The 144,179-nt window shown below is 44.4% G+C and overlaps 6 protein-coding genes, 1 long non-coding RNA gene, 3 other non-coding genes and 2 pseudogenes across 14 annotated transcripts in view; 4 read left to right on the top strand and 8 right to left on the bottom strand.

Moving 5' to 3' along the window:
* The first annotated feature begins 6,682 nt into the window (after positions 1 to 6,682).
* On the top strand, positions 6,683 to 7,618 carry LOC135553389 (olfactory receptor 6N1-like). The gene has a single exon (XM_064985528.1). The coding sequence runs from the start codon at positions 6,683 to 6,685 to the stop codon at positions 7,616 to 7,618; it is 936 nt and encodes a 311-aa protein (XP_064841600.1).
* Positions 7,619 to 40,349: 32,731 nt separating this feature from the next.
* LOC135552816 (small ribosomal subunit protein uS3-like) lies at positions 40,350 to 46,168 on the bottom strand. Its single transcript, XM_064984684.1, has 7 exons — positions 46,058 to 46,168; positions 45,256 to 45,386; positions 43,515 to 43,608; positions 42,678 to 42,772; positions 41,883 to 42,070; positions 41,155 to 41,358; positions 40,350 to 40,422 (listed from the first exon to the last, which is right to left on the bottom strand). Exons 1-6 carry the CDS (start codon positions 46,085 to 46,087, stop codon positions 41,159 to 41,161), a joined length of 738 nt encoding a protein of 245 aa, XP_064840756.1. The 5' UTR covers positions 46,088 to 46,168; the 3' UTR covers positions 40,350 to 40,422; positions 41,155 to 41,158.
* LOC135553501 (small nucleolar RNA SNORD15) lies at positions 40,716 to 40,862 on the bottom strand. Its single transcript, XR_010457583.1, has one exon. It is a non-coding gene; the product is annotated as a small nucleolar RNA SNORD15 (small nucleolar RNA).
* LOC135553502 (small nucleolar RNA SNORD15) lies at positions 41,518 to 41,665 on the bottom strand. Its single transcript, XR_010457584.1, has one exon. It is a non-coding gene; the product is annotated as a small nucleolar RNA SNORD15 (small nucleolar RNA).
* On the bottom strand, positions 42,253 to 42,399 carry LOC135553503 (small nucleolar RNA SNORD15). Its single transcript, XR_010457585.1, has one exon. It is a non-coding gene; the product is annotated as a small nucleolar RNA SNORD15 (small nucleolar RNA).
* Positions 43,047 to 43,202, bottom strand: LOC135553504 (small nucleolar RNA SNORD15; annotated as a pseudogene).
* LOC135552818 (uncharacterized) lies at positions 46,168 to 51,378 on the top strand. Of its 2 annotated transcripts, XR_010457513.1 has the most exons (5): positions 46,168 to 46,279; positions 47,007 to 47,139; positions 48,737 to 48,982; positions 49,090 to 49,161; positions 51,291 to 51,378. It is a non-coding gene; the product is annotated as an uncharacterized LOC135552818 (long non-coding RNA). The 2 variants fall into 2 exon arrangements; XR_010457512.1 differs by having other exon boundaries at positions 47,007 to 48,982.
* Positions 51,379 to 51,901: 523 nt separating this feature from the next.
* LOC135552817 (mth938 domain-containing protein-like) lies at positions 51,902 to 55,803 on the bottom strand (annotated as a pseudogene).
* Positions 55,804 to 56,696: 893 nt separating this feature from the next.
* LOC135552821 (pannexin-1-like) lies at positions 56,697 to 71,453 on the bottom strand. Its single transcript, XM_064984689.1, has 8 exons — positions 71,273 to 71,453; positions 71,043 to 71,158; positions 70,720 to 70,904; positions 66,557 to 66,743; positions 66,345 to 66,445; positions 66,052 to 66,271; positions 60,936 to 61,280; positions 56,697 to 58,357 (listed from the first exon to the last, which is right to left on the bottom strand). The coding sequence occupies exons 1-7, from the start codon at positions 71,451 to 71,453 to the stop codon at positions 60,939 to 60,941; spliced, it is 1,332 nt and encodes a 443-aa protein (XP_064840761.1). The 3' UTR covers positions 56,697 to 58,357; positions 60,936 to 60,938.
* Positions 71,454 to 71,519: 66 nt separating this feature from the next.
* LOC135552820 (spartin-like) lies at positions 71,520 to 86,389 on the top strand. Of its 4 annotated transcripts, none has more exons than XM_064984686.1 (8): positions 71,520 to 71,608; positions 77,201 to 78,021; positions 79,749 to 79,946; positions 81,563 to 81,710; positions 81,843 to 82,037; positions 82,387 to 82,545; positions 82,861 to 82,951; positions 84,112 to 86,389. In XM_064984686.1, the coding sequence occupies exons 2-8, from the start codon at positions 77,203 to 77,205 to the stop codon at positions 84,353 to 84,355; spliced, it is 1,854 nt and encodes a 617-aa protein (XP_064840758.1). In that variant the 5' UTR covers positions 71,520 to 71,608; positions 77,201 to 77,202; the 3' UTR covers positions 84,356 to 86,389. The 4 variants fall into 4 exon arrangements, with proteins under 4 accessions (XP_064840758.1, XP_064840757.1, XP_064840760.1 ...); XM_064984685.1 differs by lacking the exon at positions 71,520 to 71,608 and adding an exon at positions 76,483 to 76,751; XM_064984688.1 differs by lacking the exon at positions 71,520 to 71,608 and adding an exon at positions 76,483 to 76,751 and having other exon boundaries at positions 83,593 to 84,245.
* Positions 86,390 to 95,145: 8,756 nt separating this feature from the next.
* On the top strand, positions 95,146 to 132,276 carry LOC135551521 (serine/threonine-protein kinase DCLK1-like). Its single transcript, XM_064982726.1, has 16 exons — positions 95,146 to 95,268; positions 95,880 to 96,242; positions 119,890 to 120,242; positions 125,004 to 125,103; positions 125,223 to 125,339; positions 125,493 to 125,587; positions 126,594 to 126,675; positions 126,979 to 127,157; positions 127,513 to 127,632; positions 127,881 to 128,027; positions 129,650 to 129,783; positions 129,883 to 129,960; positions 130,330 to 130,426; positions 130,518 to 130,598; positions 130,684 to 130,797; positions 131,118 to 132,276. The coding sequence occupies exons 2-16, from the start codon at positions 95,882 to 95,884 to the stop codon at positions 131,364 to 131,366; spliced, it is 2,307 nt and encodes a 768-aa protein (XP_064838798.1). The 5' UTR covers positions 95,146 to 95,268; positions 95,880 to 95,881; the 3' UTR covers positions 131,367 to 132,276.
* A 9,481-nt stretch (positions 132,277 to 141,757) lies between these two features.
* The window catches only part of LOC135553390 (neurobeachin-like), a 334,327-nt gene continuing 331,905 nt past the window's right edge, over positions 141,758 to 144,179 (bottom strand). The window contains exon 59 of the mRNA XM_064985529.1: positions 141,758 to 144,179. This exon is cut by the window's right edge and continues 442 nt beyond it. The gene's annotated coding sequence lies outside the window, so the exon portion shown is untranslated.

Below are 144,179 nucleotides of genomic sequence, written 5' to 3' on the forward strand. Positions count from 1 at the left end.
CACAATCCCCATGTTCAAAGTATTTGCATTTCCATGAGCATAGTTATCAGCTGTATGTACGATTGTGAAGTCCTTTTCACGTTTTTATTTTTGTAACAAGCCAACATATCAGATTAGTCCACAAGGGACTTTTCATTTCCTTGTGTAGTAATCAATTTGTAAACTATCCTGTTTGTGTATATATATAATTCCGTGTGATTATTTAGCTAATAAATAATCAAACCAATTTGTATGTCGCTGATTCATCATTTCCTATAATTTTTTCTTGATTTAACTAGACAAGTCGGTTATGACCAAATTCTAATTTATAATGACAGCCTAGGAACAGTGGGTTAACTGCCTTGTTCAGGGGCAGAACGACAGATGTTTAGCTTGTCGGCTCAAGAATTCGATCTAGCAACCGTTCGGTTACTGACTCAACGCTCTAACCACTAGGCTACCTGCCAGGGTTCGTGTAGATTTGAAGTCAACAACGTTCGGAATGAGACTGAAGGTAAATAAGAATGGATTGACTGTAACTGATGTAAGAGATCTTTATATCTTTAAGAGTTCATTCAGAAAACGGTAACTCATTAAATAAACTTTTCCCGTGGTGCCCCAGATTACTACTTAATTGATATATGGTTAATTTAATACCGTAATATTTTAACGTAATTGATTGATTTTATAAAATAACAGTCAAACACAATGACAGCAAAGACAACACATGTCATGTCTTGTTATGTCTGTTCCTGTCCTTTCTCTTCATTCTCTCTCTCTGCTGGTCTTTTTAGGTTACCTTCTCTGTCTCTCATTCCTCAGCTGTTCTACATCTGCCCTAACTAGCTCATTCTCTCTTTCCCCACCTGTTCTCTCTTCCCCCTCTGATTAGGTCTCTATTTCTTTCTCTGTTCCTGCTACTTTCAGTGTCTGATTCTTGTTTGTGTTTTTTGATGCCAGAAGCAAGCTGTCGTCTCGTTTGCTTTCACCTTGTCCTGTCCTGTCGGAGTCTGCATGGCAGGTGCAACCTGCATTATACTACGTTCTTTTGTTCCATTGACTACGTTGGAAGAGGATTTATGCCATTCCTGTTTTTATTAAAGAACTCTGTTTTCTGTTAAAACCGCGTTTGGGTCTTCACTCAAGTTCATAACAGAAGAATCAGACCAAGAATGGACCCAGCGGCTCCGGACCCTTTTCACTCCGCCGTCGAGATCCAGGGAGCGATGCTAGGCAGACACGAGGAGGAATTGTCTGCTGCTCAACATGCCGTTGAGACCCTGGCCGTCCAAGTCTCCGACCTCACAAGACGGGTTCACCAACTCCACCTCGATCCACCGCCCACTTCCAGGGTTTCCGAGTCGCCGGAGCCCAGGATCAACAACCCGCCGTGTTACTCTGGGGAGCCCACTGAGTGCCGCTCATTCCTCACTCAGTGTGATGTGGTGTTCTCTCTCCAGCCCAACACCTACTCCAGGAGCGCAGCCCGCATCGCCTACGTCATTTCTCTCCTTACCGGACGGGCGCGTGAGTGGGGCACGGCAGTCTGGGAGGCGAGGGCTGAGTGTATTAACCAGTATCTGGACTTTAAGGAGGAGATGATACGGGTTTTTGACCGTTCTGTTTTTGGCGAGGAGGCTTCCAGGGCCCTGTCTTCCCTATGTCAGGGGAATAGATCCATAACGGATTATTCTATTGAGTTTCGCACTCTCGCTGCCTCTAGTGACTGGAACGAGCCGGCTTTGCTCGCTCGTTTTCTGGAGGGTCTCCACGTCGAGGTTAAGGATGAGATCCTCTCCCGGGAGGTTCCTTCCAGTCTGGACTCCTTAATAGCTCTCGCTATTCGCATAGAGCGACGGTTTGATCTTCGTCGCCGAGCTCGTGGAAAGGAGCTCACGTTCTCCGTTGCTCCCCTCTCCACATCACTGCCACCTGCCGCATCACTGCCACCCTCCTCCGCCGGCTCGGATGCTGAGCCTATGCAGCTGGGGGTATTCGCATCTCGGCCAAGGAGAGGGAACGGAGAATCACCAATCGCCTCTGTCTCTACTGCGGCTCCGCTGGTCATTTTGTCACCTCATGTCCAGTAAAAGGCCAGAGCTCATCAGTAAGAGGAGGGCTACTGGTGAGCGCAACTACTCAGGCCTCTCCTTCTGGATCACGCACTACCTTTCCGGTCCATCTCCGCTGGCCCGGTTCATCTGCTTCCTGCAGTGCCTTGATAGACTCTGGGGCGGAGGGCTGTTTTATGGACGAGACCTGGGCTCGGGAACATGACATTCCTCTCAGACAGTTAGGGGAGCCCAGGGCCTTGTTCGCTTTAGATGGTAGTTCTCTCCCCAAGATTCAGCGTGAGACGCTGCCTTTAACCCTCACTGTCTCTGGTAATCATAGCGAAACCATTTCTTTTTTAATTTTTCGTTCACCTTTTACACCTGTTGTTTTGGGTCATCCCTGGCTAGTGCGCCATAACCCTTCTATTAATTGGTCTAGTAATACTATCCTATCCTGGAATGTTTCTTGTCATGTGACCTGTTTAATGTCTGCTATCCCTCCTGTTTCCTCTGTTTCTTCTTCACAGGAGGAGCCTGGCGATTTGACAGGGGTGCCGGAGGAGTATCACGATCTGCGCACGGTGTTCAGTCGTTCCAAGGCCACTTCTCTCCATCCACACCGGTCGTATGACTGTAGTATTGATCTCCTTCCGGGAACTACTCCCCCGGGGTAGATTATACTCTCTGTCGGCTCCCGAACGTAAGGCTCTCGAGGATTATTTGTCGGTTTCGCTCGCGCCGGTACCATAGTCTCCTCCTCCTCCCCCGCCGGAGCGGGGTTTTTTTGTTCAGAAGAAGGACGGGTCCCTGCGCCCATGCGTGGATTATCGAGGGCTGAATGACATAACTGTTAAGAATCGTTATCCGCTTCCTCTTATGTCTTCAGCCTTCGAGATCCTGCAGGGAGCCAGGTTTTTCACCAAATTGGACCTTCGTAACGCCTACCATCTCGTGCGCATCAGGGAGGGGACGAGTGGAAGACGGCGTTTAACACTCCGTTAGGGCACTTTGAATACCGGGTTCTTCCTTTCGGCCTCGTTAACGCTCCAGCTGTCTTTCAGGCACTAGTTAACGACGTCCTGAGAGACATGCTGAACATTTTTGTTTTCGTTTACATGGACGATATCCTGATTTTTTCACCGTCTCTCTCGATTCATGTTCAGCACGTGCGACGCGTCCTCCAGCGCCTTTTGGAGAACTGTCTTTATGTGAAGGCTGAGAAGTGCACTTTTCATGCCGCCTCTGTCCCTTTTCTCGGTTCCGTTATTTCCGCTGAGGGCATTAAGATGGATCCCGCTAAGGTCCAGGCTGTCATTGATTGGCCCGTTCCTAAGTCACGCGTCGAGCTGCAGCGCTTTCTGGGCTTCGCTAATTTCTACCGTCGTTTCATCCGTAATTTCGGTCAGGTGGCAGCTCCTCTCACAGCCCTTACTTCTGTTAAGACGTGCTTTAAGTGGTCCGTTTCCGCCCAGGGAGCTTTTGATCTTCTTAAGAATCGTTTTACATCCGCACCTATTCTTGTTACACCTGACATCTCTAGACAGTTTGTTGTTGAGGTTGACGCGTCAGAGGTGGGCGTGGGAGCCATTCTTTCTCAGCGCTCTCTCTCTGACGGCAAGGTCCATCCTTGCGCGTTTTTCTCTCATCGCTTATCGCCGTCAGAACGTAACTATGATGTTGGTAATCGCGAACTGCTCGCCATCCGCTTAGCCCTAGGCGAATGGCGACAGTGGTTGGAGGGGGACCGTTCCTTTTGTCGTTTGGACTGACCATAGGAACCTTGAGTACATCCGTTCAGCCAAACGACTTAATGCGCGTCAGGCTCGTTGGGCTCTGTTTTTCGCTCGTTTCGAGTTTGTTATTTCTTATCGTCCGGGCTCAAAAAACACCAAACCTGATGCTTTATCTCGTCTCTTCAGTTCTTCTGAGGTCTCCACCGACCCCGATGGGATTCTCCCTGAGGGGCGTGTTGTCGGGTTGACTGTCTGGGGAATTGAGAGGCAGGTAAAGCAAGCACTCGCTCACACTCCGTCGCCGCGAGCTTGTCCTAGGAACCTTCTGTTCGTTCCCGTTCCTACTCGTCCGGCCGTTCTTCAGTGGGCCCACTCTGCCAAGTTAGCCGGCCACCCCGGCCTTCGGGGTACGCTCGCTTCCATTCGCCAGCGTTTCTGGTGGCCCACTCGGGAACGTGACGCGCGTCGATTTGTCGCCGCTTGTTCGGTCTGCGCGCAGACTAAATCTGGGAACTCTCCTCCTGCCGGCCGTCTCAGACCGCTTCCCATTCCCTCTCGACCGTGGTCTCACATCGCTTTAGATTTTATCACCGGACTGCCTTCATCAGCGGGGAAGACAGTTATTCTTACGGTTGTCGATAGATTCTCTAAGGCGGCTCATTTCATTCCTCTCGATAAGCTCCCTTCTGCTAAGGAGACGGCTCAGATCATTATCGAGAATGTTTTCCGAATTCATGGCCTTCCGTCTGACGTCGTTTCCGACAGAGGCCCGCAGTTCACGTCTCAATTTTGGAGGGAGTTTTGCCGTTTGATTGGGGCTTCCGTCAGTCTCTCGTCCGGCTTTCATCCCCAGTCTAACGGTCAAGCCGAACGGGCCAATCAGACTGTTGGTCGCATTTTACGCAGTCTTTCTTTTCGTAACCCTGCGTCTTGGTCAGAACAGCTCCCCTGGGCAGAGTACGCCCACAACTCGCTTCCCTCGTCTGCTACCGGTCTATCCCCTTTTCAGTGTAGCCTCGGGTACCAGCCTCCGCTGTTCTCATCTCAGCTCGCCGAGTCCTGCGTCCCCTCCGCTCAGGCTTTTGTCCAGCGTTGCGAGCGCACCTGGAAGGGGGTCAGGTCGGCACTTTGCCGTAATAGGGCGCAGACTGTGAGGGCCGCTAATAAGCGTAGGACCAAGAGTCCTAGATATTGTTGCGGTCAGAGAGTATGGCTCTCCACTCAGAACCTTCCCCTTAAGACAGCTTCTCGCAAGTTGGCCCCGCGGTTCATTGGTCCGTTCCGTATTTCCCAGGTCATTAATCCTGTCGCAGTGCGACTTCTTCTCCCGCGCTATCTTCGTCGCGTTCACCCGGTCTTCCATGTCTCCTGTGTTAAGCCCGTTCTTCGCGCCCCCGCTCGTCCCTCCCCCCCATCCTTGTCGAGGGCGCACCCATCTACAGGGTTCGTAAGATTTTGGACATGCGCCCTCGGGGCCGTGGTCATCAGTACCTAGTTGATTGGGAGGGGTATGGTCCTGAGGAGAGGAGTTGGGTTCCCTCTCGGGACGTGCTGGACCGTTCGCTGATCGATGATTTCCTCCGTTGCCGCCAGGTTTCCTCCTCGAGTGCGCCAGGAGGCGCTCGGTGAGTGGGGGGGGGTACTGTCATGTCTTGTTATGTCTGTTCCTGTCCTTTCTCTTCATTCTCTCTCTCTGCTGGTCTTTTTAGGTTACCTTCTCTGTCTCTCATTCCTCAGCTGTTCTACATCTGCCCTAACTAGCTCATTCTCTCTTTCCCCACCTGTTCTCTCTTCCCCCTCTGATTAGGTCTCTATTTCTTTCTCTGTTCCTGCTACTTTCAGTGTCTGATTCTTGTTTGTGTTTTTTGATGCCAGAAGCAAGCTGTCGTCTCGTTTGCTTTCACCTTGTCCTGTCCTGTCGGAGTCTGCATGGCAGGTGCAACCTGCATTATACTACGTTCTTTTGTTCCATTGACTACGTTGGAAGAGGATTTATGCCATTCCTGTTTTTATTAAAGAACTCTGTTTTCTGTTAAAACCGCGTTTGGGTCTTCACTCAAGTTCATAACAACACAGGTGCAAGTCCTTACGCAACATTGACAGGAGAGTTTCAAACAAAAAACAACAAATAAATTGACAAAATTTGTCAATGGAATGAAATAAACCAAAACTTGGTTCTCACAAGTTTATCGTAGGTTGTGAGTTCTGCAAAACACATGTCCACTCTGACATTGAGAACAGTAAATGATTGCAATAATAATATATTCAAAGCATTAACAGAAATTACCGTAACCATATAAACATTGCGGATTAATAATTATGATAATTAACAGTAAATGTAGGCAACTACTGGTGATATTTGTAATAGGGATATCATAGACATAGCAAACAATGCACACATTCTGGAGAGAGACCTGCCTTGTGCGTCTGAGCCACAATCCCGATATTCTTGGACCGTGGCATCCCTGCGGCCTCCTCATTGAGACAGGCGCGAATCAGTGTCTCATGTACCATGAAAAAATATATATACAGTGGGGAGAACAAGTATTTGATACACTGCCGATTGTGTCCCTAGGACATCCCTTGTTTGCTGGGTTGATGCATAAATAAAGTAAATATTTTCCAATTAGTTGCTTGTCATAAACTCAATATAGATCTCTATGGAGTGGTTACATGTTGACACTGAAACTACAATCCCATGTGATCATACACTACAATATATTTAGAGGCTACCAGGACAAGTTATTGAAGCAGTATCCCTCTCTCAAGCGAGAAGACATTTTACGGACACAAGTTTCTGAGCCTACACAGAATCAAATGATTCACACTTGAATTCATTCACATCCATATACACTGAAGCCTTGTAAGGACTAAGAATTTTTTGCATTGACCAGAGGAAGAAAATTAGCAAAATCTATGGAGAACTCAACCCAAGTCAAGTTATTTTATCTCTTTGGCTTACAAGAGACATTAAGCAACAAATCGGTTTATTTTATATTGCCTCTTATCACATACCTTCTCATCATCACTGTGAATCTGCCTCTGATCATAACAATCATTCAGGAGAAAGGTCTCCATGAGCCCATGTATATCTTTCTGTGTAGTTTGTGTGTCAATGGATTGTATGGAACTGCTGGTTTCTACCCCAAGTTGTTACTGGACCTTCAGTCAGATGTTCAGGTGATATCTTATGGTGGATGTTTCACTCAAGCCTATGTAATATACACATCTGTCATGTGTGAAATGTCTACTCTAACAGTGATGTCTTACGACAGGTATGTGGCAATATGCAGACCACTACTATATCATACCATTGTGACATCTTTAACTATTAGAAAGTTACTCTTATTGTCTTGGTGTTATCCTTTATTTATAGCACTCATAGCAGTTAGTTTAGCCGTCAGACTTCCTTTGTGTGGATCTCGCATTGATAAGATCTTCTGTGACATTCCATCTATACTGAAACATGCATGTTTACCCATTACCATCAATCAGAATTTGAACAAATTTGTAATAGTGGTACATGTTCTACAGATACTTTTCATTGTATTTTCTTACTGTCAGATTGTAAGGACTTGTGTAAAGTCAGCTAAGGGAAGGATTAAGTTCACACAGACTTGTGTGCCACATTTAATAACAATATTTATTTTCATCACGGTGACCCTGTTTGACAATTTGCAAGGGTGGAATAATGTAAATAGTACGCTCAATATGCGTAATGCAATGGCCGTACAATTCCTTATTATACCACCTGTCTTAAACCCTGTAATATATGGACTTAACCTCCAGCAGATTCGAAGAGCAGTTTTTAGAAAGTGTAATGCACATAAAATCATTAATATGAAACGTTAGTTACATGATCCTACACAACAGGGAAACTGCTTTATATCAGAAGCAAGGATAACATGCACCTTGGTCAACCAAGAAGTAGTCTTTTTTTTTCAACCAATCGATTTGTCTAAATTTTAAAACAGATTTTTCCATATATAGACACATCCAATGTGCCTATTTATCTTACCATTTCTACCAACCTGCGTGACAGTTAGGATTTTCATAGGCACATATTCGTGGAACAATTTCATTTAATTATTAATAGTCTTTGTATCTCAAAATCATTGTCTGTGGTTAATCGACCTTCTACAATCATCGATATGAAACATTAATTACAGGATCTTACACAACAGGGAGACTTTCTCATATCAAATGTCAACAAGAATAACGGTAAAATCTGCCAAAACTGTTGTAATGCTAAATGGTGCCTTGTTTTTTGAAATTGCAAGCAGCGCAACTCTGGTTTTAGAAGAGTAGGGGGGTCTGGGGGTCCTCCATACATTTTCTGGGGCATCTAATGCAAATTTCCTGCATTTCTACAAGTGCTGTACACAAAAACAACAACAAAAACCTTGGTCTTTCGACAAATCAACTTGTCAAAATTTTAAAACAGATTTTTCTATATATAGACACATCCAATGTGCCTATTTATCTTACCATTTCTACCAACCTGCGAGACAGTTAGGATTTTCATATATTTCACATATTCGTGGAACAGTTTCATTTAATTTATAATAGTCTTTCTCAAAAGCATTGTCTGTGGTTAATCTACATTCTACAATAGTAATCTAAATGACAATTATACCCATCTAAAAGTAACTTTTATTGCCACTGTCAACTATGTAAATAGCCTACATAAAGCAACACATAAAAACAATGCATCCTGCATGCAAAAAATATCCCGATACAATTAAATATCCTATGAATCACATTGGCTATCCATGGCCTGTCTGCAACAAACTGGAAACAATGTATCAACTATCAACTGGGTCAGTTATTTTATGACGTTTCCACTGGATCAGAGCTTAACAATTTTCACTTTCATGCCGATTGGTTATCAAAAGAGAGAGAGCTGGAAATATTGTTCAAATACTATTGGATGGCAGGAAGCTTGGCCCCAGTGATGTACAGGGCCGTATGTACTACAGCTCCACGGCTCCTGCTGAGTTGGCCGCCATACCTGGACTGGGCACCGGCACAGAGGAAGACACCGGCCTTGGAGCGGGACTTGACGCCGTGCCTGGACTAGGCACCGGCAGAGAGGAAGGCTCCGGCCTTGGAGTGGGATTTGACGACGTGCCTGGACTGGGCACCGGCAGAGAGGAAGGCTCCGGCCTTGGAGCGGGACTTGACGCCGTGCCTGGACTAGGCACCGGCAGAGAGGAAGGCTCCGGCCTTGGAGTGGGATTTGACGACGTGCCTGGACTGGGCACCGGCAGAGAGGAAGGCTCCGGCCTTGGAGCGGGATTTGACGACGTGCCTGGACTGGGCACCGGCACAGAGGAAGGCTCCTGCCACGGAGTTGAGTTGGCCGCCGTGCCTGGAATGGGCACCGGCGCAGAGGAAGCCTCTGTTCTTGGAGCGGGACTTGACACCGTGCCTGGACTGGGCATCGGCACAGAGGAAGGCTCTGAACTTGGAGCTGGACTGGACGCCGTGCCTAGGCACCGGCGCAGAGGAAGGCTCCGGCCATGGAGCTGGACTGGACACTGTGCCTGGACTGGGCACTGGCGCAGAGGGAGGCTCTTGCCCTGGAGTGGGACTGGACATCGTGCCTGGACTTGGCACGGGCGTAGAGGAAGGCTCCGGCCATGGAGTTGGACTGGACACCGTGCCTGGACTGGGCTCCTGCGCAGAGGGAGGCTCTTGCCCTCGACTGGGACTGCACACCGTGCCTGGACTGGGCACCGGTGCAAAGGAGGGCTCCAGCCTGTGGACCGTCGCAGGAGGTTCCGGACTGTGGACCGTCGCCGGAGGTTCCGGACTGTGGACCGTTGCCGGAGGCTCTGGACTGGGGACCGTCGCCAGACTGGGGAGGTGCACTGGATGGTGGGAGAGAGCGCATTCTGGAGAGAGATATGCCTTGTGCGTCTGAGCCACAATCCCCATGTTCAAAGTATTTGCATTTCCATGAGCATAGTTATCAGCTGTATGTACGATTGTGAAGTCCTTTTCACGTTTTTATTTTTGTAACAAGCCAACATATCAGATTAGTCCACAAGGGACTTTTCATTTCCTTGTGTAGTAATCAATTTGTAAACTATCCTGTTTGTGTATATATATAATTCCGTGTGATTATTTAGCTAATAAATAATCAAACCAATTTGTATGTCGCTGATTCATCATTTCTTATAATTTTTTCTTGATTTAACTAGGCAAGTCGGTTATGACCAAATTCTAATTTATATTGACAGCCTAGGAACAGTGGGTTAACTGCCTTGTTCAGGGGCAGAACGACAGATGTTTAGCTTGTCGGCTCAAGGATTCGATCTAGCAACCGTTCGGTTACTGACTCAACGCTCTAACCACTAGGCTACCTGCCAGGGTTCGTGTAGATTTGAAGTCAACAACGTTCGGAATGAGACTGAAGGTAAATAAGAATGGATTGACTGTAACTGATGTAAGAGATCTTTATATCTTTAAGAGTTCATTCAGAAAACGGTAACTCATTAAATAAACTTTTCCCGTGGTGCCCCAGATTACTACTTAATTGATATATGGTTAATTTAATACCGTAATAATTTAACGTAATTGATTGATTTTATAAAATAACAGTCAAACACAATGACAGCAAAGACAACACAGGTGCACGTCCTTACGCAACATTGACAGGAGAGTTTCAAACAAAAAACAACAAATAAATTGACAAAATTTGTCAATGGAATGAAATAAACCAAAACTTGGTTCTCACAAGTTTATCGTAGGTTGTGAGTTCTGCAAAACACATGTCCACTCTGACATTGAGAACAGTAAATGATTGCAATAATAATATATTCAAAGCATTAACAGAAATTACCGTAACCATATAAACATTGCGGATTAATAATTATGATAATTAACAGTAAATGTAGGCAACTACTGGTGATATTTGTAATAGGGATATCATAGACATAGCAAACAATGCACACATTCTGGAGAGAGACCTGCCTTATGCGTCTGAGCCACAATCCCGATATTCTTGGACCGTGGCATCCCTGCGGCCTCCTCATTGAGACAGGCGCGAATCAGTGTCTCATGTACCATGAAAAAATATATATACAGTGGGGAGAACAAGTATTTGATACACTGCCGATTGTGTCCCCAGGACATCCCCTGTTTGCTGGGTTAATGCATAAATAAAGTAAATATTATCCAATTAGTTGCTTGTCATGAACTCAATATAGATCCATCTCTATGGAGTGGTTACATGTTGACACTGAAACTACAATCCCATGTGATCATACACTACAATATATTTAGAGGCTACCAGGACAAGTTATTGAAGCAGTATCCCTCTCTCAAGCGAGAAGACATTTTACGGACACAAGTTTCTGAGCCGACACAGAATCAAATGATTCACACTTGAATTCATTCACATCCATATACACTGAAGCCTTGTAAGGACTAAGAATTTTTTGCATTGACCAGAGGAAGAAAATTAGCAAAATCTATGGAGAACTCAACCCAAGTCAAGTTATTTTATCTCTTTGGCTTACAAGAGACATTAAACAACAAATCGGTTTATTTTATATTGCCTCTTATCACATACCTTCTCATCATCACTGTGAATCTGACTCTGATCATAACAATCATTCAGCAGAATGGTCTCCATGAGCCCATGTATATCTTTCTGTGTAGTTTGTGTGTCAATGGATTGTATGGAACTGCTGGTTTCTACCCCAAGTTGTTACTGGACCTTCAGTCAGATGTTCAGGTGATATCTTATGGTGGATGTTTCACTCAAGCCTATGTAATATACACATCTGTCATGTGTGAAATGTCTACTCTAACAGTGATGTCTTATGACAGGTATGTGGCAATATGCAGACCACTACTATATCATACCATTGTGACATCTTTAACTATTAGAAAGTTACTCTTATTGTCTTGGTGTTATCCTTTATTTATAGCACTCATAGCAGTTAGTTTAGCCGTCAGACTTCCTTTGTGTGGATCTCGCATTGATAAGATCTTCTGTGACATTCCGTCTATACTGAATCATGCATGTTTACCCATTACCATCAATCAGAATTTGAACAAATTTGTAATAGTGGTACATGTTCTACAGATACTTTTCATTGTATTTTCTTACTGTCAGATTGTAAGGACTTGTGTAAAGTCAGCTAAGGGAAGGATTAAGTTCACACAGACTTGTGTGCCACATTTAATAACAATATTTATTTTCATCACGGTGACCCTGTTTGACACGTTGCAAGGGTGGAATAATGTAAATATAACTCTAAATATGCGTAATGCAATGGCCGTACAATTCCTTATTATACCACCTGTCTTTAACCCTCTCATATATGGACTTAACCTCCAGCAGATTCGAAGAGCAGTTTTTAGAAAGTGTAATGCACATAAAATCATTAATATGAAACGTTAGTTACATGATCCTACACAACAGGGAAACTGCTTTATATCAGAAGCAAGGATAACATGCACCTTGGTCAACCAAGAAGTAGTCTTTTTTTTCAACCAATCGATTTGTCTAAATTTTAAAACAGATTTTTCCATATATAGACACATCCAATGTGCCTATTTATCTTACCATTTCTACCAACCTGCATGACAGTTAGGATTTTCATAGGCACATATTCGTGGAACAATTTCATTTAATTATTAATAGTCTTTGTATCTCAAAATCATTGTCTGTGGTTAATCGACCTTCTACAATCATCGATATGAAACATTAATTACAGGATCTTACACAACAGGGAGACTTTCTCATATCAAATGTCAACAAGAATAACGGTAAAATCTGCCAAAACTGTTGTAATGCTAAATGGTGCCTTGTTTTTTGAAATTGCAAGCAGCGCAACTCTGGTTTTAGAAGAGTAGGGGGGTCTGGGGGTCCTCCCTACATTTTCTGGGGCATCTAATGCAAATTTCCTGCATTTCTACAAGTGCTGTACACAAAAACAACAACAAAAACCTTGGTCTTTCGACAAATCAACTTGTCAAAATTTTAAAACAGATTCTTCTATATATAGACACATCCAATGTGCCTATTTATCTTACCAATTCTACCAACCTGCGAGACAGTTAGGATTTTCATATATTTCACATATTCGTGGAACAGTTTCATTTAATTTATAATAGTCTTTCTCAAAAGCATTGTCTGTGGTTAATCTACATTCTACAATAGTAATCTAAATGACAATTATACCCATCTAAAAGTAACTTTTATTGCCACTGTCAACTATGTAAATAGCCTACATAAAGCAACACATAAAAACAATGCATCCTGCATGCAAAAAATATCCCGATACAATTAAATATCCTATGAATCACATTGGCTATCCATGGCCTGTCTGCAACAAACTGGAAACAATGTATCAACTATCAACTGGGTCAGTTATTTTATGACGTTTCCACTGGATCAGAGCTTAACAATTTTCACTTTCATGCCGATTGGTTATCAAAAGAGAGAGAGCTGGAAATATTGTTCAAATACTATTGTCATTCTTAACAGACTGTTTACTTGCTGTTTGAGGTGTAGACATATGACTTTGAGAAGCTCCACAGTTCATTAGTGGTGGTGAGTTAAGACAATCAGAAATGCTCTCAGACATATCAGACAAACTTGTTTCTCACAAGTATAGCATAGGTTGTGAGTTCTGCAAAACACATATCCACTCTGACATTGGAAACAGTAAATTACCCTAACCAAATAAGCATTGCAGATGGGAAATTAGGTGAATTAATGGTAAATGTAGGCAGCTACTGGTGATATTTCTAATGGGGAATTGATATATATATTTGTGACTGCTTGACAAAAAATACAAATGTTTTCATTACAGACCCCATTTGTCATACAGTATTCCATAAGGCACCCAGATCTTATCAAAGTTTAACAGTATACCCTTAATCTAGTAATACATCAAATCTAGTGTACATTATTTGACATTTCTGCCATCCATTGTGACATTGTGGGAGGATGACCAACCTTCCAATTAATGACAATGCATTTCTTAGCTGCTATACATGCTATAGTTACACAGTTTCTTATTTTAATATCAACATTTCCAAGTAAACAAAAACAGGGAAAGTGAGACAAAAGAACATAGTCTTTGCCAGAATGTAGCCAGCTCAGATGAGGCATGACAAAGAATTGCCTTGGTGTACATTTATACATTATATTGTTCAATAATTGAAATGGCCATTATTCCCAGATCTCAGGCTGTAGTCTACCCATCAACTCAAGATGGATCTTTGTATCTATTCACTGATTATTATAATATACTGCAAAATTCACCTGCGCTCTAAAGACTGGCCTTCCCTCGCTGTCTGACCCTGCTGGGACACCGGTCACCATCTGATCCTGCTAAGACATGATGAGCATAGTGCTGTGTACTGACTGTGCACTATAACAGTGAAGCTGGTAGAGCTGTTTATACAGTGTTCGTGTGAAAAGTAGGGAATGATATAGGAAAACTGACAGATCAATAATGTTACATTGCTATACTGACTCTAATAAAAACTCACATTGCGCTGTCAAAAAACATCAGAATATCAGCATTCAAACCTTTGGCCGCTGGTTCCATTTCATACACAAATCCAAAAGTAAAGTTTTTTGGGGCTATTAAGTTGTGATAGCGCATCTATGTCTTTATAACCAGGCCTCCTCAGTGTATCTCTCAAAATAAGTGGATAATCACAACCACTTTGAATAAAATTCATTATTTCATTGATGCAATAAGAATAATATTCAAGTAACTAGAAAGTATGGTTGAATGTCGGCTACACATTTAGAGTGATATAGTGTGCATAAACAAGATACAAGAAATGCCGAACAGAAATATCACATTCTGAATTTTTTTAAATTTAATCACTACGTTTTTAGAAATCCAAGTTTAATGTATATTATATATTCATATTCTGACAATTCGAAATTATGAATTTTTACAGTCTTATGGTGGTATGATTGATTTAGAAATGTATAGCTTCAGGCAGTATGTCAAATGATTTACACTTGTTATCTGGTCTACTACTCCTCCCGTTATGGGCTCTGAGACGCCGAAGCTTCCCACCATTAGCTCTGACAAATTGAAAACTCTAGTCATTGGCGACTCCATTACCTGCAGTATTAAGACTTAAAACGAATCATCCAGCGATCATACACTGTTTACCAGGCGGCAGGGCTACCGACGTTAAGGCTAATCTGAAGATGGTGCTAGCTAAAGCTAAAACTGGCGAGTGTAGAGAGTATAGAGATATTGTTATCCACGTCGGCACCAACGATGTTAGGATGAAACAGTCAGAGATCACCAAGCACAACATAGCTTCAGCGTGTAAATCAGCTAGAAAGATGTGTCGGCATCGAGTAATTGTCTCTGGTCCCCTCCCAGTTAGGGGGAGTGATGAGCTCTACAGCAGAGTCTCACAACTCAGTCGCTGGTTGAAAACTGTTTTCTGCCCTCCCAAAAGATTTGGTAGATAATTGGCCCTCTTTCTGGGACTCACCCACAGACAGGACCAAGCCTGGCCTGCTGAGGAGTGACGGACTCCATCCTAGCTGGAGGGAGCTCTTATCTTATCTACCAACATAGACAGGGCTCTAACTCCTCTAGCTCCACAATGAAATAGGGTGCAGGCCAGGCAGCAGGCTGTTAGCCAGCCTGTCAGCTTACTTGAGTCTGCCACTAGCACAGTCAGTGTAGTCAGCTCAGCTATCCCCATTGAGACCGTGTCTGTGCCTCGACCTGGGTTGGGCAAAACTAAACATGGTGGTGTTCGTCTTAGCAGTCTCACTAGGATAAAGACCTCCTCCATTCCTGTCATTAATGAAAGAGATCGTGATACCTCACATCTCAAAATAGGGCTACTTAATGTTAGATCCCTTACTTCAAAGGCAATTATAGTCAATGAACTAATCACTAATCATAATCTTGATGTGTTTGGCCTGACTGAAACATGGCTTAAGCCTGAGGAATTTACTGTGTTAAATGAGGCCTCACCTCATGTTTACACTAGTGACCATATCCCCCGTGCATCCCGCAAAGGCGGAGGTGTTGCTAACATTTACGATAGCAAATTTCAATTTACAAAAACAAAAATGACGTTTCGTCTTTTGAGCTTCTAGTCATGAAATCTATGCAGCCTACTCAATCACTTTTTTTTATAGCTACTGTTTACAGACCTCCTGGGCCATATACAGAGTTCCTCATTTGAGTTCCCTGAATTCCTATCAGACCTTGTAGTCATAGCAGATAATATTCTAATTTTTTGGTGATTTTAATATTCACATGGAAAAGTACACAGACCCACTCCAAAAGGCTTTCAGAGCTATCATTGACTCAGTGGGTTTTGTCCACATGTCTCTGGACCTACTCACTGTAACAGTCATACTCTGGACCTAGTTTTGTCCCATGGAATAAATGTTGTGGATCTTAATGTTTTTCCTCATAATCCTGGACTATCGGACCACCATTTTATTACGTTTGCAATTGCAACAAATAATCTGCTCAGACCCCAACCAAGGAGCATCAAAAGTTGTGCTATAAATTCTCAGACAACACAAAGATTCCTTGATGCCCTTCCAGACTCCCTCTGCCTACCCAAGGACGTCAGAGGACAAAAATCAGTTAACCACTTAACTGAGGAACTCAATTTAACCTTGCACAGTACCCTACATGCAGTTGCACCCCTACAAAATAAAAATATTTCTCATAAGAAACTTGCTCCCTGGTATACAGAAAATACCCGAGCTCTGAAGCAAGCTTCCAGAAAATTGGAACGGAAATGGCACCACATCAAACTGGAAGCCTTCCGACTAGCTTGGAAAGACAGTACCGTGCAGTATCGAAGAGCCCTTACTGCTGCTCGATCATCCTATTTTTCCAACTTAATTGAGGAAAATAAGAACAATCCAAAATTTATTTTTGATACTGTCGCAAAGCTAACTAAAAAGCAGCATTCCCCACGTGAGGATGGCTTTCACTTCAGCAGTAATAAATTCATGAACTTCTTTGAGGTAAAGATCATGATTATTAGAAAGCAGATTTCGGACTCCTCTTTAAATCTGCTGTCAGTTGTCCTGAGTCTGCACAACTCTGCCAGGACCTAGGATCAAGAGAGACACTCAAATGTTTTAGTACTATATCTCTTGACACAATGATGAAAATAATCATGGCCTCTAAACCTTCAAGCTGCATACTGGACCCTATTCCAACTAAACTACTGAAAGAGCTGCTTCCTGTGCTTGGCCCTCCTATGTTGAACATAATAAACGGCTCTCTATCCACCGGATGTGTACCAAATTCACTAAAAGTGGCAGTAATAAAGCCTCTCTTGAAAAAGCCAAACCTTGACCCAGAAAATATTTAAAAAACTATTGGCCTATATCGAATCTTCCATTCCTCTCAAAAATGTTAGAAAAGGCTGTTGCGCAGCATCTCACTGCCTTCCTGAAGACAAACAATGTATACGAAATGCTTCAGTCTGGTTTTAGACCCCATTATAGCACTGAGACTGCACTTGTGAAGGTGGTAAATTACCTTTTAATGGCATCAGACCGAGGCTCTGCATCTGTCCTCGTGCTCCTAGACCTTAGTGCTGCTTTTGATACAGATTGGAAACCAAACTTTGTCTACACGGACAAATTCTGGCCTGGTTTAGATCTTATCTGTCGGAAAGATATCAGTTTGTCTCTGTGAATGGTTTGTCCTCTGCCAAATCAACTGTAAATTTCGGTGTTCCTCAAGGTTCCGTTTCGGGACCACTATTGTTTTCACTATATATTTTACCTATTGGGAATGTCATTTGAAAACATAATGTTAACTTTCACTGTTATGCGGATGACACACAGCTGTACATTTCAATGAAACATGGTGAAGCCCCAAAATTGCCCTCACGAGAAGCCTGTGTTTCAGACATAAGGAAGTTTCTACTTTTAAACTCGGACAAAACAGAGATGCTTGTTCTAGGTCCCAAGAAACAAAGAGATCTTCTGTTGAATCTGACAATTAATCTTAATGGTTGTACAGTCGTCTCAAATAAAACTGTGAAGGACATCGGCGTTACTCTGGACCCTGATCTTTCTTTTGATGAACATTGTCACAAATATCACTGAAGGTGGCACTCCCCTTCCCGTTCTGGGTGGCGCTCGCTGACGACGACGACAGTCTACTAGCTACCACCGATCCCTTTTCCCCTTGGTTTTGTCTAATTGTTTTCACCTGTTCCTTGTTGAGGTTTTTGGGTTGGTGTTATTTAAGTTAAATTATGTATTTGATTTATTTTACTAGGCAAGTCAGTTAAGAACAAATCCTTATTTTCAATAACGGCCCTGTTCAGGGGCAGGGGCAGAACGACCTTGTCAGCTTGGGGATTTGAACTTGCAACCTTCCGGTTACTAGCCCAAACTCTAACCACTAGGCTACCCTGCCGCCCCAAAATTAGCCTGCTTGTGTTTATGTGGGCTGGTTTCTGTTATGTAGAGGTGTTCATTATGATTGTGGGTTTTCCGTTGTCCGGTTAGATACCAGTGTGTATTTTAGGTGGAGTGTATTTACGCCTGTGTTCGGCGTCACCTATTTGTACATTCATTTTTTGGTTGGACACTAAAGCGTGTTTTTCCCATTCCTTGGCTCTCTGCGCCTGACTCCACACCCAGACACTCTTTGAACGTTACAGAAGCCCGCACCTGATAAGTATGGAGGCAGCAAGAGTAGCGACCACCCCTCTCCCCACGATGGAGGAGCGAGTCCTTCATCACACGTCCATCCTCCATCGCATCGGATCAGCAATGAATCAAATTATGGAGAGGATGGACCGCTGAGAGAGGTGTGGTCTCCCTACTGCCCCTCCAACCCTCCCAATGGCAACGCTACCATCTCCTCCAGCGGGATCCGGTACCAGAGCTCTGCGTATTACGCCTCTGAGGGAGTACGATGGAGCGGAGGCGGGGTGCCAGGGATTCCTGCTTCAACTAGAGCTCTACCTGGCCACCATACGGCCGGCTCCCTCAGACGAGGAGAGTGTCCTCGTCTCCTGCCTGACGGGTAGAGCCCTGGAGTGGGACAATGCCGTCTGGAACGGGCCCGACTCGGTGAGGGGCCACTACCCGGGCCGTGTTTGATCACCCTCCGGAGTGAAAGGGGCGGGTGAGAGATTGTTCCATCTCAGGCAGGGGACGAGGAGGGTGCAGGACTTCGCGCTGGAATTCCGGAGCCCTCATAGACCATTACAGGTGTAGAGAGGACGTCCGCAGGAAGCTGGCTTGCCCGGACACTACGCTCAGCCTGGACGAGCTCATAGACATGTCGATCCGGCTAGACCATCTGCCGGCTGCTCACGGACGTTATGAAAAGGTCCTGTCTGTTCCACCTCCTGGCCCTCCCGCTCCCATTCCTATGGAGCTAGGGGGTGCTGCATCTAGGGAGACCGGAGGAGGAGGCACCTCCTGTACCTGCTATGGCCGGAGAGGGCACACTTCCGGTCGGTGCTGGAGGAGTCCATCTGGGAGTCGAGAGGGCAGGCAGAACACTCCTCGGTCACCCCAGGTGAGTCAGCACCACACCCCATCAGAGCTTCCTGTTGGGCACATGTTTTTATTAATTTCTTTCCTTAACTTTTCTCCTTCTCTCCAGCATTATGCGCTAGTCGATTCAGGCGCAGCTGGGAACTTTATAGATCGCGGACTTGCCCAGAGGTTGAGGATTCCGTTAGTAAAGGTAGACCCCCCCTTCTCTGTGCACTCCTTAGATAGTTGACCGTTAGGGTCAGGGCTGTTCAGGGAGGCCACGATTCCTCTGGAGATGATTACGCGGGGGATCATAAGGAGCGGATTAGTCTGTTTCCTTATCGATTCACCTGTGTTTCCGGTGGTGCTGGGGATTCCCTGGCTGGCTATTCACAATCTTAAGATTTTGTGGAAACAGGGAGCTCTCAGACAGGGAGTTTTCAGGCAGGTGTGTAGTAGTTTCCATCGGTGCGACAACGGTGGAGAGTCCAGATCAGGTTTCAACCGTGCGCATTCCCGCTGAGTATGCCGATTTGGCTTCAGTAAAAAGAATGTGACCCAATTACCACCCCATCGACAGTGGGATTGTGTAATAAACCTCCAGGTAAACGCTGCACTGCCCCGGAGTCTCGTGTATCCTTTGTCCCAGGAGGAGACGTTGGCTATGGAGACATATGTCACGGAGGCTCTGGGACAGGGGTACATTCGGCCCTCGATGTCACCCGTCTCCTCGAGTTTCTTTTTTGTGAAGAAGAAGGAGGGTGTTTGCATCCGTGCATTGATTTATAGAGGTCTCAATTCCATCACGGTGGGTTTTAGTTACACACTACCTCTCATCGCTACGGCGGTGGAATCATTTCACGGGGCGCGGTTCTTCACAAAACTGGACCTCAGGAGAGCATACAATCTGGTGCGTATTCGGGAGGGAGATGAATGGAAAACCGCGTTTAGTACCACATCTGGCCATTATGAGTACCTCGTCATGCCGTACGAGTTAAAGAATGCTCCAGCCATCTTTCAATCCTTCGTCGACGAGATTCTCAGAGACCTGCATGGACAGGGTGCGGTGGTGTATATTGACGATATCTTGATCTACTCCGCCACATGCGCATGTGTCTCTGATGCGCAAGGTTCTTGGGCGACTGCTGGAGCATGACCTGTACGTGAAGGCGGAGAAATGTGAGTTTTCCAAACCTGGGTTATCGCATTTCCACCTCGGGGGTGGTGATGGAGTGTGACCGCATCAAGGCCGTGCGTAATTGGCCGACTCCGACCACGGTAAAAGAGGTGCAGTGGTTCTTAGGGTTTGCCAATTACTAACGGAGGTTTATCCATAGTTTTGGCCAGGTAGCGGCTCCGATTACCTCACTGCTGAAGGGGGGGCCGGTGCGTTTGCAGTGGTCAGCAGAGGCGGACGGAGCTTTCCGTCATTTGAAGGCGCTGTTCACCGATGCGCCAGTGTTGGCGCATCCGGACTCCTCTTTGGCGTTCATAGTAGAGATGGACGCATCCGAGGCTGGGGTTGGAAGGGGTTTTCGAAGTAGCTCGAGCCGGCGGAGCAAAACTATGATGTAGGGGACAGGGAGTTGTTGGCTGTGGTTAAGGTCCTGAAGGTGTGGAGACACTGGCTTGAGGAGGCTAAGCACCCTTTCCTCATCTGGACTGACCACCGTAACCTGGAGTATATCCAAGCAGCTAGGAGACTGAATCCTCGTCAGGCAAGGTGGGCCATGTATTTCACCAGATTTCGATTTACGATCTCGTATCGACCAGGTTCCCTCAACACTAAGGCCGACGCGCTGTCCCGCCTCTATGACACTGAGGACCGGTCCATCGATCCTACTCCCATCATTCCGGCGGCTAGGCTGGTAGCACCGGTAGTATGGGGAGGAACCTACGCCTCCACAGTGCCCGGAGGGTCGTAGGTACGTGCCGCTCGCTGTCCATGATCAATTGATTCGGTGGGCTCATAGTCTACCCTCGTCGGGTCACCCGGGTATTTCGAGGACAGTGAGAGGTCTTAGGGGGAAGTACTGATGGCCCACCTTAGTGAGGGACGTGCGATTCTATGTCTCCTCCTGTTCGGTGTGCGCCCAGAGTAAGGCTCCTAGGCACTTGCCACGAGGGAAGTTACAACCCCTCCCCGTTCCACAACGGCTGTGGTCCCATCTATCGGTGGATTTTCTCACGGATCTTCCTCCGCCTCAGGGAAACACGACGATCCGTTATGGATCGGTTCTCGAAGTCCTGCCATCTTATCCCATTGCCCGGTCTCCCTACGGCCCTACAGACTGCGGAGGCTCTGTTCACCAATGTCTTCCGGCACTACGGGGTGCCCGTAGTTTACATCCCGAGTGTGGAGGGCATTTATGGATTGTCTGGGGGTCTCGGTCAGCCTGACCTCGGGGTATCACCCAGAGAGTAATGGGCAGGTCGAGAGAGTGAACCAGGAGGTGGGTAGGTTTCTGCAGTCGTATTGCCAGGACCAGCCAGGGGAGTGGGCGAGATACATCCCCTGGGCTGAAATGGCCCAGAACTCACTAAGCCACTCCTCTACCAACATGTCACCATTTCAGTGTGTGTTGGGGTACCAGCCGGTTCTGGCACCATGGCATCAGAGCCAGACCGAGGCTCCTGCGGTGGAGGAGTGGGTGCAGCGCTCTAAGGAGACCTGGAGGGCCGTCCAGGAGTCATTACATCAGGCGAGTGGACGGCAGAAGAGGAGCGCTGACCGTCACCGCAGTGAGGCCCCCGTTTTTGCACCGGGGGACAGGGTCTGGCTCTCGACCCTCCGCCTGCCCCTCCGCCTGCCCTGCCGTAAGCTGGGTCCACAGTGTGTGGGGACATTCAAAGTCCTGCGGAGAATGAACGAGGTGTGTTATTGATTATTACTTCCTTCGTATTATCGTATTAACCCCTCGTTTCATGTGTCTCTCCTCAGGCTGGTGGTAGCTGGTCCCATGCAGGAAGGTGAGGTTCCGGAGGTCCCTCCGCCCCCTCTGGACATCGAGGGGTCCTTGACGTACACGATACGGGCCATTCTGGACTCGAGACGCTGGGTGAGGGGCCCGCAGTACCTCGTGGACTGGGAGGGGTACGGGCCGGAGGAGAGGTGCTGGGTCCCGGTGGGGGATATATTGGATCCAGCTATTCCATCGCTACCATCCGGATCGCCCTGCGCTTCGCCCCCCTGGGGCGTCCCCGAGGCCGGTGTCGACTTGCGGGGCCGTGCGTCAGGGGGGTACTGTCACGAATATCACTGAAGGTGGCTCCCCTTCCCATTTGGGTGGCGTATTGTGTATTTGGTGTATTTACGCCTGTGTTCAGTGTCACCTACTGTATTTGTACATTTTTTGGTTGGATATTAAAGCGTGTTTTTCCAGTTCCTTGGCTCTCCTGCGCCTGACACTCTTTGAACTTTACATGTCAAGACAGTTTCAAGGACTGCTTTTTTCCATCTCCGTAACATTGCAAAAATCAGAAACTTTCTGTCCAAAGGTGATGCATAAAAATTAATCCATGCTTTTGTTACTTCTACGTTAGACTACTGCAATGCTCTACTTTCCGGCTACCCGAATAAAGCACTAAATAAACTTCAGTTATTGCTAAATACGGCTGCTAGAATCCTGACTAGAAACAAAAACATTTATCATATTACTCCAGTGCTAGCTTCCCTACACTGGCTTCCTGTCAAGGCAAGGGCTGATTTCAAGGTTTTACTGCTAACCTACAAAGCATTACATGGGCTTGCTCCTACCTATCTCTCTGATTTGGTCCTGCCGTACATACCTACACGTACAAGACGCAGGCCTCCTAGTTGTCCCTAAAATTTCTAAGCAAACCGCTGGAGGCAGGGCTTTCTCCTATAGAGCTCAATTTCTATGGAATGGTCTGCCTACCCATGTGAGAGATGCAAACTCGGTCTCAACATTTAAGTCTTTCCTGAAGACTCATCTCTCCAGTGGGTCATATGATTGAGTGTAGTCTGGCCCAGGAGTGTGAAGGTGAACTGAAAGGCTCTGGAGCAACAAACCGCCCTTGCTGTCTCTGCCTGGCCGGTTCCCCTCTTTCCATTGGGATTCTCTGCCTCTAACCCTATTACAGGGGCTGAGTCACTGGCTTACTGGTGCTCTTTCATGCCTTCCCTAGGAGGGGTGTGTCACTTGAGTGGGTTGAGTCACTGATGTGATCTTCCTGTCTGGGTTGGCGCCCCCCCTAGGGTTGTGCCGTGGCGGAGATCTTTGTGTGCTATACTCGGCCTTGTCTCAGGATGGTAAGTTCGTGGTTGAAGATATCCCTCTAGTGGTGTGGGGGCTGTGCTTTGGCAAGGTGGGTGGGGTTATATCCTTCCTGTTTGGCCCTGTCCGGGGGTATCATCGGATGGGGCTACAGTGTCTCCTGACCCCTCCTGTCTCAGCCTCCAGTGTTTATGCAGCAGTAGTTTATGTGTCGGGGGGCTAGGGTCAGTTTGTTATATCTGGAGTACTTCTCCTGTCTTATCCGGTGTCCTTGGTGAATCTTTAAGTATGCTCTCTCTAATTATCTCTTCCTCTCTTTCTTTCTCTCTCTCGGAGGACCTGAGCCCTAGGACCATGCGTCAGGGCTAACTGGCATGATGACTCCTTGCTGTCCCCAGTCCACCTGGCCATGCTGCTGCTCCAGTTTCAACTGTTCTGCCTGCGGCTATGGAATCCTGACCTGTTCACCGGACGTGCTACCTGTCCCGGACCTATTATTTGACCATGCTGGTCATCTATGAACATTTGAACATCTTGGCCATGTTCTGTTATAATCTCCACCCGGCACAGCCAGAAGAGGACTGGCCACCCCTCATGGCCTGGTTCCTCTCTAGGTTTCTTCCTAGGTTTTGGCCTTTCTAGGGAGTTTTTACTAGCCAACATACTTCAACACCTGCATTGCTTGCTGTTTAGGGTTTTAGGCTGGGTTTCTGTACAGCACTTTGAGATATCAGCTGATGTACGAAGGGCTATATGAATACATTTGATTTGATTTGATTAGACAAACCTTGCATCTTGAGTTGGATTGACATTTTGACTAGACAACCATTGATTGTAGCTTTGTTTGCCCTTCCCTCTCTGATGCAGAAGTGCAAAATTCAATAACAGACACCTCAAATGAGATTTTAACTGTTTTATTTCAGTGCCCGGGGTGTAGTGGAGGAAGAAGTCAGGCGCAGGAAACAGAGAGTTCAGGGTAGCGATACTTTTAATTCACCACACCGATGAAAATGACGCCAACCCAAACAAATGCCCCAAAACACGGGGAACTAAACAGTTCAGCAAAACACACGTACACGGACAACCGACAGCCGTGACTTACAGTCGTGCACAATCGTACACTGAAAATAATCCTGCATGCCCAGCAGGCGGGCCGGCTGGATAATAAAGCCCAACCAATTAACCTAACTAAACACAGGTATGACTAATAAACAGACAAGGGGGAAAAAAGGATCAGTGGCAGCTAGTAGGCCGGTGGCGACGACCGCCGAGCGCCACCCGAACAGGAAGGGGAGCCACCTTCGGTAGGAGTCGTGACACCATGTCTGTTTTGAAACAATTGAGTAGGACATACAACCGCAAGTAAAATGAAAAGTAAAATGAAAAGGTTTGCCAGGTTTGCATTAAAGTTCTTGTTAAAGTTATTCATTTTGTAGTAATTCTTCTGTATCTATCCATGAATGGATAGATCCTCTTAACAAAGACTTGTAAAATGTAAAATGCTCACCTGCAATGTAAGTTCACCAAGTTTGAAAGTGTAACTTTGTGGGGGCAGTGCAGCTTTGAGAAAATAAGTTCAACCACAAAGTTAATTGTAAATGTCAAATACCAATTTGTAAGTCGCTCTGGATAAGAGCGTCTGCTAAATGACTTAAATGTAAATGTAAATAGCATGTTAGTTAACAGCCAAAGAGGTGTGTGCATTAGAGGCGTGCTTTGATGTGGTTGTTTCTTGTGTGTGTCTTTGCAAGTGGGAAGCATTTGTACATCCAAAACAGTAACACAGTTATCAGCTGTGCTCGAATACTCATACTAACCGCACTAACAGCACTTTTTGTGACGTGAATTGAGTATGTAGTATGCCTATTGGTCATAGTATGGATATAGTTAGTGTGCCAAAAGTTCCCGGATGTCGTACTAAATTCACATAAATATGAAGTATTCACGCAGAGGACACTATTTCCGTACTTTAGGGCCTATAATGCAATTCTTCAGGAAATGGCCGTGGCTTCATGTCATTTTCAGATTTGAAGAAAATGACGGAAAATATGGAGCCGACGTACAAAGAGAGCGGATACAAATTCATTACTTTAACAATTTATGACAAATGTTAAGAACATTTTCAGCAATGTAATTAAGTTATGACTTAAGTGACAAATAAGTTACCTTACACATTATGTTGGCTGACAGTTTGTTAGCTTCACTGTTCTGATGAACCACATAGCATATTATTCCAGAAGTACGTACCTGTATGTTAGCTAGCTACCTAACATTAGGTGGCTACTTATACATTAAACTTGCCAGTATATTAACTATAGGCTATCTAACAAACTACCCAAATGTTATTGACTTGATTATTCCCGTCATTCTTAGCTTAGCTAAATGGTATAGTTGTGCATTAAAAATGGACATTCGAGTGCTTTTGTAAATTTGCTCTGGCTATCTACTCAGATTTCAGAGCACTCTCGTCTGAGCGTACCAGAGTGCAGAATAATGAATTTACGAGCGCTCAACACCGTTGAATATGGCCGGTGTCAGAAAACATCAGCAAAAAAGCATAATTAAATTGTTGCCAGCAGCACAGTTCCAGTCACCAACCCTCTGGATAACATGAAAACTGCCTAAACAGCTCTGCTAGGGTGAGTAAAATGGTCAGAGTGGTCTCATGTGTGTCTGGGAGTAGCTAGCAAGCTAGCCAATGTCAGAATGCTCAGTGTGCGCACGTACAATCTGACAATGCTCTGAATTTACGAGCACACTGGCACTCCAGATTGAATTTAAAAAGACACATGAAGTCGTACAATGTCCAACTAGTACTTTGTTATGCTCACTAGCAAGCAAGAGATTGCATAGCAACAGCATCAACTTCCGGTAGACAGCTGTAAGAATACCGTTAGTTTACAGTATACTAAAATGAACTAATAGTATATAGTATGTCGTATACAATTGAAGTCGGAGGTTTACATACACTTACGTTGGAATCATTAAAACTCGTTTTTCAACCACTCCACAAATTTCTTGTTAACAAATTATAGTTTTGGCAAGTCGGTTAGGACATCTACTTTGTGCATGACAAGTTATTTTTCCAACAATTGTTTACAGACAGACTATTTCACTTATAATTCACTGTATCACAATTCGAGTGGGTCAGAAGTTTAAATACACTAAGTCGACTGTGCCTTTAAACAGCTTGGAAAATTCCAGAAAATGATGTCATGGCTTTAGAAGCTTCTGAAGAAGCTTCATCATTTGAGTCAATTGGAGGTGTACCTGTGGATGTATTTCAAGGCCTACCTTCAAACTCAGTGCTTTTTTGCTTGACATCATGGGAAAATCAAAAGAAATCAGCCAAGACCTCAGAAAAAGAATTGTGGACCCCCACAAGTCTGGTTGATCCTTGGGAGCAATTTCCAAACGCCTGAGGGTACCACGTTCATCTGTACAAACAATACTCTGCATGTATTAACACCATGGGACCACGCAGCCGTCATACCGCTCAGGAAGTAGACGCGTTCTGTCTCCTAGAAATAAACGTACTTTGGTGCGAAAAGTGCAAATCAATCCCAGAACAACAGCAAAGGACTTTGTGAAGGTCATGGAGGAAACAGGTACAAAATAATGGATATCCACAGTAAAACGAGTGCTATATCTCCATAACCTGAAAGGCCACTCAGCCAAGAAAAAGCCACTGCTCCAAAACCACCATAAAAAAGCCAGACTACGGTTTGCGACTGCACATGGGGACAAAGATCGTACTTTTTGGAGAAATGTCCTCTGGTCTGATGAAACAAAAATAGAACTGTTTGGCCATAATGACCATCGTTATGTTTGGAGGAAAAAGGGGGAGGGTTGCAAGCCGAAGAACACCATCCCAACCGTGAAGCACGGGGGTGGCAGCATCATGTTGTGGGGGTGCTTATCTGCAGGAGGGACTGGTGTACTTCACAAAATAGATGGCTTCATGAGGGGGGGAAATTATGTGCATATATTGAAACAACATCTCAAGACATCAGTCAGGAAGTTCAAGCTTGGTCGCAAATGGGTCTTCCAAATGGACAATGACCCCAAGCATACTTCCAAAGTTGTGGCAAAATGGCTTAAGGACAACAAAGTCAAGGTATTGGACTGGCCATAAATGACCTCAATCCTATAGAACATTTGTGGGCGGAACTGAAAAAGCTTATGCGAGCAAGGAGGGCTACACATCTGACTCAGTTACACCACCTCTGTCAGGAGGAATGTGCCAAAATTCACCCAATTTATTGTGGGAAGCTTGTAGAAGGCTACCCAAAACATTTGACCCAAGTTAAACAATTTAAAGGCATTGCTACCAAATACTAATTGAGTGTATGTAAACTTCTGACCCACTAGGAATGTGATGAAAGAAATAAAAGCTGAAATAAATCATTATTTCTTCTATTATTCTGACATTTCACATACTTAAAATAAAGTGGTGATCCTAACTAACTTAAGACATGGATTTTTACTAGGATTAAATGTTAGGAATTGTGAAAAACCGAGTTTAAATGTATTTGGCTGAGGTGTATGTAAACGTCAACTGTATGCAGTATACAGTATGTTAGTATGGGTATTCAAACACAGCTTTAGTCACAGATTGACATTCATCGTCTGAGTCTTGTCTCAGAGGCAGAACTGAGCACTTTCCACTTAGCTGCAAAGCTGCAAAGTCAAAATTGTCTATATTGTGATAAGTCACTAAAACAAACATTTGCTTTTTGGTATTAATTCAAGGTTAGAGTTAGGCATTAGCAGTGGCGATTTTTGCATGTAAATCTTGGTGGGGCAAACAAAAATGTGGGATGCATGCCAGCAAAGCAACTACAAAACACAACACTTAACAATACATTAATTGCAGGTGACAAACGGTGCCCACCAACTGTTCGGGACTACATTACATAAAGCTTTCCCAACACATTACCACTGCTACACCTGGCTATCATCGGAGCCTTGTCAGGCAGCGAAACAGTTCATTCAGCCTCATTTACTGCCTTTGAAAAAAAAACATAGCTGATATGGCTGACTTGCTTAAACAAATGTGGTTTCTACTGACAATTGAGATGTACAAACTATGGCATAAGGGGACAATCGTAGGCTGAAATTAAGAGGGGAAAATAGACCAAATTATTAGGGTGAGGCACATGGGCTACAGCTTACTACACAACCTACACTTAGTATTACTTTCTTAGCTGCAGTATAAATAACTCCCTGGTATATTACATAATTTATGCAGTAGCATACAATACGTTTTTGGACACAGCTTGTTGTGCTGTGCTCACTTGAACAGGAAGGTGGCGCGGCGGTCCTTCGTGGGCAAATTTTGTCATCAAACTATGTCTTTGAATTCTGGCATTCTCTGGATTTATGGTGCTTTCAAGACAAATGGAAACTCTGAGAAAAACAGGGTTGAATCATGATGACGTCACTGATCTTCAGGTCGTAGCTCTAGAAAGAGGCCTGAGTTCCGGATTTACATTTCCAAGTTGGATGACCATTCAAAACATAATTCTCCAGTCTGAGATTTGTTTAAGAGTTCCCAGTTGTCATGAACTCACTGAAGTCATATTTCGCAGTTCCAAGTTAACAGTTGTTTTGAGCGTGGCACAAATCATGCTTCATTGACAGCATGGCCAATGTTGAATGTTTAAGCTTGGAAAAGAGACCCTTAATTCCAGATTTGGGACTACACAGCCTCTCAACTGAATAGCAGGCTCGTGATTGCTTTGCAATGCTTGCCGTTAGCCACTGATTCCTTCCAAACCACTCATTGTTGAATTTGCTATTTCCAAACCTGTTGTGTAATGTTTATGTCTAATGGCCGATGAGCACCGATACATTTTATCTATAATTTTGCTTCATTATTTCTCTTCATATGACAAGGATTAAACAGGATTTGACAGTTGATTGTTGACTTGATACATGATGATGACTGTTAGCTAAGATTATGAAAGTATGATGATGACACGATCAGTCCAATCAAAGCTACTGTAGATATAACGTGATTTGACGTCATTTTATCTGTGGCCAATGACCTTGAGCCTTCTTGGATGGGCACTTCTAATTTAACTATATGGCAGCACCCAAGGAGCTTGAATTTTAGAGTTGTACCCTTAGACTTGGTGGTGATGTAGTGTCCCCATGAGTGACAGACCACTGAGCCAATCAATGTGCAACTTGAGAGCATTACCAACACCTGCGCTCTGTATTTTCCGTAGGCTGCCCAACCACCACAGAAAGCACTGAGCTAAGCTGAAACACCTGCATTTTGGAGCTGCCTTACTCAAGAAAGCAAAACAAAGACCATCTTTGTATGCGGCTTTATTAAATGAATATTTTTTTTACATTGCAACCTAATATGTTTGTATTAATGCCGAAATAACATGCAAACAAAATGTTTAGCTCTGCCCCACCTGCCCTGAATGACGGGTTGCCACTGGGCATTAGGGTTAGCAATGTGGTTAAGGTTAGGTTTAAAATCAGATTTGGACTTTGTGGATAATCCATCTAGTGAACACTCTGCAGAGCTGCCTCCAGATATAAATTCATGATTAAAACACTAACCTGCACTATAGTCACTCACTTCTCAGCTCTGCTAGGGTGACTAAAATGTTGAGAGTGAGCTCTCTCATTTGTGTCACTGTGACTTCTCATTCATCTTCCAAATGTTATAACAGGAATGGCCAATCCTCTTCCTGTTGAGACACTGGGTAACCTAACATATCATGTTGGCTTTATGAACAACAATATGCAAAGTTACTCTGTCAAGTGTGCTTTATTCTTAATACTCTCAGAAAATAAATTATGTCAATAATGCTTGTGGGACAATATTGTCAAATCATTTATATTTTCTTAGGTTATTGAGTTCTAAAAACACATCTTTCTATGTTCTTAACCAGGCCTCTTCCTCTGTGTATTTCTCAAAATTAAATCGATCATCAGGACTGCTTTTGAAAGCAATTAATTGTTTCATTGATGCAAAAACAACAATATGCATGTAACAAGAAAATATGGTTGAATGTAGGCTACACATTTGGAGTGTTATAAATTGACTAGCCAACCACTGATTGGAGCTTTGCTGGCCCTTCCCTCTGTGATGTGGAAGTGTTAACATTCTTTCTATTAGGCTAAGAAGATGAAAACTTGCTTCTATACAGCGCTACATTTTGCAGTATCGCGGTCAACGTTCATTAATTAACAGACACCTGAAACTAGTTGATCTATTTTATTCCAGTGCCAGGGTACCTATGTTTGTTTTACAACAATATTTGTTTTGCAACAAGAGTATCACATAAAAGTGAAATAAAAAGTTTGACAGTTGTCTGCGTTGAGTTTCTTGTTAAGATTACATATTTAGTAGTTATTCAGTCATCCCTGGGGAATTTCGCCTTGAACGGATTGATCCTCCAACAAAGACTTCATTCTTTATGTATGCCTACCATATCCACATTTGGTCCGGCCCTGCTCTAACACAGCTGATTCTACTAATAAGATGCTGATCTTGACTCTGATTAGCTGAATCAGGTGTGGTAGTGCAGGGCTGGTTCAAAAGACTACCTAGGCTAGTAGCCTAGGGCCCAGTAGCCCAGGGCCCAGTAGCCCGACAGGAGGATAGTTTAATTGGCTGATGATAAAATAATATATTAAAACTTTCAAAGGTTCATTATAACAATAAAGTCAATACATTCTGATGATCATCTTAACAGGAGTGTAAAACAATGTTATGCCCTTATTCCTACATTGTGAATACAGTACAACTCATCAACCATCACAACTCTTGAGGTGCTGACCTGTTGCACCCTCTACAACCACTGTGATTATTAGTTATTTGACCCAAATCAAATCAAATTTATTTGTCACATACACATGGTTAGCAGACGTTAATGCAAGTATTGCGAAATGCTTGTTCCGACAATGCAGTAATAACCAACGAGTAATCTAACCTATTAATAATTCCAAAACTACTACCTTATACACACAAGAGTAAAGGGATAAAGAATATGTACATAAAGATATGAATGAATGATGGTACAGAACGGCATAGGCAAGATGCAGTAGATGGTATAGAGTACAGTATATACGTATGAAATGAGTAATGTAGGGTATGTAAACATTATATTAAGTAGCATGACCCTGCTGGTCATCTATGAACGTTTGAACAGCTTGGCCATGTACTGTTATAATCTTCACCCGGCACAGCCAGAAGAGGACTGACCACCCCTCATAGCCTGGCTCCTCTCTAGGTTTCTTCCTAGGTTCTTGTCTTTCTAGGGAGTTTTTCCTAGCCACCATGCTTCTACATCTGCATTGCTTGCGGTTTGGAGTTTTAGGCTGGGATTCTGTACAGCACTTTGTGACATCGGTTGATGTGCTTTATAAATACATTTGATTGATTGAACTACTCAGAGGAAATACTCAGAGGCCTGGGAAGAGGTAGAAGTGCTTTGTTAGAGTTGCACTGTCTTTGGTAGGTATCTGTCTGGGGAAATCTTCAAAGCGACCCATGACCTGTATGGAAGAAAATACAAACACATTGTGGCTCAAAGTAAATCAAAGCTGATACATTTTTCCAGGCAGCAAAATGCAATGAGGAAAGAGCATTGATAACTGTCCGGTTCCCAGATACTTGCCTTCTTAACAGCCAATTTGCCAAGGCAGGATACTCTGAGTGCAGCCCTATCCATAAATCTGGCAGTGGCTTCTGATGAAATTAAACTTTATGGCAGGCGGAGAAGAGCTACAACTTAATCACAGCCTCAATTTGTTCCGCACATTGAATATAGCTGCGGAGAGTCCCTGGAATCCTAGATTCAGATCATTCAGGGAAGAGAAAACATCACCCAGATAGGCCAGTTGTGTGAGAAACTCGTCATCACGCAATCGGTCAGAGAAGTGAAAATCATGGTCAGTAAAGAAAACTTTAAGCTCATCTCTCAATTAAAAAAAAAGTATCAATACTTTGCCCCCAGAAGCGCACTTCTGTATGTTGTAAAAGCGTTACATGGTCCAGGCCCATATCATTGCATAATGCAGAAAATACACAAGGTTCAGGGACATTGCTTTAACAAAGTGAACAATTTTCACTGTAGTGTCCAAAAAGTATTTTCAAGCTGTCATACATTCCTTTGGCAGCAAGAGCCTCTCGGTGGATGCTGCAGTGTACCCAAGTGGCGTCGGGAGAAACTGCTTGATGCTGCATTAATGTGGCATTAAATAAATGGAGCCAGCACACATTTTTTTTTCTCAACTTTATTTAACCAGGTAGGCTAGTTGAGAACAAGTTCTCATTTGCAACTGCGACCTGGCCAAGATAAAGCAGAGCAGTGTGAACAGAAAACACAGAGTTACAGATGGAGTAAACAATTAACAAGTCAATAACACAGTAGAAAAAAATAGATTCTATATACATTGTGTGCAAAGGCATGAGGAGGTAGGCGAATAATTACAATTTTGCAGATTAACACTGGAGTGATAAATGATCAGATGGTCATGTACAGGTAGAGATATTGGTGCGCAAAAGAGCAGAAAAGTAAATAAATAAAAACAGTATGGGGATGAGGTAGGTAAAATTGGGTGGGCTATTTACCGATAGACTATGTACAGCTGCAGCGATCGGTTAGCTGCTCAGATAGCAGATGTTTGAAGTTGGTGAGGGAGATAAGTCTCCAGCTTCAGCGATTTTTGCAATTTGTTCCAGTCACAGGCAGCAGAGAACTGGAACGAAAGGCGGCCAAATGAGGCGTTGGCTTTAGGGATGATCAGTGAGATACACCTGCTGGAGGGCGTGCTACGGGTGGGTGTTGCCATCGTGACCAGTGAACTGAGATAAGGCAGAGCTTTACCTAGCATGGACTTGTAGATGACCTGGAGCCAGTGGGTCTGGCGACGAATATGTAGCGAGGACCAGCCGACTAGAGCATACTGGTCGCAGTGGTGGGTGGTATACGGTGCTTTAGTGACAAAACGGATGGCACTGTGATAAACTGCATCCAGTTTGCTGAGTAGAGTGTTGGAAGCTATTTTGTAGATGACATCGCCAAAGTCGAGGATCGGTAGGATAGTCAGTTTTACTAGGGTAAGTTTGGCGGCGTGAGTGAAGGAGGCTTTGTTGCGGAATAGAAAGCCGACTCTAGATTTGATTTTCGATTGGAGATGTTTGATATGAGTCTGGAAGGGGAGTTTACAGTCTAGCCAGACACCTAGGTACTTGTAGATGTCCACATATTCAAGGTCGGAACCATCCAGGGTGGTGATGCTAGTCGGGCTTGCGGGTGCAGGCAGCGAACGGTTGAAAAGCATGCATTTGGTTTTACTAGCGTTTAAGAGCAGCTGGAGGCCACGGAAGGAGTGTTGTATGGCATTGAAGCTTGTTTGGAGGTTAGATAGCACAGTGTCCAAGGACGGGCCGGAAGTATACAGAATGGTGTCGTCTGCGTAGAGGTGGATCAGGGAATCGCCCGCAGCAAGAGCAGCATCATTGATATATACAGAGAAAATGAGCTCCACTAGGTACCTTTATACACAAACAACTTTTAGATCCTGCAAGGATCTTCGTCAGGTATTGTGTTATGAAGTTAATTATGAAAGATACTGCAACATTCATGAAGGGGTTATACAATTATTACATAATGGCAGGGCCCTTCAAAGAGAGGGGGAGCGACAGTTCCTTAATTGTTTGGCTGTGTAATATGGCTACATTAAGAATCTGGCAGTCTCTCCTGTTTTCTTCAATTTAATATAAAACTTGTTTGTCATAGAATGATGCCAGGACTAGAGGATGTGGGTAGATTGAGCTTTGTGCTTCATTTGACAGTGCATATCTTTCTGCTAAGAAGTGACAGGACTTTAAGCAAATTAAATAGCCTGTCTATACAACACCAGTCATTCATTGAGACAAATTCAGAAGCGAAGAAACATTGCTAAAACAATTAAAATACGCAGTCCTCAAAATTACCTTTAGCAGATTATTATGCATTCAGTGTTTCATTGTAATACATGACCTGTATTTAACCAAAAGCAGTATCACTATTTACATTTCTTATTGTGCGCATTTCCCCACATTAAGTTATAGTCTTATTCAAAAATGTATTAAATGTACTTATTCCTAATCAATCTACACACAATAACCCATAATGACAAATTGAAAACAGGTTTAGACATTTTTGCAAATGTATTAAATTAAAATACAGAAAAACTATTTACGCAATGCTATGAGACTCGAAATTGAGCTCGGGTGCATCCTGTTTCCATTGATCATCCTTGAGATGTTTCTACAACCTGATTGGAGTCCACCTGTGGTACATTCAATTGATTAGACATGATTTAGAAAAGGCACCCTGTCTATGTAAGGTTCCACAGTTGACCGTGCATGTCAGAGCAAAAACCAAGCCATGAGGTCAAAAGGAATTGTCCGTAGAGCTCCGAGACAGAATTGTGTCAAGGCACAGATATGGGGAAGGAAACCAAAACATTTCTGCAGCATTGAAGATCCACAAGAACACAGTGGGCTACATCATTCTTAAATAGAAGAAGTTTGGAACAACCAAGACTCTTCCTAGAGCTGGCTGCTCGGCCAAACTGAGCAATCGGGGGAGAAGGATCTTGGTCAGTGAGGTGACCAAGAACCCGATGGTCACTCTGACAGAGCTCCTCTGTGGAGATGGTTGTCCTTCTGGATGGTTCTACCATCTCTGCAGCACTCCACCAATCAGGCCTTTACGGTAGAGTGGCCAGACGGAAACCACTCCTCAGTCAAAGTTACATGACAGCCCTCTTGGAGTTTGCCGAAATGGAAACCTAAAGACTTACAGACCATGAGAAACAAGATTCTCTGGTCTGAATAAAACAAGATTTAATTCTTTGGCCTGAATGCCAAGCATCACATTTGGAGGAAACCTGGCACTATGGTGGCAGCATCATGCTGTGGGGATGTTTTTCAGCAGCAGGGACTGGGAGACTAGTCAGGATCAAGGAAAGATGAACAGAGCAAAGTAGAGAGATCCTTGATGAAAACCTGCTCCAGAGCGCTCAGACCCCAGACTGGGCCCAAGGTTGACCTTCTAACATGACAATAACCCTAAGCACACAGCCAAGACAACGCAATAGTGGCTTCGGGACAAGTCTCTGAATGTCCTTGAGCGGCCACCCCAGATCCCGGACCTGAACCTGATCGAACATCTCCAGTGAGACCTGAAAATCGCTGTGCAGCAAACGCTCCCAATCCAACCTGACAGGGCTGGAGAGGATCTGCAGAGAAGAATGCGAGAAACCCCCCAAATGCACTACACAACAACTCTGGGGACAGGAAGACTGCTAAGATTAGCATAGGTCAGAGACAAGGAGGTATAGAGACTGTAGGGTTAGGATAGGAACAGCTTGGGTTAGAAACTGTTTGGTAAAGGGTTAGGACCTGTTAAGAATAGAGTAAGATCAAGCCCCACTTCACCAATTGTGTACTTTCACTACACAATGAAGCACAAATAAACATTCAATTAATTATTTCAATTAAACAACAGCATGCAAGTGAGAATAACCGTAACAGGTTAGGAGGATTACGTTAAGGAAAGGATTAGCTAGTGCTACAGTTAACCCCCTACTTGACGAGATGAAGCTGTACTCCATCTAGCCACAATTATACAAACCATCAGTACCATACACCGGCAAAAGCCGATGGCGAAGTCAGTTTAAAAGCGACATCAAGCACGTGGGGTAATGATGTAGGGTCAGGCAGTGCAGAATACTGTTCAATTTGAGAAGGGCATAAATACCTCTGCCCGGTCATGTCATGGGGCATAGCCCGGTAATTGACTACCTCAGTGGCACTGAGGTGTTTCTATGGGCGTGGTCACGTTGAGTTTCAGGTGTCACTATTTCTATGGTTTCGGCCTGTCCAGGCATGGCCCCAGGTGGGTATCCGTGACAGGTTTGTACTGAAGGACAATTTTGCTGTCCCAACGGTGCTCAGTTCAGGGAAAGTGCATTTATATTTTTGTTCAGTGTAAAATGGAATGTTTGGGTCCCATGTTTCATAAGCTGCAATAAAAGACCTGAGAAATGTTTCATAAGCTTGTCTCTCAAATTGTGAACAAAAATGTATTGTTTACATCCCTGTTAGTAAGCATTTCTCCTTTGCCAAAATAATCCATCCAGCTGACCGGTGTGGCATATCAAGAAGCTGATGAAATAGCATAATTACACATGTGCACCTCACGCCGGGGACAAAACAGGGCCTCCATAATGTGCAGGTGTCACAACACAATGCCAAAATGTCTCAATTTGAGGGAGCGCACAATTGGCATGCCGACTGTAGGAGTGTCCACCAGAGCTATTGCCAGAGAATGCGATGTTCATTTCTCTACCTTAAAACCTGTTTCAGAAAATGTGGCAGTATGAACAACTGGCCTTAGCACACGATTACCATCATGTGGGCGAGTTTTGCTGATGTCAACGTTGTGAACAGAGCCCCATGGTGGCGGCAGGCTTACGTACGGGCAGCCTTAAGCGACGGACAACAAATACAATTGCATTTTATCGATGGCAATTTGAATACACAGAAATACTGTGACAAGATCCCGAGGCCCATTTATTAAAGGTGTTTGACCAACAGATGCATACATATTCCCAGTCATGTGAAAATCATAGATAAGGACCTAATAAATGTATTTAAATTAACATTCTCATATGAACTGGAATTCTAAAATCTTAAATTGTTGCATTAATTTTTGGTTCAGTATAAAATAAGCTACTAGTAACAAGTAAATAACCCAAACACGGGTGGGGAAAGGACAGTATATTCTTTGATATCGGGGTTAATTACCAGAAGAGGGTTCTGTTGTTCTATAACACATCAGGTAATGATTTTCCATGACATCGACAAGAAGTTTTAGAACATGACCATGGGCTGAAACAAGCCAGGTTTATTAAACAATTGCGTTCTCGGTTCTTTGTTGGTACTGACAAAGTTCTGTTTTATAAGGTATATTATTCTCCAAAAACTAAGGAATTATTAAAAATGTATTAAGTAGTTACTGAGGTGGCATTTCCTTACCTGGCTACCTACCCAGACTCCTTGCTACTTACCATTCACAACTGTAAAAGTGCCATAAACCAAACAATTATCAAATTAATTAATTAGCATGATTGGAACAGGAAGTTCCACATGCCTGACCTATTAGAGGTAGAGGAGACCGTTCACACGGTCCCAGAACCCACGGGACTGTGTGTCTTTAATTTATCAAGCAAGATATTGAGCCCTGCCCATGTCTCTTTGCTTAATAAAGGGTTATCTTTTGTGCCTACAACCCAGCGCAACGATTTTGATGTTAAAGGTAGACATGTTTCAGTTTTTTTTTTTTTGAAACATCCATTTAAGGGAATACTTTAGTTCCCCTAATTCTGACACTTCTATTGAACCAGTAGGTTGCTCTCCTGCACATACTCCGACTCCTTTAATAAGCAAGTTCATTTATACCTCCAGCCAATAGCAATCACTCTATCGAGACATATTGCAGACTTGTGGAAAATGATGTTGGACATCTCCTTAAGAATAAACAGGGATCCAAATCTTTCCATAATTTACCTAAGAATGAAAAACAAGCTTTGCTTGATTTACAATTCGATACGTCAGTCCTTATTCGTCCCGCTGATAAGGGTGGGTCGGTTGTACTCATGGACAGGACAGTTTAGGTACATGAGGGTCATAGACAGCTGCTTGACAACACCTTTTACAAGAAACTCAGAAGTGACCCCACTTCCCAATTTCAGAATACTATCTTTACTGTCCTAGATGGGTATTTAAGTTCTGGTCAGATAACCAAAAAACATGCTTTTTTTGGCTATTCAACACCCTAAAATTTCCACTTTCTATACTTTGCCGAAATTATACAAGAATGTTACACAACCTCCAGGGCGGCCTATTGTAGCGGGCATTGATGCAGTAACAGCCCCTCTATCTACTTTTGTTGACTTTTTTATTAGACCACTCGCAGAACAGCTCCCCTCCTTTGTAAAGGACACCAGCAGTATGATCGCTGTCATTGAATCTCTTGATCCTCTCCCTGAGAATACTTTGTTAGTTACTTTTGATGTTGAGTCATTATACACTAATATTCCACACGAGGGCGGTATTGAAGCTATGGAACATTTTCTTCTGCAACGTGACCCTAATGAACTACCTTCCAGTGCATGCATTGTAAAATTGGCTGAAACAGTACTCACGCATAACTATTTCATGTTTCTAAATGATTTCTTTATTCAGACGAAAGGTACTGCTATGGGATTCCCCATGGATCCTAAATATGCTAATCTGTTCTTAATTTGTTCTTAACTGACTTGCCTAGTTAAAAATAAAGGTAAAATGTGGGTTACATGGAGAAACAGCCCATTTTCAATCCTCTCAATTGTTTTCTTGCCTCACATCATTATTTGGAAACGGTACATTCATGATATTTTTGTTCTATGGAGGGGTGATGCAAAACAGCTCCAGGCGTTCCATGCTTTTCTCAACTCTTGTTCTGAGCATCTGAGATTTACTATGCAATCTGATACGTCAAATCAGTTTTCTTGATCTTCTGATCTTGTGTGAAGATAATGTTCTATACACTGATCTTTACAGGAAGCCTACTGATCGTAACAGTTTGAGGGTTGATCGTTGTCACCCACTTCCCTTGTAAATTTGACAGAAATTTGGCTGAGACGCAAAGAAAGTTCAAGGAGAGCGGCTACAAGAATGATCAGATTAATATTGCCATTGAGAAAATTCAAAACATTACCTTTTTCAAGGTTGGTCTCGCAAAGACGCATTCTTGCGTTCTAACTACCTGCTATTCAAAGTGCCCTGAACAAATTAAGGGAATTGTTCACAAACATTGGTACATCCTAAATCCGATGATCATCTCGGTAAATGTGTTTTCGGACCTTCCCTTGGTCGTGTTCTCGCGGGGCAGAAATCTCAGAGACCAATTGGTAAACTCTGATTTACCACCCCAAGATATTCCTGAACATCTAATTGCACCCCTACTGGATGAAAATTACAAATGTAATGACTGTGCTCAATGCAATGGCACTTATAAATGTAGATCCTTCAAACACCCACAAACAGGGAAATCGATCCCAATAAAAGGTGTAATTACGTGCTCCACTAAGGAAGTTATTTATCTTATAACTTGTCCTTGTGGTAAAAATTATGTAGGTAAAACAAAGTGCGAATTAAAAGTACGTATCTCAGAGCATCGTAGCACCATTAGGTGTAAAAACTTTACTTATGCAGTTGCGGCCCACTTCTTGGAGGCAGGCCACTCGATTTAGTCTCTGCGTTATATTGGCATCGAACATGTCACCCTCCCTAGGAGGGGGTGACCTTGATAATTTATTGTTAAAATGAGAGGCTGCCTGGATCTTTAATTTAAAAGACCCTTGCTCCCGTCGGTCTCAACGTAGACTTTGATCTGAAGCCATTCTTGTGACTTTGCCATTGTTTGTAAGCTTATGTAGTCAACCTAATCTATGATCATATGCTATCAATTTGTTGTTTGTATGCTGTTCTTTGTATGACATTTTTAATATTTGATTATTAACCAATATTAGGCCACTCTTGGCCATGATTACAGACACCTGTGTCTTTTGACACTATATGAGACATCCCAGTGTTTGTGATTATACCCCGATGAAGACAGCTTGGCTGTCGAAATGTTGGTAATTACAATTTTGCATCTGAGCTCCTACAGTGTGCGGCTATCTTTTATTTTCAAGTTTTCTACTCCGCTAGCCAGCACCCGGTCTTAATAGGTGTGCGTTTCTTTTTCTTCTAGATGGAACAGAAAGTTGACAGACAAGGTATTTTCCAGGTTTTATTTTTGTACAGAAAGAAAATGCAGGGTCCTGCTTTTATCTGAACAAATGGTTGACACCTGGAGAAGAAAAGACAGAATATCCGACATTAGGACACCATCCCTAACCCTACCAGAATCAGTTTGAATTACACACAACGTACAGTAGCTTAGCTAAATGCGCAACAGTCTAGAAACATCCTCAGCGTCAATTCCGCCACCAGTATATTGCCTGACTCAAATGGCACTCCATTCCAAATACACTGTACTGCTTTTGAACAGAGCCCCACGGGTCCTGGTCAAAAGTAGTGCAAAATAAGGGAATGTGGTGCCATTTGAGATGCACATATTTGATGAATTCAGATTCAGGAAGCCCTTCTCAGACAAATGCCTCGATGTCTTCAACTGAAGAGACAAGCTGTTCTGGGGAACTGAACCCAGAGACACAGAACGTGACCCTGACCCAGTGACCCCAGACAGGCTGTGTCCCATTCAGACTCGTCATCGTATCATCACAGAAGGGAAGCGTAAACTAAACAAACTGCGTATCCCACCCTGAGATAGACGCCTTGAGGGAGTATTTTAAAACAAGACAATCATGGGGAGTCCTTTCACTACCACAAGCCTTCTCCACAATTAATACTTCATCAATCTAGATTTAAAAATGATCTCCCAGATTTAATTTGTGGTGTTCACCCACAATGCAAATTTTGAGTCACTGGTTAAATTTGGGTCCTGAGGCAAAACCAGTTGAGACTGATTTACAGTACATTTCTACTATACGGTGGCTGGGTTAGTGTTAGGGTATAGTACCTGTCTATGCGGTGGGTACAGGAGTCGGTGGCATGGCTGCTGGGGCTTCTGGCTTGGCCCCCTTCTGCTCAGACACAGGGGTGGAGGGGATAGTCTCGTCTTTGGGCTCCACAATGCTCACATGGTCTGGCAGAGGCTTCTTGGGGCCGATCTTACCACTGGGGTCCCATGGTAACATGATTTTCACCTTGATGCCCAGCACACCTGACAGACAAAAACACATACATGAACACATCAGTGCCCTCCACCCAACAGTTACGCAGAACCATGAAGCATGTAGAATAGAGTATGAGGGTTAGTCTGTGTGTAGAGTAGCAAGAAAGAGGTTGATCATAATATAACTAGACTTAAGTAATTCCTGGCCCTTCTCAGACAAATGCCTCAATGTCTTCAACTGAAGAGACACGCTGCTCTGGGGAACTGAACCCAGAGACACAGAACGTGTCCCTGACCCAGTGACCGCAGAGACAAACCGTGTCCATTCCGACTCGTCATCGTATCATCACCGAAGGAAAACATTTCATCTTCATAAGCAACAGGCCAAAAATGATAATGTTGATGACTCACCTTGACAGAGCAGAATAATCTAGGGGTAGGGTATAGGGGTTGATTTGGTATTCACTGTCTAACCATTAGTAGTATTGTCTAGAGGTGGGGTATAGGGGTTGACTTGGGACTCGCTGTTTAGGGGTAGGGTAGTAGTGTCTAGGGGTTGATTTGGTACTCACCCTGTCGGAGCAGGACGTGGCGTACAGCAGTGTCTACATAGTAGTTGACTGGGTCTCCACTGTGGATCATCAGGCCATCAACAAATTTCATTGACTTGGCCCTCTGACCCCTCAGCTTGCCAGAAACTACCACTTCACAACCCTTAGAGCCACTCTCCATGATGAACCTCAGCACACCATAGCAAGCCCTGGAAGAGGGATAGAAGGAGGAAAGGGATGGAAAGAGGGATGGTGAAGGTATAGAAAAGACAGCGGGTGGGGGAGGGCGAGAGAGGATGAAAGGGAGGGGGGTGTAAGTGAGAAAGAAAATAGTTTTAATACTCATGGTAACCATGAGAGCACATCTAACATTATGAGCAATTTTGCTGGCCCTTCTCAGACAAATGCCTCGATGTCTTCAACTGAAGAGACACGCTGCTCTGGGGAACTGAACCCAGAGACACAGAACGTGTCCCTGACCCAGTGACTGCAGAGACTGACTGTCCCATTCCGACTCGTCATCGTATCATCACCGAAGGGAGACATTCCACTTCATATCATGAGAAAGTTCAAGAAAGTGGACTGTAACAGCAGGGGTATGTTCTGCTCAATGGATTCCTAGAGACACTCATGTTAGCATGCTAAGCTAACCAGGGGCTGCCTAAGATAATAGATATAGAACCTGCTTACCTTCCCAAATCCTAACATGTACCATTACAGAGTGAAACCTGCTCCATTACAGGTTAATGCATAACTGACCATGAAGCAGTGTCTAGGTGCAACATGTTAAAGCTCACAGGCCAGGGTTAGTCTTACCTACGTACAGCCAGTCCTCCCAGCAACTTGTAGCGCAGGGACTCAGCCTGAGCAATGGCACACAGACCACGTGTTGCAACCTTCTCAGCATACAGCTAGAGGGAGAGAGTGGGGAAGTTAATCTTCTACACATACAGAGAGCGGGAGAGGCTACACAGCCTAAGGCTTGAGAGCTTGGTGTGATCGCCACAGGACCACCACAGCAGAAGTATAGCCTCGCGATTCACATTCTTAAAATTGTTGTGGAAATAGTATCGAGAACGACGACTACTTCATACGTCGCTGACTACCTTCTTCTTACCCAACTAGCCACCTGACTACCTAACAAGAAAACATCTGAATCCACACATTTCCTATACTGGATTGAGTCCTTCTCAGACAAATGCCTCGATGTCTTCAACTGAAAAGACACTGAACCCAGAGAACCCAGGGAACTGAACCCAGAGACACAGAACGTGTCCCTGACCCAGTGACTGCAGAGACAAACCGTGTCCATTCCGACTCGTCATCGTATCATCACTGAAGGAAAGTGGTTCCTGGTTAACAGTCTGGTGCAAAGGCAAAGCTAGAGCTTCTCCAGTCATAGACTACCTTCAGACACACACTTGAGGTTGGTTGTTGTAAGTTGATTAACACATTTAAAATCATCCCCAAGGTAGAATTCACACTCGTTTAAATTTAAACTTCACAATCATATTCATCTGTCCTCCAGAAGCCAAACCTCTTCTGAACCACAGTTGTCAGCTCCTTGATGTTGGGGTTAGGGAGTATGTCTAATGTTTACACATAAGCAGCTGTAGCGTGTCCGGTGGATGCATGTCAGTAGTGTGCGATTACCTCCACGTTGCCCTCGGGGAAGCCAAACCTCTTCTGAACAACAGCGGTCAGCTCCCGGATGCGACGGCCCTTCTCTCCCAGAACATTCTGGGTCCTGAAACAACAATAATCCATTTCTAAATGTGCTTTGTATGCAATCAGTGTATTTTGTCTTTCTGAAAGCTCCAGCCGTATTTAACAGGTTTTTAATATTTAAAATGTTTTGGTTAGTAAACACAGATTAGTTTGAATGGTGCAGGACAGTAGCTGGAAGGCGCCAGTGTTCTCATAATGATAAAAACACTTTGGCAAAATGGCCCTTTCTAAAGCAGACCACGTTCGCCAACCCTAACCCACCATATCTTTAACTCGCCACCTAAACAAAATTTGTTGCGTTGAGCAGTTGCACACGAGACAGTCTCTGTCTCTGTGGACTAAAATACCACTGTCCAAGAAGGGGAGTGTGGCTAAGATGCATAAGAAACATCTCACTCCAGAATGTTTGGTTATGGTGATTTAAGTTAATGCATTCAATTATTATTAGTTGTTTATCGTTCTCATTATGGGAGTTGACACGTTGTTTGCAGAGCTCACAAAACATGCTACACTTGTGAGAAACATGATTTATTTCATGCCATTCACAAGTTGTCAATTTATTGTATTTTGTTTGAAGCACTACTGTCAATGTCGAGTAAGGACGCGCACATGATTACACATAGAAGTAGGCCCAAGCTACCTGACATGTGCCTAAATGTAGGCCATAAATGTGGCCATCTGCGAATGTCTTATAGTTAAGACAATCCGAAATACTCACCACCACTAATGAGCTGCGGAGCTTCTCAAAGTAATGTTCTTCACCTCAAAACTAAATCAGTTTTTGAATCCATTGAGGAACTATTGTCATTCTCAATTAATTAGAAAAATATTTACAGGTCTCTCCCTTCTGATAACCACTCGCCAAGAAAGGGAAAATGTAAAGCTTTGATCTGGTATTTTATGACGTTTCGACTGGATTACTTCTTATTCCTTTCACAAATAGGTATATGGTCAATAACAAAAGTTTCTCAATACTTTGTTGCATCACTGCCTGGTATGACAACAGCTCAGACTCCGTCAGCAGGGCACTACAGAGAGAAGTGTGAACAGCCCAGTACATCACTGGGGCCAAGCTTCCTGCCACCCAGGACCTCTATACCAGTGTGTCAGAGCTTCTATCTCCAATCCATAAGACTCCGGAACACCTAATCAAATGGCTACCCATACTATTTGCATTGCCCCCCACACCGCTGCTACGGTTGTTATCATCAATGTGCCACCTCACATTGTACCGGTACCCCCTGTATATTGTCCCGCTATTGTTATTCTACTGGTGCTCTTTAATTACCTCTTATTTTATTTCTTATCCATATTTTTTATTACTGCATTGTTGGCTCATATGTAAGCATTTCACTGTAAGGTTGTTGTATTAGGCGCATGTGACAATTTGATTTGGAAATACAAACAAGTTCTATTTTAGCACCTGCATTCCTTAGTACTTGTTAGCATTTTGTAATCATTATGGGACATACTTTCGGCTTGCGTTTGGGGAAAAAATTGTCCCCTTGTGTGCACTACCGGTAATACAGTAAATCTCGGCATGGCACGGTATAAAAATCTGAATACCGCCCAATCCCACCCCTTACACAAATTAATTCTACTACCAACAATAAACCTTTTAAAGCCTGAATAACACCACTAGCTACCAACATACCAGTAACGTTACCTTGTGGCCAGGATTATGATCTCGGTCCTGGTCGGGGTCACACGCACCTCCACACCGGAATACCCATCCTCCGCAAGCTCGCGCGTCAGGAACTCGTTCAGCTCGGCTTTGAAGATTCCGTCCGCGACAAACTAACGAAGGATAACACAAGGTTGTAGGGAACATGCTTGTAGTCACATAGCCACTAGTGAACGTGCATCAGGTAGCATCATTGGCCAACAAGTTACAGAGCTGGCGAAGTGTAACGTCAGCGCCAAAGTTAAAATAAAGTATCCTGCCATCTGTGTGACTTTAACATTAACCAACTAGACATCACTTCAACAATCAGAGTTGCAACAAAATTATTTTAAATGGTGATTTTCTAGTTACGCTTACTCGCGAGCACGGTATAAAACGCAACTGTATCTTGCCTATGCTGCTCTGTACCACCACTCATTCATATATCCTTATGTACATATTCTTTATCCCCTTACACTGTGTATAAGACAGTAGTTTAGGAATTGTTAGTTAGATTACTTGTTGGTTATTACTGCATTTCGCTACACTCGCATTAACATCTGCTAACCATGTGTATGTGACAAATAAAATTTGATTTGATTTTGAACCCGTGGCACGTTCACTAGCGGAGTGAGGATTCCTGTACCCGTAGCTAGCATCTGTGGTAATCCTCTTTAGTCTAGGGGACGAGGACGCCGAGCAATACTACAACCAACTCCGTATTCATACTGCTAACACATCGCATCCGAATTTGCTACAAATGCATCCGCTATAAAGAGCATTTTGAGACGAAATGTGAACTGACCTTCCTCTTCTTTGAGATTTGCACAGCCATCTTACTGGAGGCCGCTGACAGGAAAGAATTTGTTAAGGAACCGGAAGTATATTTATACCAAGAATTGCGTATTCCGTCGACACTTGATGACGATGTGTTAGGAGCTTTAAAAAAATAATAATACTAGTAGCTACCGTTAGCTAAACAACGAACGTTAACTTCGTTGAAAATGGCAGCACATCTCAAAAAAAGGTCAGTTTCGTAGCTAGCTAACAATAACAACACCGAGTTGTTGATAACATCATGCATCCTCTTTTATTAACTTTAGCTAGATATAGATATTATATTGGCCTCATAGAAAAGCTGGGTCACAGTCAGCGGAAAGACAGAAGTTCAATAAAATATAATGTCAACGTACTGTGCCAACATACTCTCTGCTTACCTTATGTCAAAATAAAACATGCGCCATATGTGGACAAAAAATGAATAACTTGTGGGGGACTTTTATTTTGACATGAGAAATGCAGATTAGAAGTGGACAGACCCACGGTTGGAAAGTCTGTTTAGTAATACAATCTTTTAGATATTTTGTCAAATTCCCCCTGTCATAATGACCACCCTTCCTGCCCACCTGCACAGTAAGTAGAAATGGAATTGTATTTAACTTCTGGCTTCCCGCAAACTGTTTTTGTGCAACCCAATACAATTGAAAGCAACGCTAGTGTATGGAAATAGGCCCGCGTTGCCAAGAGCAGCTATCCTCTCCCCTCCTTCCATGGTCCCTCCTTTCTCCCCTCCTACTTTTATCCTTTCTGCCTCTCCTTCTTCCATCCCTTCTTTCCCTCACCTTGCTCCTGTCTCTTGCTCCTGAATCTCTCTCATACCTCTTTTTCATCCCTCTCACTCATCCGCCTCTCTCGCTCATCCTCCTTGCTCATCGATCTCGCTCATCGATCTCGCTCATCCTCCTCTCTCTCAGCACCTGTCAGACACATATTTCAGCGTGAGGAATAAATGCCTGCAACTCCTGAGTTGCCTGTGAAATGTGGACACGCCCCTAAATAAAGACGGACAGGTATTGGTTCCAGCTATGATTGGGGGCGGTGCTTCAGGTGTGTATATTTATTTGCGTTAACCAGGGTAGTTGAGTCAACAACAAAGAATATTCACTACATTACATGTTTATACTTAATTTAACCAGACTAGTCCCCTCATCACATCACCATGTCTGTGAGAGGTGTGTGGGATGTGCACAAGTAGTGCGTTTTCCTTACATTTAAACCTCGTAACAAATTCCCTGTTTTAGGTCAGTTAGTATTACCGCTGTATTTTAAGAATGTGAATGTGAAATGTCAGAATAATAGTAGAGAGTGATTTATTTCAGCTTTTATTTCTTTCATCACATTCCCAGTGGGTCAGAAGTTTACATGCACTCAATTAGTATTTGGTAGCATTGCCTTTAAAATGTTTAACTTGGGTCAAATGTTTTCGGCTAGCCTTCCACAAGCTTCCCATAATAACTCGGATGAATTTTGGCCCATTCCTCCTGACCGAGCTGGTGTAACTGAGTCAGGTTTGTAGGCCTCCTTGCTCGCACACACTTTTTCAGTTCTGCCCACAAATGTTCTATAGGGCAAGCCATTTTGCCACAAATTTGGAAGTATGCTTGGGGTCATTGTCCACTTGGAAGACCCATTTGCAACCAAGCTTTAACTTCCTGACTGATGTCTTGAGATGTTGCTTCAATATATCCACACAATTTTGCTCCCTCATGATGCCATATATTTTCTGAAGTGCACCAGTCCCTCCTGCAGCAAAGCACCCCCACAACATGATGCTGCCACCCCCGTGCTTCACGGTTGGGATGGCGTTCTTCGGCTTGCAAGCCTCCCCCTTTTTCCTCCAAACATAACAATGGTCATTATGGCCAAACAGTTCTATTTTTGTTTCATCAGACCAAAAGACATTGCTCCAGACCAAAAGACATGGCTTTTTTATGGTGGTTTTGGAGCATTGGCTGCTTCCTTGCTGAGTGGCCTTGCAGTTTATGTTGATATAGGACTTGTTTTACTGTGGATATAGATACTTTTGTACCGGTATCCTCCAGCATCTTCACAAGGTCCTTTGCTGTTGTTCTGGGATTGATTCGCACTTTTCGCACCAAAGTACGTTCATCTCTAGGAGACAGAAAGCGTCTCCTTCCTGAGCGGTATGACGGCTGTGTGGTCCCTTGGTGTTTATAATTGCGTACTATTGTTTGTAGAGATGAACAGATTTCTCCCAAGGATGAACCAGACTTGTGGAGGTCTACAATTTATTTTCTGGGTTCTTGGCTGATTTCTTTTGATTTTCCCATTATGTCAAGCATAGAGGCACTGAGTTTGAAGGTAGGCCTTGAAATACATCCACAGGTATACCTCCAATTGGCTCAAATTATGTAAATTAGCCTATCAGAAGCATCTAAAGCCATGACATAATGTTCTAGAATTGTCCAGGCTGTTTAAAGGCACAGTCAACTTAGTGTATGTAAACTTCTGACCCACTGGAATTGTGATACAGTGAAATAATCTGTCTGTAAACAATTGCTGGGAAAATTACTTGTGTTATGCACAAAGTAGATAAGAGCACCAAATCCATGATGCATTGTGGGTAAATTGTGACTGACAGGCTGATCTACAAATAATAATGAGTGCTTATTTGTGATGTAAGTCAATTTGTAGATCAGTCAGTCAGCAGTCGCCTGAAATGTTGGCTGCAATGTCAGACCAGCCCAACACTCCACACTGAACACAAACTCACTGATGAAAACAGCTGTGCGATGGTGACTAAAGGTGTCATCTGCCTATCCCGTCGTCCAATGAGCAAGTCCGCCTGGTCGTCGACTCGTTTGGGAAGATCAGTCACGTGGTCTCTGATGGATCCTGGGTAGTCAGGGTGCAGGCCGCCAAAACACTGGTGAGTGTACACCCACACACACAAACCATTCTTTCACATCTTACTTTTCAGATAGTCATGGCCCTCCTTTCCTCCCACTCCTCTCATCCCTCTCCTCTCTTCCTCAGAGTAACATGTTGCAAGTCAGTCCTCACTTCCTTAAGCAGACTCTGGACAAGAAACTGATGTCAGACCTCAGGGTACGTACAGTGTGTGTGTGTAAAATGTCTCTTCAGAAGAAGCATACAGCATTTTATTTGTCATTTATTTCTAATAATGTATATTTCAGAGGAAATATATGGCTCACAAGAAGGCCAAGGAGCTCTTTGTAATCTAGATGTAATGTAGTACAGTATATACTGTATGTAATGTCATCTGTATGTAGTGTAACCTATACATATTGTTATCTACACTGAGCAAAAAAATAAACAGTCCGTTCAATGTTTCATGAGCTGACATATAAGATCCCAGAACTTTTCCATATATATGCACAAAGCTTATTTCTCAAAAGAAATGTGCACAAGTTTGTTTACATACCTGTTAAAGCATTTCTCCTTTGCCAAGATAATCTATCCACCAAATGTGAAGTCCAAGATGGACAAAGGGCGCGTTGTTGGGGCTGTGTTTCTGGACCTAAGGAAGGCTTTTGATACTGTTAACCATGAGATTCTCATCTCAAAATTGTCCAAGTTCAACTTTTCCCCCGATGCCTTGAGATGGATGAAATCATACCTTGAAGGCAGAACTCAGTGTGTCAGAGTGAGCAATGAGCTGTCGCCCACTCTTAGCTATGATGTGGGCGTGCCCCAGGGTCAATATTGGGGCCCCTCCTGTTCAGCCTGTACATTAATGATCTGCCTTCTGTCTGTACTGGGTCTGAAGTTCAAATGTATGCAGATAATATAATAATATATCCCATTTAGCAGACGCTTTTGTCCAAAGCGACTTACAAGTCGGCTGGGGCCACTACTTTTACATATGGGTGGCCCTAGCGGGAATCGAACCCACGACGCTTGGCGTTGCAAGCGCCATGCTCTACCGACTGAGCCACACAGGACCCAGATGATACAGTGATATATGTGCATGCAAAGAGCAAACAACAAGCTGCACAAGAACTCACTACTGTAATGGTCCAGGTTACAAAGTGACTTGTGTTTGCATCTCAATGTGAAAAAAACTGTGAAGAGCATGCAAACAAAGAGGGCAACAGATGCTACTGAGCCAGATGTCTATGTGTCAGGGGAGAAGCTCCAGGTGGTATCTGATTTTAAGTACCTTGGCATAATACTTGATTCCAACCTCTTTTAAAAAGCATGTGAAAAAGGTCATTCAGATAACCAAATTCAACCTAGCTAATTTCCAATTTATACGGAATTGTTTGACTACAGAGGGAGCAAAACTGTACTTCAAATCTATGATACTCTCCCACTTAACATACTGCTTGACTAGTTGGGCCCAAGCTTGCTGTACAACATTAAAACCTATTCAGTCTGTCTACAAACAGGCTCTCAAAGTGCTTGATTGGAAGCCCAATAGCCATCATCACTGTCACATCCTCAGAAAGCATGAGCTCCTGCGTTGGGAAAATCTTGTGCAATACACCGACGCATGTCTTGTATTCAAGATCCTAAATGGCCTGGCTCCCCCTCCACTCAGTATTTTTGTTAAACAGAAAACCCAAACATATGGTAGCAGATCCACAAGGTCTGCCATGAGAGGTGACTGTATAGTTCCCTTAATGCAGCTGGTGGCCACACCAGATACTGACTGTTACTTTTGATTTTGGCTGCGTTCCGATTCTCCAAACATCTCCTAAAATGTGCACTCATACACTCACCCTCATGGATTTAAAAGGAATTAACTGAAATATGGTGTTAACTCCCTCCAGCAAAGCTTGCACCAATCCAATGTACATGCACATTTCTGGGTGAAGGGTAGAGAATCAGAATGGAGCCTTTGTTCAGGACCCTAGCGGTATATAACCTGTGCCATCTCCTCTCCTGCTCATGGATGAAGTGTTGGTCCCAGTTGTAATAGTTTGCTTTGTCTTTTACACACGCGCGCACACACACACACAGTATCCAGACGGCCAGTCTCATGTGATTCAGCCTAAACCTGGAGACTTTAGGAGTCCTGGACCACACCGCCACCGCCTCATCACACAGGTCTACTTGTCTCACTGCGCATGGACTGTTGAGGACACACACTGTCTCACAGCACATGGACTAGTGGGGGGCACACCCACACGCATTTTACCTGTCTCACTCCGCATGGACCGGTGAGGACACAAATTTACCCAGGCCCCTTTCTCTCTGTCTTTCTCTCAAAGGCGTATCAGATCGAAGTGAGGCTGCTGCTGGCCTGCAGCTCATCTTGTCTCTAAGACAGCGTGGAGCGACAGCAGCATTGAAGGCCTCCAGCCAGCAGAGGGTGCCACTGAGGGAACCATTCCCTTCAGCAAACCTGTCAAGGTCTTCATCATGCCCAAACCTGCCTGCCGCTGACAAACACACCTCTTTAAACATCCATCTCCCTTTCCCTATCATCTTCCTCTAGTCTTTTCTATCTTGTCTGTCGTCTTCTCCCTCTCCCACCCCTGACCTGCTTCTCCTCAGCCATTGGTGCAGACCTCAAAGCTGGTGCTTCCTTACTGTGTTCATTTTTACAAAACAATATATTTGTTAGTGGCTGGCTGACTAGCTGACTGGCCTTTATTCTCAACTAGAATGAGAATGCGTCCCAAATAGGTCCCTATTCCATATATAGTGCACTACTTTTGACTACTGTAAAGGGAATAGGGTGCCATTTGGAATTCCGCACGAGACTAAACCAGAGTATCACTGAGGTCACCTGTCTGATCTGTCTTGCTATACCTAGTTGCTATAGTTAAGGACAAACTTTTTTTGAATGACAATAAATGAAACCAGATGGTATGTGGTATGATTTCATCAACAGGTAGAGTGGAAGACGCCACCCACCTTGGCTCCCTGGCCAACCAGGTTGTTGTATTCTGTGATGGCCTTCACGGTCTGCAGCACCCTCAGTTCCACTCCTCTCTGTCACACAAAGTCCACAGTTGAGGAAGGGACCTTTTTAAAGAGAGCGTGTTCAACATTGCAGCTGACTTTAAAAGACAAATTCCACCCGAAAACTATCATTTTGTTTTTGTTTCATTAATCCATTGTTGACATAGTCTCAACTTGATTGCTGACAAGCGAAACATTTTTTCAAGATACGTAACATTTCCAAATACATAAATCATTCCCTCATGAGGCAATTTGTATCATATTTTGCTGCGGGGATGATTTTCTGTATTTTGAAAGTTAAATCAAATAAAAACAATTGTGTGTCTTCACATGCGCCGAATACAACAGGTTACACCTTACAGTGAAATGCTTACAAGCCCTTAACCAACAATGCGGTTTTAAGAAAATCCCCCCCCCCCCCAAAAAAAGTAAGAGATGAGAATAACAAATAATTAAAGAGTAGCAGCAAATAACAATAGCGGGGTTATATACAGGAGGTACAGGTACAGAGTCAATGTGCGGGGGTACTGGTGTCGAGGTAATTGAGGTAATATGCACATGTAGGTAGAGTTATTAAAGTGACTGCATAGATAATAAGAGAGTATCAGCAGCGTAGAAGAGGGTGGGGGGGAAGAGCAATGCAAATAGTCTGGGTTGACATTTGACTAGCTGTTCAGGAGTCTTATGGCTTTGGGGTAGAAGCTATTTAGAAGCCTCTTGGACCGAGACTTGGCACTCTGTTACCGCTTGCCGTGCGGTAGCAGAGAGAACAGTCTATGACTAGGGTGGCTAGAGTCTTTTTTTAGGGACTTCCTCTGACACCGCCTGGTATAGAGGTCCTTGGTGGCAGGAAGCTTGACCCCGGTGATGTACCGCAGCCGGAGGCCGAGCAGTTGCCACACCAGGTAGTGATGCAACCCGTCAGGATGCTCTCGATGGTGCAGCTGTAAAACCTTTTGAGGATCTGAGGACCCATGCAAAATCTTTTCAGTCTCCTGAGGGGGAATAGGTTTTGTCGTGCACTCTTCACAACTGTCTTGAGGTGCTTGGACCATGTTAGTTTGCTGGTAATGTGGACACCAAGGAACTTGAAGCTCTCCACCTGCTCCACTACAGCCCAGTCGATAAGAATGGGGGTGCTCGGTCCTCCTTTTCCTGTAGTCCACAATCATCTTCTTTGTCTTGATCACGTTGAGGGAGAGGTTGTTGTCCTTGCACCACAAGGTCAGGTCTATGACCTCCCTATAGGCTGTCTCATCATTGTTGGTGATCAGGCCTACCACTGTTGTGTCATTGACAAACTTAATGATGGTGTTGGAGTCGTGCCTGGCCGTGCAATCAGGATCCAGTTGCAGAGAGAGGTGTTTAGTCCCAGGGTCCTTAGCTTAGTGATGAGCTTTGAGAGCACTATGGTGTTGAACTCTGAGCTCTAGTCAATGAATAGCATTCTCACATAGGTGTTCCTTTTATCCAGGTGTGAAAGGGCAGTGTGGAGTGCAATAGAGATGGCATCATCTGTAGATCTGTTGGTGCGATATGCAAATTGGAGAGGGTCTAGGGTTTCTGGGATAATGGTGGTGATGTGAGCCATGACCAGCCTTTTCAAAGCATTTCATGGCTACAAACGTGAGTGCTACGGGTCGGTAGTCATTTAGGTAGGTTACTTTAGTGTTCTTTGGCACAGGGACTATGGTGGTCTGCTTGAAACATGATGGTATTACAGACAGGGAGAGGTTGAAAATGTCAGTGAAGACACTTGCAAGGGTTGGTCAACGCATGCTCAGAGTACACGTCCTGGTAACCCATCTGGCCCTGCGGCCTTGTGAATGTTGACCATATAGACACACCCCAGACCTGTTTAAAGGTCTTACTCACATCGGCTGCGGAGAGCGTGATCACACAGTCGTCCGGAACAGCTAGTGCTCTCATGCATGTTTCAGTGTTACTTGCCTAGAAGTTATTTAGCTCGTCTGGTAGGCTCGTGTCAATGGGCAGCTCTTGGCTGTGCTTCCCTTTTGTAGTCTGTAATAGTTTGCAAGCCCTACCACATCCGACTGGCGTCGGAGCCGGTGTAGTACGATTTGATCTTAGTCTTGTATTGATGCTTTGCCTGTTTGATGGTCCGTCGGAGGGCATAGCGGGATTTCTTATAAGCTTCCGGATTAGAGTCCCGCTCCTTGAAAGCGGCAGCTCTAGCCTTTAGCTCAGTACGAATGTTGCCTGTAATCCATGGCTTCTGGTTGGGGTATGTACGTACAGTCGTCCAAATAAGCCCAAGAAGTGAGGAATTTTTGTATGGAGGTCAATGAGTTTTGAATTTGGTCAACAAAAAATGGAATTTCTAATTTGCTACATGAGGCTTATTTGATTGTAAGTAATTTTTGTAATGTTTAGGTTGTTACGAATGCAGTGATAAGTGGACGCCTGTGGCATATCGGCAACTTACCCAAAAACGACTATATTGTAGTTGTCCCTGTTGTCATAGAGATATATAGAGGACTCATCATGGATTTAATCTATTTTAGCATGGACATTGCCATTTGAAGGCTTCCAACATGTTAAAGTAGTCAACTGGATGGGGATTCCTATGAGTTGGGGGAAAAAAATCAGTCAATGAAGAAACATATTGTACTACTTTATAAAGGAGATTGCCATTGAGGCAATGTCTATTGCTGTCAGATGCTATAATGGCACAGAAACAAAGAGGAGTCCTCTATATATCTCTATGGGCTATTATTCACACGTATCTGCGCTCTCATTGGTTAGATTAGTCCCACCTACCTTCCATCTTTGAGGACATTTATTTCCATTGTTAGATTGGTCATTCTAATATCTTGTCAATATAATAAACATTTTTGGGGTAAATGTGTATGGCTAGGGAAAGTCTGTGTGTATGGGTCCAGGCCTAGGGACATACCTGCAGTGCCTCACTCGTGCCCTGCCCGATGACCAGCGTCTCCACCCCCTTCTGAAGTACCTCCTCCAGATCTGCAGGCTGCACTCCAGGGTGATGCTACACACAAAGTGTGTAGTGACATTATTGTGTGTAGTGACATTAGTATCAAATAAGGTGCAGCCCATGTCCATCTCTATGTGCTGTCCGGTCCTATTATCATCAGAACTTACGTCCGTCTCAGTCTCTCCAGTCCCAGGCGCGGCTTCCCCCGGGCCACACCTTATAGGAAGAGGAGCAGCCCTTCACCTTCATGTGTCTCCAGGAAAGGGAAGCGATCTCTGGTGACGACATAGGGCGTGTGTTGTGTCTCAGGTGCTGTAGGCACATTTGGAAACAAATGCAGCGTTTTTAATCTAAAAAGTGGCCTAGCAACAGGAGGCTTGCCGGTTTTGAATCCCAACAGAAACATCTGCTGGGGAATAAGCCAGGAACCGGAGGGTACTATCCATGGCTCACAGGGGCTGCCCTGCTCAAACCTCTCCAATCTGTGTGTTGGTGTGTCTTTCAGACGGGTTGTCAACTTGAGAGTAATGCTGCAAGAAATATGGATATATAAAGTATTCTAATAAAACATAAGCATATTTAGTGAGAAACATTTCGAAAGTTGAATCCCTATGAACTATTAGATCGTATCTGTTCACGAGACCATGTAAACAAACTGAACTGTAGCAAGTGCACGCAAACAAGTTTAAAAACCCTAACAAATAGACGAACGTATCGCTCAAATGTCACTTTGCTATCATTTACTACAGGTTTCTGTTGGTGTGAATTTTATGTCCGTCAGTCGTGATTGCTACTCTACTAGTTCGTTCCCTAACAACCTGATTAAAGAGTTTTATACCTTAACCAAAGCATGTCGTTTCCAATGGGAACAAATAAACCATAGTGGGCAGAACAAGCAAGGAGGGGGGCAGAGCCAAGCACGAGCTTGCGAGATCTTATTGGCGCGTTCTAGCATCATCTGCATATTTCCGTTAGGGAACTCCCACTCTGAAGTGCGCGTATGCGGTAACTCATTTCGCATTTGCACTCCTTCTAAACAACGCGATTTAAAAAAAACTTTTGCAAAGGGTAAAGTTTAAAAACCGTAGTCCACTCTGTTCATAAAACCGTATTGAGATCAAATGTTTCATCGATGAAAACATTAGCAGAATTTCGGCCAAAATCCATCTTCTCCCACTCCCCGGCATTGGGCTTCCTCTCGCTACCATATTTGGAAGTGCGTGGAATCACCAAGCGGATGCTTCACATTTAACCATCCAGTGAAATATCTGCCTCATTGTTGTGGCCTGACTGCTACTTCCGTGAAGGGGTGGGTGTGTTCCTAATCGTTGTCAAGTTGCTGATGCTGCAGCGTTGTGGAACTTTGCAGACAGAAATGTCATGACTCTAGCTGATGTGATCGCTTATTACATATACCAGAGAAGTATATATGTTCTTAATCATATATATCTATCTGAACGTTGGCCAACGTTGTCTCCTGCTGAAAGTGGCCGTGATAAAATGTGGACTGGCTAATGGATAAATGTATTAACTCAACGTTTGAAGCAAGAGCTGTTTGTCCCACCGAGTTCATCCAATAACCATTTATTTTATACACTTTTTTTCTACATGGACTTTTATGTTGTGTGTGTGAGTCCCTCCCATTTTCTAAAAGGCTATACTGCCTTTAGGTTCTCATTCCTCCTGTTGTCACTGTAACCTGTCCAAATGGGAATAATGATGCTGCAAATGCATTTGATAAGAACAAATATTTAATTGTGTTTATCCACATTAACATATGCATCACAATCTGGCTTCTGGGCCCAGAAAGACTATTTCTAGACTAAAAAGGACTTCTCCACACCGCATACGCCACATGTAAAAATAAGTTCTTTATATAAATAATGGGGCCAATGTGTGACATTTGGATCAAGATATCAAAATGGTTTGAAACTAAACTAAAAATTATTTTCAAGCAGTTTCACATGTATTTAGAGTAATAAAAGTGAATATATGCAAATTGGCCCATAACTCCACCTATACAACAGCATTGGACTATAATCCTTTAAGCAGGGTTCATAAAGACATTGGCAAGTCAAATTCAAGGACTTTCAGGGACTTTTTCAAGCAATAAATTGTAATTTTCAAGGACCTCCAATTGTACATATAGGGCTTAAAATGTACTGAACAAAAATATAAACACAACAATTTCAAAGATTTTACTGTGTTACAGTTCTAATAAGGAAATTAGTAAATTGAAATTGATTAGGCCCTAATCTATGGACTTCACATGACTGGGCTGGGGTGCAGCCATGGGTCAGGCGCAGCCAATCAGAGTTGTTTCCACACAAAAGGGCTTTATTAGACATGTAAACTCCTCTGAAGAAGCCGGATGTGGAGGTCTTGGGCTGGCATGGTTACACGTGGTCTGCGGTTGCGAGGCCGGTTAAACGTACTGCCAAATTCTATAAAACAATGTTGGAGATGGCTTATGGGAGAGAAATTAACATTAAATTCCCTGGCAGCAGCTCTGCTGGACATTCTTGCAGTCAGCGTGACAATTGCACACTCTCTCAAAACATCTGTGGCATTGTGTTGTGTGACAAAACTTCACATTTTATAGTATCCTTTTGTCCCCAGCACAAGGTGCACCTGTGTAATGATCATGCCGTTTAATCAGCTTCTCGATTTGCCACACCTGTCAGGTCGATGGACTATCTTGGCGAAGGAGAAATGCTCACTAAAAGGGAGGTAAACAAATTTGTGAGAAATAAGCTTTTTGTGCGTATGGAACATTTATGGGATCTTTTATATCAGCTCATGGAACATGAGACCAATACTTCACATGTTGCATTCATATTTATGTTCATTGTAGAACCCCTCCCTCCAAAACTTTGACTTCAACTGTAGGTTTTATATCAACTTGTGAATTGTATTGAATATAGCTACGATCTCCCCTTATTTCTTCATGTAATTACATAATACATTGATAATATTCTGGCTTTTTTTTGTTATCAACAGCTGTATCAAGTTGTCCTGTGTAGGAAATCCTCAGCGGTACCATAGTTAGACCCTTCTGCATACAGTATGCTGCCACCACCACACAAATACACCTTGGGCAGTATGGCTTTACATATAGGAAAATACACAGAAACTGCGTGTCCAATTCAAATCCCCGATCACATCAAAGCGACTTCATGGCATTGTTGGCTAGTACCATTGGCGTTAGTTAAGTGTCCCATTGACATCAAGACATCTCTTCTAATCCTTAGTCTGAGTTGTTTAGATAATGGCTTGTTGAGTGTCTGGGTCTTTGAACCACTCTGGTTCCTTGTGTCCCTCAACCCACTGGGGCTGTTCCTTCATGGCAACGATCAGCTCATTCGCTGTCGGACCGCCCCTTCGTCACTCCGCCTTCCATTCCACTGTTGCCTGGCAAGAGAGCAGAAAATTCTGGGGGTCAAATAGAACATTACAAATTTCAAATCCGATATTTGTTTCATTTGTAGAATAGTTTGTAATTTCATTATAATTCCAATTAGCTTCCTCTCCCCTTCCTTCCTCTCCTCCCTGTCATTCCTTTCCCTGACCTATAATTCCTTACAATCAAATGCCGACCGCATTATCTACCAAGAAAATTCTCTTCGATTATAATTACAGCCGTGTATATCCCGCCCCAATCCGACATATCGACGGCCCTGAAAGAACTTCATTGGACTCTGTAAACCACATATCCTGAGGCTGTATTTATTGTAGCTGGGGATTTTAACAAGGCTCATCTGAAAACAAGGCTTCCTAAATTTTTTCAGCATATTGAATTCGCGACCCGGGCTGGCAAAATTCTGGATCATTGCTACTCTAATTTCCACGATGCACACAAAGCCCTCCTTCGCCCTCCTTTCGGCAAATCTGACCATGACTCCAATGTGTTGCTCCCAGCCTATACAGAAACTAAAACAGGAAACGCCCGTGCTCAGGTCTGTTCAACAGTGGTGCGACCAATCTGATCACACGGACTGGGATGTGTTCCGGATAGCCTCAGACAACAACATTGATGTATACTCTGATTCGGTGAGCGAGTTTATTAACAAGTGCATCGGTGATGTTGTACCCACGGGAACTAATAAAACCTTCCCCGACCAGAAACCGTGGATTGATGGCAGCATTCGCGCAAAACTGAAAACGTGAACCACTGCTTTTAATCATGGCAAGGTGACTGAAAACATGACCGAATACAAACAGTGTAGCTATTCCCTTCACAAGACAATCAAACAAGCTAAGCGTCAATATAGAAACAAAGTAGAGTCTCAATTCAACGGCTCAGACACGAGAAGTATGTGACAGGGTCTACAGTAAATCACGGATTACAATCACGGATTACAATCCCTAGCCGTGTCCTAAGAGCATGCGCAGACCAGCTGGCTGGTGTGTTTACGGACATATTCAATCAATCCCTATCGCAGTCTGCTGTTCCCACATGCTTTGAGGGCCACCATTGTTCCTGCTCCCAAGAAAGCTAAGGTAACTGAGCTAAACGACTATCGCCCCCATAGCACTCACTTCCATCATCATGAAGTGCTTTGAGACTAGTCAAAGATCATATCACCTCCACCCTACCTGACACCCTAGACCCACTCCAATTTGCTTACTGCCTCAATAGGTCCACAGACGACACAATCGCAATCACACTGCCCTAACCCATCTTGACAAGAGCAATACCTATGAAAAAATGCTGTTCATCGATTACAGCTCAGCATTTATCAACATAGTACCCTCCAATCTCATCATTAAGCTCGAAACCCTGGGTCGACACCACCCTGTGCAACTGGGTCCTGGACTTTGACGGGCCGCCCCCAGGTGGTGAGGGTAGGAAACAACATCCCGCTAATCCTCAACACTGCGGCCCCACAAGGGTGCGTTCTCAGCCCTCGCCTGTACTCCCTGTTCACCCATGACTGCGTGGCCATGCACGCCTCCAACTCAATCATCAAGTTTGCAGACGACACTACAGTGGTAGGCTTGACGAGACGGCCTACTGGGAGGAGGTGAGGGCCCTCGGAGTGTGGTGTCAGGAAAATAACCTCACAATCAACGTCAACAAAACAAAGGAGATGATCGTGGACTTCAAGAAACAGCATAGGGAGCACCCCCCTATCCACATCGATGGGACAGCAGTGGAGAAGATGGAAAGTTAAGTTCCTCGGCGTACACATCACGGACAAACTGAAATGGTCCACCCACACAGACAGCGCTGGTGAAGAAGCCGCAGCAGCGCCTCTTCAACCTCAGGAGGCTGAAGAAATGTAGCTTGTCACCTAAAACACTGACAAACTTTTACAGATGCACAATCGAGAGCATCCTGTCGGGCTATATCACCGCCTGGTACAGCAGCTGCTCCGCCCACTACCGTAAGGCTCTCCAGAGGGTAATGAAGTCTGCACGACGCATCACAGGGGGAAAACTACCTGCCCTCCAGGACGCCTACACCACCCGATGTCACAGGAAGGCCAAAAAGATCATCAACAACCATCCGAGACACTGCCTGTTCACCCCGCTATCATCCAGAAGGCGAGGTCAGTACAGGTGCATCAAAGCTGGGACCGAGAGACTGAAAAACAGCTTCTATCTCAAGGCCATTAGACTGTTAAACAGCCATCACTAACATTGAGTGGCTGCTGACAACATACAGACTCAATCTCTAACCACTTTAATAATTGGATGTAACAAATGTATCACCAGTCACTTAAACAATGGCACTTTATATAATGTTTACATACCCTACATTACTCATCTCATATGTATATACTCTACACCATCTACTGCCTCTTACCTATGCTCTTCAGGCATCACTCAGCCATATATTTACACTTGTGTATAAGGTAGCTGTTGTGAAATTGTTAGATTTTACTTCACGGTCAGAACTAGAAGCACAAGCATTTTGCTACACTTGCATTAACATCTGCTAACCATGTATATGTGACTATTAAAATTTTATTTGATTCAGACTCACCTGTCATCTCAGTGGCACTGGTCTGGCATCAGCCTGGGTCTGGAGAAGCTGGACTGGGGACTTAGGCCTTGCTGCTGGACTAGGGACTTGGGCCTTGCTGCTGGCCTCCCCAGCGGCAGGGTTAGCATTAGCAATATGGCTAGCTTTAGCAATAGGGTTGTCATTAGCTTCAGCATTAAGGCCAGCATTATCATTGGAGATATTGTCACTAGCATTGGAGGGAGCTGTGTTGCTCCTCTTTCCGTCTGTGACATCAGTCTTCACCAGACACAGCATCTGAAGCAGTCCCATGGCATCAAAGTCCTCACCCTCACATACCCCCCTCCTTCTTAGCAACTCCAACACCTACAACACAGAACTATACAGTTATATACACACACACACGCAAATGTTGTGACGAAGGTATGACATTGCCTCTTCCCCTTCAGGAGGTTGAAAAGATTTGGCAGGGCCCTCATATCCTCAAAATGTTAACACAGCTGCACCATTGGGAGCATCTTGACTGGCTGCATCACTGCTTAGTAAGGCAACTGCACTGGGGCCAAGCTCCCTGCCATCCAGGACCTTTCTATCAGGCGGTGTGAAAGGAAGGCCTGGAAAATTTTTGACTCCAGCCACCCAAGCCATAGACTGTTCTTTCTGCTTCCACACAGCAACCGGTACCGGAGCAAAAAGTCTGACATCAACAGGCTCCTGAACATCTTCAATACCCAGGCAATGAGACTGCTAAATAGCTATTTAATGGCTTCAAAAACCCTTCTATTTTTTTCACACTACACACTCAGACTTAATTTGCCCGCACACACATTCATATGGACTACACACAGGCACTCAGATACAATCATACGCACTGCTGCTACTCTGTTTAACATGTACAATACCAGTCAACAGTTTGTACACCTACCCATTCAAGGGTCTTTATTTTTACTATTTTCTAGAATAATAGTGAAGATGTCAAAACTATGAAATAATCATGTAGTAACCAAAAGAAAGTGTTAAACAAATCAAAATATACTTCATATTTTAGATTCTACAAAGTAGCCACCCTTTGCCTTGACAGCTTTGCATACTCTTGGCATTCTCTCAACCAGCTTCACCTGGAATACTTTTCCAGTCTTGAAGGAGTTCCACTTGTTGGCTGCTTTTCCTTCACTCTGTGATCCAACTCATCTCAAACCATCTCAATTGGGTTGAGGTTAGACGATTGTGGAGGCCAGGTCATCTGATGCAGTACTCCATCACTCTCCTTCTTGGTCAAATAGCCCTTACACAGCCTGGAGGTGTGTTTTGGGTCATTGTCCTGTTGAAAAACAAATGAAAATCCCACTAAGTGCAATCCAGATGGGATGGCGTATTGCTGCAGAATGATGTGGTAGCCATGCTGGTTAAGTGTGCCTTGAATTCTAAATAAATCACTGACAGTGTCACCAGCAAAGCACCAACACACCTCTTCCTCCATGCTTCACAGTGGGAACCACACATGCGGAGATCATCCGTTCACCTACTCTGCGTCTCACAAAGACACAGTGGTTGGAACCAAAATCCTCAAATTTGGACTCATAAGACCAAAGGACAGAATTCCACCGGTCTAATGTCCATTACTCGTGTTTCGTGGCCCAAGCAAGTCGCTTCCTTCTTAATGGTGTCCTTTAGTAGTGGGTTCTTTGCAGCAATTCGACCACAAAGGTCCAATTCATGCAGTCTCCTCTGAACAGATGACGTTGAGATGTGTCTGTTACTTGAACTCTGAATCATTTATCTGGGCTGCAGTTAACTCTAATGAACTGATCCTCTGCAGCAATTACAGATCCTCTGTAACTCTGGGTCTTCCTTTCCTGTTGCGTTCCTCCTGAGAGCCAGTGTTATCATAGCGCTTGGTGGTTTTTGATACTGCACTTGAAGAAACTTTCAAAGTTCTTGAAATTTTCCAGATTGACTGACCTTCGTGTGTTAAAGTAATGATGGACTATTGTTTATCTTTGCTTATTTTTATTAATATAAAAAATATATATATTACACCTTTATTTAACCAGGTAGGCCAGTTGAGAACAAGTTCTCATTTACAACTGCGACCTGACCAAGATAAAGCAAAGCAGTGTGACAAAAACAACAGAGTTGCAAACAAACATATAGTCAATAACACAAAGGAAAAGAAAAATAGAATGATCTATGTACAGTGTGTGCAAATGTAGAAGAGTAGGGAGGTAGGCAATAAACAGGCCATAGAGGCAAATAATAATTACACCTTAGCATTAATACTGGAGTGATATATGTGCAGATGATGTGCACGTAGAGATACTGGGGTGCAAAATGTAATTAATAATATGGGGATGAGGTAGTTGTGTGTGCTATTTACAGATTCACTGTACCTGTACACAGCCTTCGGTAAGCTGCTCTGACAGCTGATGCTTAAAGTTAGTGAGGGAGATATAAGACTCCAGCTTCAGAGATTATTGCAATTCATTCCAGTCATTGACAGCAGAGAACTGGGAGGAAAGGTGGCCAAAGGAAGTGTTGGCTTTGGGGATGACCAATGCAATATATCTGCTGGAGTGCGTGCTACGGGTGAGTGTTGCTATGGTGACCAGTGAGCTGAGATAAGGCGGGGCTTTACTTAGCAAAGACTTATAGATGACCTGGCGCCGGTGAGTTTGGCAACGGATATGTAGTGAGGGCCAGCCAACGAGAGCATAGAGGTCGCTGTGGTGAGTAGTATATGTGGCTTTGGTGATAAAACGGACGGCACTGTAATAGCAAACTGGATGTAGTCTGAGTAGAGTTTTGGGTGCTATTTTATAAATGACATGGCCGAAGTCAAGGATCGGTAGGATAGTCAGTTTTATGAGGGTATGTTTGGCGGCATGAGTGAAGGAGGCTTTGTTGCGAAATAGGAAGCCGATTCCAGATTTAATATTGGATTGGAGATTCTTAATGTCAGTCTGGAAGAAGAGTTCACAGTCTAACCAGACACTTAGGTATTTGTAGTTGTCCACATATTCTAAGTCAGAACCGTCTAGAGTAGTGATGCTAGTCAGGCGGGTGGCAATCGGTTGAAGAGCATGCACTTAGTTTTACTATCATTTAAAAGCAGTTGGGGGCCACGGTGTTGTATGGCGTTGAAGCTTGTTTGGAGGTTTGTTAGCACAGTGTCCAAAGAAGGGCCAGATGTCTACAGAATGGTGTCGTCATGCGTAGAGGTGGATCAGAGAATCACCAGCTGCAGGAGCAACATCGATGATATATACAGAGAAAAGTGTCCGCACGAGAATTGAGCCCTGTGGCACCCCCATAGAGACCGCCAGAGGTCCGGACAACAGGCCCTCCGATTTGACACACTGAACTCTATCTGAGAAGTAGTTGGTGAACCTGGCGAGGCAGTCATTTGAGAAGCCATGGCTATTGAGTATGCCGATAAGAATGCGATGATTGACAGAATCAAAAGCCTTGGCCAGGTCAATGAAGAAAGCTGCACAGTACGGTCTTTAAATCGATGGCGGTTATGATATCGTTTAGGACCTTGAGCGTGGCTGGGGTGCACCCATGACCACCTCGGAAACCAGATTGCATAGTCTATTAACTTGGCTTTCGAAGATTTTAGAAAGGCAGGGCAGTATGGATATAGGTCTATAACAGTTTGGGTCTAAGGAGAGGGGGATGACTGCGGCAGCTTTCCAATCTTTGGGAATCTCAGACGATACGAAAGAGGTTGAATGGGCTAGTAATAGGGGTTGCAACAATTTCTGGGGATCATTTTAGAAAGAGAGGGTCCAGATTGTCTAGCCCAGCTGATTTGTAGGGATCCAGATTTTGCAGCTCTTTCAGAACATTAGCTGTTTGAATTTGGGTGGAGAAGTGGGGGAGGTTTGGGCAAGTTGCTGTGGGGGGTGGAGGGCTGTTGACCAGGGTAGGGTTAGCCAGGTGGAAAGCATGGCCAGCCATGGAAAAATGCTTATTGAAATTATCAATTATCGTAGATTTATCGGTGGTGACCGTGTTTCCTATCCTAGGTGCAGTGGAAAGCTGGGAGGAGGTGCTCTTATTATCCATGGATTTTACAGTGTCCCAAAACCTTTTGGAATTAGTGCTACAGGATGCAAATTTCTACTTGAAAAAGCTAGCCTTAGCTTTCCTAACTGACAGAGTATATTGGTCCCTGACTTCCCTGAAAAGCTGCATATCGCGGGGGCTATTCGATGCTAATGCAAAACGCCACAGGATGTTTTTGTGCTGGTCGAGGGCAGTCAAGTCTGGGGTGAACCAAGGGCTATATCTGTTCTTAGTTCTACATTTCTATTTAAGATGGAGAGGAAAGCACTTCTGAAGAGTAACCAGGCATCCTCTACTGATGGGATGAGGTAAATATCTTTCCAGGATACCCGGGCCAGGTCGGTTAGAAAGGCCTGCTTGCTGAAGTGTTTTAGGGAGCATTTGACAGTGATGAATGGTGGTTGTTTGAGCTGTTCTTTCCATAATATGGACTTGGTCTTTTACCAAATAGTGCTATCTTCTGAATTACCACCCGTCTTGTCACAACACAACTGATTGGCTCAAACGCATTAAGGAAAGAAATTCCCCAAATAATCTTTTAACAAGGCACACCTGCTAATTGAAATGCATTCCAGGTGACTACTTCATGAAGCTGGTTGAGAGAATGCCAAGAGTGTGCAAAGCTGTCATCAAGGCAAAAGGTGGCTACTTTGAAGATTTTCAAATGTAAACTATATTTTTTGGTTGCTACATGACTCCATGTGTTATTTCATAGTTTTGATGTCTTGACTTGTATTCTACAATGTAGAAAAATAAAGAAAAAACCCTGGAATAAGTTGTGTCCAAACTTTTGACTGGTACTGCATGTCCTGATGCCTAATCACATTAACCCTATACATATCTACCCCCACCACTCCAGAATCCCTGCACATTATAAATGTGGTATTGGCACTGACCCTGCAACTGACTGTATATAGCTTACTTACTTACGTTCTTCTTATTTCTTATGTTTCTGTTCTACTTGACTATTCTCTATCGTACTACTGATACTCATTACAGCATTGTTAGGGAAGTGCAAGCAAGATTCACTGTACTTGTGCATGTGACAATAAAAACTTCACACACACACCTTCAAGTACTTGTAGGACTTGAGCTCGCTGAGGTTTTCTTCCAGGAAAAGGAAGTAGAGTGTCAGGTCATCCCATTGCCCCTGGGGTAGCGGCAGAACACTGGTGGTAGGCAGTGATTGGTAGGACTCCAGGAAATGGGTGTGTGATTGGAAGAAAGGGCGCAGAGTGGAGTATATCACCACGGGAACCAGCATGGCATACACCAGCAGGTTAACAAAGCTGAAATCACAATCCAGTCAACTTCATTTAAAAAGGGAACAACAATTACTTGCTAAAAAGGTGGCATAAAAACCTTAGCAAAGTGAAAACGCCCACGGCGACCAGCTTGCACTGTAATTGGTCGGGGATCGAGGTGTCATTGGCCAGGAGTCCGGTGCGTAGGGAACAGCCGAACTGTGGGGATTATCACAATTTACGACCAATTAGTTTAGCCAGATAACTCACATCATAAATTAGGGTCAGTTATGACTAGACCCACTTGGTCAGTGGGTCAGGGTTAGTTACCTGGTCAGTGAGGGATGCGAGGCAGAGGTAGTAGCCCAGGTAGACACAGGCCAAAAGCAAGGTGAGCAGGTTGAGGCCTCGACACAGCAGGTAGCGCCACAACAACACAACACTGCTCCTCTTGGTCAGCAGATACTGCGCCACCACCGGGTACATGAAACACCCCTCAGTAGGGTCAGACGCACCACTGTAGAGAGGGAGAGAGAGTGGGTTAGCAGTGATGGAGGTCAGGCCCATAGTACTGTCTGGAATGGAATTAATGGAACAGTATCAAACACTTCAAACGGTCTTCATGTGTATTACACCAGCTCTGACGTTCCTCGGATGTGACAGGGCTTGCAAACTATTACGGACTACAAAGGGAAAAGTAGTAAGTAACATGAGCCTACCAGACGAGATAAATGCATTTTATGCTCGCTTCGAGGCAAGCAACACTGAAGCATGCATAAGAGAAACAGCTGTTCCAGACGACTGTGTGATCACGCTCTCCGTAGCCGATGTGAGCAAGACCTTTAAACAGGTCAACATTCACAGACAGATTACCAGGACGTGTACTCAGAGCATGCACAGACCAACTGGCAAGTGTCTTCACCTACATTTTCAACCTCTCCCTGACCGAGTCTGTAATACCTACATGTTTCAAGCAGACCACCATAGTCCCTATGCCCAGGAAAGTGAAGGTAACCTGCCTAAATGACTACCGCCCCGTAGCACTCACGTTGGTAGGCATGAAGTGCAATGAAAGGCTGGTCATCGCTCACATCAACGCCACCTTCCCGGAAACCCTAGACACACCAATTCACATACCGCCCCAACAGATCCACAAATGAAGCACTCTCCCAACTGGACAAAAGGAACACCTATGTGAGAAGTCTGTTTATTGACTACAGCTCAGCGTTCAACACCATAGTGCCCACAAAGCTAATCACTAAGCTAAGGACCCTTGGACTAAACACCTCCCTCTGCAACTGAATCCTGGACTTCCTGACGGGCTGCCTCCAGGTGGTAAAGATAGGCAACAACACATTTGCCACGCTGATCCTCAGGGGTGTGTGCTTAGTCCTCTCCTGTACACCCACGACTGTGTAGCCAAGCACAACTCCAACAACATAATTAAGTTTGCTGACGACAACAGTGGTAACGATATGGCAGCCTATAAATCAAATCAAATTTTATTTGTCACATACACATGGTTAGCAGATGTTAATGCGAGTGTAGCGAAATGCTTGTGCTTCAGTTCCGACAATGCAGTAATAACCAACAAGTAATCTAACTAACAATTCCAAAACTAATATCTTATACACAGTGTAAGGGGATAAAGAATATGTACATACAGATATGAATGAGTGATGGTGAAGAGCAGCATAGGCAAGATACAGTAGATGGTATCGAGTACAGTATATACATATGAGATAAGTATGTAAACAAAGTGGCATAGTTAAAGTGGCTAGTGATACATGTATTACATAAGGATGCAGTAGATGATAGAGTATAGTATATGCGTATACATATGAGATGAATAATGTAGGGTATGTAAACATTATAATAGGTAGCATTGTTTAAAGTGGCTAGTGATATATTTTACATCCTTTCCCATCAATTCCCATCAATTCCCATTATTGAAGTGGCTGGAGTTGAGTCAGTGTGTTGGCAGCAGCCACTCAATGTTAGTGGTTGCTGTTTAACAGTCTGATGGCCTTGAGATAGAAGCTGTTTTTCAGTCTCTCGGTCCCAGCTTTGATGCACCTGTACTGACCTCGTCTTCTGGATGATAGCGGGGTGAACAGGCAGTGGCTCGGGTGGGTGTTGTCCTTGATGATCTTTATGGCCTTCCTGTAACATCGGGTGGTGTAGGTGTCCTGGAGCGCAGGTAGTTTGCCCCCGGTGATACGTTGTGCAGACCTCACTACCCTCTGGAGAGCCTTACGGTTGTGGGCGGAGCAGTTGCCGTACCAGGCGGTGATACAGCCCGCCAGGATGCTCTCGATTGTGCCTCTGTAGAAGTTTGTGAGTGTTTTTGGTGACAAGCCAAATTTCTTCAGCCTCCTGAGGTTGAAGAGGCGCTGCTGCGCCTTCTTCACGATGCTGTCTGTGTGAGTGGACCAATTTAGTTTGTCTGTGATGTGTATGCCGAGGAACTTAAAACTTACTACCCTCTCCACTACTGTTCCATCGATGTGGATAGGGGGGTGTTCCCTCTGCTGTTTCCTGAAGTCCACAATCATCTCCTTAGTTTTGTTGACGTTGAGTGTGAGGTTATTGTCCTGACACCACACTCCGAGGGCCCTCACCTCCTCCCTGTAGGCCGTCTCGTCGTTGTTGGTAATCAAGCCTACCACTGTTGTGTCGTCCGCTAACTTGATGATTGAGTTGGAGGCGTGCGTTGCCGCGCAGTCGTGGGTGAACAGGGAGTACAGGAGAGGGCTCAGAACGCACCCTTGTGGGGCCCCAGTGTTGAGGATCAGCGGGGTGGAGATGTTGTTGCCTACCCTCACCACCTGGGGGCGGCCCGTCAGGAAGTCCAGTACCCAGTTGCACAGGGCGGGGTCGAGACCCAGGGTCTCGAGCTTGATGACGAGCTTGGAGGGTACTATGGTGTTAAATGCCGAGCTGTAGTCGATGAACAGCATTCTCACATAGGTATTCCTCTTGTCCAGATGGGTTAGGGCAGTGTGCAGTGTGGTTGAGATTGCGTCGTCTGTGGACCTATTTGGGCGGTAAGCAAATTGGAGTGGGTCTAGGGTGTCAGGTAGGGTGGAGGTGACATGGTCCTTGACTAGTCTCTCAAAGCACTTCATGATGACGGAAGTGAGTGCTACAGGGCGGTAGTCGTTTAGCTCAGTTACCTTAGCTTTCTTGGGAACAGAAACAATGGTGGCCCTCTTGAAGCATGTGGGAACAGCAGACTGGTATAGGGATTGATTGAATATGTCCGTAAACACACCAGCCAGCTGGTCTGCGCATGCTCTGAGGGCGCCGCTGGGGATGCCGTCTGGGCCTGCAGCCTTGCGAGGGTTAACACGTTTAAATGTTTTACTCACCTCGGCTGCAGTGAATGAGAGACCGCGGATAGGGTGGTGGTCAGAGACCTGGCCGTGTGGTGTCAGAACAACCTCTCCCTCAACGTGAGCAAGACAGTTCCTTGGTGTCCACATCACAAACAAGATCCTCAAACAAACAAGGTCTCCAGATCCTCAAAAAGTTCTACAGCTGCACCCGAGAGCATCCTGACCGGTTGCATCACCACCTGGTATGGCAATTTCTCAGCATCCGACCGTAAGGCGCTACATAGGGCAGTACGTCACTGGGGCCAAGCTTCCTGCCATCCAGGACCTATATATTAGGCGGTGTCAGAGGAAGGCCCCAAAAAAATTGTCAAAGACCGCAGTCACCGAAGTCATAGACTGTTCTCTCTGCTACCGCACGGCAGCCGGTACCGGAGTGCCAAGTCTAGGTCCAAAAGGGTCCTTAACCGCTTCTAACCCCAAGCCATAAGACTGCTGAATAATTCATCAAAATGGCCACCCAGACTATTTACATTAACACATACCTCACCCCCACCTTTGTTTTTACACTGCTGCTACGCACTGTTTATCATCTAAGCATGGTCACTTTATTTTAGTTTTTATTTAACTAGGCAAGTCAGTTAAGAAAAAATAAATAAATTGTTTTTACAATGACAGCCTACCCTGGCCAAACCCGGATGACGCTGGGCCAATTGTGCGCCGCCCTATGGGACTCCCATATTGTGCAGCCGGATGTGATTCAGCTTGGATTCGAACCAGGGACTGTAGTGGCGGCTCTTGGACTGATATGCAGTACCTTAGACCGCTGCACCACTTGGGAACAAATTTTACCCCTACCTACATAATCAAATTACCTCAACTAACTTGTACCCCCAGACATTGACTTTGTATCGGTACCCCCTGTATATAGACTCTTTATTGTTATTTGTGTTACTTTTTTATTTAGTAAATATTTTCTTAACTCTATTTCTTGAACTGCATTGTTGGTTAAGGGCTTGTAAGTAAGCATTTCACAGTAAGGTTGTATTGTTGTATTCGGAACATGTGCCATAACACTTGATTTGATGACATTCTATTAATTCCATTCCAGCCTTTCAGTCTGTTTGTTGCCTAATGAATCCAACCCAGTCAGCCTACCTGTCTGTGTGTTCCCCAGCAGTGGCCAAGCGTTTAGCCAGAGTGACAGCACGGTTGTAGCAGCGGTCGAGCTCTTCTATGATGAAGCTGAGGTCTGACTGAAGCAGAGGCGAGGCAGAGAAACCCCAGAAAACTGCTGGACTATACATAATTACTGCTACCAACAGCAGGATATAGGGGAAGAACTGGGAAAGGGAGAGAGAGGAGGGTTGGGAAATGGAGAGAGGAAAGAGAAGTCAGAGAGCAAGAGGAGAACGGTTAGGTATTAGTTCTCTGTGTTTGCCCTTGTGTAGCCCTACAGATAGTCTGCAAGTGTACGTTACCTTGTGTTGCCATAACTGTAGTGTTCGAGTGTGTAGGGCTGCCCAGCAGTAGGAGTCCACGTATATGGCCTGGCACCTGGAAAAGTTAGCTGGAGGGAAACAGCTGATCTGAACACCTGAAAGACAGACAGAAACACAAACACACAGATATAATAATCACTCAATTATATCATCATTTATGATTTAATAATTAATTCACCCACACACACACACACACGTGACCTACTCACCCACAGAGACCTCCTGGGCGAAGGCTAGAGAGATGAGGAGGAGAGGGAGTCCCACCGCTACGCACGTCACCATCTTGTCCACGGCTAGTTCAGTGCGCACGGCGGGGTACCTTCCCTGACCCGGCTCCTTCAGGAGGAAATCACTGAACACATACTCTGTAGCGACGTGGGCGATAGCCATCTCTCACTCTGCTGTCTTAGCAGATCGACTCACGGTTTCGTTTCTAAACTTGTTTTCCCTCGCTCTCGTGAGCTCGAAATGACAACGCTGAAGTTGAAACTGAAAGACGCACCATTGAAAAGTTGACAACACCTAGCTAGCAAGCTAAGCTACCGGTAAGTCAATGTAACTAGTGTGTCACGTGTACGCTTGATCAAACTATATAAATCAATCAAGCCATGCTATGAATTTAGCTAGCTTAATAAAGTATCTGGTTTGGCGGTGCACAACAAGGCAAATGCTGTTCACCAATTAAAATGCTTTGATGTCCCTTCCGGGGTGTCTCAAACTCGGGTAGTGCAAACTCTGTTTCTTGGGATCTCCCTACCCTAAACTTAACCCTTACCGTCTCCTTAACCATTTAAAATGTCAACTTCAATGGGAGGTAGGTGCCCAGATAGCAAGAACCCTTTCAGATCCTTCCTTTTTTTGTGTTTCCAAGGTCTGTGATCTTTCCATACTTCCCCTTTTAATTGTTTTCTTGAACCTTTATTTAACTAGGCAAGTCAGTTAAGAACAAATTCTTATTTATAATGACGGCCTTCCCCGGCCAAACCCGAACGACGCTGGGCCAATTGTGCGCTACCCTATGGGACTCCCATTCACGGCCGATTGTGATACGGCCTGAAATCGAACCAGGGTCTGTAGTGACGCCTCTGGCACTGATATGCAGTGCCTTTGACTACTGTGCCACTCGAGAGCCCCTTGCTTGCTTTATTCTTTCATTTTCCCCCCAATGTATTTCACTGTGTTACCTTCACTGAATCACTCACAAAACGTCTACAGGACACTGCACTTACACAGGCTTGCATGAAATAAACGTTTTTTTTCCATCCTCTCTTTATGCACTGCAGCTGCATGTTTTTACTGGGTCTGATGAGAGCTGTTGCTCTTCCGTGAGGCCTGAGGGAGAGAGAGAGGGGTCACTGAGTGTTCTCCATCTGCAGACCTCATCACTCAGGCCCCCCTCTATACTGCCACCTACTCTCAGGCCCTCTCGTCTTTATACAATGCCTTCAGAAAGTATTCAGACCCCTTGACTTTTTCCACATTTTGTTACGTTACAGGCTTTTTCTAAAATGGATTTTAAAAAACAGTCTACACATAATACCCCATAATGGCAAAACGAAAACAGCTTTTAAGGCATTTTTGCACATGTATTACAAATAAAAAACTTAAATACCTTATTTACATAAGTATTCAGACCCTTTGCTATGAGACTTGAAATTCTGCTCAGGTGCATCCTGTTTCCATTGATTATCCTTGAGATGTTTTTACAACGTGATTAGAGTCCAAATTGATTGGACATGATTTGGAAAGGCAAAACCAAAACATTTCCGCAGCATTGAAGGTCCCCAAGAACACAGTGGCCTCCATCATTCTTAAATGGAAGAAGTTTGGAACCACCAAGACTCTTCCTAGAGCTGGCCACCCGGCCAAACTGAGCAATCGGGGGAGAAGGGCCTTGGTCAGGGAGGTGACCAACAACCTGATGGTCACTCTGACAGAGCTCCAGAGTTCCTCTGTGGAGATGAGAGAACCTTCCAGAAGGACAGCCATCTCTGCAGCACTCCCCCAATCAGGCCTTTATGGTAGTGGCCAGACGGAGGCAACTCCTCAGTAAAAGACCCATGACAGCCCGCTTGGAGTTTGCCAAAGGGCACCTAAAGACTCTCAGACCAGAAACAAGATTCTCTGGTCTGGTGAAAACAAGATTGAACTCTTTGGCCTGAATGCCAAGCATTACGTCTAGAAGAAACCTGGCACCATCCCTATGGTGAAGCATGGTGGTGGCAGCAGGGACTAGGATACTAGTCAGGGTCGAGGGAAAGGTAAACAGAGCAAAGTACAGTGAGATGAAAACCTGCTCCAGAGCGCTCAGGACCTCAGACTGGGGGAATGGTTCACCTTCCAACAGGACAATGACCCTAAGCACACAGACAAGACAATGCAGGAGTGGCTTCGGGACAAGTCTCTGAATGTCCTTGAGTGGCCCAGACAGAGTCCGGATTTGAACCCGATTGAACATCTCTGGAGAGACCTGAAAATAGCTGTGCTGCGACACTCCCCATCCAACCTGACAGAGCTGGAGAGGATCTGCAGAGAAGAATGGGAGAAACTCCCCAAATACATGTGTGCCAAGAAGACTTGAGGCTGTAATCCCTGCCAAAGGTGCTTCAACAAAGTACTGAGCAAAGGGTCTGTCAACCAGTCTCAATACTTTCAGAAGGCATTGTAGATAGGCTACTTTCTATTATAGTTTTCTTGGTAGCCTATTGGTTTTCGTTGCTGTAAATGGAACTGTACGTGTTGGAAACGTGTTTATGGTAGGCTGGCATTGCTTAATTGATTATGTGGGTTGGATTTGATTCACAGAAGGGTATTGTGCCATATCACAACGTGTTGCTGAACTCATGAGCGAGTGGGATGATTTTCCATGTTTGAAGCGGGTCTGTATTGGCCTATTTATTTGGCAAGACAGCTGTGCATGGCTGCATCTCACTGCTGTGGGCCATGTCTTGGTTACTTGGATCTCCATTCGCCTTTTTGTTTACTGTTAATGTAACTAGCCTAAATCTAGATTGTCTCATGCCTTTATCGATGTGATATGTTGTTTAATAGGCCTACTGGGTACCGCTGTTTTGATCTGTTTGCACTCGTTAGCTTTCGTAGTTGTGTCGGGATTCTAAGCCAATCTGCTATTCAGTATGTTTGTTTCCATGCATGGATAACTATGCTACTACTTTCTGCTTTCAGTTTGCATTATTTTGGTAAGGCAGCTGTGTGTAAGGCTGCATTCACTTAGGCTGTTTGTAATAGGTGAATTGCCCTATCTATCTTGTAGCCTATATTGAATACCAGAACAGCCTAGCTGTCTATTGTGCTGATACAGAGGCTACATATTTCAAAAGCACTCAATGATCTCGGAGTCTCTGCATTTGAACGTTATGTTTATTGTGGTATGGCGTGATTATATAAGTATAATTCAATATAATTCCAATGCACGAACCCCCAAACTGCCCCCTTAATCACTTGACGCCGTGTCTGGGCTATACCCTCGTCTATTGCCTGCACTAACCGTGGAATTGTGTGATGACACAGCCAAGTATTGCGCCATGCGTCGGGTTCAAACTGTTTTGGCTTGGTCTGCGCTCTGCTCCACAACGATTTCATTAGCCTACATGTCATTTTATATTATCAATTGTTGCTAATAATCTTCAGCAACAACCACATGGCTGTGACTGCGTTTACAGAGGAAGCAAATTAAGGTAAATAAAATTATGTAATGAAATGGAATGATAATGTAGGCTAAACCAATTGAAGGGAACTAACAGTACATTAGCAGTTGGATCAATATGTGTTGTTATTAGCCCTACTGATGGTCGATACTGATCGTGGCTAATATTTAACATGATAGAAATAGGAAGCAGAAAGTTAGGTATCCTAGAATTAAGACATTCAAGAGTGACCATCCCTGTAAGTTAAAAGGCTGTACAATTTACATTTCGCAGAATGGCACAGCATTTCATAAACTTTACCTTGGGAAATATGTCGATATGTTTCAGTTTGCTGCCATATGGCTGTCATTTATATTTACAATTCTCTTATCCAAACAAATGACTCAGTTATCCAACTCTTATCAAGTTATAAATGACAGTAAATAGAGAATGGTGTTATTTCTAACGGAAAAAACAAAGTACTTGGAACCGCTAGGTTCGTTAGACCTTATTCATGGTTTCCTTGCGCGTAAAGGTGGTGGAATTCTGAGTGAATTAAGTCAAGGTCAGAATACAGCATATCTGTAGACACACCTCAGCCACACCATCATTTACTCAATCGCCACCCAAAAGGCTATTCTCATGCTTAAATTCAAGGTCAGAATATGCATAGAGAGAAAAGTGCATAAAAAGGGAATTATGTTCCATTTATGCGGGCTTAACTTGGGTTGGAATCAGGCCCATGGTGAACAATAGTTTATAGCCTAGGCCAACATGCACAAATATAATAATTCTGAAAATTCTGGATCTTATTTTGACAGGTTGCACATCGAAATATAAATCATGCATTCCCTGAATATGTTATATGAAATAGCTTACTTTGACTTATAAACTACCATCTCAGTTGTCTTACATAGCACTGGGGGAAAAAAGTCTAGAGCCCTGCCACAAATGTAAAGTAACTGTCAGAGTTCAACAGTAAATTGGCCCACATAGTAAACTAAAGGCATAGAAATTGTAAATTACTTGGTAATAGGAAATACAATTACTTACATGACAGAATTAAAAAGCCATTTTGGACTGACCATTGTAGACATTTTCAAATACATACAATTTGAAAGTTTTATATCACCAAATATCAACCTGAAATCTTTTGGACATCAGAGCAGTGTTGAAGGAATCCTATTTGAGTCAGAAAAGGATACTCATATGATAGGTAAGATATACAAAACCTTGCAGAAAGCCTATCCAATTGACAATCTCTTAGAACAAATAAACTATTGAAACCAATAACTGAGATTGGCGCAAGATGGAGTGTTGGAACCTAAATTACAGTTAACAAAAATGTATGCTTAATCCAGTATAAACTAATGTATAGAATGTATTATACAAGAGACAAAATTCTAACATCGTAGAGTCATGTCTTAAGTGTAAAACTAACACTTGACTCAATAATGAATGCATAGCCGCTGGAAGGAAGGGTGCTGAGGGTGCTGCAGCATCCCATGATAAATAACAATGAAAGAATACATGTTTAATGTCAAATGTATAATAAAATAAACTCACTAAATTAGTGCATTAGGCCTTTATTACTCCTGTATGAGCATAGGGCACTCCTTCCCGCAGCTATGCCCCCATCAGATTCTCTGCTCTCACTGTCAGCCTGGGGCAAAGTGGAAAACTGTGGCCCTTCTGTCAGGGAAGAACAACAGCGCCCTCCTCTGGCTCTCATCAGTCTTATCGTGATTTACTTTAAGACTTTGAACTGTTTGTCTCTTATACTTCGCCGTAGAAAAGACGTGTAAACACAGAAGATTACAAAACTGTTCCAGAATTCCACCAGTTCAACTCTTTGAGGGTCGGGGATCTCGTTCTCGCTACATTTTCTTTTGTTGATTAGCCTAACATGGTTGTTGGAGGCGCATGACACAGAACCTTCCCTTGCTAGAAAAGCTTGAAATCTAGTTCAGACTGCTAAAAAGACAGACGTCAGACGTTGATCACATTCACCTGACAGGAGCTTGTCGTCTAACGTTAGCGGGTAATGATTTATCAGATTAGATGGCTTTTGATTGACAAAATGTTTCAAGTTTTTTTGTTTTCATGATAGCTAGCTAGCTACCGACACCCCAAGGGTAAAGTACACACAACTAGCTAACTAATTGGCTTGCTTGCTATTCAAGCAGGGGATTTAGATGTTATTATCTGATAACTAATAAGTTACTCTCGTTGCAAACCGAGCTAGCTAGTTACAGTAATGGTATTGCTTGCCTTTGACTTTATGCATAATTCATGTAAAGAGCTATGCTAGCTAAATAGTTAGCTGTTGTTGAGATTCTCAACTGTTGCTTCCTTGAATTGAGCTATTTAGCTAGCTATTGGTAATTCATTCTTAGCATTTAACCTTTGCCAGTTAGATTGCTACTTGTGGTGTGAACAGATCCTTGTAGAGATATCTCAGATGGATGTATTTTCTTGTCTTCTTTGCAGGCATGGAGGAAGCCAGTCAACATGCCTTTGACAGAGCCAGGCTGCAGGTGATCAAAGACGGCTATGAGAAGGCCTTTGAGTGCATCAACAGGGGCCTGACTGAGGATGAAGCTGGCCACAAGGCCCAGGCCCTGGCCCAGTACACACAGGGACGCCAGCACCTCCTCAGGGCCATCAGTGTGCCCTCACAGGGGCATGAGTGTGTGGGGTGCTCCTGGGAGTCAGCCCGCCAGATGCAGCACAAGATGCAGGAGACTCTGAACAACATCACCACTCGATTGGCGGTCCTAGAGACCAGCCCAGACCCTGAGTTCCCACCACCTCTAGATGCCTCTAATGGAGTCCCAGGGACAGCCTCTAACTCAGACCTCTACCCCAAACTGGAGAAGGAGAAACCAGAGCGGCCATCTCCACCCAAGCTGCTGATGACTAACCGCCAAGGTGGAGCTGTGGGAGGCAGTGTGTTTCCCTCCTTGCCTCTTTCTCCCACTAGACAGTCTGTGGTGCCTGGCGAGCTGCCCCCAGCCTACTCTTCCCAGGCGGCTGACGGCCACCTGACTATCTCCTACGGGACAGAGTCTGGAGAAATGTCGCTGGTGGGAGAGGAGTTCTACAGCCACATGTCCCCCTCTCCCCCCTCTCCTCATAGCCTGGGGGAGGATGGAGAGGAACTCTTCTTCCTGCCTCACGGGGTACAGATATTCTTTGTCACACCTGACGGCCAGGTCAGCGCTCCCTCCTACCCAGGGTACCTGCGGATGGTTAAGTTCACCAGCCAGCAGTCAGAGAGAGTGCCCAACCGGCCCCCAGCCTTCCTGCAGGTAAGAGGGACGTGGGGGGATGGGGTGATGAATTCTAGTCACAGTCTACTGTTGGTGTTGCCATTTGCAGTGCCCTCAATTGTGTCAACACTTATTGTATCTCAGCATTTCAGTGTATGATGAAATCACAGGGTTCTTGGTATCTGTTTTTTTGATCTCTCTGTATCCGTTGTGCACTCTAACACGATTTCATCATAAGTGATTTGCTCTGCCTCTGCTCATAAACTCCCTCTCATACAGAGGTGTGTGTGTGTGGTTGGTGTATAGAATAGGATTGGGCTTGTGTATATGTGGGATAGGCTAACTAATGATCTGTGTCCTACATCATGTGATTAGTGACTCAGTGGCCCTAATCCCAGGCAGGAGTTCTCTATGATGTCATGGTGGGAAACCCCAGTGGCCACTCTGTCAGGTTTACAGATACCTGTGTCACAACTAGTTACAGCAAAGAGACCGACAGGGTGTTGAATCTTCCCTGTGTTTTCCTGTATGTAGGAATGTAGGCCTAGTTGAGGCAGATTATAGGGGGACGGTTTCCCTCTTTGGTTTCCCCGTCCCTGTGGTGTCATGACAAGACAGCAGCAGCATAGAGCCAGAGGTCTGTCTGCTGCCTGCCACATGGACAGAATATTACACCAGCACCACTAATCTTTGAATAGAGCCTGAGATAGATAACACAATCACACAGACACACACAAACACCCCACGCTGTGTGTCTGAAGTGAGTAGGACAGTGGAGAAGGTTGTCCCTTCCTCAGTAATACTGTCCCCATGCTTTCCACACCTCAGCACTGGACCGACTCAGACTAAAGGACTAATGTGACTGAATGGCCCGTTGATGCACTGTAGAATTACATGACAGAACGTTTATGTCAGACCCTAGTATTTAGCACACATGCACCTGAAGTGTGTAAAAATGTACTGAGACTGGTGATAAGATAAGGAAATGGAAATAATACAACTCTTATTAATGTTTCACCAAGGCCTGAATGTAATCAACAGCTGTATGGCTATGTGGGAGTGTCAGAGATAGTAACAGCCCACTTGATGTGTTTGTCTTCACAGTGAGTTAACAGTACTGTATCATGGAGTTGGGGTTGACTTGTCATTGTGGAATATCCCAGTAAGCCTGGTCTGGGGAGGGGGGTTAGGTTAGTCGTTCCATATAAACTCCCTGTACTGTCTTGTGTGATTGGCTGTACTGTTGATGTGTTCCAGGTGTGTGATTGGCTGTACTGTTGATGTGTTCCAGGTGTGTGATTGGCTGTACTGTTGATGTGTTCCAGGTGTGTGATTGGCTGTACTGTTGATGTGTTCCAGGTGTGTGATTGGCTGTACTGTTGATGTGTTCCAGGTGTGTGATTGGCTGTACTGTTGATGTATTCCAGGTGTGTGATGGGTTATACTGTTGATGTATTCCAGGTGTGTGATTGGGTTATACTGTTGATGTATTCCAGGTGTGTGATGGCTGTACTGTTGATGTATTCCAGGTGTGTGATTGGCTGTACTGTTGATGTGTTCCAGGTGTGTGATTGGCTGTACTGTTGATGTGTTCCAGGTGTGTGATGGCTGTACTGTTGATGTATTCCAGGTGTGTGATGGGTTTTACTGTTGATGTATTCCAGGTGTGTGATTGGCTGTACTGTTGATGTATTCCAGGTGTGTGATGGGTTTTACTGTTGATGTATTCCAGGTGTGTGATTGGCTGTACTGTTGATGTATTCCAGGTGTGTGATTGGCTGTACCCGCTGATGGCCACTGACTCCCCCGTCCTGCTGTGTAACACAGGGGTGTTCATGTTTCCCGACATGATGGCGTCCGCCCCGGGGTCCTACGTGGGCGTTGTGCTGTCCTCTGAACTGCCTATAGAAGACAGACAGCTGTTCCAGGACCTGCTGTCCCAGATGACAGACCTCCGGGTGCAGGTGAGCTGTGGAGGCTGTGTCTCAAATGGCGCTCTATTCCCTATATATTGCACTACATTTGACCATGGCCCGTAGGGTCCTGCTCTCTGACTGGCCCATATGAAGGTGTCTGGTGGTCCAAGGAATAGTAATAGAATATTAGTAATAGAATTATAAATCTGTCTCTCTGCCTGATGCATTTTTTCTGATTTCAGGTGTATTTGAGTCATTGTCACACCACACCATGACACGTTACCTTGTGCGGAAGGTTAAATGGACTTTGGATGAAAAGAATGACAGGGTTGCCTACATCCATTCTTAATCAGCAATTCAGATTCAGAAACAGTGACAGTTTGTTGTTCTGTGTTTTCTTATTTCCCAGCCAATGATCCCAGTGGAATGTAAGATTCAAATGAGGGATTTATCCCGAAATGGAACCCTATTTTCTGCATAGTGCCCTACCTTTGAACAGAGGGAACAGGTCAAAATAGTGGACAGCATAAGGAATAGTGGTCCATTTCGGACAGCCTAGATTTAATGCAGTAGTAGATTAACATGAGCTATTCTGCTCTCTAGCCTCAAAAACGATTCAGTCTGATTGGTCAATATTTCTGATGTTACTAATGATGTAAATGCTGCTCTATTCTGGTGTGAAAATGACTGCTTGCTGCTGTAAGGCGCTCTACTTCACCTGTGGGTCTTAGGCCTTCTCAATGTCTAGGGCAGATACTGAGGGTATAGGGCAGACACTGTGGGTCGAGGAAAACATTTCCATGTTTCCCAAATGGCACCCTATTCCCTACACAGCACACTACTTTTAACCAGAGCTCTATGGGACCTGGTCCCAAGTAGGTGCACGATGTAGGATATTGGGTGCCATTTGGGATACATACACTAAAGGCTCTACTGCACTGCTTGCTCCCTGAATACGCCTGGCCTCAGCAGTTAGGGAATTTAGAACGTCAGGCAGATGAAGAGCATTAATGTGTGCTAATGCTCTTATCTGGCTAGAACACAACACGGCCTCAGTAGTCACTACAGTAATGGAGTCAGACGGGGGTTCTGTCTCCGAGCAACAGTATCCAGCCAGGTTTTAACTGGGGGCATGTTGTTGATAAACTACCTCTCACATGGACAGCTGCTTCTGGGATGGAATGCAATAAACAAGTAGGCGTTTCATGATCACATATTGAATATATGTACATTTAGGAGGTTGTGTCTTGTTGAGAATAGCAATGATGGTGTTAGAACAATGCCCCTCTGTCTGTTTTCCTCAAGCAAGGAGACATCTGAAATGTCTGGTGACCATGTCTTTGTTTGGAGAAGAATGAGACGTTGTGATCAGGATGGGGATAGAGGGAGAAGAGGCACCCTAGGGTAGCAGGAGGCTACTACTAGGAGGTTACTATGATGTGCCTAGGAGAGTTAGGATAAGGCACTTGAAGTTACCATGAGGCAGGGTCTGCTAGGCTCCAGCTAGGCTATCCAGTCCTGTATTTGTTGTAAAAGGACCATGACAACAAAGCAGAGTTAATCAAACTTCTATGTTCTTCTGCCAGTGCTGTACATGTACACCACCAGGTGTCATAAAACCGCTGTTTCAAAGCACCATATTAATACATGTCCTGCTGCTGCAGGCTCCAAATGAGGCAGCAGACAGCATCAACCTGAGCCAGAAGGTGTCCATCGCTCCCCTCGAGGAAGAGGAGGCCCCAGCAGCAGCAGAGGAGGAGGAGAAGAACCTGCCAGAGTGGAGCGAGAAAGTGGCCAGCGGCATCCTCACAGGTCAGACCCAGGGCCCTAACCCCAACAACGCTAACCTTAACCAATGGCATCCTAACCCGAGGCTGTAGGGGTTAAGGTTAGGGAATGGATGCTGTGTTTCACTCACACCTACTGTGTTTCTTTTCCATCCAGGGGCATCGTGGCTGAGCTGGGGCCTGGTGAAGGGGGCTGAGTTCACTGGCATAGCCATCCAGAAGGGGGCGTCCAAACTGCGGGAGCACATCACCCCAGAGGACAAGCCAGCCCACGTCAGCCCCTCTGTCTCCAAAGGATTGCATGTAGCCAAACAGGCCACCGGGGGCGCTGTCCGCGTCAGCCAGTTCCTTGGTGAGAAGCAGCCGAGTGTCTGATTGGTTCTGGTGTTGGAAGGAGTTGACTGTCTGATTGGTTCTGGTGTTGGAAGGAGTTGACTCTCTGATTGGTTTTGGTGTTGGAAGGAGTTGACTGTCTGATTGGTTGTGGATGGGTGTGTTGTGTTAGTAGTTGATGATTTGTATGGTGGTGTGTGTTGTGTTATGACGGATGTGTGTTGTGTTATGACTGGTTGTGTTATGATGGGATGTGTTTTGCGCTATGATGGTGTGTGTGTGTGTTGTTTGTAGTGGACTGTGTGTGTGGTGGTGTGTATTATGTTATGACGGGGTGCGTGTTGTGTTATGACTGGGTGTGTTTGTAGTGGACGGTGTGTGTATGGTGGCAGGGTGTGTGGGTAGAGAGCTAGCTCCTCACGTGAAGAAACATGGAGGCAAGTTGGTCCCGGAGTCCATGAAGAAAGACAAAGATGGACGATCCAACATTGATGGAGCCATGGTGGTGGCTGCTAGCGGAGTTCAAGGTACACATGGTCACTGTTGTGGTTGTTATAGTCACTAGACTACTCATTGTATAGGACAAGACAGAACAACACAAACGTTGGCCGTGCGCAGTAGATCACCTGCTGGCTGTCAACGAACAGTGGAGATTCAGGGGAAGTGAATAGATAATGGCGGCCGATGTTTTATGGCCAGAGGCTATAGGGCGGCCATCCGCTACTCATGGCCGTCGTTCCTATTGGTCTGTCTTGTCCTTAAGGATGGTTCACATGGATGATGTGCCCCCTATTCTACCAAGTGTCTAGTCATTGTTGTGGTTCCTGTCATCCTACCTGAAGGCTTCGCTACCATGTGGACTGGCTTGGAAGTAGCAGCAAAGAACATCACCGTCTCTGTTGCCTCCGAAACCGTCAACACTGTCAAGCATAAGTAAGTCTTTCTCTGTACACTTCAACCAACGTGTTGTCTGTGCTCTTCTCATTCAACATGGCTGCGTCTCAAATGGCACTCGATGAGCCTATGGGTCCTGGTCAAAAGTAGTGCACTAAATAGGGAATGGGGTGCCATTTGAGACGCATCCATGTCAAAATAAGTAAAGATGTTGTATTGTCACATACACCGGATAGGTGAAGTGAAATGTGTTATTATATAAGGTCAGAGATAGAAGTGAGGCGCTCGTGGAGCAAATTAGGGTTAAGTGCCTTGTTCAAGGGCACATGGGCAGATTTTTCACCTTGTCTGCTTGGGTAATCGAACCAGGGACCTTTCAGTTACAGACCCAACGCTCTAACCGCTAGGCTACCAGCCGAATGTGTTCTGTGCTCAGCTCATTCACCATGTCTGATTGGCAGTAGTACTTGTTTGACTCTACATTTGCTCCTGTCCACCTAGCTCGGATGTGTATGTCTGTTCTTTTGCTTTCTGGACCAGGTTTTGCTCGGCCAGGTTTTGCTAGACCAGATTTTGCTAAACCAGGTTTTTGCGGTGTATCTTGCAAACACTCACTTGTTTTATAAGCAAAAAACAAGCAAGCACTTACTGTACATTTCCCTCTTCCACTTATTTTTCAGATTTAGGGGTCTTCAAAACATCTTAGACACTCCTAATGACAAGAAGACATGTATTTAAAGCCAGCCTTCAATGAACCCTCCTTAATAACGAGCAGCATGGCCAAGTCTTAGCCTCTGTTTCTAGGTGGTCTGAATGTAAAGCTGCTAGATTCACCTGTACTCTCTCAACAGGCTACTCTTCTATCCTACTGGGCTATGCTCCCGTAATGTGGCTGACACTGATTTCTCTGGTGTCTAACTAACCAACTCTTTTTCCTGACTTTATTGAAAACAATACAACTATTCCTAATACATAATCATAGTATGAATTGATGCACTTATTGAATTGATGTGTATTATCTGTAGAAATAAGTGCAGTCATCAGCCCCACAATATAATCAGTTGTATATTTATAGATTTATGAATAGTCAGACAACTTGAATAATTCTGTTGAATTTATGATCTGCATGGGTGGGGGCTTTAATGCTAGATGCATGTTGCTGTCTTTGCTGTTCCCTGTAATTGCCCTCCTTCCCGCAGCCCTCCCCCTCTCAACAGTTGGTTGTGTGTGATTATAAGGTATGGGGCGGCAGCCGGCCAGGCCACAGACCATGCTGTGAACTCAGCCATTAACATGGGAGTCACCGCCTTCAACATTGACAACCTGGGCATTAAAGCTGCGGTGAAGAAGACTGGCAAACAGACGGCCGTGGCCATTCTGGAGGACTACCAGCTACGGGACCCTAATACTAACCAGAAACAAGTAGAGAAACGGGACAAATAGGCTCCATCTGGGAACAAGTCTACGTCCCAAATGGCACCCTATTCCATATTGTCACTACTTTTGACCAGACAAAATATAGAGAATAGGGTGCAATTTGGGACAGTCAACACCTAACCCCATGACACTTACCATAGCCCTTACCCGCAGTGCACTGGTGTAGATATGAGAGGTCTGGATAGGTGTAAGCAAATTGGCAACTTCTACCTGCATAGTCTGTCAAAGGGAAAGACTGAGGTACTACCATATTGATTAAACATATCCTATTCTTTCAGATCTACCCAAGTGCCTGGAGTAGAGGCTAGGTTTGCTTCCAAAATGGCACCCTATTCCTGATTTATAGTGCACTACAAAGGGAATTGGGTGCCATTTGGGATGCACACCATGTCCTCTTCCTCTCTTTCCTTTAGAGCTTTAATTACAACACGATTTGTATTCTTCTATAAAGAAATCTATCTATACATAAATGCTTTAGTTGACTAATAGCCTCTAGAAGTGTTACTAGGGTTTGATACAACTGTTAAGCACTTTAATCTTCATAATGAACGGTATAATGACATTATAATAATGTCAAATATTATAGTAACTAAGATGGACGTTGTGTGTAGGTAGGCTGATGTATAATCGCTAAGTTATTTGTGTTCAATGTTGGTGAGAAGAGGACACCGGAATTTAAAAAGTCACGTAGGTGATATGAATATAAACTGAAAGCAGGATTCTTGTTTAAATTTCAGATGGAACTGTTTGTTTCAAGACTACTGCTGTTGACCTATTGCCATAACAGTAGTATTACTGCAGTAGTACTGTTCACAGTTAATGTATCTAGAAGTAAAGGTGTAACTGAGGTAGAGTTGCACAATTCTGGTAACTGTCCCAAAATCCCCAGGTTTTCCAAAAATTCTGGTTTTAGGAATCTGGATGTTCTGCTTATTCCCACCCATTTCCCCACTTGTAATCTGAGGCCAGCAATTCACTCCTGATTCCTGGAAGTTCCAACCAGGATTTCTGGAAAACCTAGGAATTTTGCAAAAGTTGCTAGAAATGTGCAACCCTTATCTGAAAGTCAAGGTGTATGGGGGGGGGGGAGTAACCCAGCAGCATGCTAACTATGTGCTATAAGAACACATGTTTGGGTTCCTTTAATCAGTGAAATAATGTTAATGTGTGAAGCAAGACGTAGCCCAAGCATGCACAGGAATAGTTATATAGCCGTTGAGGGTACTATATCAGATGGAACAGGGCTCTCTAAGGTGTACTCTTGTCATATGACTTTGTAATGCAGAGGAAAGAGTCAATCCAAATGTAGAAGCAGTGGAGGTTTGAACTGGTTTGAGAATGGTCCATGGTTTGCTTAGTATGCCTTAATATAGCCAGTTACAACAGGCTGTATGCTACTGTAACCATAGGCCAAAGCAGCCACCTTACAGATAGCAAGCCCACGCTACTGTATTGTCCTGTGGTCCAGTTCATTATCTTTGAGAATCTATAACCTATCCTTTCAACTTGGTATCTGATTATTACTTTTTAAAGCTGTGATTATTAATTTTCTATGAAAGGACAAACATTTTTTTTTCATGTGATGTAAAGAGAATCATAATCAATGTCATTAACATTTGGACAATTGTTTTTAACTATAACATCTGAAACAAATAATTATGGAAAAATGACATATAAATACATTAACAGTTTCGGCACAATTTGAGTGTGTTTATGATTAGTGTCGTCGTATATGTGTTGTCAACATACTGTATTTAACTTGTAATGCTGTCTACCATTCATTATTTACCTTGGGCTGATGTTTATTCAATGTGAATTGTCTTCAGTAATATTTCCCCTTCAGGGTTAAGTGAAGGCAAACTGTCTTTTTGTGTGAACTTGAAATCTCATGCAGTCATTAAATGCACATCAGCATTCTCACAAAGTGGTTGTGATTTTCTGAATAATGGCTCTGTGCTTCTGTGGCCCTATGTGAACAAATAGTCACATGGTCTGATGATTAACCAAATATCTGATATGTAATAAAAAGCTATAGAAGAATGTGTTGTATATCATCGGTTTGGATAGAGCATGTCATCAGTCTGTCTGGGCATTTCTACTTCATAGTAGACCCGACTTAGTCTGGGTACTAGTCTCTGTCAATCCTCTCCTACTCTCTATCTTGACAAATGACCAGGAATGCAAGGAGTGGCATGTAATAGTTGAACAGACTGGCAACCAGGCCGGACTCGGCTGTCCCATTAGATGACATATGGGCCAAAGGTATTTGGCTTAAGCATAATATATCATATTCAGAAATACATTTGTTTTTACCTAGCATAAAGGAGAATTTTCATGTAGATGCCACTCAAATTACCTGGAAATCAAGTTAGTGAAATAGGATCATTTTCAAGAGTTTTGCAGCACGTTTTCCAAGCGATTTATCCTGAATGCAAAGGAGCTCATTCACATTTGAATTAGTTGAATCATATTCAATCACAATGTACTTTGAATTATTTATGCATAATGGTGATGATTAGACTACTACTATTATTATTAGGATGTATTACCCCTCAATCACATAATGTCATATCATTGTATTAGAATTGTTTGAGGTTCAAGGCCTACCTCTATATTATGTTCATGATTTACATATTTGAGTTGCATGTTTTATAAGTTTGTAATCAAGACAGAGATGGCTAGCGACAGTGAGTTGGAGATACCCTGTATCTTTCAGGTTCTTTGCCAGTGAATTTACTTCTGCTCAAAATTAAACTATAGGCTTCACGTCACACACCAGTGGTCCACCACTTATGACTGAAAAGGTTGAGAGGGTCCATAGATGCTATAATCTCATATTTGAGTTTAACACCCGAAACAAACAAGTCAAAATTCATTCTTGAAATGAGACTTGCGTTGGATATTATTTTTGTTCACAGAATTTAAAGGCCCAAAAACTGGATTTTTCCTTTGTTTTATATATATCTCCACAGGGTTGGAATAATAATGTGAAATTGTGAAAATTATTACAATAATGCCCTTTTATTGTAAGCGCTGTTTGAAAAGACTACCTGAAATTTCAGCCTGTTTTGGTGGGATATAGTTTCATTCTGCCTGGCAGGCATCCTTTTTATCCATACCAAACTTGGCACAAAACTACGCCCACAAGTAACCTACAGTGGGGAGAACAAGTATTTGATACACTGCCAATTTTGCAGGTTTTCCTACTTACAAAGCATGTAGAGGTCTGTCATTTTTATCATAGGTACACTTCAACTGTGAGAGACAGAATCTAAAACAAAAATCCAGAAAATCACGTATGATTTTTAAATAATTAATTTGCATTTTATTGCATGACATAAGTATTTGATCACCTACCAACCAGAAAGAATTCCGGCTCTCACAGACCTGTTAGTTTTTCTTTAAGAAGCCTTCCTGTTCTCCACTCATTACCTGTATTAACTGCACCTGTTTGAACTCGTTACCTGTATAAACGACACCTGTCCACACACGCAATCAAACAGACTCCAACCTCTCCACAATGGTTAAGACCAGAGAGCTGTGTAAGGACATCAGGGGTCAAATTGTAGACCTGCACAAGGATGGGATGGGCTACAGGACAATAGACAAGCAGCTTGCTGAGAAGGCAACAACTGTTGGCGCAATTATTAGAAAATGAAAGAAGTTCAAGATGACGGTCAATCACCCTCGGTCTGGGGCTCCATGCAAGATCTCACCTCGTGGGGCATCAATGATCATGAGGAAGGTGAGGGATCAGCCCAGAACTACACGGCAGGACCAGGACCCTGCGCACGCAAGGTCCCCCTGCTCAAGCCAGCGCATGTCCAGGCCCATCTGAAGTTTGCCAATGACCATATGGATGATCCAGAGGAGGAATGGGAGAAGGTCATGTGGTCTGTAGAGACATAAATAGAGCTTTTTGGTCTAAACTCCACTCGCCGTGTTTGGAGGAAGAAGAAGGATGAGTACAACCCCAAGAACACCATCCCAACTGTGAAGCATGGAGGTGGAAACATCATTCTTTGGGGATGCTTTTCTGCAAAGGGGACAGGACGACTGCACCGTATTGAGGGGAGGATGGATGGGGCCATGTATTGCGAGATCTTGGCCAACAACCTCCTTCCCTCAGTAAGAGCATTGAAGATGGGTCATCGCTGGATCTTCCAGCATGACAACGACCCGAAACACACAGCCAGGGCAACTAAGGAGTGGCTCCGTAAAAAGCATCTCAAGGTCCTGGAGTGGCCTAGCCAGTCTCCAGACCTGAACCCAATAGAAAATCTTTGGAGGGAGCTGAAAGTCCTTATTCCCCAGCGACAGCCCCGAAACCTGAAGGATCTGGAGAAGGTCTGTACGGAGGAGTGGGCCAAAATCCCCGCAGCAGTGTGTGCAAACCTGGTCAAGAACTACAGGAAACATATGATCTCTGTAATTGCAAACAAAGGTTTCTGTACCAAATATTAAGTTCTGCTTTTCTGATGTATCAAATACTTATGTCATGCAATAAAATGCAAATGAATTACTTTAAAATCATGCAATGTGATTTTCTGGATTTTTGTTTTAGATTCCGTCTCTCACAATTGAAGTGTACCTATGATAAAAATTACAGACCTCTACATGCTTTGTAAGTAGGAAAACCTGCAAAATAGGCAGTGTATCAAATATTTGTTCTACCCACTGTATATACCCAGCCATTACAGAAAGGAAGACAAAGAGAGAGGCCCAACTCTGTGAAAAATCTCTGTCGGCTCTTTGTCTTGAGACATCTTAAGGCTTATAAATGGAGACATCTTGAGATGCCTTGAGACGTCATAAGACGTCTTAGAAAATGAAGACTTGTTTAAGACAGTCTATGAATACCTCTTGGAAATGCAATGTCCTGAGACATCCGTCTTAAAACGTCTCCAGACATTTGATCATTTATTGTTGTTTTCATGTTTTATTAGTTATTAATCCTTAAGAGTCTATTGACCCAGCCGTGCGTCAATCAAATTAACATAATACAAAAATAACATCCAAAATCTGTCAGTTTAAACTAAATTTATCTGCAAATTTGAAAGGGCTGCGTGTCAATCCACCGCATCCTCCTATGTCGGCCTTCCGCATCTGCGGTGGAAGGTGGCCGAGCTACAGCGGTGTTTGTCAGACCATGAGACATCCTAAAAATCGGTCTTTTCACAAAACCATCTGTAGTGTCCGAACAGTTTGACCTACAAACAGTTTAGCCTGTGACCACTCTATTGAAAGATGAGACTCTTAGGAACACGAGGATGTTCTCTGCTTTGCTCTACGTCCCCCCACTAGTGTCATGGGACTTGTCTGAAGGTACCCCATACAAATTAATTGAGGTATGGAGGTGGTTTTGTGCCAACAAAAATAAGGGATTAAATATGTCTCCCAAAAATATATATATAGTATATTTCCTAAGCTTTCTTATATCTCCTAGACATAGGACAGACACGTCAAAACCGTATTCCTCCAACGTTAGATAACATTTCAGCTCTGTCTCCCTACACCACTACCACCTGAGTTAGGCATTACAGCTCTCTGTTTCCCTACATCACTACCTCCTGAGATAGACATCATTACAGCTCTCTGTCTCCCTACACCACTACCTCCTGAGATAGACATCATTACAGCTCTCTGTCTCCCTACACCACTACCCCCTGAGTTAGTCAACATTACAGCTCTCTGTCTCCCTACACCACTACCTCCTGAGATAGACATCATTACAGCTCTCTGTCTCCCTACACCACTACCACCTGAGTTAGACAACATTACAGCTCTCTGTCTCCCTACACCACTACCCCCTGAGTTAGTCAACATTACAGCTCTCTGTCTCCCTACACCACTACCTCCTGAGATAGACATCATTACAGCTCTCTGTCTCCCTACACCACTACCACCTGAGTTAGACAACATTACAGCTCTCTGTCTCCCTACACCACTACCCCCTGAGTTAGTCAACATTACAGCTCTCTGTCTCCCTACACCACTACCTCCTGAGTTAGGCAACATAACAGCTCTCTGTCCCCCTACACCAGTCCTGAGTTAGACAACATTACAGCTCTCTGTCGCCCTTCACCAGTCCTGAGTTAGACAACCATTAGGTCACCACTGTATTTTCCATCTGTTTGCCCAATCATCAATAATTGTACTGTACATAACCTGAGGGTGTTGTTAATGATCTGACAATCAGCTCTATTAATTCTCGCTCTCTCTCTCCACTCTCCACTTTCCTCTCTCTATATATATATATAGATATATATACTGCTCAAAAAATAAAGGGAACACTAAAATAACACATCCTAGATCTGAATGAATGAAATATTCTTATTAAATACTTTTTTCTTTACATAGTTGAATGTGCTGACAACAAAATCACACAAAAATTATCAATGGAAATCAAATTTATCAACCCATGGAGGTCTGGATTTGGAGTCACACTCAAAATTAAAGTGGTGAACCACACTACAGGCTGATCCAACTTTGATGTAATGTCCTTAAAACAAGTCAAAATGAGGCTCAGTAGTGTGTGTGGCCTCCACGTGCTTGTATGACCTCCCTACAATGCCTGGGCATCCTCCTGATGAGGTGGCGGATGGTCTCCTGAGGGATCTCCTCCCAGACCTGGACTAAAGCATCCGCCAACTCCTGGACAGTCTGTGGTGCAACGTGGCGTTGGTGGATGGTGCGAGACATGATGTCCCAGATGTGCTAAATTGGATTCAGGTCTGGGGAACGGGCGGGCCAGTCCATAGCATCAATGCCTTCCTCTTGCAGGAACTGCTGACACACTCCAGCCACATGAGGTCTAGCATTGTCTTGCATTAGGAGGAACCCTGAGCCAACCACACCAGCATATGGTCTCACAAGGGGCCTGACGATCTCATCTCGGTACCTAATGGCAGTCAGGCTACCTCTGGCGAGCACATGGAGGGCTGTGCGGCCCCCCAAAGAAATGCCACCCTACACCATGACTGACCCACCGCCAAACCAGTCATGCTGGAGGATGTTGCAGGCAGCCGAACGTTCTCCACGGCGTCTCCAGTCTCTGTCACGTCTGTCACGTGCTCAGTGTAAACCTGCTTTCATCTGGTGAAGAGCACAGGACGCCAGTGGCGAATTTGCCAAACATCCTGCACGGTGTTGGGCTGTAAGCACAACCCCCACCTGTGGATGTTGGGCACTCATACCACCCTCATGGAGTCTGTTTCTGACCGTTTGAGCAGACACATGCACATTTGTGGCCTGCTGGAGGTCATTTTGCAGGGCTCTGGCAGTGCTCCTTCTGCTCCTCCTTGCACAAAGGCGGAGGTAGCGGTCCTGCTGCTGGTTTGTTGCCCTCCTATGGCCTCCTCCACGTCTCCTGATGTACTGGCCTGTCTCCTGGTAGCGCCCCCATGCTCTGGACACTACGCTGACAGACACAGCAAACCTTCTTGCCACATCTCGCATTGATGTTCCATCCTGGATGAGCTGCACTACCTGAGCCACTTGTGTGGGTTGTAGACTCTGTCTCATGCTACCACTAGAGTGAAAGCACCGCCATCATTCAAAAGTGACCAAAACATCAGCCAGGAAGCATAGGAACTGAGAAGTGGTCTGTGGTCCCCACCTGCAGAACCACTCCTTTATTGGGGGTGTCTTGCTAAATGCCTATAATTCCCACCTGTTGTCTATTCCATTTGCACAACAGCATGTGAAATGTATTGTCAATCAGTGTTGCTTCCTAAGTGGACAGTTTGATTTCACAGAAGTGTGATTGACTTGGAGTTACATTGTGTTGTTTAAGTGTTCCCTTTATTTTGAGCAGTGTATATATACTGTGGAACTACTCATGGCTGCAAACTTCTTGGATTGTCAACTCAAAGAAATGTAGCTACTGAAACAATTTTTTTTAAATATTTGTTTTGACTATTTAACTTGTTTGCCATGTTGCTTCAGATATAAAACACATCCGTGAATGATGAGTACTTTGTCAGTGTAACGGTATTCGTCGTCTGAAGATGAGGAATCATCTGACCAAAGAGCTGCGTGGTAAGTGTTCATGCTTACTTTATTTAAACTGAACACTAATAACAAAGGGAATCACCAAAACAGTCCTGAAAGGTGCAAACACTAAACACTAAATTAACTACCCACAAAAACCATGTGGGAAAAAGCTACCTAAGTATGGTTCCCAATCAGGGACAGCTGTCTATCATTGTCTCTGATTGGGAACCATAATGTCATAGAGACAATGATAGACAGCTGTCCCTGATTGAGAACCATACCCGGCCAAAACAAAGAAATACAAAAACATAGAAAAGGGAACATAGAATGCCCATCCAAATCACACCCTGACCAAACCAAAATAGAGACATAAAAAGCTCTAAGGTCAGGGTGTGACAGTCAGTATGCTTTGAAGCTTTTGTTTATTTATATATATATATATATATATATACAGTTGAAGTCAGAAGTTTTCACAAAATTAGGCTGGAGTCATTAAAACTCCTTTTTCAATCACTCTACACATTTCTTGTTAACAAACTATAGTTTTGGCATGTCGGTTAGAACATCTGCATGACACAAGTCATTTTTCCAACAATTGTCACCTTCCGGAGACACCTGAAACCCCACCTCTTCAAGGAATACCTAGGATAGGATAAAGCAATCCTTCTCACCCCCCCCCCTTAAATGATTTAGATGCACTATTGTAAAGTGGCTGTTCCACTGATGTCAGAAGGTGAATTCACCAATTTGTAAGTCGCTCTGGATAAGAGCGTCTGCTAAATGACTTAAATGTAAATGTAAATGTATTTCACTTATAATTCACTGTATCACAATTTCAGTGGGTCAGAAGTTTACATACACTGAGTTGACTGTGCCTTTAAACAGCTTGGAAAATTCCAGAAAATGATGTCATGTCTTTAGAAGCTTCTGATAGACTAATTGACATAATTTGAGTCAATTGGAGGTGTACCTGTGGATGTATTTCAAGGCCTACCTTCAGTCTCAGTGCCTCTTTGCTTGACATCACGGGAAAATCAAAAGAAATCAGTCAAGACCTCCACATGTAAACCTCCACAAGTCTGGTTAATCCTTGAGAGCTATTTCCAAATGCTTGAAGGTACCACGTTCATCTGTACAAACAATAGTACGCAAGTATAAACACCATGGGACCACGCAGCCGTCATACCACTCAGGACGGAGACGCATGCTGTCTCCTAGAGATGAACGTACTTTGGTGCGAAAAGTGCAAATCAATCCCAGAACAACAGCAAAGGACCTTGTGAAGATGCTGGAGGAAACCGGTACAAAAGTATCTATATCCACAGTAAAACGAGTCCTATATCGACATAACCTGAAAGGCTGCTCAGCAAGGAAGAAGCCACTGCTCCAAACCCGCCATAAAAAAGCCAGACTACGGTTTGCAACTGCACATGGGGACAAAGATCATACTTTTTGGAGAAATGTCCTCCGGTCTGATGAAACAAAAATATAACTTTTGGGCCTTAATGACCATTGTTATGTTTGGAGGAAAAAGGGGGAGGCTTGCAAGCCGAAGAACACCATCACAACCGTGAAGCACGGGGGTGGCAGCATCATGTTGTGGGGGTGGCAGCATCATGTTGTGGGGGTGCTTTGCTGCAGGAGGGACTGGTGCACTTCACAAAATAGATGGCATCATGATGTAGGACAATTATGTGGATATATTGAAGCAACATCTCAAGACATCAATCAGGAAGTTAAAGCTTCGTCGCAAATGGGTCTTCCAAATGGACAATGACCCCAAGCATACTTACAAAGTTGTGGCAAAATGGCTTAAGGACAACAAAGTCAAGGTATTGGAGTGGCCATCACAAAGCCCTGACCTCAATCCCATATACAATTTGTGGGCAGAACTGAAAAAGCATGTGCGAGCAAGCAACAAACCTGACTCAGTTACACCTGCTCTGTCAGGAGGAATGGGCCAAAATTCACCCAACTTATTGTGGGAAGCTTGTGGAAGGCTACCCAAAACATTTGACCCAAGTTAAACAATTTAAAGGCAATGCTACCAAATACTAATTGAGTGTATGTAAACTTCTGACCCACTGGGAATGTGATGAAAGAAATGAAAGCTGAAATAAATCATTCTCTCCACTATTTTTCTGACATTTCACATTCTTAAAATAAAGTGGTGATCCTAACTGACCTAAAACAGGGGATTTTTACTAGGGTTAAATGTCAGGAATTGTGAAACTGAGTTTAAATGTATTTGGCTGAGGTGTATGTACACTTCCGACTTCAACTTTATATTTGTGTGTGTGTACTGCTTAATCATTATTAGGTTGTTACAGACATGTTTGGGTGTGGTCATCCTGTGTTTGTGCATGCAGTATAGTACACTACTGCAGACACTGCTAGACATCTTCCTCAGCACCAGCATACAGATAGATGCCCATGCTGGGCAGATAGATGCCTATACAGATAGATGCCCAAATGGCAAACTATTCCCTATGGCACTAATTTAGTATATCTGTCTTATTGAACAAGCATGTTGCTGAAAAGTCTCGTGTCTGTCATTGCAGTTTAGTGCACTGACAGACTAGTAGAGTAATGACCGCCTGCGCCACGCCCCTTGTCTCAGCGCATCTAGAGGGCTGGAGAGAAGGGAGCGTGATAGCGAGGTGAGATGCTTGGTGCTTCCCTTGGAAGACCTGCATGTCAATGAGTGACGGCCAAATGGAAATCACTGCTAGCGTCAGAAACCAGCTGCAGCTCGTGCTGCTCACACTTGCTCAATCAAAGAGCAACAAAGGGGCGGATGCTTCTTCTGCCGCTCAGGCGGGCAATCATACTACACATATCAGCACTGACACAGCCTATTGGAAAGCTGATATATGCAATTGCTAAACACTGCCACGGCTGACTGCATCCGACTTCAATTAAAGGTAAGTAGTTATTTGCCCAAAACATGTTTTGAAATCCCATAATGTGTTGTTTCGTGTCATTTAGCAACAGCTGGGGTTATGTTGTCAGAAATTAATATGATCAAAACAAACGTTACGTTTGATTAGAATCACGGTGCTAATTGGGTGGTGGACGAAACGAAAGAGCATGACATGTGTGAGCGTGCTATGGCCCCCAATCAGAGTTTTATGTGCCTCAGAAAGAGCTAATTGTCAGCATGTGACAAACTGCCCACAAGCAGGGGAATTATATCTGGCTAGACAGCAGCGCCGTCCGTTCAGCACCACGGAGTTCCATCTGACTACTCCACCGCTATAGACTACCTGTCAGACGAGCCAGCTGCAAGGAGATCCGCACCTGCGGCGCTGTCCATTCAGCACCACTGAATGTCGGACCCGACCTCAGAGTTCATGCCGAAATCCAATTGATTCTACTCTACCCAGTCTCTCCAGTAGGCCTATATGACATTCAACTAAAACTAAAGGATGACTTATTTATTCTGCAAAGGAAAATAAGTTGCTTGAGGTTTAAATGTTCTCATTCATAATGTTCCCCTCCCTGATTTGTCTCTTTCTGTGTAACATCACTACAGTCATGGAGCTGGAGCACTTTGACGAGCGGGAGAAAGCCCAGAGAAACACCCGCATAGGATCCAGGAACAACGGGCTGCAGAGCCCCACTCGCAGCGCCCACTGTAGTCTGTACAGGACCCGGACACTGCAGACTCTAGCCTCGGAGAAGAAGGCCAAAAAGGTCCGCTTTTATCGTAATGGAGATCGCTACTTCAAAGGGATTGTCTACGCTATTTCCCAGGACAGGTTCCGGTCTATAGAAGCCCTTTTGGCTGATCTGACCCGCTCCCTGTCAGATAATGTGAATATGCACCAGGGGGTCCGGACCATCTACTCTATCGACGGGACCAAGAAAATATCCGGCATGGAGCAGCTGGAGGAAGGTAAGCTAACCCTTAACCTTAACCCTACCCTAAAGGTTGGGATGAGACAGTATTGAGCAGCCAACCCTAAGGGATGGGACAGTTTTGAGCAGCTAACCCTAAAGGTTGGGATAAGACAGTATTGAGCAGCTAACCCTAAGGGATGGGACACTATTGAGCAGCTAACCCTAAGGGATGGGATGAGACAGTATTGAGCAGCAAACCCTAAGGGTTGGGGTGAGACAGTATTTAGCAGCTAACCCTAAGGGTTGGGGTGAGACAGTATTTAGCAGCGAACCCTAAGGGTTGGGGTGAGACAGTATTTAACAGCTAACCCTAAGGGTTGGGGTTAGACAGTATTTAGCAGCTAACACTAAGGGTTGGGGTGAGACAGTATTTAGCAGCTAACCCTATGGGATGGGTCAGTATTGAGCAGCTAACCCTAAGGGATGGGATGAGACCGTATTTAGCAATGAGCCCAAAGGGTGGGATTGAGACAGTGTTTAGCAGCTAACCCTAAGGGTTGGGGTGAGACAGTATAGAGCAGCTAACCCTAAGGGGTGGGATGAGATTGTATTGAGCAGCAAACCCTACGGGTTGGGATGAGACAGTATTGAGCAGCTAACCTTAAGGGTTAGGATGAGACTGCATTGAGCAGCTAACCCTAAGGGATGGGATGAGACAGTATTTAGCAGCTAACCCTAAGTTTAGGGATGAGACAGTATTTAGCAGCTAATTCAAAGGGATGGGACAGTATTGAGCAGCGAAACCTAAGGGATGGGATGGGACAGTATTGAGCAGCTAACCCTAAGGGATAGGATGGGACAATATTGAGCAGCTATCCCTAAGGGATGGGACAATATTGAGCAGCTAACCCTAAGGGATGGGACAGTATTGAGCAGCTAACCCTAAGGGAGGGGACAGTATTGAGCAGCTAGACATAAGGGTTGGGATGATACAGCATTGCGCAGCTAACCCTGAGGGATGGGATAATACATTATTTAGCAGCTAACCCTAAGGGTTGGGATGAGACAGTATTTAGCAGCTAACCCTAAGGGATGGGACAGTATTGAGCAGCTTAACCTAAGGGATGGGATGAGACAGTATTGAGCAACTAACCCTAAGTGTTGGGATGAGACAGTATTGAGCAGCTACCCCTAAGTGTTGGGATGAGACAGTATTGAGCAGCTAACCTGAAGAGATGGGATGAGACCGTATTTAGCAACTAACCCTAGGGGATGGGACAGTATTGAGCAGCTAAGCCTAAGGGATGGGATGAGAAAGGATTTAGCAGCTAACCCTAAGGGATGGGATGAGACAGTATTTAGCAGCTAACCCTAGGGCATGGGACAGTATTGAGGAGCTAAGCCTAAGGGATGGGATGAGACAGTATTGAGCAGCTAACCCTAAGGGGTGGGGTGAGACAATATTTAACAGCTAACCCTAAGGGTTGGGTGAGACAGTATTGAGCAGCAAACCCCAAGAGGTGTGATGAGACAGTATTTAGCATCTAACCATAAGGGTTGGGGTGAGATAAGTATTGAGCAGCTAACCCTAAGGGTTGGGGTGAGACAGTATTGAGCAGCTAACCCTAAGGGTTGGGGTGAGACAGTATTGAGCAGCTAACCCTGGGGGTTGGGACAGTATTGAGCAGCTAACCCTAAGGGATGGGATGGGACAGTATTGAGCAGCTAACCCTAAGGGATGGGACAATATTGAGCAGCTAACCCTAAGGGTTGGGATGGGGCAGTATTGAGCAACTAACCCTAAGGGATGGGATAGGACAGTATTGAGCAGCTAACCCTAAGGGATGGGATGGGACAGTATTGAGCAGCTAAGCCTAAGGGATGGGACAATATTGAGCAACTAACCCTAAGAGATGGGAAGAGAAAGTATTGAGCAGCTTTCCCTAAGGTTTGGGATGAGACAGCATTGAGCAGCTAACCCTGAGCGATGGCATGAGACAGTATTGAGCAGCTAATCCTAAGGGTTGGGATGAGACAGTATTTAGCAGCTAACCATAAGTGTTGGGATGAGACAGTATTTAGCAGCTAACCCTAAGGGATGGGACAGTATTGAGCAGCTAAGCCTAAGGGATGGGATGAGACCGTATTGAGCAGCTAACCCCAACGGATGGGATTGGACAGTATTGAGCAGCTAACCCTAAGGGATGGGATGGGATAGTATTGAGCAGCTAACCCTAAGGGATGGGACAATATTGAGCAACAAACCCTAAGGGTGAGGAAATTATTGTGCAGCTAACCCTAAGGGTTGGGATGAGACAGTATTGAGCAGCTAACCCTAAGGGTTGGGATGAGACTGTATTCAGCAGCTAACCCTAAGGGATGGGATGAGACAGTATTGAGCAGCTAACCCGAAGGGATGGGACAGTATTGAGCAGCTAACCCTAAGGGATGGAATGTAACAGTATTGAGCAGCTAACCCTAAGGGATGGGTTAGTATTGAGCAGCTAACCCTAACGGAGGGCACAGTATTGAACAGCTAACCCTAAGAGATGGGATGAGAAAGTATTGAGCAGCTAACCCTAAGGGTTGGGATGAGACAGTATTTAGGAGCTAACCCTAAGTGTTGGGATGAGACAGTATTTAGCAGCTAACCCTATGGGATGGGACAGTATTGAGCAGCTAAGCCTACGGGATGGGATGAGACCGTATTGAGCAGCTAAACCCAAGGGATGGGATTGGACAGTATTGAGCAGCTAACCCTAAGGGATGGGATGGGGGAGTATTGAGCAGCTAACCCTAAGAGATGGGATGAGACAGTATTGATCAGCGAACCCTAAAGGAGGGGACGGTATTGAGCAGCTAACCCGAAGTGTTGGGATGAGACAGTATTGAGCAGCTAACCCTAAGAGATGGGAAGAGAAAGTATTGAGCAGCTAACCCTAAGGGTTGGGATGAGACAGTATTGAGCAGCTAACCCTAAGGGATGGGATGGGACAGTATTGAGCAGCTAAGCCTAAGGGATGGGACAATATTGAGCAACTAACCCTAAGAGATGGAATGAGAAAGTATTGAGCAGCTAACCCTAAGGGATGGCATGAGACAGTATTGAGCAGCTAATCCTAAGGGTTGGGATGAGACAGTATTTAGCAGCTAACCCTAAGGGATGGGACCGTATTGAGCAGCTAAGCCTAAGAGATGTCATGAGACCGCATTGAGCAGCTAACCCTAAGGGTTGGGATGAGACAGTATTTAGCAGCTAACCCTAAGGGATGGGACAGTATTGAGCAGCTTAAACTAAGGGATGGGATGAGACAGTATTGAGCAGCTAACCCTAAGTGTTGGGATGAGACAGTATTGAGCAGCTACCCCTAAGTGTTGGGATGAGACAGTATTGAGCAGCTAACCTGAAGAGATGGGATGAGACCGTATTTAGCAACTAACCCTAGGGGATGGGACAGTATTGAGCAGCTAAGCCTAAGGGATGGGATGAGACAGTATTGAGCAGCTAATCCTAAGGGTTGGGATGAGACAGTATTTAGCAGCTAACCCTAAGGGATGGGACCGTATTGAGCAGCTAAGCCTAAGAGATGTCATGAGACCGCATTGAGCAGCTAACCCTAAGGGTTGGGATGAGACAGTATTTAGCAGCTAACCCTAAGGGATGGGACAGTATTGAGCAGCTTAGCCTAAGGGATGGGATGAGACAGTATTGAGCAGCTAACCCTAAGTGTTGGGATGAGACAGTATTGAGCAGCTACCCCTAAGTGTTGGGATGAGACAGTATTGAGCAGCTAACCTGAAGAGATGGGATGAGACCGTATTTAGCAACTAACCCTAGGGGATGGGACAGTATTGAGCAGCTAAGCCTAAGGGATGGGATGAGACAATATTGAACAGCTAACCATAAGGGATGGGATGAGAAAGGATTTAGCAGCTAACCCTAAGGGATGGGATGAGACAGTATTTAGCAGCTAACCCTAGGGCATGGGACAGTATTGAGGAGCTAAGACTAAGGGATGGGATGAGACAGTATTGAGCAGCTAACCCTAAGGGGTGGGGTGAGACAATATTTAACAGCTAACCCTAAGGGTTGGGTGAGACAGTATTGAGCAGCAAACCCCAAGTGGTGTGATGAGACAGTATTTAGCATCTAACCATAAGGGTTGGGGTGAGATAGTATTGAGCAGCTAACCCTAAGGGTTGGGGTGAGACAGTATTGAGCAGCTAACCCTAAGGGTTGGGGTGAGACAGTATTGAGCAGCTAACCCCAAAGGTTGGGACAGTATTGAGCAGCTAACCCTAAGGGATGGGATGGGACAATATTGAGCAGCTAACCCTAAGGGTTGGGATGGGGCAGTATTGAGCAACTAACCCTAAGGGATGGGATAGGACAGTATTGAGCAGCTAACCCTAAGGGATGGGATGGGACAGTATTGAGCAGCTAAGCCTAAGGGATGGGACAATATTGAGCAACTAACCCTAAGGGATGGGAAGAGAAAGTATTGAGCAGCTAACCCTAAGGGTTGGGATGAGACAGCATTGAGCAGCTAACCCTGAGGGATGGCATGAGACAGTATTGAGCAGCTAATCCTAAGGGTTGGGATGAGACAGTATTTAGCAGCTAACCATAAGTGTTGGGATGAGACAGTATTTAGCAGCTAACCCTAAGGGATGGGACAGTGTTTAGCAGCTAACCCTAAGGGATGGGACAGTATTGAGCAGCTAAGCCTAAGAGATGTGATGAGACCGCATTGAGCAGCTAACCCTAAGGGTTGGGATGAGACAGTATTTAGCAGCTAACCCTAAGGGATGGGACAGTATTGAGCAGCTTAGCCTAAGGGATGGGATGAGACAGTATTGAGCAGCTAACCCTAAGTGTTGGGATGAGACAGTATTGAGCAGCTACCCCTAAGTGTTGGGATGAGACAGTATTGAGCAGCTAACCTGAAGAGATGGGATGAGACCGTATTTTGCAACTAACCCTAGGGGATGGTACAGTATTGAGCAGCTAAGCCTAAGGGATGGGATGAGACAGTATTGAGCAGCTAACCCTAAGGGATGGGATGAGAAAGGATTTAGCAGCTAACCCTAAGGGATGGGATGAGACAGTATTTAGCAGCTAACCCGAGGGCATGGGACAGTATTGAGGAGCTAAGCCTAAGGGATGGGATGAGACAGTATTGAGCAGCTAACCCTAAGGGGTGGGGTGAGACAATATTTAACAGCTAACCCTAAGGGTTGGGTGAGACAGTATTGAGCAGCAAACCCCAAGAGGTGTGATGAGACAGTATTTAGCATCTAACCATAAGGGTTGGGGTGAGACAGTATTGAGCAGCTAACCCTAAGGGTTGGGGTGAGACAGTATTGAGCAGCTAACCCTAGGGGTTGGGACAGTATTGAGCAGCTAACCCTAAGGGATGGGATGGGACAGTATTGAGCAGCTAACCCTAAGGGATGGGATGGGACAGTATTGAGCAGCTAAGCTTAAGGGATGGGATAATATTGAGCAACTAACCCTAAGGGATGGGAAGAGAAAGTATTGAGCAGCTAACCCTAAGGGTTGGGATGAGACAGCATTGAGCAGCTAACCCTGAGGGATGGCATGAGACAGTATTGAGCAGCTAATCCTAAGGGTTGGGATGAGACAGTATTTAGCAGCTAACCATAAGTGTTGGGATGAGACAGTATTTAGCAGCTAACCCTCAGGGATGGGACAGTATTGAGCAGCTAAGCTTAAGAGATGTGATGAGACCGCATTGAGCAGGTAACCCTAAGGGATGGGATGAGACCGTATTGAGCAGCTAACCCCAAGGGATGGGATTGGACAGTATTGAGCAGCTAACCCTAAGGGATGGGATGGGATAGTATTGAGCAGCTAACCCTAAGGGATGGGACAATATTGAGCAACTAACCCTAAGGGTTAGGAAATTATTGTGCAGCTAACCCTAAGGGTTGGGATGAGACAGTATTGAGCAGCTAACCCTAAGAGATGGGAAGAGAAAGTATTTAGCAGCTAACCCTAAGAGATGGGATGAGAAAGTATTTAGCAGCTAACCCTAAGGGTTTCGATGAGACTGTATTCAGCAGCTAACCCTAAGGGATGGGATGAGACAGTATTGAGCAGCTAACCCGAAGGGATGGGACAGTATTGAGCAGCGAACCCTAACGGAGGGGACAGTATTGAACAGCTAACCCTAAGAGATGGGATGAGAAAGTATTGAGCAGCTAACCCTAAGGGTTGGGATGAGACAGTATTTAGGAGCTAACCCTAAGTGTTGGGATGAGACAGTATTTAGCAGCTAACCCTATGGGATGGGACAATATTGAGCAGCTAAGCCTACGGGATGGGATGAGACCGTATTGAGCAGCTAAACCTAAGGGATGGGATTGGACAGTATTGAGCAGCTAACCCTAAGGGATGGTATGGGACAGTATTGAGCAGCTAACGCTAAGGGATGGGACAATATTGAGCAACTAACCCTAAGGGTTAGGAAATTATTGTGCAGCTAACCCTAAGGGTTGGGATGAGACAGTATTGAGCAGCTAACCCTAAGAGATGGGATGAGAAAGTATTTAGCAGCTCACCCTAAGGGATGGGATGAGACAGTATTGAGCAGCTAACCCGAAGGGATGGGACAGTATTGAGCAGCTAACCCTAAGGGATGGGTTAGTATTGAGCAGCTAACCCTAACGGAGGGGACATTATTGAACAGCTAACCCTAAGAGATGGGATGAGAAAGTATTGAGCAGCTAACCCTAAAGGTTGGGATGAGACAGTATTTAGGAGCTAACCCTAAGTGTTGGGATGAGACAGTATTTCGCAGCTAACCCTATGGGATGGGACAGTATTGAGCAGCTAAGCCTACGGGATGGGATGAGACCGTATTGAGCAGCTAAACCCAAGGGATGGGATGGGACAGTATTGAGCAGCTAACCCTAAGAGATGGGATGAGACAGTATTGATCAGCGAACCCTAAAGGAGCGGATGGTATTGAGCAGCTAACCCGAAGTGTTGGGATGAGACAGTATTGAGCAGCTAACCCTAAGAGATGGGATGAGAAAGTATTGAGCAGCTAACCCTAAGGGTTGTGATGAGACAGTATTGATCAGCTAACCCCAAGGGATTGGACAATATTGAGCAACTAACCCTGAGGGATGGGACAGTATTGAGCAGCTAACCCTAAGCGATGGGATGAGACCGTATTGAGCAGCTAATACTATGGGTTGTGATGAGACAGTATTGAGCAGCGAACCCTAAGGGATGGGATGAGACAGTATTTAGCAGCTAACCCTACGGGTTGGGATGAGACAGTGTTGAGCAGCTAACCCTAAGGGTTGGGATGAGAAATTATTGAGCAGCTAACCCTGAGGTATGGGATGAGACAGTATTTAGCAGCTAACCCAAAGGGATAGGATGGGACAGTATTTAGCAGCTAACCCTAAGTGATGGGACAGTATTGAGCAGCTTAGCCTAAGCGAGGGGACATTATTGACAGCAAACCCTAAGAGTTGGGATGAGACATGATTGAGCAGCTAACCCTGAGGGATGGGATGATACAGCATTTAGCAGCTAACCCTAAGGGTTGGGATGAGACAGTATTTAGCAGCTAAACCTATGGGATGGGACAGTATTGAGCAGCAAAGCCTAAGGGATGGGATGAGACCGTATTGAGCAGCTAACCCCAAGGGATCGGATTGGACAGTATTGAGCAGCTAACCCTAAGGGATGGGATGGGACAGTATTGAGCAGCTAACCCTAAGTGATGGGACAATATTGAGCAACAAGCCCTAAGGGATAGGACATTATTGAGCAGTTAACCCTAATGGTAGAGATGAGACAGTATTGAGCAGCTAACCCTAAGAGATGGGATGAGAAAATATTGAGCAGTAAACCCTAAGGGTTGGGATTAGACAGTATTGATCAGCTAACCCTAAGGGATGGGACAGTATTGAGCAGCTAACCCTAACGGAGGGGACGGTATTGAGAAGCTAACCCTAAGGGTTGGGACAGTATTGAGTAACTAACCCTAAGGGTTGGGATGGGACAGTATTGAGCAGCTAACCCTAAGGGATGGGATGGGACAGTATTAAGCAGCTAACCCTAAGGGGTGGGATGGGACAGCATTGAGCAGCTAACCCTAAGGGATGGGACAGTATTGAGCAGCTAAGCCTAAGGGATGGGATATTATTGAGCAGCTAACCCTAAGGGATGGGACAGTATTGAGCAGCTAACCCTAAGAGATGGGATGAGAACGTATTCAGCAGCTAAACCTAAGGGATGGGATTAGACAGTATTGATCAGCTAACCCTAAGCGATGGGACAGTATTGATCAACTAACCCTAAGTGTTGGGATGGGACAGTATTGAGCAGCTCATCCTAAGGGATGGGATGGGACAGTTTTGGGCAGCTAACCCTAAGGGATGGGATGGGACAGTATTGAGCAGCTAACCCTAACGGAGGGGACGGTATTGAGAAGCTAACCCTAAGGGTTGGGACAGTATTGAGTAACTAACCCTAAGGGTTGGGATGGGACAGTATTGAGCAGCTAACCCTAAGGGATGGGATGGGACAGTATTAAGCAGCTAACCCTAAGGGGTGGGATGGGACAGCATTGAGCAGCTAACCCTAAGGGATGGGACAGTATTGAGCAGCTAAGCCTAAGGGATGGGATATTATTGAGCAGCTAACCCTAAGGGATGGGACAGTATTGAGCAGCTAACCCTAAGAGATGGGATGAGAATGTATTCAGCAGCTAAACCTAAGGGATGGGATTAGACAGTATTGATCAGCTAACCCTAAGCGATGGGACAGTATTGATCAACTAACCCTAAGTGTTGGGATGGGACAGTATTGAGCAGCTCATCCTAAGGGATGGGATGGGACAGTATTGAGCAGCTCACCCTAAGGGATGGGATGGGACAGTATTGAGCAGCTAACCCTAAGTGATGGTACAATATTGAGCAACAAGCCCTAAGGGATAGGACATTATTGAGCAGTTAACCCTAATGGTAGAGATGAGACTGTATTGAGCAGCTAACCCTAAGAGATGGGATGAGAAAATATTGAGCAGTAAACCCTAAGGGTTGGGATGAGACAGTATTTAGCAGCTCACCCTAAGGGATGGGATAGGACAGTATTTAGCAGCTAACCATACGGGTTGGGATGAGACAGTATTGAGCAGCTAACACTAAGGGTTGGGATGAGAAATTATTGAGCAGCTAACCCTGAGGGATGGGATGAGACAGTATTTAGCAGCTAACCCTAAGGGATAGGATGGGACAGTATTTAGCAGCTAACCCTAAGTGATGGGACAGTATTGAGCAGCTTAGCCTAAGCGAGGGGACAGTATTGACAGCAATCCCTAAGAGTTGGGATGAGACATGATTGAGCAGCAAACCCTGAGGGATGGGATGAGACAGCATTTAGCAGCTAACCCTAAGGGTTGGGATGAGACAGTATTTAGCAGCTAACCCTACGGGTTGGGATGAGACAGTATTGAGCATCTAACCCTAAGAGTTGGGATGAGAAATTATTGAGCAGCTAACCCTGAGGGATGGGATGAGACAGTATTTAGCAGCTAACCCTAAGGGATAGGATGGGACAGTATTTAGCAGCTAACCCTAAGTGATGGGACAGTATTGAGCAGCTTAGCCTAAGCGAGGGGACAGTATTGAGAGCAAACCCTATGAGTTGGGATGAGACATGATTGAGCAGCTAACCCTGAGGGATGGGATGAGACAGCATTTAGCAGCTGACCCTAAGGGTTGGGATAAGACAGTATTTAGCAGCTAACCCTATGGGATGGGACAGTATTGAGCAGCTAAGCCTAAGGGATGGGATGAGACCGTATTGAGCAGCTAACCCCAAGGGATCGGATTGGACAGTATTGAGCAGCTAACCCTAAGGGATGGGATGGGATGGGACAGTATTGAGCAGCTAACCCTAAGTGATGGGACAATATTGAGCAACAAGCCCTAAGGGATAGGATATTATTGAGCAGTTAACCCCAAGGGTAGAGATGAGACAGTATTGAGCAGCTAACCCTAAGAGATGGGATGAGAAAATATTGAGCAGTTAACCCTAATGGTTGGTATGCGACAGCATTGAGCAGCTAATCCTGAGGGATGGGATGAGACAGTATTGAGCAGCTAAACCTAAGGGATTTGATAAGACAGTATTGATCAGCTAACCCTAAGGGATGGGACAGTATTGAGCAGCTAACCCTAACGGAGGGGACGGTATTGAGAAGCTAACCCTAATGTTTGGGACAGTATTGAGTAACTAACCCTAAGGGTTGGGATGGGACAGTATTGAGCAGCTAATCCTAAGGGATGGGACAGTATTGAGCAGCTAACCCTAAGGGATGGGATTGGACAGTATTTAGCAGCTAACCCTACGGGTTGGGATGAGACAGTATTGAGCAGCTAACCCTAAGGGTTGGGATGAGACTGTATTCAGCAGCTAACCCTAAGGGATGGGATGAGACAGTATTGAGCAGCTAACCCAAAGGGATGGGACAGTATTGAGCAGCTAACCCTAAGGGATGGAATGAAACAGTATTGAGCAGCTAACCCTAAGGGATGGGTTAGTATTGAGCAGCTAACCCTAACGGAGGGGACAGTATTGAACAGCTAACCCTAAGAGATTGGAAGAGAAAGTATCGAGCAGCTAACCCTAAGGGTTGGGATGAGACAGTATTTAGGAGCTAACCCTAAGTGTTGGGATGAGACAGTATTTAGCAGCTAACCCTATGGGATGGGGCAGTATTGAGCAGCTAAGCCTACGGGATGGGATGAGACTGTATTGAGCAGCTAAACCCAAGGGATGGGATTGGACAGTAATGAGCAGCTAACCCTAAGGGATGGGATGGGACAGTATTGAGCAGCTAACCCTAAGAGATGGGATGAGACAGTATTGATCAGCGAACCCTAAAGGAGGGGACGGTATTGAGCAGCTAACCCTAAGTGTTGGGATGAGACAGTATTGAGCAGCTAACCCTAAGAGATGGGATGAGAAAGTATTGAGCAGCTAACCCTAAGGGTTGGGATGAGACAGTATTGATCAGCTAACCATAAGGGATCGGACAATATTGAGCAACTAACCCTGAGGGATGGGACAGTATTGAGCAGCTAACCCTAAGCGATGGGATGAGCTCGTATTGAGCAGCTAATACTATGGGTTGTGATGAGACAGTATTGAGCAGCGAACCCTAAGGGATAGGATGGGACAGTATTTAGCAGCTAACCCTAAGTGATGGTACAGTATTGAGCAGCTTAGCCTAAGCGAGGGGACAGTATTGACAGCAAACCCTAAGAGTTGGGATGAGGCATGATTGAGCAGCTAACCCTGAGGGATGGGATTATACAGTATTTAGCAGCTAACCCTAAGGGTTGGGATGAGACAGTATTTAGCAGCTAACCCTATTTTGATGGGACAGTATTGAGCAGCTAAGCCTAAGGGATGGGATGAGACTGTATTGAGCAGCTAACCCCAAGGGATCGGATTCGACAGTATTGAGCAGCTAACCCTACGGGATGGGATGGGACATTATTGAGCAGCTAACCCTAAGTGATGGGACAATATTGAGCAACAAGCCCTAAGGGATAGGACATTATTGAGCAGTTAACCCTAATGGTAGAGATGAGACAGTATTGAGCAGCTAACCCTAAGAGATGGGATGAGAAAATATTGAGCAGTTAACCCTAAGGGTTGGTATGAGACAGCATTGAGCAGCTAACCCTGAGGGATGGGATGAGACAGTATTGAGCAGCTAAACCTAAGGGATGGGATTAGACAGTATTGATCAGCTAACCCTAAGGGATGGGACAGTATTGAGCAGCTAACACTAACGGAGGGGATGGTATTGAGAAGCTAACCCTAAGGGTTGGGACAGTATTGAGTAACTAACCCTAAGGGTTGGGATGGGACAGTATTGAGCAGCTAACCCTAAGGGATGGGATGGGACAGTATTAAGCAGCTAACGCTAAGGGGTGGGATGGGACAGTATTGAGCAGCTAACCCTAAGGGATGGGACAGTATTGAGCAGCTAAGCCTAAGGGATGGGATATTATTGAGCAGCTAACCCTAAGAGATGGGATTAGACAGTATTTAACAGCTAACCCTAAGGGATGGGACAGTATTGAGCAGCTAAGCCTAAGGGATGGGATGAGACCGTATTGAGCAGCTAACCCTAAGGGATGGGATAGGACAGTATTAAGCAGCTAACCCTAAGGGGTGGGATGTGACAGTATTAAGCAGCTAACCCTAAGGGGTGGGATGGGACAGTATTGAGCAGCTAAGCCTAAGTGTTGGGATGAGACAGTATTGATCAGCTAACCCTAAGGGATGGGATGATACCGTATTAAGCAGCTAACCCTAAGGGTTGGGATGAGAAATTATTGAGCAGCTAACCCTGAGGGATGGGATGAGACAGTATTTAGCAGCTAACCCTACGGGTTGGGATGAGACAGTATTTAGCAGCTAACCATAAGGGTTGGGATGAGACAGTATTTAGCAGCTAACCCTACGGGTTGGGATGAGACAGTATTGACCATCTAACCCTAAGGGTTGGGATGAGACAGTATTTAGCAGCTAACCCTAAGGGATAGGATGGGACAGTATTTAGCAGCTAACCCTAAGTGATGGGACAGTATTGAGCAGCTTAGCCTAAGCGAGGGGACAGTATTGAGAGCAAACCCTAAGAGTTGGGATGAGACTTGATTGAGCAGCAAACCCTGAGGGATGGGATGAGACAGCATTTAGCAGCTAACCCTACGGGTTGGGATGAGACAGTATTCAGCAGCTAACCCTATGGGATGAGACCGTATTGAGCAGCTAACCCCAAGGGATCGGATTGGACAGTATTGAGCAGCTAACCCTAAGGGATGGGACGGGACAGTATTGAGCAGCTAACCCTAAGTGATGGGACAATATTGAGCAACAAGCCCTAAGGGATAGGACATTATTGAGCAGTTAACCCTAAGGGTTGGTATGAGACAGCATTGAGCAGCTAACCCTGAGGGATGGGATGAGACAGTATTGAGCAGCTAAACCTAAGGGATGGGATAAGACAGTATTGATCAGCTAACCCTAAGGGATGGGACAGTATTGAGCAGCTAACCCTAACGGAGGGGACGGTATTGAGAAGCCAACCCTAAGGGTTGTGACAGTATTGAGTAACTAACCCTAAGGGTTGGGATGGGACAGTATTGAGCAGCTAATCCTAAGAGATGGGATGGGACAGTATTGAGCAGCTAATCCTAAGGGATGGGATGGGACAGTATTAAGCAGCTAACCCTAAGGGATGTGATGGGACAGTATTGAGCAGCTAACCCTAAGTGTTGGGATGAGACAGTATTGAGCAGCTAACCCTAAGAGATGGGATGAGAAAGTATTCAGCAGCTAACCCTAAGGGTTGGGATGAGACAGTATTGATCAGCTAACCCTAAGGGATCGGACAATATTGAGCAACTAACCCTAAGGGATGGGACAGTATTGAGCAGCTAACCCTAAGCGATGGGATGAGACAGTATTGAACAGCGAACCCTAAGGGATGGGATGAGACAGTATTTAGCAGCTAACCCTACGGGTTGGGATGAGACAGTATTGAGCAGCTAACCCTGAGGGATGGGATGAGACAGTATTTAGCAGCTAACCCTAAGTGATGGGACAGTATTGAGCAGCTTAGCCTAAGCGAGGGGACAGTATTGAGAGCAAACCCTAAGAGTTGGGATGAGACATGATTGAGCAGCTAACCCTGATGGATGGGATGAGACAGCATTTAGCAGCTAACCCTAAGGGTTGGGATGAGAGAGTATTTAGCAGCTAACCCTATGGAATGGGACAGTATTGAGCAGCTAAGCCTGAGGGATGGGATGAGACCGTATTGAGCAGCTAACCCTAACGGAGGGGACGGTATTGAGAAGCTAACCCTAAGGGTTGGGACAGTATTGAGTAACTAACCCTAAGGGTTGGGATGGGACAGTATTGAGCAGCTAACCCTAAGGGATGGGACAGTATTAAGCAGCTAACCCTAAGGGGTGGGATGGGACAGTATTGAGCAGCTAACCCTAAGGGATGGGACAGTATTGAGCAGCTAAGCCTAAGGGATGGGATATTATTGAGCAGCTAACCCTAAGAGATGGGATTAGACAGTATTTAACAGCTAACCCTAAGGGATGGGACAGTATTGAGCAGCTAAGCCTAAGGGATGGGATGAGACCGTATTGAGCAGCTAACCCCAAAGGATGGGATTGGACAGTTTTGGGCAGCTAACCCTAAGGGATGGGATGGGACAGTATTAAGCAGCTAACCCTAAGGGGTGGGATGGGACAGTATTGAGCAGCTAACCCTAAGTGTTGGGATGAGACAGTATTGAGCAGCTAACCCTAAGAGATGGGATGAGAAAGTATTCAGCAGCTAACCCTAAGGGATCGGACAATATTGAGCAACTAACCCTAAGGGATGGGACAGTATTGAGCAGCTAACCCTAAGCGATGGGATGAGAAATTATTGAGCAGCTAACCCTGAGAGATGGGATGAGACAGTATTTAGCAGCTAACCCTAAGGGATAGGATGGGACAGTATTTAGCAGCTAATCCTAAGAGATGGGATGGGACAGTATTGAGCAGCTAATCCTAAGGGATGGGATGGGACAGTATTGAGCAGCTAATCCTAAGGGATGGGATGGGACAGTATTAAGCAGCTAACCCTAAGGGATGTGATGGGACAGTATTGAGCAGCTAACCCTAAGTGTTGGGATGAGACAGTATTGAGCAGCTAACCCTAAGAGATGGGATGAGAAAGTATTCAGCAGCTAACCCTAAGGGTTGGGATGAGACAGTATTGATCAGCTAACCCTAAGGGATCGGACAATATTGAGCAACTAACCCTAAGGGATGGGACAGTATTGAGCAGCTAACCCTAAGCGATGGGATGAGACAGTATTGAACAGCGAACCCTAAGGGATGGGATGAGACAGTATTTAGCAGCTAACCCTACGGGTTGGGATGAGACAGTATTGAGCAGCTAACCCTGAGGGATGGGATGAGACAGTATTTAGCAGCTAACCCTAAGTGATGGGACAGTATTGAGCAGCTTAGCCTAAGCGAGGGGACAGTATTGAGAGCAAACCCTAAGAGTTGGGATGAGACATGATTGAGCAGCTAACCCTGATGGATGGGATGAGACAGCATTTAGCAGCTAACCCTAAGGGTTGGGATGAGAGAGTATTTAGCAGCTAACCCTATGGAATGGGACAGTATTGAGCAGCTAAGCCTGAGGGATGGGATGAGACCGTATTGAGCAGCTAACCCTAACGGAGGGGACGGTATTGAGAAGCTAACCCTAAGGGTTGGGACAGTATTGAGTAACTAACCCTAAGGGTTGGGATGGGACAGTATTGAGCAGCTAACCCTAAGGGATGGGACAGTATTAAGCAGCTAACCCTAAGGGGTGGGATGGGACAGTATTGAGCAGCTAACCCTAAGGGATGGGACAGTATTGAGCAGCTAAGCCTAAGGGATGGGATATTATTGAGCAGCTAACCCTAAGAGATGGGATTAGACAGTATTTAACAGCTAACCCTAAGGGATGGGACAGTATTGAGCAGCTAAGCCTAAGGGATGGGATGAGACCGTATTGAGCAGCTAACCCCAAAGGATGGGATTGGACAGTTTTGGGCAGCTAACCCTAAGGGATGGGATGGGACAGTATTAAGCAGCTAACCCTAAGGGGTGGGATGGGACAGTATTGAGCAGCTAACCCTAAGCGATGGGATGAGAAATTATTGAGCAGCTAACCCTGAGGGATGGGATGAGACAGTATTTAGCAGCTAACCCTAAGGGATAGGATGGGACAGTATTTAGCAGCTAACCCTAAGTGATGGGACAGTATTGAGCAGCTTAGCCTAAGCGAGGGGACAGTATTGAGAGCAAACCCTAAGAGTTGGGATGAGACATGATTGAGCAGCTAACCTTGAGGGATGGGATGAGACAGCATTTAGCAGCTAACCCTAAGGGTTGGGATGAGACAGTATTTAGCAGCTAACCCTACAGGTTGGGATGAGACAGTATTGAGCATCTAACCCTAAGGGTTGGGATGAGAAATTATTGAGCAGCTAACCCTGAGGGATGGGATGAGACAGTATTTAGCAGCTAACCTTAAGGGATAGGATGGGACAATATTTATCAGCTAACAATTAGTGATGGGACAGTATTGAGCAGCTTAGCCTAAGCGAGGGGACAGTATTGAGAGCAAACCCTAAGAGTTGGGATGAGACATGATTGAGCAGCTAACCCTGAGGGATGGGATGAGACAGCATTTAGCAGCTAACCCTAAGGGTTGATATGAGAGAGTATTTAGCAGCTAACCCTATGGAATGGGACAGTATTGAGCAGCTAAGCCTGAGGGATGGGATGAGACCGTATTGAGCAGCTAACCCTAAGGATTGGGACAGTATTGAGCAGCTAACCCTAATGGAGGGGACGGTATTGAGAAGCTAACCCTAAGGGTTGGGAGAGTATTGAGTAACTAACCCTAAGGGTTGGGATGGGACAGTATTGAGCAGCTAATCCTAAGGGATGGGATGGGACAGTATTGAGCAGCTAACCCTAAGGGATGGGATGGGACAGTATTTAGCAGCTAACCCTACGGGTTGGGATGAGACAGTATTGAGCAGCTAACCCTAAGGGATAGGATGGGACAGTATTTAACAGCTAACCCTATGTGATGGGACAGTATTGAGCAGCTTAGCCTAAGCGAGGGGACAGTATTGAGAGCAAACCCTAAGAGTTGGGATGAGACATGATTGAGCAGCTAACCCTGAGGGATGGGATGAGACAGCATTTAGCAGCTAACCCTATGGGTTGGGATGAGACAGTATTTAGCAGCTAACCCTACAGGTTGGGATGAGACAGTATTGAGCATCTAACCCTAAGGGTTGGGATGAGAAATTATTGAGCAGCTAACCCTGAGGGATGGGATGAGACAGTATTTAGCAGCTAACCTTAAGGGATAGGATGGGACAATATTTATCAGCTAACAATTAGTGATGGGACAGTATTGAGCAGCTTAGCCTAAGCGAGGGGACAGTATTGAGAGCAAACCCTAAGAGTTGGGATGAGACATGATTGAGCAGCTAACCCTGAGGGATGGGATGAGACAGCATTTAGCAGCTAACCCTAAGGATTGAGATGAGAGAGTATTTAGCAGCTAACCCTATGGAATGGGACAGTATTGAGCAGCTAAGCCTGAGGGATGGGATGAGACCGTATTGAGCAGCTAACCCTAAGGATTGGGACAGTATTGAGCAGCTAACCCTAACGGAGGGGACGGTATTGAGAAGCTAACCCTAAGGGTTGGGAGAGTATTGAGTAACTAACCCTAAGGGTTGGGATGGGACAGTATTGAGCAGCTAATCCTAAGGGATGGGATGGGACAATATTGAGCAGCTAACCCTAAGGGATGGGATGGGACAGTATTTAGCAGCTAACCCTACGGGTTGGGATGAGACAGTATTGAGCAGCTAACCCTAAGGGTTGGGATGAGAAATTATTGAGCAGCTAACCCTGAGGGATGGGATGAGACAGTATTTTGCAGCTAACCCTAAGGGATAGGATGGGACAGTATTTAGCAGCTAACCCTAAGCGATGGGACAGTATTGAGCAGCTTAGCCTAAGCGAGGGGACAGTATTGACAGCAAACCCTAAGAGTTGGGATGAGACATGATTGAGCAGCTAACCCTGAGGGATGGGATGATACCGTATTGAGCAGCTAACCCTAAGGGTTGGGATGAGAAATTATTGAGCAGCTAACCCTGAGGGATGGGATGAGACAGTATTTAGCAGCTAACCCTACGGGTTGGGATGAGACAGTATTTAGCAGCTAACCATAAGGGTTGGGATGAGACAGTATTTAGCAGCTAACCCTACGGGTTGGGATGAGACAGTATTGAGCATCTAACCCTAAGGGTTGGGATGAGACAGTATTTAGCAGCTAACCCTAAGGGATAGGATGGGACAGTATTTAGCAGCTAACCCTAAGTGATGGGACAGTATTGAGCAGCTTAGCCTAAGCGAGGGGACAGTATTGAGAGCAAACCCTAAGAGTTGGGATGAGACTTGATTGAGCAGCAAACCCTGAGGGATGGGATGAGACAGCATTTAGCAGCTAACCCTAAGGGTTGGGATGAGACAGTATTCAGCAGCTAACCCTATGGGATGAGACCGTATTGAGCAGCTAACCCCAAGGGATCGGATTGGACAGTATTGAGCAGCTAACCCTAAGGGATGGGACGGGACAGTATTGAGCAGCTAACCCTAAGTGATGGGACAATATTGAGCAACAAGCCCGAAGGGATAGGACATTATTGAGCAGTTAACCCTAAGGGTTGGTATGAGACAGCATTGAGCAGCTAACCCTGAGTGATGGGATGAGACAGTATTGAGCAGCTAAACCTAAGGGATGGGATAAGACAGTATTGATCAGCTAACCCTAAGGGATGGGACAGTATTGAGCAGCTAACCCTAAGAGATGGGATGAGAAAGTATTCAGCAGCTAACCCTAAGGGTTGGGATGAGACAGTATTGATCAGCTAACCCTAAGGGATCGGACAATATTGAGCAACTAACCCTAAGGGATGGGACAGTATTGAGCAGCTAACCCTAAGCGATGGGATGAGACAGTATTGAACAGCGAACCCTAAGGGATGGGATGAGACAGTATTTAGCAGCTAACCCTACGGGTTGGGATGAGACAGTATTGAGCAGCTAACCCTGAGGGATGGGATGAGACAGTATTTAGCAGCTAACCCTAAGTGATGGGACAGTATTGAGCAGCTTAGCCTAAGCGAGGGGACAGTATTGAGAGCAAACCCTAAGAGTTGGGATGAGACATGATTGAGCAGCTAACCCTGATGGATGGGATGACACAGCATTTAGCAGCTAACCCTAAGGGTTGGGATGAGAGAGTATTTAGCAGCTAACCCTATGGAATGGGACAGTATTGAGCAGCTAAGCCTGAGGGATGGGATGAGACCGTATTGAGCAGCTAACCCTAACGGAGGGGACGGTATTGAGAAGCTAACCCTAAGGGTTGGGACAGTATTGAGTAACTAACCCTAAGGGTTGGGATGGGACAGTATTGAGCAGCTAACCCTAAGGGATGGGATGGGACAGTATTAAGCAGCTAACCCTAAGGGGTGGGATGGGACAGTATTGAGCAGCTAACCCTAAGGGATGGGACAGTATTGAGCAGCTAAGCCTAAGGGATGGGATATTATTGAGCAGCTAACCCTAAGAGATGGGATTAGACAGTATTTAACAGCTAACCCTAAGGGATGGGACAGTATTGAGCAGCTAAGCCTAAGGGATGGGATGAGACCGTATTGAGCAGCTAACCCCAAAGGATGGGATTGGACAGTTTTGGGCAGCTAACCCTAAGGGATGGGATGGGACAGTATTAAGCAGCTAACCCTAAGGGGTGGGATGGGACAGTATTGAGCAGCTAACCCTAAGTGTTGGGATGAGACAGTATTGAGCAGCTAACCCTAAGAGATGGGATGAGAAAGTATTCAGCAGCTAACCCTAAGGGTTGGGATGAGACAGTATTGATCAGCTAACCCTAAGGGATCGGACAATATTGAGCAACTAACCCTAAGGGATGGGACAGTATTGAGCAGCTAACCCTAAGCGATGGGATGAGAAATTATTGAGCAGCTAACCCTGAGGGATGGGATGAGACAGTATTTAGCAGCTAACCCTAAGGGATAGGATGGGACAGTATTTAGCAGCTAACCCTAAGTGATGGGACAGTATTGAGCAGCTTAGCCTAAGCGAGGGGACAGTATTGAGAGCAAACCCTAAGAGTTGGGATGAGACATGATTGAGCAGCTAACCCTGAGGGATGGGATGAGACAGCATTTAGCAGCTAACCCTAAGGGTTGGGATGAGACAGTATTTAGCAGCTAACCCTACAGGTTGGGATGAGACAGTATTGAGCATCTAACCCTAAGGGTTGGGATGAGAAATTATTGAGCAGCTAACCCTGAGGGATGGGATGAGACAGTATTTAGCAGCTAACCTTAAGGGATAGGATGGGACAATATTTATCAGCTAACAATTAGTGATGGGACAGTATTGAGCAGCTTAGCCTAAGCGAGGGGACAGTATTGAGAGCAAACCCTAAGAGTTGGGATGAGACATGATTGAGCAGCTAACCCTGAGGGATGGGATGAGACAGCATTTAGCAGCTAACCCTAAGGGTTGAGATGAGAGAGTATTTAGCAGCTAACCCTATGGAATGGGACAGTATTGAGCAGCTAAGCCTGAGGGATGGGATGAGACCGTATTGAGCAGCTAACCCTAAGGATTGGGACAGTATTGAGCAGCTAACCCTAATGGAGGGGACGGTATTGAGAAGCTAACCCTAAGGGTTGGGAGAGTATTGAGTAACTAACCCTAAGGGTTGGGATGGGACAGTATTGAGCAGCTAATCCTAAGGGATGGGATGGGACAGTATTGAGCAGCTAACCCTAAGGGATGGGATGGGACAGTATTTAGCAGCTAACCCTACGGGTTGGGATGAGACAGTATTGAGCAGCTAACCCTAAGGGATAGGATGGGACAGTATTTAACAGCTAACCCTATGTGATGGAAACAGTATTGAGCAGCTTAGCCTAAGCGAGGGGACAGTATTGAGAGCAAACCCTAAGAGTTGGGATGAGACATGATTGAGCAGCTAACCCTGAGGGATGGGATGAGACAGCATTTAGCAGCTAACCCTATGGGTTGGGATGAGACAGTATTTAGCAGCTAACCCTACAGGTTGGGATGAGACAGTATTGAGCATCTAACCCTAAGGGTTGGGATGAGAAATTATTGAGCAGCCAACCCTGAGGGATGGGATGAGACAGTATTTAGCAGCTAACCTTAAGGGATAGGATGGGACAATATTTATCAGCTAACAATTAGTGATGGGACAGTATTGAGCAGCTTAGCCTAAGCGAGGGGACAGTATTGAGAGCAAACCCTAAGAGTTGGGATGAGACATGATTGAGCAGCTAACCCTGAGGGATGGGATGAGACAGCATTTAGCAGCTAACCCTAAGGATTGAGATGAGAGAGTATTTAGCAGCTAACCCTATGGAATGGGACAGTATTGAGCAGCTAAGCCTAAGGGATGGGATGAGACCGTATTGAGCAGCTAACCCTAAGGATTGGGACAGTATTGAGCAGCTAACCCTAACGGAGGGGACGGTATTGAGAAGCTAACCCTAAGGGTTGGGAGAGTATTGAGTAACTAACCCTAAGGGTTGGGATGGGACAGTATTGAGCAGCTAATCCTAAGGGATGGGATGGGACAGTATTGAGCAGCTAACCCTAAGGGATGGGATGGGACAGTATTTAGCAGCTAACCCTACGGGTTGGGATGAGACAGTTTTGAGCAGCTAACCCTAAGGGTTGGGATGAGAAATTATTGAGCAGCTAACCCTGAGGGATGGGATGAGACAGTATTTAGCAGCTAACCCTGAGGGATAGGATGGGTCAGTATTTAGCAGCTAACCCTAAGTGATGGGACAGTATTGAGCAGCTTAGCCTAAGCGAGGGGACAGTATTGACAGCTAACCCTAAGAGTTGGGATGAGACATGATTGAGCAGCTAACCCTGAGGGATGGGATGATACCGTATTGAGCAGCTAACCCTAAGGGTTGGGATGAGAAATTATTGAGCAGCTAACCCTGAGGGATGGGATGAGACAGTATTTAGCAGCTAACCCTACGGGTTGGGATGAGACAGTATTTAGCAGCTAACCATAAGGGTTGGGATGAGACAGTATTTAGCAGCTAACCCTACGGGTTGGGATGAGACAGTATTGAGCATCTAACCCTAAGGGTTGGGATGAGACAGTATTTAGCAGCTAACCCTAAGGGATAGGATGGGACAGTATTTAGCAGCTAACCCTAAGTGATGGGACAGTATTGAGCAGCTTAGCCTAAGCGAGGGGACAGTATTGAGAGCAAACCCTAAGAGTTGGGATGAGACTTGATTGAGCAGCAAACCCTGAGGGATGGGATGAGACAGCATTTAGCAGCTAACCCTAAGGGTTGGGATGAGACAGTATTCAGCAGCTAACCCTATGGGATGAGACCGTATTGAGCAGCTAACCCCAAGGGATCGGATTGGACAGTATTGAGCAGCTAACCCTAAGGGATGGGACGGGACAGTATTGAGCAGCTAACCCTAAGTGATGGGACAATATTGAGCAACAAGCCCTAAGGGATAGGACATTATTGAGCAGTTAACCCTAAGGGTTGGTATGAGACAGCATTGAGCAGCTAACCCTGAGGGATGGGATGAGACAGTATTGAGCAGCTAAACCTAAGGGATGGGATAAGACAGTATTGATCAGCTAACCCTAAGGGATGGGACAGTATTGAGCAGCTAACCCTAAGAGATGGGATGAGAAAGTATTCAGCAGCTAACCCTAAGGGTTGGGATGAGACAGTATTGATCAGCTAACCCTAAGGGATCGGACAATATTGAGCAACTAACCCTAAGGGATGGGACAGTATTGAGCAGCTAACCCTAAGCGATGGGATGAGACAGTATTGAACAGCGAACCCTAAGGGATGGGATGGGACAGTATTTAGCAGCTAACCCTACAGGTTGGGATGAGACAGTATTGAGCAGCTAACCCTGAGGGATGGGATGAGACAGTATTTAGCAGCTAACCCTAAGTGATGGGACAGTATTGAGCAGCTTAGCCTAAGCGAGGGGACAGTATTGAGAGCAAACCCTAAGAGTTGGGATGAGACATGATTGAGCAGCTAACCCTGATGGATGGGATGAGACAGCATTTAGCAGCTAACCCTAAGGGTTGGGATGAGAGAGTATTTAGCAGCTAACCCTATGGAATGGGACAGTATTGAGCAGCTAAGCCTGAGGGATGGGATGAGACCGTATTGAGCAGCTAACCCTAACGGAGGGGACGGTATTGAGAAGCTAACCCTAAGGGTTGGGACAGTATTGAGTAACTAACCCTAAGGGTTGGGATGGGACAGTATTGAGCAGCTAACCCTAAGGGATGGGATGGGACAGTATTAAGCAGCTAACCCTAAGGGGTGGGATGGGACAGTATTGAGCAGCTAACCCTAAGGGATGGGACAGTATTGAGCAGCTAAGCCTAAGGGATGGGATATTATTGAGCAGCTAACCCTAAGAGATGGGATTAGACAGTATTTAACAGCTAACCCTAAGGGATGGGACAGTATTGAGCAGCTAAGCCTAAGGGATGGGATGAGACCGTATTGAGCAGCTAACCCCAAAGGATGGGATTGGACAGTTTTGGGCAGCTAACCCTAAGGGATGGGATGGGACAGTATTGAGCAGCTAACCCTAAGGGATGGGACAGTATTGAGTATCTTATCCTAAGGGATGGCACAGTATTGAGCAGCTAACCCAAAGGGTTGGGACAGTAGAAGTCTGAGAACAAAATAAGTTGTGCCTTTTTCTAGGTTTTCCACTGTACAATGAGTGACCTACTCCAGTTGGCCTATATAGTAGGCATATAGTATATTTCCAATATGTCTGTAAACCCTATAATCTCAATGTCATAGCTGTGTCATTATGTGGTGCATTCAGTGATGTGAGTCTATGGTTGCTGTGACCATGTAGGCCTATCTCTGTGTGTTGCCTATCTGCAGGAGAGAGCTATGTGTGTGGCTCCATAGAGTCATACAAGAAGCTGGACTACACTAAGAATGTCAACCCCAGCTGGTCAGTTGGGGTGAAGACAGCTGTGGCTGCCTCTGCACGTGGCCCCCCATCCCTGGGCAGTGCCAAGGCTGGGGTCCCGGAGACCAGGGAGAGTAAGGACTTCATTCGGCCCAAACTGGTCACCATCATCCGCAGCGGGGTGAAGCCTCGTAAGGCCATCCGCATCCTCCTCAACAAGAAGACTGCCCACTCCTTTGAACAGGTTCTCTCTGACATCACAGACGCCATCAAGCTGGACTCTGGTGTTGTCAAGAGACTGTACACCGTGGACGGGAAGCTGGTGGGTTATGAATTACAGTTTACTCGTGAATTTACTGCCTGGTTCTCAGGCTTAGCTTCCCCCACAGACTCAGAGGGATGGGCTATAAGGCAATTAGAGTTAGAAGTCGGTTTCTGGGAGTCAGTCTGCTTTCTTATCATCCTTTATTAACCCAGTCATTATGCGTTTCAGGAGCACTGTTTCACTGAGACATTTTCACAATGAATGACCTTTAAATATTTTTGAGGTATAGCCTTTATGACCAGATGACTATATGGTTTAAATCCCATGAACACAGACCTTTAACACAGAGTCCTGAATACAGGATTAGAGAGAGTAAAAAGGAGAAGTGATTCAGAGAGGCAAGTAGAGTTGGGAATCATGATGTTTAGTTGCGGTATGCCTATTAATAGTCCGTCTCTCCTCTTTTATATTGGTTCTATCAAAGAAACTCCAATGTAGTTTTTATTTTTTCTCTCCTGGACGGTTTCTATGGTGATCTGGTTGCCTGGGCTGGTTGCTAAGGAACAGCCTCTGCGGCAGAGTGGTGCAGTGGGAATGTTGTCTGTGTGTGGCTCAGTGTTGCAGAACAGTGTTTATGTCAGTGCTATCGAGGAAGGCTCGAGAATGGTGCAAGGTACTCGTATGGCCCAGACATGACCGGAGATAATAGCTGTATATTCCATCATCAATATCATGCAGATGAAATGCATTCAGGGATTCATCTGTAATGTCTGCGATTCACCCTGTTCATCCGGTTCAGTTTAACTTCACTGTCTCATTAATAATGATGGTAGAATTAGAAAGTATTGACAAGAGTTCTCCAGTCACACACTTCCGGTTCAATATCATTGTTTCTCCAGTTGATGATTCATGAGGCTAATATGCTCTCTGTGCTACTAAGTGAGACTAATGGATTTCAGGGTTGGGCTATACAGTAAAGTGCTATACAGTGGGTATCAGGGTTGGGTTACAGAGTACAGTTCAATATAGATGGTATCAGGGTTGGACCATACTGTACACTTCTATACATTGGGTATCAGCGTTGGGCTAAAAAGTATAGTTCTATACAGTTGGTATCAGGGTTGGGTAATAGAGAATAGTTCTATACAGTGGGTATCAGGATTGTACCATACAGTACAGTTCTATACAGTGGGTAACAGGGAAGGGCTATACAGTACAGTTGTATACAGGTGGTATCAGGGTTGGACCATACAGTACAGTTCTATACAGTGGGTAACAGGGAAGGGCTATACAGTACAGTTGTATACAGGTGGTATCAGGGTTGGACCATACAGTACAGTTCTATACAGTAGGTATCAGGGCTGGGCTATAAAGTGCAGTTCTATTCAGTGGGAATCAGGGTTGGGCTATACAGTACAGTTCTATACAGTAGGTAACAGAGTTGTGCTATAGAGTACAGTTCTATACGATGGGTATCAGGGTTGGGCTGTACATTACAGTTCTTTACAGTGAGTAATAAGGTTGTGCTATAGAGTACAGTTCTATACAGTGGGTATCAGGGCTGGGCTACACAGTACATTTCTCTACAGTGGGTTACAGTGTTGGGCTATAGAGTACGGTTCTATACAGTGGATATCATGGTTGGACCATACCGTATATTTCTATACAGTAGGTATCAGGGTTGGGCTATAAAGTGCAGTTCTATTCAGTGGGAATCAGGGTTGGGCTATACAGTACATTTCTCTACGGTGGGTTACAGTTTTGGGCTATAGAGACAGTTCTATACAGTGAGTAACAGAGTTGGACCATACAGTACAGTTCTATACAGTGAGTATCAGAGTTGGACCATACAGTGCACTTCAAGACAGTGGGTGACAGAGTTGGGCTTTAGAGCACAGTTTTATACAGTGGGTATCAGGGTTGGACCGTACTGTAAGGTTCTATACAGTAAGTAACAGGTTTGGGCTATAAAGTACAGTTCTATACAGTGGGTTTCAGGGTTGGGCTATACAGTACAGTTCTTTACAGTGTGTAACACGGTTGGGTTATAGAGTACAGTTCTTTACAGTGTGTAACAAGGTTGGGTTATAGAGTACACTTCTATATAGTGTTTATCAGAGTTGGTCTATAATGTACAGTTCTATACTGATTTAATTAGCCATTCACAGTTTCCCTGTACCGTCCGTGTGTACTTAGACTTGCATGGCTTAATATTTGAGACAAGTATATGGTCCTGGCAGGATCAACCAGGTAGCCACTCACAACATAGAGGTTGTACCTTCTATTCAATGGGTATCAGTTTTGGGCTATACAGTACAGTTCTATCCAATGGGTATCAGGGTTGGACCATACAGTACAGTTCTATCCAGTGGGTATCAGGGTTAGACCATACAGTACAATTCTATCCAGTGGGTATCAGGGTTGGACCATACAGTACAGTTCTATCCAGTGGGTATCAGGGTTGGACCATACAGTACAGTTCTATCCAGTGGGTATCAGGGTTGGACCATACAGTACAGTTCTATCCAGTGGGTATCAGGGTTGGACCATACAGTACAGTTCTATCCAGTGGGTATCAGGGTTGGACCATACAGTACAGTTCTATACAGTGGGTTTCACAGTTGGACCATACAGTACAGTTCTATACAGTGGGTTTCACGGTTGGACCATACAGTACAGTTCTATCCAGTGGGTAACAGGGTTGGACCATACAGTAGAGTTATATACAGTGGGTAACAGGGTTAGGCTATAGAGTACAGTTCTATACAGTGGGTTTCACGGTTGGACCATAGAGTAGAGTTCTGTACCGTGGGTATCAGGGTTGGGCTATACAGTACAGTTCTATACAGTGTGTAACAGGGTTGGACCATACAGTACAGTTATATACAGTGGGTAACAGGGTTGGACCATACAGTGCAGTTATATACAGTGGGTAACAGGGTTAGGCTATAGAGTACAGTTCTATACAGTGGGTTTCACGGTTGGACCATACAGTACAGTTCTGTACCGTGGGTATCAGGGTTGGGCTATACAGTACAGTTCTATACAGTGGGTAACCGGGTTGGACCATACAGTACAGTTATATACAGCAGGTAACAGGGTTGGACCATACAGTACAGTTATATACAGTGGCCAACAGGTTTGGTGATTGGTGATTGTGCAATCAATCCACAGACACACACACACGCACACACGCACACACGCACACACGCACACACGCACACACATACACACACACCTGCTCCTCACCGCTGTGGTAGAGATGTCACTGTTGCCCGAGGCTTATTGTCTGTTGATGTTTGGCTTCAGCAGCTCTCGTCTCCTAAGGTCAGATGATGCTGTTGTGTAATTACTGTTAGAAATGTCTTATTACTGTGCTATTACAGCACAGTAAAGCAACACTTGTCGACAATCTGCTATTTAAAGGCAATTTCTAATTGAGCCGACATCTACAGTGTTTACCGCAAATGCTATATCTGCAAACATGGTGATGTAGCATTTAAAAACCTAATTGTTGACAGTGTTATACAGATTGAATCCCAGCCTTGCACTAATTTGTTTTCTGAACATCAGCTGTGAAGTTGACCTGTTGACGTGATCTGTCTGAGGTGAAAATACAACAACTTACAGCTGAGAATCCTGGACTAACGTGAGTACTGTCAGCAGAGTGGTGAATGGAGCTTTGCTTCATGTAGTGTAGTGTTGCTAAGTGTCTGACTCCACAGTAACTGTGTGTTAGGGAGCTGCTACAGAACAGTAATGGAGCGACGTACAGTTGTGCTGACTTCCCGTCTGAAGCCATTCATAATTCATCTCCTCCACTGCAGCTGCAGGCAGTGTCCCAAATGACACCCTATTCCCAATATAGTGCACTACTTTCCATTTGGGATGCAGTTGTAGTAATATAGCAGCCAGCTGGAACTTCTCAGCGCTTCATAAACACCCGGTGTGATTTACATACTGGTTATAAGCTCATTTCAGACATTGATTAGTGCTACTGCAGAGTTACATTGACATTCTGTTACTGATTACTACTGTAATCATATTCATCCTGATGACTACTTGTACATGTTATTGATATGAATACATTCCCTCTCCCCGCCACACGCATCTCTGATAATGGACATTCCTGCTTGACATACTGTAGCAATCTATCTAATGTCGCTCAATAATGAATGAACAGATCTAAGACAGATACTAGCCTCTCTCTGAAACAGTCAGTAGCCTGAAACAGCCTGCCAATAGCCAATTTCTTTAAACATTACATTTAAGTAATTTAGCAGACACTCTTAACTGGGTTTAAGTGACTTGCTTCAGGGCACATCAACTGATTTTTCAGCTTGTCTGCTCCGGGATTCGAACCAGCAACCTTTTGGTTAATGGCCAAACGCTGTTATCCACCCGACAGCCTCTCAGTAGCTTGTTTCTTGTACAGCCTGTCAGTAGCTGGTCTCTGAAAAAGTCTGTCTCTGAAACCACCTGTCTCTGGAAGAGCCTGTCTCTGAGTGGGAGGCATTTAATTCCAGTGGTAATGTTGTAGCTATGAGTCAGTATTTTTCTTGTACATGCATTAAGGCTGTTGGCCTATATGACTGTATGGGAGGAGGAAGGAGGAGAAGGTTGGTGAGGGTGAAGACTGGGAGCAGGAAAGGAGGTGGGGAGGTGGGAGAAGTGGGGAGTGGAGAGAGAGGAGAGGGTGAGACTGGGAGGGTGATAGCAGGAATGGGGAGAGATAGTGAGGAGAGCGGGTGAAGACTAGTTGTTTGTGGTGTCCTTGTTCCAGGTGACTGACAGTGTCTAGCCGTCTGTCTGTTCCAGGTGACATGCCTTCAGGACTTCTTTGGTGACGACGACATCTTTATGGCCTGTGGTCCAGAGAAGTTTCGCTACCAAGAAGACTTCCTCTTAGATGAGAGTGGTGAGATAATTATAATAACAGTACCATAACATTGAAATGAGAATTTCCTTGGAATTAGTGTGTGTGTGTACTGTAGATGTTTATGTGTGTGTGTATTTGACAGTGTCCTCTCCCTCCAGAGTGTAGGGTGATGAAGTCGACGTCATACGGTCGGATCTCCTCTCTGCTAGGACGCTACTCACCCAGAGGAGGAGGCTCACCCAGAGGAGGAGGCTCACGCCGAAGCTCAGGCTCAGGTATGGCCTTGTGTATGTGTTTTTGTGCATGCATAGGTAATTCATCTGCAGAATCAACAACTTCTTTAGCAATGTATTTGTCCTTCTTATCAGCAACCAACTGAGTGAGGAGTGTTTTTCTCTAACCTCTAACCTCTTGTGTCTGTACTGTAGCCAATGGGACGGTAGGCAGTCAGCTGTCGACTCCTCGATCTGGGAAGTCCCCCAGTCCCTCTCCTACCAGTCCTGCCAGCCTCCGACGACACAGGGTAGGACCAAACAATGCTTTACCAAACAATAATCACAATGCTTTAACATAAGCCTAGATTCAATCAGATCAAGCATTAAACGGTGGTAGCGGGCACCCACATAGCTAATGTTTTGGGCGGTGTCGGAGGTATAACTGCATTGGATCTGTCAAATCGGGGAGCTGCTGCTCTTGATCATTGTCACAAAGCCACACCCATCCCACTCCCATTAGAAGTTCAGAACGAGAAAGTGTAGTTTATAGCCTACAATTTGAAAATCATTATTAAAAAATAATTAGGATTTCTATCAGCCTAATCAAGGTATAGAATACACGTCACATTCCAGTGTTTGAATTTGTAAACAAGGCTGCATGGGATTTCTCTTAATGCGACTCTGTGCAGCCAATGGCAATGTTCGCTTTAGATATAATTCCAGGAGCTTGTGGATTTCACAGCTCTAAAGCAGTTCCACCTCCGACACCTTCAAAACAACGCTATGTGGATGTGGGCTAAAATGGATCTGATTGAACAGAGCCCATAGCCTCTTATAGATAGTCACCTATAGACGTTCCCTATATTTAGATTTAGTCCCCTATATTTATTTCATTTTTTACATTTAACTAGGCAAGTCAGTTAAGAACAAATTCCTATTTACAATGACAGCCTAGGAACAGCGGGTTAACTGCCTTGTTCAGGGGCAGAACGACATATTTTTTACTTGTCAGCTCGTAGATTTGATCTCGCTACCTTTCGGTTACTGGCTCAACGCTCTAACCACTAGGCTACCTGCTGCCTGCTATATATAGTCCCCTATAGATATGCTCCTACATATAGTCCCCAATTGATAGCCCTCTTTATATAGTCCCCTATTGATAGTCCCCTGTATATAGTCCCCTATTGATAGTCTATAGATGCCCAAACTGTCAAAATTCATGTGTTCAAAAAGCATTTCTGATCTCTGTCTCTGTCTCTGTGTCTCTGTCTCTGTCTCTGTCTCTGTCTCTCTCTCTCTCTCTCTCTCTCTCAGGCGTCCCAACACATTGGCTCATCCCTATCTCTAGCCTCCACCAAGGTGTGTAGCTCCATGGATGAGGGAGCAGGAAGTGAAGGTAGTAGAGAGGACGTACTGTATACATGTTTAAGGGCAGCTTTTCCATTGAGCATGCTCTGGAAGGCATTGGATGGGTCTCAAATTGCAGCCTATTCCCTTTATAGTGAACTGTTTTGACCAATGCAAAAAAAGTCAGTAAACAAAGTAAGTAAAAGTAGTGCACTGTATAGGGGATAGGGTGCCTATTGTATTGAATTTGTCGGCTCAATTGGAAATTACTTTTACATTTATATTGGGCTATAGCGCTGATCTTCCGCAGTAGCAGATATGACCGAACTCTCCTGCTTGCCTGGTTTGATAGCGGAGCTGAACCTGCTGAGTGATGAATGTCCCTCCATCCCTCCGTCCATCGCTGAGAGGTACAAGGTGGGGAGGACTTTAGGTGACGGTACCTTTGCTGTTGTCAGAGAGTGTGTGGAGAGATGTACGGGCAGAGAATACGCCCTGAAGATCATCAACAAAGTCAAATGTAGGGGAAAGGTGAGAACTACTCCTGTTTCGGCCCAGTTATACCAAAAGGGAATTGCAGCGCTCTCTTTTTGTGGGTGTATCTTAGAAATATGTCCCATTCGCTAATAGCCTATCCAGCAGGATCTCAAAGCTAGCTCGTGAGACCCTACCTCTTCCGATCGGTTATCGAGCTCAGCTCATAGTAGCTGACCGATAAGTCACTGAATGTTTCCTCATGTCTTCTCCCCCTATTGAAAATGACTGCATGGTCTCCAGTAGTTTGATAGTAGTAGTAGTAGTATTATATTATTATTCCCTGCACTACAGTACTATTAAGCTACTATTAACATCTGTAACCTGACCGTTCCTTGATGTTATTCCCCAGGAACACATGATCCAGAACGAGGTGTCCATCCTCCGTCGTGTCAAACATCCCAACATTGTCCTGCTGATCGAGGAAATGGACACCTACAGCGAGCTTTACCTGGTCATGGAGCTGGTCAAGGTGAGTTGACAGAACAGTTAGACGAACAGAATAGATTTGGAAACAGGTTTAGAGAGGGAAACAGAGGACAGGGCACAGACAGTCCGGAGCTTAGACCGCTACACCAGACTCGGACAAGCTGGTCAAGATGAGCTGTACCTGGTCAGGTGTTTCATAGAATACACCCTGTTATGGATAGAGTCATGCAGGTCAACACTGTTCATTACAACTCTTCGTGTTGTGAGGTGTAATGTGTGTATGGTCCACAGGGGGGTGACCTATTTGATTCCATCACCTCCTCGAATAAATACACAGAGAGAGATGCAAGTGGGATGATTTATAACCTGGCCAGTGCCATCAAGTATCTGCACAGCCTCAACATCGTACACAGAGACATCAAACCTGAGAACCTGCTGGTGAGTGTGTGTGTACATGATGTTTTTGAGTGTTTGTTTATTTATGTTTATACACTACCGGTCAAACGTTTTAGAAAACCTACTCATTCAAGGGCTTTTCTTTATTTTTACATTGTAGAATAATAGTGAAGACATCAAAACTATGAAATAACACATATGGAAACATGTAGTAACCAAAAAAAGTGTTAAACAAATTAAAATACATTTTATATTTGAGATTCTAGTAGCCACCCTTTGCATTGATAACAGCTTTGCACACTCTTGGCATTCTCTCAACCATCTTCACCTGGAATGCTTTTCCAACAGTCTTGAAGGAGTTCCCACATATACTGAGCACTTGGCTGCTTTTCCTTCACTCTGTGGTCTGACTCATCCCAAACCATCTCAATTTGTTTCATGTTGGGGGATTGTGGAGGCCAGGTCATCTAATGCAGCACTCCATCACTCTCCTTCTTGGTCAAGTAGCCCTTACGCAGCCTGGAGGTGTGTTGGGTCATTGTCCTGTTGAAAAACAAATGATAATCCCACTAAGCCCAAACCAGATGGGATGGCATATCGCTGCAGAATGCTGGTTAAGTGTGCCTAGAATTCAAAATAAATCACAGACAGTGTCACCAGCAAAGCACCCCCACACCATAACATCTCCTCCTCCATGCTTTACGGTGGGAACTACACACGTGGAGATCATCCGCTCACCCACAACGCGTCTCACAAAGACATGAACCAAAAATCTCCAATTTGGACTCAAGACCAAATTACAAATTTCCACCGGTCTAATGTCCATTGCTTGTGTTTCTTGGCCCAAGCAAGTCTCTTCTTCTTAATGTTGTCCTTTAGTTGTCAGGTTGGTGGGTGTAGATTGTGTAGAAAGTCAGGCACAGGAGAGCAGAGATGAGTGAAACAACGCACTTTACTTGACAGCACAAAGTAAACCATTTACAAAGTGCTAAAAGAACGGTTGCCACAAAGCATGGGTGATAAACAGCACCCGGTACAAACCAGCCGGAACATTCCGACCTGAACAAATAACAATCAATCACACACAAAGACATGGGGGAAACAGAGGGTTAAATACATGACCAGTAATTGGGAAATGAAAACCAGGTGTGTGGAAAAGCGAGACAAAACAAATGGAAAATGACAAATGGTTCGGTGATGGCTAGAAGACCGGTGACGTCGACCGCCGTACACCACCCGAACAAGGAGAGGCATGAGTTGTGACATCAAATAGGGCTATCTTCTGCCAAGAGTGTGCAAAGCTGTCATTAAGGCAAAGGGTGGCTATTTGAAGAATCTCAAATATAAAATATTTGTTTAACACTTTTTTGGTTACTACATGATTCCATATGTGTTATTTCATGGTTTTGATGTCTTCACTATTATTCTACAAAGTAGAACATGGTAAAAATAAAGAAAAACCCTTGAATGAGTAAAACTATATATAGCCGGGTGTGGTATAATGCGGCACACCACTCAATGCACCACCACTCAATGCACCACCACTCAATGCACCTTTTACACGCCTGAAGTTCAGGAAAATCGCATTTATGGTAAACGCTACACATGGCGACTCAACCATGAATTACTTTTAGAAGTCTGTAACGATTCACTGTATGTCCCAGGTGTATGAGCATCAGGATGGTAGCAAGTCTCTGAAGTTGGGAGACTTTAGCTTGGCTAGCCTGGTGGATGGACTCCTCTACCTGGTCTGTGGCACCCCCACCTATGTAGCACCTGAGATCATAGCTGAGACAGGGTACGTCTATGTGTGACAGGTGTGTGACAATGGTTTGTGTGTTGTCCTCTGACTGGAGTGTGTATTCTCATCTGACAGGTGTGTGTTGTCCCCTGACAGGTACGGGCTGAAGGTTGATATCTGGGCAGCTGGAGTAATCACATACATTCTGCTGTGTGGCTTCCCTCCCTTCAGTGGGTCTGTGGTGCTCTATGATACCTAGCTAGACAATACCACTATAATCCTTCAGTGGGTCTGTGCTGCTCTATGTCTTATTTGTCATAGGCCGAGATTCAATCCCAGGCCCTCTCTAGCTCAATGCACTAGACTACCGACAATAAGCTGTTTAAAGGCATTTTCCCAGACATTTGTGGAGATCACATTCATAGTAAAACTTCTCATGTTGGCTGAAGCGCAAATGACCTTTTGAAGTCAGTTTTAGTCTGCTGCGCTATAACGCGCCTTGCATTGAATCCTGGCCATAGTATTTTAGCATACCCAGATAGACGATAACATTATAATGCTGATGATGATGATGACATGAGACTTGCTGTTGTTTTTGTCAAGGAGCAGTGAGGACCAGGAGATTCTGTTGGACCAGATTCTAACGGGACAACTAGACTTCCCTTCACCGTCCTGGGACAACATGTCTGTCACTGCTAAGGTTGGTCTATGGTTTAATCCCTTCACTTAGTGACAAAACATTTTTATAAAAATAAAAAAATGAACAAGTTGTTTGATTGGGTTTACTGTAGGAGCTGATCACAGGGATGCTGCAGGTGAAGGTGGAAGAGAGATACACAGCTCTGCAGGTTCTGGATCACCCCTGGATCAATGTGAGTAACTAGAACATAGTACTTAGAACATACATATGGTAGGTGTGTGTGTCTGTTGGTTGACCAGGTTCTGTTTGTGTTCCAGGATGATGGGCGATTAGTGAACAACCAGCAGCTATCTGTGGCTGGGAAGATTAAGAAACACTTCAACACTGGTCCTAAAGCCTGCAGCACCACTGCTGGAGTGTCTGTTATCACAGTAAGGATCCCTCTTAGTCATTCTTACTCAAGGCTGTGTAAGTGTTTAAGACTGTTCTGAATGTGTACAACCCAAAACATTAGGTTCTTCACATGTAACTCTGACATCTAATGCATATCCTCTTCTACCTCATCCCCCTCTCTCCCTCTTCTCTCTTTCTCTGCCTCTCTCCTCGCTCCTGATTCTCTCTCTTTGCCCCTCTCTCCCCCTATCTCTCTCTCTTTATTTTCTTTCTCCCTCTCTCACCCCCTCCTCTCTCCCCCTCTCTTCTCTTCTCTCCTCCCTCTCTCATCTCTCCCTCTCTCCTCTCTCCCTTTCAGACCACCCCTCTTGATAAGGAGCGGCAGGTTTTCAGACCGAGACACCAGCAGGGTGTCCCCCGCCTCCAGCCACATCCCCAACCAACTGGCTTCCCCACTAACGCCAGTCAAAGCTCCACCCACAGATCCAACAACCCTGCCCTTTCTCCCGCTGATTTAACTTCAGAGTCAGAAGATTACTCCCCCAGCCCCTCCCCCACCTCCCCTAGCTCTGCTGACACCGTCCGCTCCCCCACCTCGTCCTTCTAGACTTCTAGACCCCGAAGGAAGAGAGAGGGGAGAAAGGAGAGAAAGGAAAGAGAACGAGGAAGGACAGGGGGCACGTATCCCTGTACTAACACTAGCCCATGTCCCTGTATTCACGACGACAGTCTGTCTGTCAAGATGCCTGCCAATTACTTAAACTTTGATTTGCCATTCCGGCTACATTGTCAGTTCACCCTAAGATTCACTGGGGTCAGAGCCATTCACAGAAATCAGTTAGGGTGGGGTTAGGGTTAAAGGTTAGAGGTTAGGGTCAAGGTTAAAGGTGTATTCTGGATGGGTTCTGCGCTGGCCCTGAGAGATTACTAAGGCAGAGAATCTGTATCTGCTTATCTTTTCTAAGACACCACACAGACATACAGTAGTTAAACCTTTTTTCAGGAAACACTGACTCGTCCGCTGAAGTCTCCTGGTGTTGGGAGATGAGTACTGCAGGGCAACCAACCTGCTAGCACAACAACTATGTAAACCTACAGATCAAAATCTTCCATTTAACTTAACAGGACCTCATATGCCCTGAATAGGGCATCTTAAGTATTTATGTGATTAAACATACATTTTGAAAAATAATAATGATAATAATAATGACTCTGGGTCCTTGAAAAGCACTATATAAATTCAAAAACATTTATTATTCATTTTGAAAATGTTTGCATCCAGTCAGTTATCTATTTCAGTGAAGTGATATAGCATCCAATTCATTACAACTTTTTCAGAAAAACACTTCCAAGTGAAAAGATGTAATCTAAGAGTCAGAACATTCAATAAGACATGCTGTATGACACCTGTCATGTATAGATATAATGTATGTATACTGAACAAAAAATATAAACGCCACATGTAAAGTGTTGGTCCCATGTTACATGAGCTGAAATAAAAGATCACAGAAATGTTCTATATGCATAAAAAGCTTATTTCTCTAAAATGTTTTTGCCAAATTTGTTTACATCCCTGTTAGTGAGCATTTCTCCTTTGGCAATATAATCCATCCACCTGACAGTTGTGGCATATCAAGAAGCTGATTAAACAGCGTGATCATTACACAGCCACACCTTGTGCTGGGGACAATAAAAGGCCACTCCTAAATGTGCAGTTTTGCCACACAACACAATGCCACAGATGGCTCAAGTTGATGGAGCGTGCAATTGGCATGCTGACTGCAGAAATATCCACCAGAGCTGTTGCCAGATAATTGAATGTTCATTTCTCTACAATAAGATGCCTCCAATGTAATTTTAGAGAATTTGGCAGTACATCCAACCGGCCAGCCCAGGACCTCCACATACAGCTTCTTCACCTGCGGGATTGTCTGAGACCATCTGATGAAACCGAGGAGTATTTCTGTCTGTAATAAAGCCCTTTTGTGGGGAAAAACTCATTCTGATTGGCTGGGTCTTGCTCCCCAGTGGGTGGGCCTATGCCCTCCCAGGCCCACCCATGGCTGCGTCCCTGCCCAGTCATCTATCTAACTATCTAGCGTTAAGCTATTCTCCAGTTCTTGGTGCTGCTGGAGATATAATATATTACACACTTTACAGAGGACCAGAGAGGGGAGCTGGAAGCTATCCGGGCATTCTGCTATACCATACGGATTGGTTGATGGAATATACACTGCTTAAAAAAATAAAGGGAACACTTAAACAACACAATGTAACTCCAAGTCAATCACACTTCTGTGAAATCAAACTGTCCACTTAGGAAGCAACACTGATTGACAATACATTTCACATGCTGTCGTGAAAATGGAATAGACAACAGGTGGAAATTATAGGCAATTAGCAAGACACCCCCAATAAAGCAGTGGTTCTGCAGGTGATAACCACAGACCACTTCTCAGTTCCTATGCTTCCTGGCTGATGTTTTGGTCACTTTTGAATGCTGCTTTCACTCTAGTGGTAGCATGAGACGGAGTCTACAACCCACACAAGTGGCTCAGGTAGTGCAGCTCATCCAGGATGGAACATCAATGCGAGCTGTGGCAAGAAGGTTTGCTGTGTCTGTCAGCGTAGTGTCCAGAGCATGGAGACACTACCAGGAGACAGGCCAGTACATCAGGAGATGTGGAGGAGGCCGTAGGAGGGCAACCACCCAGCAGCAGGACCGCTACCTCCGCCTTTGTGCAAGGAGGAGCAGGAGGAGCACTGACAGAGCCCTGCAAAATGACCTCCAGCAGGCCACAAATGTGCATGTGTCTGCTCAAACGGTTAGAAACAGACTCCATGAGGGTGGTATGAGGGCCCGACGTCCACAGGTGGGGGTTGTGCTTACAGCCCAACACCGTGCAGGACGTTTGGCATTTGCCAGAGAACACCAAGATTGGCATATTCGCCACTGGCGCCCTGTGCTCTTCACAGATGAAAGCAGGTTCACACTGAGCACATGTGACAGACGTGACAGTCTGCAGACGCCGTGGAGAACGTTCTGCTGCCTGTAACATCCTCCAGCATGACCGGTTTGGCGGTGGGTCAGTCATGGTGTGGGGTGGCATTTCTTTGGGGGGCCGCACACAGCCCATGAGGTAGCCTGACTGCCATTAGGTACCGAGATGAGATCCTCAGACCCCTTGTGAGACCATATGCTGGTGCTGTTGGCCCAGGGTTCCTCCTAATGCAAGACAATGCTAGACCTCATGTGGCTGGAGTGTCAGCAGGTCCTGCAAGAGGAAGGCATTGATGCTATGGACTGGCCCGCCCGTTCCCCAGACCTGAATCCAATTGAGCACATCTGGGACATCATGTCTCGCTCCATCCACCAACGCCACGTTGCACTACAGACTGTCCAGGAGTTGGCGGATGCTTTAGTCCAGGTCTGGGAGGAGATCCCTCAGGAGACCATCCGCCACCTCATCAGGAGCATGCCCAGGCATTGTAGGGAGGTCACACAGGCACGTGGAGGCCACGCACACTACTGAGCCTCATTTTGACTTGTTTTAAGGACATTACATCAAAGTTGGATCAGCCTGTAGTGTGGTTTTCCATTTTAATTTTGAGTGTGACTCCAAATCCAGACATCCATACATTTGATTTCCATTGATAATTTTTGTGTGATTTTGTTGTTAGCACATTCAACTATGTAAAGAAAAAAAGTATTTAATAAGAATATTTCATTCATTCAGATCTAGGATGTGTTATTTTAGTGTTTCCTTTATTTTTTGAGCAGTGTATATATAAAAAAGGACTTCAGAGGTTTAGAAAGGAACAGAAAGGATCGATATAAACTGTTACTTTTTTGGGGGTTCAAACCGGTTCAGAACTTTATTTTGCTGGTCAAAACAGTGGAATGGAACGGAAATAACAATGATTCTGTTTAGAACAAAGCTATTGGAAAAATAATTTTGGTAGGCAGGTCTAGAGAAAGAGAGAGAAGCACAGCCCCAAGACCAGCTTGGTTAGGGCACTCTTCTTCAGGTTCATTTCTCTATAGGTGATGGCTTTGTTATGGAAGGTTTGGGAATCGCTTCCTTTTAGGTGGTTGTAGAGTTTAACGGCTCTTTTCTGGATTTTGATCATTAGCGGGTATTGGCTTAATTCTGCTCTGCATGCATTATTTAGAGTTTTATGTTGTACACTGAGGATATTTTTGCAGAATTCTGAATGCAGAGTCTCAATTTGGTATTTGTCCAATTTTATGAATTCTTGGTTGGTGAGCGGACCCCAGACCTCACAACCACAAAAGGCAATGGGTTTTATAACTGATTCAAGTATTTTTTAGCAAGATCCTAATTGGTATGTCACATTTTATGTTCCTTTCGATGACATAGAAGGTCCTTCTTGCCTTGTCTCTCAGCTCATTCACAGCTTTGTGGAAGTTACCTGTGGCGCTGATGTTTAGACTGAGGTGCCTGTGAAACACAAACAGACCCCACAGAGCTCCAGGACAGCAACACAATTAGACCCAACCAAATCATGAGAAAGCAAAAAGATAATTACTGAACATATTGGAAAGAATTTACGAACAAACGGAGCAAACTAGAATCCCATTTGGCCCTAAACAGAGAGTACACAGTAGCATAATACCTGACCACTGTGACTGACCAAAACTTAAAGAAAGCTTTGACTATGTACATTCTTAGTGAGCATTGCTATTGAGAAAGGCTGCCATAAGCTGACCTGCCTCTCAAGAGAAGACAGGCTATGTGCACACTGCCCACAAAATGAGGTGGAAACTGAGCTGCACTTCCTAACCTCCTACTAAATGTATGACCATATTAGAGACACATATTACCCTCAGATTACACAGATCCACAAATATTTCAAAAACAAACCCAATTTTGATCAACTCCCATATCTACTGGGTGAAATACCACAGTGTGCCATCACAGCAGTAAGATTTGTGACCTGTTGCCACAAGAAAATGGCAACCAGTGAAGAACAAACACCATTCTAAATACTACCCGTATTTATATTTCTTTATTTTCCATATTTGCACATCGTTATAACACTGTATATAGACATAATATGGCATTTGAAATGTCTTTATTTTTTGAAACTTCTGTGAGTGTAATGTTTGCTGTTTCATTGGTTATTTCACTTGTGTTTATTATCTACTTCACTTGCTTTGGCAATGTTAACATATGTTTCCCATGCCAATAAAGCCTTTAAATTGAATTTAATTGAAATTGAGAAGCACAGTAAGTTGGCAGGTCTAGACAGAGACACAGTGAGTTGACAGGTCTAGATAGAGACACAGTGAGTTGACAGGTCTAGACAGAGACACAGTGAGTTGACAGGTCTAGACAGAGACACAGTGAGTTGACAGGTCTAGACAGAGACACAGTGAGTTGACAGGTCTAGATAGAGACACAGTGAGTTGACAGGTCTAGACAGAGACACAGTGAGTTGGCAGGTCTAGACAGAGACACAGTGAGTTGACAGGTCTAGACAGAGACACAGTGAGTTGACAGGTCTAGACAGAGACACAGTGAGTTGACAGGTCTAGACAGAGACACAGTGAGTTGACAGGTCTAGACAGAGACACAGTGAGTTGACAGGTCTAGACAGAGACACAGTGAGTTGACAGGTCTAGACAGAGACACAGTGAGTTGACAGGTCTAGACAGAGACACAGTGAGTTGACAGGTCTAGACAGAGACACAGTGAGTTGACAGGTCTAGACAGAGACACAGTGAGTTGACAGGTCTAGACAGAGACACAGTGAGTTGACAGGTCTAGACAGAGACACAATGAGTTGACAGGTCTAGAGAGAGAAGGACAGTGAGTTGACAGGTCTAGAGAGAGAAGCACAGTGAGTTGACAGGTCTAGGGGGCGAAGCACAGTGAGTTGACAGGTCTAGAGAGATAAGGATAGTGAGTTGACAGGTCTAGCGAGAGAAGGACAGTGAGTTGACAGGTCTAGAGAGATAAGGACAGTGAGTTGACAGGTCTAGAGAGAGAAGGACAGTGAGTTGACAGGTCTAGAGAGATAAGGACAGTGAGTTGACAGGTCTAGAGAGATACGGACAGTGAGTTGACAGGTCACAATGAGTTGACAGGTCTAGAGAGATAAGGACAGTGAGTTGACAGGTCTAGAGAGAAGGACAGTGAGTTGACAGGTCTTGAGAGAGAAGCACAGTGAGTTGACAGGTCTAGAGAGAGAAGAACAGTGAGTTGACAGGTCTAGACAGAGACACAGTGAGTTGACAGGTCTAGAGAGAGAAGAACAGTGAGTTGACAGGTCTAGAGAGATAAGGACAGTGAGTTGACAGGTCTAGAGAGAGAAGCACAGTGAGTTGACAGGTCTAGACAGAGACAAAGTGAGTTGACAGGTCTAGAGAGATAAGCACAGTGAGTTGACAGGTCTAGAGAGATAAGGACAGTGAGTTGATAGGTCTAGAGAGAGAAGCACAGTGAGTTGACAGGTCTAGACAGAGACACAGTGAGTTGACAGGTCTAGAGAGATAAGGACTGTGAGTTGACAGGTCTAGAGAGATAAGGACAGTGAGTTGGCAGGTCTAGACAGACACACAGTGAGTTGACAGGTCTAGAGAGAGAAGAACAGTGAGTTGACAGGTCTAGAGAGAGAAGAACAGTGAGTTGACAGGTCTAGAGAGATACGGACAGTGAGTTGACAGGTCTAGAGAGAGAAGCACAGTGAGTTGACAGGTCTAGACAGACACAGTGAGTTGACAGGTCTAGAGAGATAAGCACAGTGAGTTGACAGGTCTAGAGAGATAAGGACAGTGAGTTGACAGGTCTAGAGAGAGAAGAACAGTGAGTTGACAGGTCTAGAGAGATAAGCACATTGAGTTGACAGGTCTAGAGAGAGAAGAACAGTGAGTTGACAGGTCTAGAGAGAGAAGCACAGTGAGTTGACAGGTCTAGAGAGAGAAGAACAGTGAGTTGACAGGTCTAGAGAGATAAGGACAGTGAGTTGACAGGTCTAGAGAGATAAGGACAGTGAGTTGACTGGTCTAGAGAGATAAGGACAGTGAGTTGACAGGTGTAGACAGAGACACAGTGAGTTGACAGGTCTAGAGAGATAAGGACAGTGAGTTGACAGGTCTAGAGAGAGAAGAACAGTGCGTTGACAGGTCTAGAGAGATAAGGACAGTGAGTTGACAGGTCTAGAGAGAGAAGCACAGTGAGTTGACAGGTCTAGAGAGATAAGGACAGTGAGTTGGCAGGTCTAGACAGAGACACAGTGAGTTGACAGGTCTAGAGAGATAAGGACAGTGAGTTGACAGGTCTAGAGAGAGAAGAACAGTGAGTTGACAGGTCTAGAGAGATAAGGACAGTGAGTTGACAGGTCTAGAGAGAGAAGCACAGTGAGTTGACAGGTCTAGACAGAGACACAGTGAGTTGACAGGTCTAGAGAGATAAGGACTGTGAGTTGACAGGTCTAGAGAGATAAGGACAGTGAGTTGGCAGGTCTAGACAGACACACAGTGAGTTGACAGGTCTAGAGAGAGAAGAACAGTGAGTTGACAGGTCTAGAGAGAGAAGAACAGTGAGTTGACAGGTCTAGAGAGAAGAACAGCAAGTTGACAGGTCTAGAGAGATAAGGACAGTGAGTTGACTGGTCTAGAGAGATAAGGACAGTGAGTTGACAGGTCTAGAGAGAGAAGAACAGTGAGTTGACAGGTCTAAAGAGTGGACAGCGAGTTGACAGGTCTAGAGAGAAGAACAGCAAGTTGACAGGTCTAGAGAGATAAGGACAGTGAGTTGACTGGTCTAGAGAGATAAGGACAGTGAGTTGACAGGTCTAGAGAGAGAAGAACAGTGAGTTGACAGGTCTAAAGAGTGGACAGCGAGTTGACAGGTCTAGCGAGATAAGGACAGTGATTTGACAGGTCTGAAGAGAGAACAGACAGGTCTAGAGAGATAAGGACAGTGAGTTGACTGTATCTATCTGCAGAATGTAATTGTCCAAAAGACATTTGTTACCAAATTTCTGTTGTGAGAGAAAGAAAATGTACTGATTGAAAGTATGTTACTGTGCAAAATACGTATTGTTACCCGATGATATTTATGATTCAGTGACTACATGTGAAGCCAATTTGATTGGGATTCATCACCAGTAGCACGTCTTTGTTCCTGATAATGTTAGTGAATGGTCTTTGTTCCTGAAGATGTTAGTGAATGGTCATTGTTCCTGATGATGTTAGTGAATGGTCTTTGTTGCTGATGATGTTAGTGAATGATCTTTGTTCCTGATGATGTTAGTGAATGGTCTTTGTTCCTGAAGATGTTAGTGAATGGTCTTTGTTCCTGATGATGTTAGTGAATGGTCTTTGTTCCTGATGATGTTAGTGAATGGTCTTTGTTCCTGATGATGTTAGTGAATGGTCTTTGTTCCTTATGATGTTAGTGAATGGTCTTTGTTCCTGATGATGTTAGTGAATGGTCTTTGTTCCTTATGATGTTAGTGAATGGTCTTTGTTCCTGATGATGTTAGTGAATGGTCTTTGTTCCTGATGATGTTAGTGAATGGTCTTTGTTCCTGATGATGTTAGTGAATGGTCTTTGTTCCTGATGATGTTAGTGAATGGTCTTTGTTCCTGATGATGTTAGTGAATGGTCTTTGTTCCTGATGATGTTAGTGAATGGTCTTTGTTCCTGATGATGTTAGTGAATGGTCTTTGTTCGTGATGATGTTAGTGAATGATCTTTGTTCCTGATGATGTTAGTGAATGGTCTTTGTTCCTGATGATGTTAGTGAATGGTCTTTGTTGCTGATGATGTTAGTGAATGGTCTTTGTTCCTGATGATGTTAGTGAATGATCTTTGTTCCTGATGATGTTAGTGAATGGTCTTTGTTCCTGATGATGTTAGTGAATGGTCTTTGTTCCTGATGATGTTAGTGAATGGTCTTTGTTCCTGATGATGTTAGTGAATGGTCTTTGTTCCTGATGATGTTAGTGAATGGTCTTTGTTCCTTATGATGTTAGTGAATGGTCTTTGTTCCTTATGATGTTAGTGAATGGTCTTTGTTCCTGATTATGTTAGTGAATGGTCTTTGTTCCTGATGATGGTAGTGAATGGTCTTTGTTCCTTATGATGTTAGTGAATGGTCTTTGTTCCTGATGATGTTAGTGAATGGTCTTTGTTCCTTATGATGTTAGTGAATGGTCTTTGTTCCTGATGATGTTAGTGAATGGTCTTTGTTCCTGATGATGGTAGTGAATGGTCTTTGTTCCTGATGATGTTAGTGAATGGTCTTTGTTCCTGATGATGTTAGTGAATGGTCTTTGTTCCTGATGATGTTAGTGAATGGTCTTTGTTCCTGATGATGTTAGTGAATGGTCTTTGTTCCTGATGATGTTAGTGAATGGTCTTTGTTCCTTATGATGTTAGTGAATGGTCTTTGTTCCTGATGATGTTAGTGAATGGTCTTTGTTCCTTATGATGTTAGTGAATGGTCTTTGTTCCTGATGATGTTAGTGAATGGTCTTTGTTCCTGATGATGTTAGTGAATGGTCTTTGTTCCTGATGATGTTAGTGAATGGTCTTTGTTCCTGATGATGTTAGTGAATGGTCTTTGTTCCTGATGATGTTAGTGAATGGTCTTTGTTCCTGATGATGTTAGTGAATGGTCTTTGTTCCTGATGATGTTAGTGAATGGTCTTTGTTCGTGATGATGTTAGTGAATGATCTTTGTTCCTGATGATGTTAGTGAATGGTCTTTGTTCCTGATGATGTTAGTGAATGGTCTTTGTTGCTGATGATGTTAGTGAATGGTCTTTGTTCCTGATGATGTTAGTGAATGATCTTTGTTCCTGATGATGTTAGTGAATGGTCTTTGTTCCTGATGATGTTAGTGAATGGTCTTTGTTCCTGATGATGTTAGTGAATGGTCTTTGTTCCTGATGATGTTAGTGAATGGTCTTTGTTCCTGATGATGTTAGTGAATGGTCTTTGTTCCTGATGATGTTAGTGAATGGTCTTTGTTCCTTATGATGTTAGTGAATGGTCTTTGTTCCTGATGATGTTAGTGAATGGTCTTTGTTCCTGATGATGGTAGTGAATGGTCTTTGTTCCTGATGATGGTAGTGAATGGTCTTTGTTGCTGATGATGGTAGTGAATGGTCTTTGTTCCTGATGATGGTAGTGAATGGTCTTTGTTCCTGATGATGGTAGTGAATGGTCTTTGTTCCTGAAGAAGCAACCCTTTTGCTGTGGTCATCAGCAAGCCAAACCTGTGAATAAATCACTTCTTCAATCTGAGAGCCTGGTCATTGTGCTGCGTCGTTCCAGGGGGACGACAGTAGAACAATCTGGGATTTACAAACAGCAGCCACAGCAGCAGCAATAACAACATCCAGTCAGTAGATGGCAGTATAGGATAATCTGTACCAGATCCAGAAGATAGTAGTAAAACAACAACAAACACAATAAACATTTCAGCACGTTGAGCATCCACTCTCTAGATAACTTTTAGTGCATGGGTTTATTAGTAAAATACATATACATACTCTATTCTATATGCCAGACTATTAGGTAAACACAGTACTAGTTATGTTTAGACTGCTATAAAGAATGGACATTCACCTGCATAAGAGCTTGCTTTATTTATTTTTATTATAAATACAACAAAAAGGAAACCAATTTTATATTGCACAGTTGATCAATCTGTATATATTGGCAGAGCTTAATGTAAAACAGCTTCCAACAAACACAAGGCAAATACCTCAGAAATTGCAACACAAGCAAAAAACAATAGGTAAATACAAATACCTTATAAAATCATATGATATACGTATATCAACAACATATATTACATACAAATACCTTATAAAATCATATAATATACGTATATCAACAACATATATTACTTACAAATAACTTATAAAATCATATGAGATACGTATATCAACAACATATATTACATACAAATAACTTATAAAATCATATGATATACGTATATCAACAACATATATTACATACAAATAAAAACAAAACATTGAAAGCAATAAGAAATGTTGTTTAAAAAAACGACATCAAATTGCAGTGCTAATGTCAACACAAATAAAATGCATTTATTTAGCTAAATCCTCCTTACACAAATATTTGTCAAATATTCTAAATAAACCCAGAATGTCAAATTCATATTGATGGTTATTATGAATCAAACCAGTAAAGTAAGATGGATTCTCCATACAACAGCCACTGTGGGTCTCTGCATGTAGAGCCCCTGGTTTAGCTAGGCTGCTGTCTGTACCATTACAATGCAAATCCAAACTCTTTGCATAATGTCATTTAGTTTTTTCCTTTTCATCTTACTGTCAACTCACATGTGGTATATTTAACATCGTTGTAATATTTTCTGTTTATTCAAAATAGTTAAGAATCATTTTTGGATGACTATAGCCTGTTCTTGGTTAGGTTAGCTACATGCCCCAACCTTTCATTTAGCCTGGGTATCAGTCTGTTTGCACTAACATTCCATTCCTTTCCACTACTTGCCATGCCAAATATCATGTCATGTTTGGCATATGACACAGAGTACAATGAGTGGAATGGTAGTACAAAACAGGTCTGGATTGCAGGCTTTAATAAACTCATGGTATTGATAGTTTTCAAATTGAGTTGCCATAGTTATCATCCAGAGTTTCTACAACTGATGTCTTGCACTGCCTTCCTTATCAATCCATTAGCTGGAAATACAAACCATGACGACTAAAGAATTCAGTGCTAAACCTGACTAGCCTGTGGTAGTCATTTTAAAAGTAGATAAAAGTCATTTTATATCCTTGCCTTTGTTGAAATATAAATAAAATTGTTACCGAACAACAAATGGGATGGAAATCATTACAAGGATTGTTATTTCCTGCTAATAATGTGAAACGTGATTAAGAAACAAATTACAATTACAATGAACACATTTCACACAGTACGTAGAGTTCTGAAATTGCCCTTACAGACATGTAAACACATTATCAAATTAACATAGAACAATTTGTTGTTTTTGACACCTACATCAATAGACTACTGTGATGGGAGACCAACTATCAGTCATTATTACAAACCAACTAATCTGCGTCCCAAATGGCACGCTAATCCCTTTATAGTGCCTTTCTTTTGACCAGAGCCCTATGAGTCCTGATCAAATGTTGCACACTATAAAGGGAGCAGGGTACCATTTTGGGCGCACTCTAAGATACGATGTGAGGGAGTCAGGTCACGGTTTGGAACAGAGAATTATGGTTCAACTGTCAAAATGGAGACTAAATGGAGACGTCTTGTTCTTTTCAAATCTTTTCTGGAAATAAACTCTTTCCATCATCCTTATATACAACAGTTTTTTCCTTTTTTCCTAGAAAAGTGTCCCAAGTTTGATATGTAATTTGACATACAAATGTTGTATAAACGTTATTAACCGTAGGTTTGTTTATTGTATTTTTCACAGTTTTAAATATGACCAGTTGAATAAAATCATTTTTTTTAAATCAGTGTTGAAAGAAACTGTCACTGTAGCACTATAACTGACCTCTTCTTCTAAGATCATCAGTTGAAGGGATTTTTTCTCCATGTCTTTTAACCTATATTTTAACCTGTCTTTTTCTAGGCCTTAGTATCTACAGTGGGGTCTGAAATGATTGACACCCTTGATAAATATAAGCAAAAATGACTGTATAAAAGAAATAATTCAAATACTGAGCCATATTGTATAATAAAAAAAAGTATTATTTTACACTAATTCAATTGCTCAGAGAAAGGGATATTTTGTTTAACAAGTAATATATATATATATTTTTAAATACAGGTTGCAAAGGGAGGGTATTACTGCAAATGTTTAAAGTTTACCAATAAACTACCAGCATTTTGGTTTCTTTTAAGGATTTTACGTAATCTATCACACAACATCTAGTGGCCCTTTTGGGTACTTCAGATTATCACAGGTCAAAGATCATACCCCCAAGACATTCTAACCTCCCTGTTATTGGTAATGGTGAGAGGTTAGCATGTCTTGGGGGTATGATCTTGACCCTCTGTAACTTTCCCACTCATCATTATTCACTCAGGATTATCTGTAATCACGGTAGCATCCACATTCATTACGAAATGTTTAGAAACGTATCATATTCTTATTTACAGTGAAAGTGACTCCAAAATGACAGAATACATTATTTACCATTCATTTCTACCATTCTATAATCAGAAACACAACCTAAACAAACTGTAAATGCATCCAACAAGTTTGTAGGATCCTAAGCTTGATGTAGTCATTGCATGCTAGGGATATGGTACCAAATACTACACTTTTGACAACTTTATTTCTAAGAATCTTCAGGAAGCTTTAATTTTCACTCCTACCTTTTTGAGAATAGTTTTTTAAACTTGTTAAACAACATTTATTTCTC

Source organism: Oncorhynchus masou, chromosome 13 (genome assembly GCF_036934945.1).
Source record: "Oncorhynchus masou masou isolate Uvic2021 chromosome 13, UVic_Omas_1.1, whole genome shotgun sequence".
In the NCBI taxonomy this organism is placed as follows: Eukaryota; Metazoa; Chordata; class Actinopteri; order Salmoniformes; family Salmonidae; genus Oncorhynchus; species Oncorhynchus masou.

Coding starts and splice junctions, on each gene's coding strand:
- LOC135553389 (XM_064985528.1), top strand. CDS start 6,683: ATGGAGAACTCAACCCAAGTCAAGTTATTTTATCTCTTTGGCTTACAA.
- LOC135552816 (XM_064984684.1), bottom strand. CDS start 46,087: ATGGCTGTGCAAATCTCAAAGAAGAGGAAG. Junction 45,387..46,057: donor AAATCTCAAAGAAGAGGAAG/GTCAGTTCACAT, acceptor ATCCTTCGTTAG/TTTGTCGCGGACGGAATCTT. Junction 42,773..43,514: donor TCCCCGAGGGCAACGTGGAG/GTAATCGCACAC, acceptor CTCTCCCTCTAG/CTGTATGCTGAGAAGGTTGC.
- LOC135552821 (XM_064984689.1), bottom strand. CDS start 71,453: ATGGCTATCGCCCACGTCGCTACAGAGTATGTGTTCAGTGATTTCCTC. Junction 66,446..66,556: donor TCGCATCCCTCACTGACCAG/GTAACTAACCCT, acceptor TAATCCCCACAG/TTCGGCTGTTCCCTACGCAC. Junction 61,281..66,051: donor AGTCCTACAAGTACTTGAAG/GTGTGTGTGTGA, acceptor TCTGTGTTGTAG/GTGTTGGAGTTGCTAAGAAG.
- LOC135552820 (XM_064984686.1), top strand. CDS start 77,203: ATGGAGGAAGCCAGTCAACATGCCTTTGACAGAGCCAGGCTGCAGGTG. Junction 81,711..81,842: donor GGCCAGCGGCATCCTCACAG/GTCAGACCCAGG, acceptor TTTTCCATCCAG/GGGCATCGTGGCTGAGCTGG. Junction 82,546..82,860: donor GGCTGCTAGCGGAGTTCAAG/GTACACATGGTC, acceptor TCCTACCTGAAG/GCTTCGCTACCATGTGGACT.
- LOC135551521 (XM_064982726.1), top strand. CDS start 95,882: ATGGAGCTGGAGCACTTTGACGAGCGGGAGAAAGCCCAGAGAAACACC. Junction 129,961..130,329: donor GGCTTCCCTCCCTTCAGTGG/GTCTGTGGTGCT, acceptor GTTTTTGTCAAG/GAGCAGTGAGGACCAGGAGA. Junction 130,798..131,117: donor CTGGAGTGTCTGTTATCACA/GTAAGGATCCCT, acceptor TCTCCCTTTCAG/ACCACCCCTCTTGATAAGGA.